This window comes from Oncorhynchus nerka, linkage group LG7, assembly GCF_034236695.1.
Source record: "Oncorhynchus nerka isolate Pitt River linkage group LG7, Oner_Uvic_2.0, whole genome shotgun sequence".
NCBI classification, from domain to species: Eukaryota; Metazoa; Chordata; class Actinopteri; order Salmoniformes; family Salmonidae; genus Oncorhynchus; species Oncorhynchus nerka.
In genome coordinates, this window is record NC_088402.1 from 75812193 (window position 1) to 75956056 (window position 143864).

General features: G+C 45.9%; 1 protein-coding gene across 1 annotated transcript; it reads left to right on the forward strand.

The window, feature by feature from the left end:
* The first annotated feature begins 20775 nt into the window (after positions 1-20775).
* On the forward strand, positions 20776-114451 carry LOC115132409 (uncharacterized). The gene is made up of 9 exons (XM_065020831.1): positions 20776-21028; positions 85870-85998; positions 99020-99148; positions 107264-107484; positions 108271-108351; positions 110970-111078; positions 111227-111279; positions 112383-112535; positions 113047-114451. Exons 1-9 carry the CDS (start codon positions 20947-20949, stop codon positions 113338-113340), a joined length of 1251 nt encoding a protein of 416 aa, XP_064876903.1. The 5' UTR covers positions 20776-20946; the 3' UTR covers positions 113341-114451.
* Positions 114452-143864: the final 29413 nt, after the last annotated feature.

The following is a 143864-nucleotide window of genomic DNA, read 5'->3' on the forward strand; positions in this document are numbered from 1 at the left end:
GAAAAAAAACACCAAATGGTAAACACGGCCTTAACCAGGACTATTACACAGACCAGCAGGACTATTACACAGACCAGCATGACTATTACACAGATCAGCAGGACTATTACACAGATCAGCAGGACTATTACACAGACCAGCAGGACTATTACACAGACCAGCAGGACTATTACACAGACCAGCAGGCCTACTACACGAATCAGCAGGACTACTACACGAATCAGCAGGACTATTACACGGACCAGCAGGACTATTACACAGATCAGCAGGACTATTACACAGACCAGCAGGCCTACTACACGAATCAGCAGGACTACTACACGAATCAGCAGGACTATTACACGGACCAGCAGGACTATTACACAGACCAGCAGGACTATTACACAGACCAGCAGGACTATTACACAGACCAGCAGGACTATTACACAGACCAGCAGGACTATTACACAGACCAGCAGGACTATTACACAGACCAGCAGGCCTACTACACGAATCACACAGACCAGTGTTACGCCCCTGAAAACAGGGGATAAATAATCACGACAGTGATACGGTGTTGTATTCTCAATTCAACGTATAGTTCAATGATTTCACAAAAGTAACACATTACAAAACATTAGAAAACCAATTATACAAATAACACAGCAAAATATCTTATTAACAACGCACATGTTCATTCACAATCGACATAAGACGGCAGCCACTCTCAGTACGATGCTATTCTTCACTTCAACCGAGCAGGGCTAATATTACTCTCTTCAAACTTAACTCTAACTTCCTCAAGACGTTACTAAGACACACCTTAAACACTCTTGACATGTTAGCGAGTGTTACGCACGCCTCTATGAAGAGGGAACGCAACACCCTGCTACAACTAAACTCTCTGTGAAGCGAAAAAGGTATGGACTGTAGGTGCGAGTAAAAATGACAACAAGCAGAATGTGGTATCGTTTACAAGGACTTTATTCCTTTACACGGTAATATGGGGAAAAGGGGCTGGACGGAACCAAAGCAAAGAAAGTAAATCTCAAAGCCCCCCCTCTCCTATCTTACCTGCCTACCCACTACTTACCTAATTTAGCACCACCTGGTGCCCTAACCAAAATACAGGGGGTGGTCCGCCCAGGTCTTACCTAGTGTGCCTAGACAGCGAATATGCTACGGGTATATGTATGCCCGCGGGCCTCTTGCCTAAGCACTCCCAAGGTGCCTTCCCCTTCCCCCCTGGGAACAAATGAAACAGAATATTAAACAATTTCACAAACAAACTAAGAAACAAAGGACATCAAATAAGCTCTATCTGAGCAACAAACTCACAAAACATACCAACCCTCAGCAATGAACTCCCAGCAAAATCAACCTCTATCAAAATATCTCTGCAATGACCTCCCAGAAAATCTCTCGCAAATCTACCTCCAGCAAAATGTCTAGCAAATCTACCTCCAGCAAAATGTCTAGCAAATCTACCTCCAGCAAAATGTCTAGCAAATCTACCTCCAGCAAAATGTCTAGCAAATCTACCTCCAGCAAAATGTCTCTACAAAAAGATCTCCCAGCAAAAATCTCTCTCCTGAACAGAACACTGGCTTTATTATAGCTTCAGATTGAATGGGTAATTGGCGACAGCTGCATCTTGATGAGGGGGCGGAGTCAGCTCTCCAATTAGCCATGGAGTCGACCAATCAGCTGCTTGAGGGATTTCAGGAAGCCATTTCCTGCAAATATACAAACTACAATACATAAACTGGGGAACGTAACAGCGAGTTATAACGTTTAAATTACAATTTTTATCATCAATAAAGTACCTGAAAACAGGGGAGAAATAATCACGACAGTGATACGGTGTTGTATTCTCAATTTAACGTATCGTTCAATGAGAAAAGACCGCGGTTTTCCCCAGGAATATGGGTGGAGACCAGAGCAATCGATCTCCGGCTCATAGATTAAGAACATTTCGTAGATCACAGATTAACACTTTTAGGCACTACAAAATAAAGTAATCAATAAAACGTTTACACATTACTCTCACAATTCGTACCCTTTGACAGATTTGAACTTTAACACAATTATATGAATGTTATCAATCTCTATCAACTAATACTGAATGCATCTTTTTAACCTTAGATGTTTTAAGATCCCCACATACTATGAACTTACTAATACTTTTTAATGTATAACAGGTTATGAATATTTCCTTTAACCTGTCACACTCTCCCCGACAAAATAAATGTTGTCCCAACATTACCAACATTGTCTTCTTCAACAGTTCGTATGCACTGGACCTAGAAAATCCTCTTCTGTAAGGTAGTACTTGAGCAGAAGTCACGGGTCACAGTTCAAATATAACTAACAAGTTATATTCACAGTCCATATCTGTTGACCAGCTATATAACATAAGCAGTATTTTCTCATACTATTGATCAACAGTCCATCAATTTTAATGATCTATATGCATAGTCTGTAAATTGTCTCTTTTGACAGTCTGTGAAATCAGATAGTAGTCCATGGTCAAACATGTCAACTCTGTAGCCTCATGTTTGCTGAAGCCCATACATGTAAGGTGGCTGAAAGTAACATTGCTGTAGTGATGGCAGCCATGGAACCAGTCCTGGTGCAGAGTAGACAGGGAACAACTGTGGCTGTGGCTGTATACTGTAGCAGTAAGGGATACCAAGCTGATCATAGGTGATACGTCTTGGAGGGTGTCTCTCTCTTTGTGGCAGCTGGTAGGCTGGTTCCTCAGGTTCAGCAGCATCAGTATATGAAGGAAAGGCACTTGGTGGACGATCATCAGGCAGATTTTCAGCAGGCAAGTTAATCTCCTCAGCAGGCAGGTCTTTAACTGTTGTTGTCTCCTCCAGCCGCTTTTCAACAAGAGGCTGTGCTGGTAGCGTATCAGGGACTGGCACTGCAACTGTCCGTTTCACTGTTGGGGGCCTGTGTTCCCACTCTCTCGCTGGTTCAGCATTCCTCTCCTCAGGTACTGTAGGAGATGTGGGAACCTGTAGCGGCTCATGATGAAGGTCATATTCATCCCCACTGTCTTCATCAGAATCTAGAGTCTGTGATGCAGGCTGGTGTCTCCTCGTTTTCTGACTTTTGTCCACTTTGGTCATTTCTGGTTGTGTCTCAAAAGGTAAGTGGTCACAGGACATGAGCAGATTTCTGTGCAGGACCCTGGAGCGTCCCCTACCCTTTTCTGGTCTCAATTCATAAATCGGCAGGTCTGAACCCATTTGTCTCACCACTGTGTGAATTGTATCTTCCCAATAGTTACGGAGTTTTCCTGGTCCTCCTCTTGGTGTCAGGTTTTTAATCAGAACTCGCTCGCCAGGCTGTAGCACTGAACTCCTAACTTTAGTGTCATAGTACTTCTTACTTCTTTCAGCGGCTTTCTGAGCATTTTCATTTGCAATGGCGTATGCTTCTTCCATCCCTCGTTTCCAGTTCTCCACGTATTCTCGCTGGTTACTGGAACCTGCCTCTGTGCACAATCCAAAGAGCATATCAACTGGAAGCCTTGGTGATCTCCCAAACAGAAGATAAAATGGTGAATAGCCATTGCAACAATGTTCTGTTCATGCGTTCCGCTTGACCGTTTCCCATCGGGTGATAGGGTGTTGTCCTGGACCCCGCCATGCCACTGAGTTTCTTTAACTGATGGAACAACTGATTTTCAAATTCTCCCCCTTGGTCATGGTGGATGCGGGACGGGAACCCAAACTTCAGGGCAAAGTCATTGAAGATGAGATTTGCAGCAGTTTTACCTGACTTTGATGTGGTGGCGTAGGCTTGAGTGAAACGTGTAAAATTATCAACAATCACGAGGATGTACTCATATCCCCCTTTGCATCTGTCGAGATGAAGGAAGTCAATACATACCAGTTCAAATGGCTGTGTTGTCACAATGTTTGTCAGAGGAGTTCTTGTTGCATGGGCTGGCTTTTTCTGCTTGACACAGCTACAAGTTTTAGTCACATAGTGCTCGATGTCAGATTGCATATATGGCCAGAAGAAGCGGTCACGTACTAGTGATACAGTGCGGTCAGTACCTTGGTGTCCCATGTTATTGTGCAACTCTTCCATCACTTTACCTTTGTACTGCTCTGGTAGAACTAAATGCTTGCGGGCTGTAGTGATTCTGTACAGAATGCCATCACTGTCTATTGTCAATTTGTCCCATTCTCTGAATAGGCATTTTGTCTTTGGACTGAATTTCTTTTGCTCTTTAACTGGCGGTTTGGAACCAGACCGTTTGAAATTGAGCACAGGACGGATGACCGAATCAGATTCTTGTGCTTCTCTTATCCCATCTTTTGGGATCGAGCTGGTTGTTGCAGTGGTTGTCTCACCTTCAGCTGATACTGACATAGATGCAAATGACCAAGGTACAACAGCCTCTTTCTGTACCTCAACTGCTTGTAATCGTGGCGGCGATGGTGTCTGGTGGAAGCTCCTCAGAACATTCTCTCATCAGTGACTCTACATCCAGTGGCATCCTTGACAAAGCATCTGCATCACCGTTCTCTCTGCCTGGCCTGTACTTTATTGTAAAGTGGAAATCAGCCAAGTCTGCAACCCACCTGGAAGTGGTTGCGTTCAGTTTTGCAGTAGACAGAATGTAGCAGAGCGGGTTGTTATCACTGTATACAGTGAAGGTCGGAGCATAGTACAAATAGTCATGGAACTTATCAGTGATTGCCCATTTTAGAGCTAGAAATTCTAGCTTGCTCGAGTGGTAGTGATAGTTCTTCTCAGCTGCTGTTAAAGTTCGAGAGCCATAAGCAATGACCCTAAGCTTCCCCTCTTGCTTTTGATAAAGAACTGCACCCAAGCCTTGGTGTGACGCATCAGTGTGTACAACAAATGGCTGAGTGAAATCAGGGAAACCTAAAACTGGTGGGTGAAGCAAACACTCAATCAGCTGTTCCAGTGCCTGTTGATGCTGGTCAGTCCACAGGATTGGCTTGTTTGAGGGCACCACATGACTTACTTTCTTTGTTTTTGTTTTCCGTGGGTGGTCAGGTAATTTCTCTGAATCTGCTTTCAGGAGGTCATACAGGCAGCTGGCACTCCTAGAAAAGTCTTTGATGTACTGTCTGTAGTAAGTGAGTAAACCAAGCATTTTTCTGAGCTGGCCCACAGTCTCTGGTCTGATTTCTTTCAATGCTCTTACTGCTTCAAAATCGGCTGGGTCAACTCGGCTGCCCTCTGCAGACACTATTCTGCCCAAATAACGGACCTGGGGTTTAAAGAGATCACACTTACTTGGTTTGAGTTTAATGCCATGAGTTTAATGCCATACTCTCTGAGACGCTGCAAAACTTTTCGCACATCATTCACATGGCTGTTGAATGTTTTACTGAAAACTAGCGTGTCGTCCAGATAAGGAATGCAGATGTTATCCCGGAGCCCTTCCAAACACTCCTCCATACACCGCTGAAAAGCTGCAGGAGCGTTCATGAGGCCGAATGGCATACGTATCCACTCATAGAGTCCCCACGGTGTCACAAATGCTGTCAGTGGTCTGCTTTCTTCAGAGATGAACCCCTGGTGATACGCTTTCCCCTGATCTAAGAGGGAGAACCAGGAATTACCACCTAAACTGTCCATGATGTCTTGGACCCGAGGGATGGGCTGGCGGTCGGGATGTGTCTTTCTGTTCAGGTCTCTGTAATCTATACACAACCGGAGGGTCCCGTCCTTCTTACGAACGCACACGACAGGTGAAGAATATGAAGAGTTTGACTTCCTAACCCAGCCCTGGACTATGAGGTCATAAATGTAACCCTTCATCTCCTGATACAGTGGCCTGGGCACTGACATGTATGTGCGCTTTACTGGTTCAGAGTCCTTTAGAGAAATAGTCATTTTCAATCGTTCAATGCAGCCAATGTCATTGTCTGATCTGGAGAAGGAGTGACACTCTTCTCTAAGCATTTGCCTAACAACCTCTCTCTGTTCTTCGGTTAGGTGAGTTAAACCTACTGGTGGATCCCACTGTTCAGTGGCAGTACATGGGGTTCGAACGCTGGTGTGATTCACTGTGGCTGAGGTGACAGTTTTTTCAAAGACTTGGGCAGGTAACACAGTCATGATGGTTTGTACTGTACCGATGATTGTGCGTCCTAGCAGGGCAATGTCGTGGTCAGTGGGGTTAGAGACATCAAGCAGGATAACTGGAAAAACACCTTTCCTGACTCTGACTAGTGTGTCAAAGAACTCAAGGTCGTCTGGCTACTGCGGGTTCAGGTCTGGCTGGAAAAGCATTGTCATGTCATCTTTGAAAGGCTGGGAAGCTACACGGCACTCAATCTGAATGCTACTGTGTTTTGGTACAGCAACCTTCTCTTTCTTGGTTTTCACTGCGTATTCATCTGTCTGTTCTGCGCTAACAGCCTGTATAAAAGCTCTCACCTTGTTTCTTTTGAGGCTTGGGAAAGCTGTTTTTACTGTACTGTATCGTTTAGTCTTTTCGGTCATTGTCAGGATGTGCTCGATAACATTGAAACCTATGATGGGATGAGATAATTGACAGCCTTTCATTACCAGCACTGGGATGATCAGTTCCTTTGTTTGGTCAGTTTCAGAGGCTAGCCGAAAAGTTGTTTCAATCCATCCCAGGTATGGCATTTCAGTCCCATTTGCTGCAGTCAACCTTAGATCATCAGGTGAGTCCAGGATTTCTGAAACATCTCTCAGCCTTGCGTTTGGGAGAGATTCCTCTTTCCATCGTTCATCAATGACCGATACCTGAGATCCTGTGTCCCATAGAGCTTGGAGGTGGTGGCGATTCAGGTGACACTCAATAAGGCACTGTCTGCCGACTAGCGAGGTGACCTTACGGGGGTGGCAACCTTGAGCTAGGGATGGTAAGGAGTGGGCATTTTCCTCTGTGCAGGAAAACCTTCCACTGGTAGAGTCAATTTTCAGGTGAGTGCATTTTTCCTTATGTTTAGTCCAATGTTGGTTTTGACATACTTTGGAACAGTACAGTGTCTCTTTACATGATGAACATTGTTTCATGTTCTCAAATGAATCTTCTCTGGCACAATTTGCACATTTCTGGGACTTGTTGGTAGCTACGGTTAACACTCGTCCCTCAGCGGTAACCCGTTTCCGTTTAAAGGGGCCTCCCTTGATGGTCTGGCTCCCCGGATTTTACATCCAGCTTGAAAATGTTCTCCACTCCCACATCGGAAGCAGTGTGTGCAGCGTGCATCTGTTCTGGCCTGCTGGCAGACAAAACACCTCCTTGGAGCTTGAGCAGAGTGGTTGGTATACCGGTTAGATGCATAGTGATGCTGCACAGGGTCAGGTGCTTGGGACCGACTGTAGTTGCTGTAATACTGCTGCTGGGAAACAGGTGGCTAGGGGTCCCTATCTGGCCTCCTAACTGGGGGTGGGGCATAGGCACAAGGCGGTGACTGAAACATAGGCTGCTGTAATGTCTCCTTAATCTGAGCAATCTCTGCACTGAGACCTTTTAGAGAAGTTACACCTGTCTTAAGTTCAGATAACTCTGTTAACAGTCCTGCGGGTATCTTAGCTTTGGCTTCCTTCACAGGACACTTTGCAGATGGCGTATCTTCTAACTGGACTACACTTACAGTTGTAGCAGGCTGTGGGACATTAAACCGCTTTTTGTTTCGTCTTTCTATCTCATTAGCACAAGCAATGTTAAGCTTCTCTAGCAAAACCTCATCTGATGTTTCGCTCTCTAGCAGGAGAGGCTGCATGTCTATCCTGATACTGTCACTCTGGAGACCCGTAAGGACTGTGTGAAAACACATGCTCTGGACTAGAGCAGGGTCATACTTAAGCCCTGATTCTGACTCCTGGGATGCAACCAGTACTTTTTGCCTCAAATCTAAAACGCGCATCAGGAAGCTTTGAGGGGTCTCCTTGCTATGCTGTGCTTCTGAAGCTAGCTGTTTGTAAAGCTCTGTTGCACTCTTCTCTTGGAAGTGGGAACGCAGGATACATCTAAGTGTGGGAAGAGTTAGCTGGGGTTTACCTTCCAAGTAGCTGCGTAGCTGTGAGCCTGGAGAAATAGCCCTGACTACTGCGTCTACTATTTCTACCTCAGGATAGCCTCTGTTATGTCCATTTTCAATCTGATGGGCAAGGCTGGAAAAAATCAGTTTTTCTTTTTGGCCCGGTTCACCTATCTGACCAGAAATTTTAAACTATTTTCGCCAGTATAGGCTGGGCTGTGCATTGTGTGAGAGCGGCATGCTCCCCTGAAGATTGGCATGGTGTTGGGGCTGACGCAGAGAATCACTGACTTTGGCTGCAGTAATCTGCTCAGTTCCCACCCCTTGTTGTGGGGTTACAGTTCTCAGTTCCTCTATTCTGTGATGTGTTCCGGCTGGTTCAATATCATGGTCAATTTGCCCTGTTTTGTTATCTATGCTACTGATCATCTCTGTCATTTCGTCTCTAAGTAGCAACAATTCCGACATGCCGCCATCTTCTAACTCTGCGACTTCCTCTCTTTCAAGGAACATCATAATGCGAGTCATTAATGATATGCGGGATTTGTCTTTAACATCTCTTCTCTGTTCGCCTGATATTTCAAGGAAATCACATATCTCTAGTAATATTTGTCTTTAGTCAGGGTGTGCAATTCTCCTACTACCTCTTCCTGTAGTTCTTCCAAGGCGCTTGTCATGTTGACAGAACAGGAGGAACTTTTACTGTGCAGGAGTTGACTCTGAATTAGATGGTCCTTACTGTCTCTGATGGTCGATCAATGGCCTCAGTTGACACGTACTTAACCACTAACTTCCAACTTCCCTCGAACAGCAACACTTTCCTCACTGCAGCCTGCCTGAGTTGTTATGTGGAGATTTAGCTGGCTCGGAATTCAGCGACCAGGGTGTGGAAACTGGACATCTGAGCAGCAATCTCAGCGGAGCCTCCAAAAATGTTACGCCCCTGAAAACAGGGGATAAATAATCACGACAGTGATACGGTGTTGTATTCTCAATTCAACGTATAGTTCAATGATTTCACAAAAGTAACACATTACAAAACAACAGAAAACCCATTATACAAATAACACAGCAAAATATCTTATTAACAACGCACATGTTCATTCACAATCGACATAAGATGGCAGCTACTCTCAGTACGATGCTATTCTTCACTTCAACCGAGCAGGGCTAATATTACTCTCTTCAAACTTAACTCTAACTTCCTCAAGACGTTACTAAGACACACCTTAAACACTCTTGACATGTTAGCGAGTTATAACATTTAAATTACTATTTTTATCATCAATAAAGTACCTGAAACAGGGGAGAAATAATCACGACAGTGATATGGTGTTGTATTCTCAATTTAACGTATAGTTCAATGAGAAAAGACCGCGGTTTTCCCCAGGAATATGGGTGGAGACCAGAGCAATCGATCTCCGGCTCATAGATTAAGAACATTTCGTAGATCACAGATTAACACTTTTAGGCACTACAAAATAAAGTAATCAATATAACGTTTACACATTACTCTCACAATTCGTACCCTTTGACAGATTTGAACTTTAACACAATTATATGAATGTTATCAATCTCTATCAACTAATACTGAATGCATCTTTTTAACCTTAGATGTTTTAAGATCCCCACATACTATGAACTTACTAATACTTTTTAATGTATAACAGGCTATGAATATTTCCTTTAACCTGTCACACCAGCAGGCCTACTACACGAATCAGCAGGACTATTACAGGGACCAGCAGGACTATTACACAGACCAGCAGGCCTACTACACGAATCAGCAGGACTATTACACGGACCAGCAGGACTATTACACAGACCAGCAGGACTATTACACAGACCAGCAGGACTATTACACAGACCAGCAGGCCTACTACACGAATCAGCAGGACTATTACACGGACCAGCAGGACTATTACACAGATCAGCAGGACTATTACACAGACCAGCAGGCCTACTACACGGACCAGCAGGACTATTACACAGACCAGCAGGACTATTACACAGACCAGCAGGCCTACTACACGAATCAGCAGGACTATTACACGGACCAGCAGGACTATTACACAGATCAGCAGGACTATTACACAGACCAGCAGGCCCACTACACGGACCAGCAGGACTATTACACAGACCAGCAGGACTATTACACAGACCAGCAGGCCTACTACACGAATCAGCAGGCCTATTACACGGACCAGCAGGACTATTACACAGACCAGCAGGACTATTACACAGACCAGCAGGCCTACAACACGAATCAGCAGGACTATTACACGGACCAGCAGGACTATTACACAGACCAGCAGGACTATTACACAGACCAGCAGGCCTACTACACGAATCAGCAGGACTATTACACGGACCAGCAGACGACTTAACAGTAGTAGGCTTGATTACCAACAATGACGAGACAGCCTAAAGGGAGGAGGTGAGGACACTCGGAGTGTGGTGTCAGGAACCTCTCACTCAACGTCAACAGAACAAAGGTGATGATCGTGGACTTCAGGAAACAGCAGAGAGCATCCCCCTATCTACATCAACCGGACCGCAGTGTAGAAGTTGGATAGTTAAGTTACTCGGCGCACACATCATTGACAAACTGAAATGGTCCACCCACACAGACAGTGTATTGAAGAAGGCTCAACAGCGCCTCTTCAACCTCTGAAGAAATTTGGCTTGTCACCTTAAACCCTCACACATTTTTACAGATGCACATTTGAGAGCATCCTGTCGAGCTTATCACAGCCTGGTACGGCAACTGCACCGCCCACAACCGCAAGGCTCTCCAGAGTATAGTGCGGTCTGCACAACACATCACCGGGGGCAAACTACCTGCCCTCCAGGACACCTACAGCACCCAATGGCACAGAAAGGCCAAAAAGATAATCAAGGACAAAAACCACCCGAGCCACTGCCTTTTCACCCCATACCATCCAGAGGGCGAGATCAGTACAGATGCATCAAAGCTGGGACCGAGAGACTGAAACACAGCTTCTATCTCAAGGCCATCAGACTGTTAAACAGCCGTCACTAACACAGACAGGCTGCTGCCTACAGACTTGAAATCATTGGCCACTTTAATAAATGGATCACTAGTCACTTTAATAATGCAACTTTAATAATGTTTACATATCTTGCATTACTATTCTCATATGTATATACTGTATTTCATACCATCTATATCAAGATATAACTCTGTGTCTCCTTTAAAACAGGGTAGTTCAGTGTTTGGAAATTGGAAACCATAACAGAACATACTTACAAAGCCACATATAGACAAGTCACCCTGCCAAGAGAGGAACACAGATGTCATTATCTAATCTACACAGCAATTGGAAGCAGTTGTCTGGAAATCTGGTGGGATAATGAGTGTAGAAGATCTGATAAACAGATTGTCCATTGAAAACTCTGATCAAGTCTAGTATCCAAGGTAGGATGTCTAATATCCAGTCCTATCAGTAGTCCTCCACCTCACTAGGTCAGTAGCCTAGTAAAGATAAATCCCCATAACCCTTTGCCCCTCTCAGCAGCCACACCAAAACTAACCACAAGTTCAGTGTTGAGTGCTCCTGGCTGGGGGAAGGGTTGTGTGTGTGTATTATGTGTGTGTGTGCCTGCTCGGGTGTGTGTGTGCTCGGGAGTGTGTGCGTTTACAGGTGTGGGATGTTAATTTGATCAGCATTGTCGGAACAAAATAATCCTGCAGCAACAGGATTTGAACATTTTAGTCCATAATGTTGCTTGATCGGTGGTTAGGCTATTAGCTGGACAAAAGTAGGCTACATGAAATGTCCAATACTGTTAAGATAACCGTGTCTTAGTGCAGGTTTTCACTTGAATTTATCTCAATCATGAAGCTCATTGGCATTTCTTGCAGCGTAGGAATATTCTCGGCAGCAAAAAGGTGAATAAATGAAGATACTACATCTGTATGTGTGCTCGGGAGTGTGCTTGTGTGCGACCCAGTCTGGTCAGTATTAGAAAGTTAAGGATGCACAACGCCCCCACCCCTACCATGCATTGCCATTTCCAGATAATGAGAGAGGGTCCGTGGAGGGGTGGGGTGGGGGTCAGGGGGACTTGAAGAGGGGGTTCGTAACGGGATCAGATTACCAAATCCCAGTCAGTCTCAAAAGAAAGGGAACATGCACAGGGACTTGATTCAGCCCCATCTGGTCCGATTGTTTGGCAAGCAATTTTGCAGGCAATCCCCAAGAAAACACCAGTGTGGCTGCACTGCTTCCAGATGCGTCCTGCCTTTCTCTCTGCTAGGCTGGTGCACATCTATGTGTGAACACCCAGCAACAACAGCACATTCACAAAGAGAGAGAGAGAGAAAACACAACTGCAACTGATCCCAATACACATATACAGTGTGGCAAAAAAGTATTTAGTCAGCCACCAATTGTGCAAGTTCTCCCACTTAAAAAGATGAGAGAGGCCTGTCATTTTCATCATAGGTACACTTCAACTATAACAGACAAAATTAGAAAATCACATTGTAGGATTTTTTAATGAATTTATTTGCAAATTATGGTGGAAAATAAGTATTTGGTCAATAACATAAGTTTATCTCAATACTTTGTTATATACCCTTTGTTGGTTATGACAGAGGTCAAAACGTTTTCTGTAAGTCTTTTCACACACTGTTGCTGGTATTTTGGCCCATTCCTCCATGTAGATCTCCTCTAGAGCAGTGATGTTTTGGGGCTGTTGCTGGGCAACACGGACTTTCAACTCCCTCCAAAGATGGGGTTGAGATCTGGAGACTGGCTAGGCCACTCCAGGACCTTGAAATGCTTCTTACGAAGCCACTCCTTCGTTGCCCGGGCGGTGTGTTTGGGATCATTGTCATGCTGAAAGACCCAGCCACGTTTCATCTTCAATGCCCTTGCTGATGGAAGGAGGTTTTCACTAAAAATCTCACGATACATGGCCCCATTCATTCTTTCCTTTACACGGATCAGTCGTCCCTTTGCAGAAAAACAGCTCCAAAGCAGGATGTTTCCACCCCCATGCTTCACAGTAGGTATGGTGTTCTTTGGATGCAACTCAGCATTCTTTGTCCTCCAAACACGACGAGTTGAGTTTTTACCAAAAAGTTATATTTTGGTTTCATCTGACCATATGACATTCTCCCAATCTTCTTCTGGATCATCCAACTGCTCTCTAGCAAACTTCAGACGGGCCTGGACATGTACTGGCTTAAGCAGGGGGACACGTCTGGCACTGCAGGATTTGAGTCCCTGGCGGCGTAGTGTGTTACTGATGGTAGGCTTTGTTACTTTGGTCCCAGCTCTCTGCAGGTCATTCACTAGGTCCCCCCGTGTGGTTTTGGGATTTCTGCTCACCGTTCTTGTGATCCTTTTGACCCCACGGGGTGAGATCTTGCGTGGAGCCCCAGATCGAGGGAGATTATCAGTGGTCTTGTATGTCTTCCATTTCCTAATAATTTCTACCACAGTTGATTTCTTCAAACCAAGCTGCTTACCTATTGCAGATTCTGTCTTCCCAGCCTGGTGCAGGTCTACAATTTTGTTTCTGGTGTCCTTTGACAGCTCTTTGCTCTTGGCCATAGTGGAGTTTGGAGTGTGACTGTTTGAGGTTGTGGACAGGTGTCTTTTATACTGATAACAAGTTCAAACAGGTGCCACTAATACAGGTAACGAGTGGAGGACAGAGGAGCCTCTTAAAGAAGAAGTTACAGGTCTGTGAGAGCCAGAAATCTTGCTTGTTTGTAGGTGACCAAATACTTATTTTCCATCATAATTTGCAAATAAATTCATTAAAAATCCTACAATGTGATTTTCTGGATTTTTTTCTCATTTTGTCTGTCATAGTTGAAGTGTTCCTATGATGAAAATTACAGGCCTCTCACATCTTTTTAAATGGGAGAACTTGCACAATTGGTGGCTGACTAAATACATTTTTGCCCCACTGTATATATATATACATATAAAAATAATTATTATTCAAAAAATAAAAATAAATATATATCTAAAAACTTGCAGCAGCACGACCAAGGTTCTTATTAGCTATTTCTAGCCTTAGCTGAGACGACAAGCAAGTCATTCGTTTTGAGTTTTTACAGCACATTTCATGTTGTTAGCAACTCATTTCCCTAATCACCCCATTCACTCTGTCCACTTTGAAATATAGCTGAGTAGTGAAGACCAGAGTCTATCAAACTGTCTCTTGCTGAGGTCATAAGTGAGCTTTTCAAGGGGGAGAAAGTCAACAATCTGGTCAATCCACATTTTAAATGTAGAAGAAGTATTAGAACCCCATAATAGAAGAATACATTTCTTAGCAAAGTTTGTGATAGAAAACACATTTTCTCTGTCGGGATCAAGAACAAAGTCCTGCTGGGCATTAAGAAGATCGAGACACGGGGTCATATCAAACTGTACATCTAGTATTTTCTGTGCAGCAGTATGTATAGATTGCCAAAATCTGCCAATCCCTCTACAACTCCAAAATATATGCATATAGGTTCCACTCTCAAAGGTACATATTTTACAGTTAGGAGAAATGTCTGTTTTCATTCTATGGAGTCTCATTGGAGTGTAATACATTTTTTACAAAAATGTGTAATTAGATTCTTTCATTTTTACATAAGTAGAGGAGCAGTATACCCTTTCGCAAACCTCCTCCCATAACTCATCACTCATAGTCAGACCAAGGTCCTTTTCCCAGATTATTTTCAAAGGAGTAAAGGAGGAGCCTTCTTTCTCAGAAAGGAGTCTATAGATATAAGATATTTAGCATTTAATGGATTGTGCTGTGACAAGAAGGGTTTCAACTTCATTCAACTGAGTTCTAAACCTCCTCTTGGAAGTAAATGAGGAAATGACATGTCTATTTTGAAGATATAAAAAAAGGGATCTTGGGACATTGAATTCACTGCAGAGCTCTTGAAAGGATTTCAGTGTAGTGGGTTTCTAATGAAATAGGCCTGAAAAGGTCCTGATTCCTAGAGCATGCCAAAGATTAAAGTTGGCATCCCTCAGGGCTTTTGGCAAGTCTGGGTTGCCTACTGTAGGCGAGTGAGAACATATTTGGGAGGAAATGCCCAGGTATTTCTTACAGTCCCCCTCCACTCTAGTAGGGTGCTGTAAATCACAAAGGTTTTGGCTATGTTGCCCACTTCACTAAAGTTATTCATGAATATAATTGAGCTTAGGGGCAATGAACCACAGTATTGGGCTTCTATCTGAATCCACGTTGACTCATGTCTGTTTGTGTTCCATGTTAGCATGTTGCGGATTTGGGCAGACCAGTAGTACAATTGAAGGGAGGGAAGGGCAAGACCACACTTAGATTCAGGTTTTGATAGAGTGTAGAACTTGATCCGAGGTTATTTATTGCCTCATATAAATTTGGCGATGCTTTGGTTAGTTGTTTTGAAAAAGGAAACTGGGAGACAGCATGGGAGCATCTGAAAGAAATAGTTCAGGATGTTCATAGGGATAACATTAATTCTTCCTACTAAGCTAATTGGGAGGGAGATCCAGGTTTGCAGATTGTTCTTGATTTGATCCAGGAGTGGAAGATAATTTTCCTTGAAAAGGCTATTCAGATCTGGTGTTATGAAAGTGTTTTCTTTCCAATTCTACCAATTATATGCATATCCTGGCTTCAGGGCCTACAGGCAGTTTACTACAGGCAGTTTACTTTGGGCACGTCATTCAGACAGGAAGTGGAGAAAAAAGGGGCCTAGCACTAAGAAGTTAATAAAGAAATGTTTTGATTATCCTGACCTGGACACCATGTACAGTACAATAACAGCCCATTATGAGCTATTAGCAGGACAATATATGCTTACCAACACCTCTTTGTATTTTGATACTTTGTGCAAGGCAATTGATCAGCATGAAAAACTTTGTGGATGGGGCCTCCCGAGTGGCGCAGCAGTCTAAGACACTGCATCCCAGTGCAAACTGCGTTGCTACAGATGCTGGTTTGATACCTTTGCTGGCCGCCACCGGCAGACACTTGAGGCCGCTTTTGGTTTATCTCCCTCTAAAAACAGAAATAAATCATTCTTAATAACAAACTGGCTTTATTTACAAATTAGTGAGAATGTCTCACCCCATGTTCAAGAATGGCCTTTTCCTCGCTCATGCCTTTTGGCAAACACCAAATGTGTTTGCTTATTTTTTTCTTCAAGCAATGACTTTTTTCTGGCCACTCAGTGGAGTTTATGGCTTAAAGTGGCCCTGTGGACAGAGCTTTGCAGCTCCTTCAGGATTATCTTTGGTCTCTTTGTTGCCTCTCTGACTAATGCCCTCCTTGCCTGGTCCATGAGTTTTGGTGGGCGGCCCTCTCTTGGCAGGTTTATTGTGGTGCCATATTCTTTCCATTTTTTCATAATGGATTTAAATGGTGCTTTGTGGGATGTTCAAAGTTTTAGATATTGTTTTATAACCCAACCCTGATCTGTACTTCTACACAACTTTGTCCCTAACCTGTTTGGAGAGCTCCTTGGTCTTCATGGTGCCGCTTGCTTGGTGGTGCCCTTTGCTTAGTGGTGTTGCAGACTCTGGGGCCTTTCAGAACAAGTGTATACATACTGAGATCATGTGACAGATCATGTGGCAGTTAGATTGCACACAGGTGGACTTTATTCAACTAAATATGTGACTTCTGAAGGCACCAGATCTTATTTAGGGGCCTCATAGCAAAGGGGGTGAATACATATGCATTTGAAATGTTTTATAATTTTTTGAAACAAGTTATTATTTTTATAATGACTTTTATTAATTAATTTAGAATTATATGAAATCCCCTTAGATATTCACACAGATCAGATTTGCCCTAACGAAGAATCCTCTAAATGTTACTACTGATGGAGTCATGTCATTGAAAAAACATATTTCGATATACTGTAGGCGACATGAGTCTCACTACTGTTGAGTAATGTGCTGTTAAAAGTGGTGTAGGTCTTATTTATTTAAAAAGCATATTGAAGTTAGAATGTTATGCTCTTAGTACTGTAGCCTACTCCCGACCGTCACATTGTACAGCTCCATTTTTTCTGTTCCATCCTAACTGAAAAGGGTTTCGTTTTTAATTTTTCTTGGAATAGAAACACCATAATATTAATCTAATTAATTAATCAACATTTCTTAAAATCAATCCCTATACTATGTTCTTACAAAAAAGGTTTTAAATTCTCTAGTACAGCCACTATTGAAGGCTATAAAATGCCTCTCAAAGAATCCCTCTGGTGGTCAAACTAACACCAGCTAGCATTAATGGTAACAATGGTACCTCAACGTGCCATAGAATTCTGCAGCAGCCCGCAAGGTGTGCTGCAGTATGGAGCAACGTTTAAAGGAGGAACCACTGTATATTCTGCTGTGAATCAAAAATACACTTGCAGATTTTGAATCTGCATGCTCTCTGAGTTCTGTCACAGTTGTCTCATTTTAGAAGGTTTTATCAATTTGTAGAAAGAGATTTGCAAGTAAATATTTGATTTGCACTCTGCGGGCAGGACCTTTTACTCCTGACCAATCAGTTCCCTTTACCAAAACCACAGCCACCTGGTTGGATTGTTCCATCAATCAAATATTAGGAAGTAGCAACAGGCAGTGGAATGAAGCAGTTTGACAAAAAGTGTTCGAAAGTCAGTAGCAAGTCTTTAAAATATAGCTAGCAAATATAGCTATAGTTAATAGTTTTTATTTTCTAGAAACATTAGCTATACTGCAGCGATGATGGAGTTAGCTAGCTACCTTTCCCCCAGCAGTTTCAATGTAGTTAGCCATCTAGCTAGCCAATGGCATTTATTTCAACTTTATCAATCAGATGGTTAATTAGCAAATATATATGTTTTCCCCTCACATCTAAAACTGCCTGATAAAGCTAGCCAGTTGATAGCCTCTGACATTCATCCTAGCTTTGCTATCTAATGCAATAGCGGCTGTCAACGCAATGACTGGTCTAGAGTTCGTCTGAAATGAACCATTATATTTCACATGATAAAAAAAACACCTGTCACGCCCCCCAAAAATCAATATGCACAGATAAAAGAGAAAATTACCTTCAATTAGATAATTTTGGTTAAAGTTATTCCTCATGTGGTAGGCTACTTTCTGAAATTTAATTGCGGGAACAATCCAGAAATGTTAGGTGGCTGTTGTTTTGGCAGAGGGATCTCATTGGTCAGGAGTATTTTATTTATTTAACTAGGCAAGTCAGTTAAGAACAAATTCTTATTTTCAATAACAGCCTAGGAACAGTGGGTTAAATGCCTTGCTCAGGGCAGAACAACAGATCTTTACCTCGTCAGCTCGGGGATTTGATCTTTCAACCTTCCGGTTACTAGTCCAATGCTATAACCACTAGGCTACCTGCCGCCCCGTCAAAGGTGGACCCAGAGCACAAGTCAAAATTTGACTTTCGAATCTCTTTCTACAAATGCACAAAACTTTCTACAATGAGACAACAGTGACAGAACTCCAAGAGCAGAACTCCAAGTGTATTTTTGATTCACAGCTAAATATTCATAATCGTAAATGGACTTGCAATAATTATGAAAATAAATTATGCTTGCAAATCTAATTGAATGTATTGAAATGTCATGTTACAAGTTTGCAACTGTTGTTACATCTTATACACATCATGATACAAGCTTGCAAAATGTAATTACACATTTGCGAATTGTACTTGCAACCCCAAAACTCACGTAGTTCTGTCATCATTATAATCCCATAGATTTCAGTGAGTGTGTGCGTATGGCATGTGTGTGTGTATATGGTTTTATGATTTCTGTGAGTGGGACAATGGGTATAGACTAACAGTGAAACGTTTACTTACGGGTCATTTTCCAACAATGCATAGATAAAGACTAGATTTTTTTTTTAAATAAAAAATAGTGACACAGTGTATAATGAATAAAAATAAAGAGTAAAAATAACATGGTTATATACAGAGAGTAACAGTACCGAGTCGATGTGCAGGTGTACGAGGTAATTGAGGTAGCTATATACTGTACATACTGTATAGGAAGGGTAAAGTGACTAGCAGCAGCGTGTGTGTTTGTTTAGAAGTTTTATGGCTTGGGGTTAGAAGCTGTTCAGGGACCTGTTGGTTCCAGACTAGCTGTGCGGTAGCAGAGAGAGCAGTCTTCAACTTGGGTGGCTTCCTCTGACACCGCCTGGTATAGAGGTCGTGGATGGCAGGGAGCTCGTGGGCTCTATGCTCTGTAGCACCTTGCGGTCAGATGCCAAGCAGTTGCCATACCAAATGGGGATGCAGCCAGTCAGGATGCTCTCGATGGTGCAGCGGTATAACTTTTTGAGGATCTGAGGGCCCATGCCAAATATTTTCAGCCTCCTAAGGGTGAAGAGGTGTGGTCGTGCCCTCTTCACGACTGTGTTGATGTGTTTGGACCATGATAGATCCTTAATGATGTGTCCGTTTTCCTGTAGTCCACGATCAAGTACTTTGTCACACTGACGTTGAGGGAGAGGTTGTTGTCACTGCAAGGTCTCTGACCTCCTCCCTATAGGTTGTCTCATCCCTATCTTTTCCTCTTCAGAGGGCCTGGTCTTTGGTAGGGTGTCGGCGATTAGGGCCTGGTCTGGGGTGAGCAGTGTCCTGCGCCGCCGAGTCATTGAAGTAAAATTATTCATCCAAATCGAGGTTAGTGATCATTGTTCTGATGTCCAGCAGATATTTTCAGTCATAGGAAACGATGGCAGAAACATTATGTACAAAAAAAAGTTAAGATCAGTGCAAAAAAAACACACAGAATAGCCTAATTGGTCAGTAGTCTGTAAAATGGCAGCTATACATCCCAGTGGCATCAAGTGTGAGCAGATGTACCTGGTGTGTGTGAGGGGGGTTCAGTGGATGACTCATCCTGGTATTTATTTATTTTTTACCTTTATTTAATTAGGCAAGTCAGTTAAGAACAAATTCTTATTTTCAATGAAGGCCTAGGAACGGTGGGTTAAATGCCTGGTCAGGGGCAGATTTGTACCTTGTCAGCTCGGGGATTTGAACTTGCAACCTTCCGGTTGCTAGTCCACTGCTCTAACCAGTAGGCTACCCTGCCGCCCCGTATAATTCTGACTCAACAGTCCAGGGACACACCAAAGCCCAGGCACAGCACAGCACAGCAATGTGCGTGACGCCATGCACTTTTACAGGCCTCTCAGCTATGCAGCACAATATGAAGCAGGTAGGCAGATGAGACCGGGGGCAGTGCTTCTTGTTGACCAGCTGCATCTTCAAAGCAGAACCTCTCTCAGCCTATCAGACGAGCCAGAGCCAGCAGGCTGCCTGGGACTGGTATGTCTCAATTAGGTACTCAGGGGGACAGCGAGTCATGGTTGGGGTCAACTCCAAATATACAGCTGTGGTGCTAGTTCACTTGTGGTATCATAAAGCCTGATGTGAATTTACTTTGTTTTCAGCAAATGTGTACTAATGATGTATGCCTCATGGAGACAGATGGCTCGATACGCAAGTCACACCAGCATTATATTACCATTGCACTCACACAAACCTACTACATTATGCCCTGCTCACTCACTGACTCGGGTTCTTACACGCGCTCTTTCTTACGTACCCAAACGAGGAGGACCAGCTGCCTTAAGAGGGGTTAAACCCAACCAGTAAGAAAACGGGTGTGGAGAAAGAAGGAGGGAGCGGGAGAGAGAGGGTGAGAGAGAGGGGAAGAGAGAGGGGGAGAGAGGGGGGGGGGGGGAGAGAGAGGGAGGGCAAAGGAGAGGGGCCATATAAAACCAGCGGAACACAAGCCACCCTTTATCCTGACAGTCTGTCACGCTCTGCGAGCATTCACAGGAAACACACACAGGCTCCCCCAGCGCTCAAACACTCACTTACTTAGCTCTCTCTTTCTCTCTCACACACTCCAACAGGGAAACACACACAGACACCGGCAGCACTCACAAAGGACTGGAGGATGGCTGTGTCCATGAGAAGAATGAATGGGTCCTGGCGAGGGTTGACTCTAGCCCTGGTTCTCTGTGCTCTGTTCCTACACAGTGAGTAGTACATCTCTTTACACCTCTCTACCTCATGGCTCAAAAGTTATGTGTCTTACATGCTCAATCTTGAACTATAGATAACTCTAGTAAACTAACTCTAAGCATGGTATCTCAATTAACCTAAGCCTGACTGACCCAGGTATAGATGACCCAGGTATAGCAAGCCATGGGAGTGTTTATGAGCATGTGCAACATGCTGTGCAACATGAATTCCTAACTTAAACTTTCCCCCGAGAGATGAACATGCTAATAAAATGTTCCATAATGTAGTTTAAATTATCTTAAATTACATATGGCTTTTTCACAAGTGAGTTCTGTAATACTTTTGTTATTATGGTGTGGCATGAGGCAGCTATGAGCTTTTAGGAGTTTAGGGCTGCTAAAAAGTTGCGGGTGTAGCTAGCCGACACAATGGGGAAAGTTGCCATTAAAAATAATGATGAACTACATCCTGAGAACAGTGTGTGTGTGTGTGTGTGTGTGTGTGTGTGTGTGTGTGTGTAAGCACACACTTTGAAGGGATGGAACGCTCACTCCTTCTAAAACATTTTCTGCTCATTTCAGATGTAGGTCCATCAGGCAGCTTTTACTCAGATTAAATCTTTTTAAATTGGGGAAATATACTTCTGAAAGTTCAATTTTATCTTCGCAGTGTGTTTGGGGGCTTTTCATCTGTGTTTCCAGAAGTTTAATAGGAGAAGGAAGTTCATCCTGTGTTTGTTTCCTGCTTCTCCTGTGGAGATGCATCCTGTTTATACTATTAGCCAGCAGGATGGGTGGGAAGAATGAATGGATGTAAGTGAAAGAGAGATATGGGAATGTGACTCAGCAGGGAGTAAAATTACATCCACAAGATGACGCCCCTTAGGTGGTGGAAACTGTCATACGGTGTGTGTGGTGGGTATTTCTGTTTATACGGGTACCTCTCTTTTCCTCATGTTGGGAAGGTGTGAGTGGAAGCTTCAGCTATCAGATCCAAACCACACTCTTAAGTCTGTTAATATAGATGATAATTGCCTGGTGATGTTATGGTTTGAAGATGAGACTGGTGGGACTGGTGTTGGTTCAGTCTGCGTGATGACTTCTCCAGAACTCCATAGTGGCTCATCTGGGCACTGAGACGGTAAAACATAAGCTCTTTGGCACAGTGTAAACTGGGGGAACACTATGCCAGACTAACCAGAAGGATGGAAAGGAACATGCGCACGGCACATTAGAAAGGCACATTAAGATTCATCTTAATCTGAAACAGAGACACATGTATTGTGCTTTTACTATGCCTTTAATTGTAGGCTATTTAGTTACTTTATTTGGAGTCTCCTTGCAAATGGTTATTAGATGTTCAACTAACTATCAACTATTTAGATCAATCTTGTGAAATTGTTTGAAATAAAACCCTTACATGAGTAGAACGTTTCCCATTCCTGCCCAGGTTAACAGCTCTTGGGTTTCACTTTGAGAATAGCACAGGGATGTTGCCACAAGTCCTCCCTATATCCTCCTCCATTCCAGACCACACTCCACCATTCACACTAACCTGCTACATAGTTGACACTTGTGTGCTACCGGCACTGCTATGTGAATTTGCCAAGGAATGGTCAGCATAAGGTATTGGAACACAACATTGGAAAATTTCTGCCAAACTCGGGAACATAATCAGCTGTAGATGGTTGCCATGGTGATTCAGTTGTGTGTGTACGGCCTAGGTGACTGGTGTTTTGTAGGAGCTGGTGGTACTGATTTTAAAATAATGTGTCCCATATCTGCCCCATTATCCCTGTCCCATATCTGCCCCCATGATCCCTGTCCCATATCTGCCCCCATGAACCCTGTCCCATATCTGCCCCCATGATCCCTGTCCCATATCTGCCCCCATGATCCCTGTCCCATATCTGCCCCCATGATCCCTGTCCCATATCTGCCCCCATGATCCCTGTCCCATATCTGCCCCCATGATCCCTGTCCCATATCTGCCCCCATGATCCCTGTCCCATATCTGATCCCTGTCCCATATCTGCCCCCCATGATCCCTGTCCCATATCTGCCTCCATGATCCCTGTCCCATATCTGCCTCCATGATCCCTGTCCCATATCTGCCCCCATGATCCCTGTCCCATATCTGATCCCTGTCCCATATCTGCCCCCATGATCCCTGTCCCATATCTGCCTCCATGATCCCTGTCCCATATCTGCCCCCATGATCCCTGTCCCATATCTGCCCCCATGATCCCTGTCCCATATCTGCCCCCATGATCCTTGTCCCATATCTGCCTCCATGATCCCTGTCCCATATCTGCCCCCATGATCCCTGTCCCATATCTGATCCCTGTCCCATATCTGCCTCCATGATCCCTGTCCCATATCTGCCCCCATGATCCCTGTCCCATATCTGCCCCCATGATCCCTGTCCCATATCTGATCCCTGTCCCATATCTGTCCCCATTATCCCCCCTTTTCAACCACTTTTCTAAACTACAGCTCTCTTGTACAGACATAAAGAGGTTGGAAGTCAAGTTCCATGTTGTCAGAATACTACTTTAATGTTTCACAGTCAGTTAACATTGTCTCTATATTGAGGAGTTTAAATTATTATTCGATAAAAAAAAAAAAGTTTGTTACTTTTACCCCTTTTTCTCCCCAATTTTGTGGTATCCAATTGGTAGTTACAGTCTTGACTCATCGCTGCAACTCCCGTAGAGACGAAGGTCAAGACCCTGGCACTGGAGAAACACAACCCAACCAAGCCGCACTGCTTCTTGACACAATACCCACTTAACTCAGAAGCCAGCCGCACCAATGTGTCGAAGGAAACACTGTGCACCTGGTGACCCTGTCAGCATGCACTGCGCCCAGCCCGCCACAGGATTTGCTAGTGCGCGATGGCATAAGGACATCCCGGCCGGCCAAACTCTCCCCTAACCCAGACAACTCTAGGGAAATTGTTCGCCGCCCCATGGGTCTCCCGGTCTGCCTGGACTCAAACCCGGAATCTCTAGTGGCGCAGCTAGCACTGTGATACAGTGCCTTAGACCACTGCACCACTCACACATTTTGTTTTAATAATGTCTTGGTGTTTTGATGAATCCAGCATCAGTTCAGAGGACAGTTGTGGTCTTGTTCATGGAGGGTATTTGCTGTGGATAAGGTTTAATCAATGGCACAGTGGATTTAGGGTTAGTGATGTCATTAGCCCAGAGAGGGAATGAGAGGAGAACAGCTGATTCCAGGGTTCTACTAAAGAACCTTCTTTGTGCTTCTACTCAGAAGAGCCGGACATGACCCATACAGTACATGCCTCTGGATATATCTGGAAACCAATAAACTCATTTCCCAGGGGCCACTGGACTTATCTTTCATACAAATATGCGTGTTTGTGGATAGTCTGATAGCAGCATAGCATGCAAAGCCTGCATCTGGGGAGAGAACATTGAGACCAACCACATGACCCCCAGACACTGGAGATCCACTGTGGTGAGTTACAGTTGGAGGCTACAGTTACAGTTGAGCTGTATCTACAGCAGTTGCAGCATGGCTATGGTGACTAAAAGTTGACAGTGGGTAACTGAGATGGGAGCCTCTGTGTAGCCATTAGGGCTCCTAAGCACCTGACAACGGAAGGCCATGCATTCCAATGGTACGTGTGGGGCTGAGATGTTGCAGCAGGAATGCCAATGCAAACCTTTTTTTAGAGGTGTCGGCCACTGACTGAGACAGATGGGGAGAGATCGAAAGAGTAAGAGAGAGACGAAGAGAAAAGAGAGAAGAAGACAGAGGGGGGGGATTTCTATGACTCAACTCAATGGTGAAAGTGTTAAGCGAAACTAACATTCTACTCTTATCCAAGCCAGATGTTCAAACTACACACTTTCATCACAAACACTGATTGAGTTTATGTTCCCGTTTCCCGTGGCTTTGATTCAGCAGTTATGTAGACTCTCAAATATGTAGCAGTGAAATGGGCTGGGTTAGAAATGCTGCATGATGTCATACCAATGCCTCATGGAATACATTTCATGTTAGGAGCCCTAGTTTTCTGTGGAGAGAGGGAAAACAAGCTAGCTTTAGAGCGAAATGGAGAGAGGGAAAACAAGCTAGCTTTAGAGCGAAATGGAGAGAGGGAAAACAAGATAGCTTTAGAGCCATATGGAGAGAGGGAAAACAAGCTAGCTTTAGAGCCATATGGAGAGAGGGAAAACAAGCTAGCTTTAGAGCGAAATGGAGAGAGGGAAAACAAGCTAGCTTTAGAGCGAAATGGAGAGAGGGAAAACAAGCTAGCTTTAGAGCGAAATGGAGAGAGGGAAAACAAGCTAGCTTTAGAGCCATATGGAGAGAGGGAAAACAAGCTAGCTTTAGAGCGAAATGGAGAGAGGGAAAACAAGCTAGCTTTAGAGCGAAATGGAGAGAGGGAAAACAAGCTAGCTTTAGAGCGAAATGGAGAGAGAGAAAAACACGTGAACGTGTTTAATTTCACGGCTGGTCTGGTACTCCAGGAGCTGCATCATTTGTGCCACTAATTCAGTGCCTGTGGCACAGTAGATTGAGCCATTGTGATGTCCGTATTCCAAAGTATTCACCATCATTCCAATGTGGGTGAAAGAGGGACAGACACAATGTGCATTCCTATGATTTGGGGGAATACAATCCTTGTCTCTCCTCACACCACATCCATTACGGGGGTGGCAGGGTAGCCTAGTGGTTAGAGTGTTGGACTAGTAACTAAAAAGGTTGCAAGTTTAAATCCCCGAGCTGACAAGGTACAAGTCTGTCGTTCTTCCCCTGAACAGGCAGTTAACCCACTGTTCCAAGGCCGTCATTGGAAATAAGAAATTATTTGTAACTTGCTTGCCTAGTTAAAGATCAAATTACATGTCTGAGAATTTTAAAGAAATAAGTTAAATAACAGGTACAACAACAAAAAAGCACAGCTAGACACACTACAGTCATTCAGGGTGATGTGAACCATAAACTCTCAATGAATATGGACACACAAATCTGAACAGTGAGTTAGTTGATTGGACATCTGAATATCAGTATCGGGAGTGAGATGGGTTCTCCATCATGTGTTAGTTGATTGGACATCTGAATACCAGTATCGGGAGTGAGATGGGTTCTCCATCATGTGTTAGTTGATTGGACATCTGAATACCAGTATCGGGAGTGAGATGGGTTCTCCATCATGTGTTAGTTGATTGGACATCTGAATACCAGTATCGGGAGTGAGATGGGTTCTGTGCGAATGGACATCAGACTGCGTTCAGTTCAGACAACATTTCCGACCAACATAAACAAGTGCAGAATATTGACCCTCTTTTTTTCTCATGGTCCTCAGTTATTGACTAGCATTCCATCAGTTCCAAGTCAGGATGGTTAACGTGGACTCACCTCATCCAGAGGAGGGTGTGGGGCTTTTTACGTAACAGTCTGGCAGATGACTGTGTTATGTCAGAGGGAGCAGGCTGTTGGGTGCATGTTTCATCCTCGTGGGCCTATAGTCACGATCCAAAGACCATGAGACCACATCATTAGAGCTGGATTACAGTTAAATGGCAGTTGCCTCAGTGGTTTTGTAAAAGGTAATAGGTACCAGTCAAAATAAAGTTGAAATAATTGTTTGTCAGTGTCAATCTGGCTTGAGGGTTTGACAGGAAAACTTCTCACTCCCCTTTGTCCATTCTATGGCCTCGCACTCTGAACTACATCAACACACTCCACAAGTAACTGTTCTGTTCAACAGAACATCTTCATTTGGGCTTTGGCTTCTATCAAATCAAATCAAATCAAATGTATTTGTCACATACACATGGTTAGCAGATGTTAATGCGAGTGTAGCAAAATGCTTCTGCTTCTAGTTCCGACAATGCAGTAATAACCAACAAGTAATCTAACTAACAATTCCTAAACTACTGTCTTATACACAGTGTAAGGGGATAAAGAATATGTACATAAGGATATATGAATGAGTGATGGTACAGAGCAGCATAGGCAAGATACAGTAGATGGTATCGAGTACAGTATATACATATGAGATGAGTATGTAAACAAAGTGGCATAGTTAAAGTGGCTAGTGATACATGTATTACATAAGGATGCAGTCGATGATATAGAGTACAGTATATACGTATGCATATGAGATGAATAATGTAGGGTAAGTAACATTATATAAGGTAGCATTGTTTAAAGTGGCTAGTGATATATTCCCATCATTTCCCATCAATTCCCATATCAACCCTATTCCAAAGAAAACTTATTAAAAAAGGCAACAAATCCAAGGATAAGAACAATCGCAATTGCCCAGAATGCAATTGCCCAGAACCCTTCTAGGGCAATGAACCAGACAAATACAAAAGACTGCAGACTCTAGCAACCGTATTTACCCAACTAAACAGTCTTAATGAATTACAGACGGTGTGTTACCATTCAAATCATCCTCTCCTCATTATGCTGTTTCTAGCAATCTTTATGTTCCATGATCCCCTGGCACCCTGGTGCAGTTTTATAGCCGTTGGGGCTTTAACAATGGTTGCGTCCCAAATGACACCCTATTCCCTATATAGTGCACTACTTTTGACCATGGCCAATATGGAGTTAGTCAAAAGTAGTGCACTATATAGGGAATAGGGTGCCATTGGGATTCAAACGAGGAGCAACAACCCTCTCCCCTCCTCCTAGTTCTCTTTGATTTCAACACACCACAGCAACCTTGGACAGGGAGCAGAATCACTTGGGAGCTTGTAGACAACAGTCTTCCACACTCAAGACATACAGAGTTAAACTAATGAACAACCCTGAAATTAGGGGAAATTTCAAAAGATCGACATGGAGTGTGTGCGTCATCACCAATGCTTGTTACATGAGCTCAGGCAGCGAAGAAAGCTTATCACAAACTTACTTAGCTCATGTTTGGAAGATCCCAGGTCATGGTAATGTCACAGACTGTCAGCATATAAGACCACAGCAGGTTTACAATAACAGTAAGTATATGACAAGTATGTCATCTAAGGCAAGGCATGCTTGTCAGGAGAAGGCAGAGGGAGGCATGCCTCTTTATGGTGGTGTGTACAATTTAGCCTGAGGAATAAAGGGTATTTTAATGAGGCTTGGCTGAGGCCCTTTCACTGCTAGAGTAATTGCTCCTTGTAATTAATGTTCAGCTAGAAATGCTTCGGTCGTTGGGGCCCTTCTTTATGCTGCTGGCTAATTGAAAACATAAGATTACATCCTGTTCCTGCTTTGGATGGCACTGGGACTTTCTGTTCTCATGGTAGTTTGAGGGAGAGAGAGTGAGAGAGTGAGGCACCAGCAAGGATCCTGGTGTCTGGGAAGGTCTCCTCTATGAGTTTAACCAGGCAGTGTGTCTTTTACTCTTCCCACCATCTTTCTGCTTTTCCTTTTTCCCTCCTTAATCCAAACCATTGTATAAAGCTAGCCATTGGAGGGGAACTGTACATTTACATATCCTCTAACACAACCTCTCCCCTTTCACTTCCTACTCTGATGTCAAAAAGCTGTTGGAAGCCACCCAGCAACATCTGCACTCAGCAACAGTAACAGCCCAGGCAGCTTTGGTTCTGACAGTGGGAGCTGTGAGGCAAAGAACAAGCCTGTCAGAGCAGCTGGTATTTGGGCTGTGTCCCAAATGGCACCCTATTCCCAATATAGTGTTCTAGGCTACTTTGACCGGAGTCCTTGTGTAAAAAGCAGTGCACTATGTAGGGAATAGGATGTTAGATTGGATTACAACCTTGGTATAGAGGAACGAGGCCTGGCCTATCCTTCAGTAATGAGATGGACGGTCTATTTAGGAAACTGAGGTTTTATGTTACGGAGGGGCTGCCTGTCCAAATTTAGATGACAGCGTTGTTAGCGTTGAAGAAATACCAGAGCCATGTTTCAGACCATTTTTCAAACCCAAAACAAAGCCTCATCCACGTTTCTTCTCTTTGCTCTCGAGTGGATTCCATTAGCAGTGTAGAGTGTAGAGATGTATAGTCAGCAGAGGTGGAAATCTAGTGGCAGTATACTTACTGTAATATGCCTGTGGCATTATGAACCATTAGCTTTGACTGGTGGCTCTCTCTCTTCGTGTCATTGTGTGGTTATTAGTGAACCTCCTGTGTGTGTCTCTTTGGGAGGCCTGCTGGATGTTCTGGGTATTATTGATGGGCCCGGTCTCCTCAGCTCTGAGGCTTAGTGAGGTCACAGTGTGCCAAGTGACGTAAGAGCCATTTCCTGTCCAAGGATGTGCATGGACAATGTTCCAACGTCTGTCGCTAATTCACAACAAAAAGTCACCCTGTTCATCCTGACCATCCTGGTTTCAGAAGCATAAATATTTATCAAGTTATTTTCATGTAGACAGAGCATGGGACCCGGTGACTGTTCCAATGCAGGTTTTTTCCAGATTGTGGTTTGGTGTTTTGACTGGCCGTCTGGTCACAGGAGAGGAAAAACTTTAAGCTGTATTTGGTTACCAGGCAAACAGTTTTTCTGGCCAGTGCTTCATGCAGGGCAGGCTGGTGTGGCTGTCTAGTAGCTACAGGCTGGCAGAACAGAACAGGGGTGTCCACATTGTTCTACTATAGGCTACATGGACACCTAAAGGAAGGTATCCCAGTACAGAGGGGCTCAGTTGACTTGCTGACTAGTAGGAATGGGATCCCTGTCCAGCCTCCCTGTACATTCCTCTGGCCGCAGCCATTCTCTGGAGGCTCTGGAAGCCTGGAGGAATTCCACCCTGGCCTGGGTCTGAGGTGACAGTCTAGCCTCGGAGAATCAGGGAAGTCAGGGTTCTACTACTGACATCTGGAGGTGGGAGAATTAAAGACTGGGACTGGGAGGGGTGCAGCAGGCAGGTGGTAACAGTCAAGGTGCCGTCTCTGTGGCTTGGGTGGGGAGGCGAGTCCAGGCTGTAGGCTGAGCCTGAGGCCTGTCTGTCTCTGAGTGGCTGCATGACGTCAAAAGACCTCCTGATCATCTCCCTAAGACTAGGCAGGGCCAGGGAGAGAGACGGACCATGGTTCCCCAGGGAGACTGACATCAGCTGGGCTAGACCCCACCCTGTTGGAGGCCCCCAGGACCCAACCCTGCTACAGGCCAGACACGGGCACATCTCCAGCCCTCCCCAGAGAAGAACCAGGCCCTAATTAGAGGTTAGAGAGGCCATGCAACAGGACTTTCATCTCTTGCTCTCTGTCTGCCCCTTTAATTCAGTGTAGAGATGTTTGTTTTGGTTCAGTCACTATCCTCCTTCCCCACCCTGCATCCCTTACACTGGGAATATAGGAAGGGTCAGAGATGGCTATCACAATAGTAAAAGGTTGTAGAAGGAAGTGCAGAAGGAAAAAGGAGGACACAGTGAGTAAGTGGGTAAAGACGTCTTCACAATAAATCATCAAAAACGTCACAATATTTACATTTTAGACTCTCTTATACCGAGAGCGAGCATCTAGAAAAGCCCAGTAAATCAGGGTTTAATGGTCTGTAATTAAGGCATTGTTGAAAGCAGAAAGATGTTGTGCGGAGTAAACATGATGCCACACAGCTTGTTGATCTTTCCACACAACATTGCTCCTGGTTGGGCTGGGGAGTCAGCTGAGTTCTGGCCCCCTAAGCCAGATAGGTTACAGCAGCCAAATGGCAAAAGTCACATCCTCCTTAGATCCTCCTGGGGATATGGAGACACACTGGTTCATTTTCTAGTGCTGCACTGGAGCATGAATTGCATGTTACACTGTTCTCCATGACCATTAGGTGAGCTTTTCAAGATGTCTCTATGTTTCCGTTGGTCCTGCTGTGATCACACAGAGGTTTTACTCAGAGTTGAGCTGTCATTACCTGGCCTGGATCCTGTCACGTCTACTCTATATGTATGTATGTATGTGTGTGTGTGTGTGTGTGTGTGTGTGTGTGTGTGTGTGTTCCCTGTGGACTTAGGTAACTGGCTTCCCTGTTCCTGAGCCACAGCTAGCCACAGCCTCACTGCACTACTCTGCCACGTGCTGCAGCAGTGCGAAGCAAACAAATTATCATCTTGCCATTTTTCCCTTCTGCACCCATACAAAATCTGGCAACCACATTTTATGCGTTTCTTTATGGAGACCCGAGCTGCTCATGAGCACAATGAGACAATCTGTTCCGTTGGTGCCATGATGACATCAGTGAGGGGCCAGGAAACGCTCTCCACAGGGCTGGATGGGGCTGTGGAGAGGACGGACCTGGACCCTGTCCTGAAAGGAGCTGGACACATGCACGCACACTCTGCATAAACACAGAACCACGCCCAAAGTCTTAAACTTGCACTGTTAGAATCTGTCCTCAAGTTCATCAAGTAAAAAGAGAACGGCTTGCCTGTATTTACTGATTCTTTGGTTGAAGTTCCACTAATAGTTTACTTGTCTGTGTACCCAGCCTGGTCTCATAGACTAGACTAATAATATAGTACACATAAATCCGGGATACAAATTAGTATGATATGTTACGTTTGGTATGGTGGGCGTATAACGCGAACGTGTAGAATCCCCAAAGGTGCACGTTTAAATCTCATCATGGACAACATTAGCATTTTAGGTAATTGGTAACTTTTCAAATAGACATTACTTTTTAGCTACTTAGCTACTTTTTTTGCAACTACTTAGCAGGTTAGATAACCCTTCCCCTAACCATTTTAGCTAACCCTTCCATAACTCCTAACCTTAACCCTGACCCCTAACCCTAAATCCTAGCATAAGTTAGCTAGCTAGAAGTCGCCATGTCAGCTCACACTGGGGAGTTCCAGCATTGTATCAGTTAGAACAGGGGAGTTTCAGTGTTGTGTCAGCTCACACTGGGGAGTTCCATCGTTGCATCAGCTCCAACAGGGGAGTTTCAGTGTTGTGTCAGCTCACACTGGGGAGTTCCATCGTTGTATCAGTTAGAACAGGGGAGTTTCAGTGCTGTGTCAGCTCACACTGGGGAGTTCCATCGTTGTGTCAGCTCACACTGGGGAGTTCCATCGTTGTATCAGTTAGAACAGGGGAGTTTCAGTGCTGTGTCAGCTCACACTGAGGAGTTCCATCATTGTATCAGTTAGAACAGGGGAGTTTCAGTGTTGTGTCAGCTCACACTGGGGAGTTCCATCGTTGTATCAGCTCCAACAGGGGAGTTTCAGTGTTGTGTCAGCTCACACTGGGGAGTTCCATCGTTGTATCAGCTCCAACAGGGGAGTTTCAGTGTTGTGTCAGCTCACACTGGGGAGTTCCATCGTTGTATCAGCTCCAACTGGGGAGTTTCAGTGTTGTGTCAGCTCACACTGGGGAGTTCCATCGTTGTATCAGCTCCAACAGGGGAGTTTCAGTGTTGTGTCAGCTCCAACAGGGGAGTTTCAGTGCTGTGTCAGCTCACACTGGGGAGTTCCATCGTTGTATCAGCTCCAACAGGGGAGTTTCAGTGCTGTGTCAGCTCACACTGGGGAGTTCCATTGTTGTATCAGCTCCAACAGGGGAGTTCCATCTTTGTATCAGCTCCAACAGGGGAGTTTCAGTGTTGTGTCAGCTCACACTGGGGAGTTCCATCGTTGTATCAGCTCCAACAGGGGAGTTTCAGTGTTGTGTCAGCTCCAACAGGGGAGTTTCAGTGCTGTGTCAGCTCACACTGGGGAGTTCCATCGTTGTATCAGCTCCAACAGGGGAGTTTCAGTGCTGTGTCAGCTCACACTGGGGAGTTCCATTGTTGTATCAGCTCCAACAGGGGAGTTCCATCTTTGTATCAGCTCCAACAGGGGAGTTTCAGTGTTGTGTCAGCTCACACTGGGGAGTTTCAGTGTTGTGTCAGCTCACACTGGGGAGTTCCATCGTTGTATCAGCTCCAACAGGGGAGTTTCAGTGTTGTGTCAGCTCACACTGGGGAGTTCCATCGTTGTATCAGCTCCAACAGGGGAGTTTCAGTGTTGTGTCAGCTCACACTGGGGAGTTCCATTGTTGTGTCAGTTAGAACAGGGGAGTTTCAGCAATGTGTCAGCTCCAACAGGGAAGTTTCAGTGTCGTGTCAGCTCTAACAGGGGAGTTTCAGCATTGTGTCAGCTCCAACAGGGAAGTTTCAGTGTCGTGTCAGCTCCAACAGGGAAGTTTCAGTGTCGTGTCAGCTACAACAGGGAATTTTCAGTGTCGTGTCAGCTCTAACAGGGGAGTTTCAGCATTGTGTCAGCTCCAACAGGGAAGTTCCAGCATCGTGTCAGCTCCAACAGGGGAGTTTCAGTGTTGTGTCAGCTCCAACAGGGAAGTTTCAGTGTCGTGTCAGCTCCAAAAGGGAAGTTTCAGTGTCGTGTCAGCTCACACTGGGGAGTTTCAGTGCTGTGTCAGCTCACACTGGGGAGTTCTATCGTTGTATCAGCTCCAACAGGGGAGTTTCAGTGTTGTGTCAGCTCACACTGGGGAGTTCCATAGTTGTATCAGCTCCAACAGGGGAGTTTCAGTGACGTGTCAGCTCACACTGGGGAGTTCCATCGTTGTATCAGCTCCAACAGGGGTGTTTCAGTGACGTGTCAGCTCACACTGGGGAGTTCCATCGTTGTATCAGCTCCAACAGGGGAGTTTCAGTGTTGTGTCAGCTCACACTGGGGAGTTCCATCGTTGTATCAGCTCCAACAGGGGAGTTTCAGTGCTGTGTCAGCTCACACTGGGGAATTCCATCGTTGTATCAGCTCCAACAGGGGAGTTTCAGTGCTGTGTCAGCTCACACTGGGGAGTTTCAGTGTTGTGTCAGCTCACACTGGGGAGTTCCATCGTTCTATCAGCTCCAACAGGGGAGTTTCAGTGTTGTGTCAGCTCACACTGGGGAGTTCCATCGTTGTATCAGCTCCAACAGGGGAGTTTCAGTGCTGTGTCAGCTCACACTGGGGAGTTTCAGTGTTGTGTCAGCTCACATTGGTGAGTTCCATCGTTGTATCAGCTCCAACAGGGGAGTTTCAGTGTTGTGTCAGCTCACACTGGGGAGTTCCATCGTTGTATCAGCTCCAACAGGGGAGTTTCAGTGCTGTGTCAGCTCACACTGGGGAGTTTCAGTGTTGTGTCAGCTCACATTGGGGAGTTCCATTGTTGTATCAGCTCCAACAGGGGAGTTTCAGTGTTGTGTCAGCTCACACTGGGGAGTTCCATCGTTGTATCAGCTCCAACAGGGGAGTTTCAGTGCTGTGTCAGCTCACACTGGGGAGTTTCAGTGTTGTGTCAGCTCACACTGGGGAGTTCCATCGTTGTATCAGCTCCAACAGGGGAGTTTCAGTGCTGTGTCAGCTCACACTGGGGAGTTTCAGTGTTTGTCAGCTCACACTGGGGAGTTCCATCGTTGTGTCAGTTAGAACAGGGGAGTTTCAGCATTGTGTCAGCTCCAACAGGGAAGTTTCAGTGTCGTGTCAGCTCACACTGGGGAGTTCCATCGTTGTATCAGCTCCAACAGGGGAGTTTCAGTGCTGTGTCAGCTCACACTGGGGAGTTCCATCGTTGTATCAGCTCCAACAGGGGCGTTTCAGTGTTGTGTCAGCTCCAAAAGGGAAGTTTCAGTGTCGTGTCAGCTCACACAGGGGAGTTTCAGTGCTGTGTCAGCTCACACTGGGGAGTTCCATAGTTGTATCAGCTCCAACAGGGGAGTTTCAGTGTTGTGTCAGCTCACACTGGGGAGTTCCATCGTTGTATCAGCTCCAACAGGGGTGTTTCAGTGATGTGTCAGCTCACACTGGGGAGTTCCATCGTTGTATCAGCTCCAACAGGGGAGTTTTAGTGCTGTGTCAGCTCACACTGGGGAGTTCCATCGTTGTATCAGCTCCAACAGGGGAGTTTCAGTGCTGTGTCAGCTCACACTGGGGAGTTCCATCGTTGTATCAGCTCCAACAGGGGCGTTTCAGTTCAGCTCAGGGGAGTTTCAGTGCTGTGTCAGCTCACACTGGGGAGTTCCATCGTTGTATCAGCTCCAACAGGGGAGTTTCAGTGTTGTGTCAGCTCACACTGGGGAGTTCCATCGTTGTATCAGCTCCAACAGGGGAGTTTCAGTGCTGTGTCAGCTCACACTGGGGAGTTTCAGTGTTGTGTCAGCTCACATTGGTGAGTTCCATCGTTGTATCAGCTCCAACAGGGGAGTTTCAGTGTTGTGTCAGCTCACACTGGGGAGTTCCAGTTCCATCAGCTCACACTGGGGTTGTATCAGCTCCAACAGGGGAGTTTCAGTGTTGTGTCAGCTCACACTGGGGAGTTCATTGGGGAGCATTCCATCGTTGTATCAGCTCCAACAGGGGAGTTTCAGTGTTGTGTCAGCTCACACTGGGGAGTTCCAGTGTTGTGTCAGCTCTAGAACAGGGGAGTTTCAGCATTGTGTCAGCTCCAACAGGGAAGTTTCAGTGTCGTGTCAGCTCACACTGGGGAGTTCCATCGTTGTATCAGCTCCAACAGGGGAGTTTCAGTGCTGTGTCAGCTCACACTGGGGAGTTCCATCGTTGTATCAGCTCCAACAGGGGCGTTTCAGTGTTGTGTCAGCTCCAAAAGGGAAGTTTCAGTGTCGTGTCAGCTCACACTGGGGAGTTTCAGTGCTGTGTCAGCTCACACTGGGGAGTTCTATCGTTGTATCAGCTCCAACAGGGGAGTTTCAGTGTTGTGTCAGCTCACACTGGGGAGTTCCATAGTTGTATCAGCTCCAACAGGGGAGTTTCAGTGTTGTGTCAGCTCACACTGGGGAGTTCCATCGTTGTATCAGCTCCAACAGGGGTGTTTCAGTGATGTGTCAGCTCACACTGGGGAGTTCCATCGTTGTATCAGCTCCAACAGGGGAGTTTCAGTGCTGTGTCAGCTCACACTGGGGAGTTCCATCGTTGTATCAGCTCCAACAGGGGAGTTTCAGTGCTGTGTCAGCTCACACTGGGGAGTTCCATCGTTGTATCAGCTCCAACAGGGGAGTTTCAGTGTTGTGTCAGCTCACACTGGGGAGTTCCATGGTTGTATCAGCTCCAACAGGGGAGTTTCAGTGCTGTGTCAGTGCTGTGTCAGCTCACACTCAGGGGAGTTTCAGTGTTGTGTCAGCTCACACTGGGGAGTTCCATCGTTGTATCAGCTCCAACAGGGAGTTTCAGTGTTGTGTCAGCTCACACTGGGGAGTTCCATCGTTGTATCAGCTCCAACAGGGAGTTTCAGTGTTGTGTCAGCTCACACTGGGGAGTTCCATCGTTGTATCAGCTCCAACAGGGGAGTTTCAGTGTTGTGTCAGCTCACACTGGGGAGTTCCAGTGTTGTGTCAGTTAGAACAGGGGAGTTTCAGTGTTGTGTCAGCTCCAACAGGGAAGTTTCAGTGTTGTGTCAGCTCCAACAGGGAAGTTTCAGGAGTTCCATCTCAGCTCCAACAGGGAGTCAGTGTCAGCTCACACTGGGGAGTTTTCAGTTGTGTCAGCTCCAACAGGGAGTTTCAGTGTGTGTCAGCTCACACTGGGGAGTTGCAGTGTGTCAGCTCACACTGGGGAGTTCCATGCTGTGTCAGCTCCAACAGGGGAGTTTCAGTGTTGTGTCAGCTCACACTGGGGAGTTCCATCGTTGTATCAGCTCCAACAGGGGAGTTTCAGTGTTGTGTCAGCTCACACTGGGGAGTTCCATCGTTGTATCAGCTCCAACAGGGGAGTTTCAGTGCTGTGTCAGCTCACACTGGGGAGTTTCAGTGTTGTGTCAGCTCACACTGGGGAGTTCCATCGTTGTATCAGCTCCAACAGGGGAGTTTCAGTGTTGTGTCAGCTCACACTGGGGAGTTCCATCGTTGTATCAGCTCCAACAGGGGAGTTTCAGTGCTGTGTCAGCTCACACTGGGTTCCAGTTTTCAGTGTTGTGTCAGCTCACACTGGGGAGTTCCATCGTTGTATCAGCTCCAACAGGGGAGTTTCAGTGTTGTGTCAGCTCACACTGGGGAGTTCCATCGTTGTATCAGCTCCAACAGGGGAGTTTCAGTGTTGTGTCAGCTCACACTGGGGAGTTTCATCAGCTCACACTGTTCAGTTGTCAGCTCCAACAGGGAGTTTCAGTGTTGTGTCAGCTCAACAGGGGAGTTTCAGTGTTGTGTCAGCTCCAACAGGGAAGTTTCAGTGTCAGTGTCAGCTCCAACAGGGAGTTTCAGTGCTGTGTCAGCTCACACTGGGGAGTTCCATCGTTGTATCAGCTCCAACAGGGAGTTTCAGTGTTGTGTCAGCTCACACTGGGGAGTTCCAGTGTTGTATCAGCTCCAACAGGGGAGTTTCAGTGTTGTGTCAGCTCCAACAGGGGAGTTTCAGTGTTGTGTCAGCTCACACTGGGGAGTTCCATAGTTTTATCAGCTCCAACAGGGGAGTTTCAGTGTTGTGTCAGCTCACACTGGGGAGTTCCATCGTTGTATCAGCTCCAACAGGGGAGTTTCAGTGTTGTGTCAGCTCACACTGGGGAGTTCCATCGTTGTATCAGCTCCAACAGGGGAGTTTCAGTGTTGTGTCAGCTCACACTGGGGAGTTTCAGTGTTGTGTCAGCTCAACAGGGGAGTTTCATGTTGTGTCAGCTCCAACAGGGGAGTTTCAGTGTTGTGTCAGCTCACACTGGGGAGTTCCATCGTTGTATCAGCTCCAACAGGGAGTTTCAGTGTTGTGTCAGCTCACACTGGGGAGTTCCATTGTTGTATCAGCTCCAACTGGGGAGTTTCATGTTGTGTCAGCTCCAACAGGGGAGTTTCAGTGTTGTGTCAGCTCACACTGGGGGAGTTCATCGTTGTGTCAGTTAGAACAGGGGAGGTTCAGTTGTATCAGCTCCAACAGGGAAGTTTCAGTGTTGTGTCAGCTCTAACAGGGGAGTTTCAGCATCATGTCAGCTCCAACAGGGAAGTTTCAGTGTCGTGTCAGCTCACACTGGGGAGTTCCATCGTTGTATCAGCTCCAACAGGGGAGTTTCAGTGTTGTGTCAGCTCACACTGGGGAGTTCCATCGTTGTGTCTGTTAGAACAGGGGAGGTTCAGCATTGTGTCAGCTCCAACAGGGAAGTTTCAGTGTTGTGTCAGCTCTAACAGGGGAGTTTCAGCATCGTGTCAGATCCAACAGGGAAGTTTCAGTGTCGTGTCAGCTCACACTGGGGAGTTCCATCGTTGTATCAGCTCCAACAGGGGTGTTTCAGTGACGTGTCAGCTCACACTGGGGAGTTCCATCGTTGTATCAGCTCCAACAGGGGAGTTTTAGTGCTGTGTCAGCTCACACTGGGGAGTTCCATCGTTGTATCAGCTCCAACAGGGGAGTTTCAGTGCTGTGTCAGCTCACACTGGGGAGTTCCATCGTTGTATCAGCTCCAACAGGGGCGTTTCAGTGTTGTGTCAGCTCCAACAGGGGAGTTTCAGTGCTGTGTCAGCTCACACTGGGGAGTTCCATCGTTGTATCAGCTCCAACAGGGGAGTTTCAGTGTTGTGTCAGCTCACACTGGGGAGTTCCATCGTTGTATCAGCTCCAACAGGGGAGTTTCAGTGCTGTGTCAGCTCACACTGGGGAGTTTTAGTGTTGTGTCAGCTCACACTGGGGAGTTCCATCGTTGTATCAGCTCCAAACAGGGGAGTTTCAGTGCTGTGTCAGCTCACACTGGGGAGTTCCATCGTTGTATCAGCTCCAACAGGGGAGTTTCAGTGTTGTGTCAGCTCACACTGGGGAGTTCCATCGTTGTATCAGCTCCAACAGGGGAGTTTCAGTGTTGTGTCAGCTCACACTGGGGAGTTCCATTGTTGTGTCAGTTAGAACAGGGGAGTTTCAGCAATGTGTCAGCTCCAACAGGGAAGTTTCAGTGTCGTGTCAGCTCCAACAGGGAAGTTTCAGTGTCGTGTCAGCTACAACAGGGAATTTTCAGTGTCGTGTCAGCTCCAAAAGGGAAGTTTCAGTGTCGTGTCATCTCACACTGGGGAGTTGCAGTGCTGTGTCAGCTCACACTGGGGAGTTCTATCGTTGTATCAGCTCCAACAGGGGAGTTTCAGTGTTGTGTCAGCTCACACTGGGGAGTTCCATAGTTTTATCAGCTCCAACAGGGGAGTTTCAGTGTTGTGTCAGCTCACACTGGGGAGTTCCATCGTTGTATCAGCTCCAACAGGGGAGTTTCAGTGCTGTGTCAGCTCACACTGGGGAGTTTCAGTGTTGTGTCAGCTCACACTGGGGAGTTCCATCGTTGTATCAGCTCCAACAGGGGAGTTTCAGTGTTGTGTCAGCTCACACTGGGGAGTTCCATCGTTGTATCAGCTCCAACAGGGGAGTTTCAGTGCTGTGTCAGCTCACACTGGGGAGTTTCAGTGTTGTGTCAGCTCACACTGGGGAGTTCCATCGTTGTATCAGCTCCAACAGGGGAGTTTCAGTGTTGTGTCAGCTCACACTGGGGAGTTCCATCGTTGTATCAGCTCCAACAGGGGAGTTTCAGTGTTGTGTCAGCTCACACTGGGGAGTTTCAGTGTTGTGTCAGCTCACACTGGGGAGTTCCATCGTTGTATCAGCTCCAACAGGGGAGTTTCAGTGTTGTGTCAGCTCACACTGGGGAGTTCCATCGTTGTGTCAGTTAGAACAGGGGAGTTTCAGCATTGTGTCAGCTCCAACAGGGAAGTTTCAGTGTTGTGTCAGCTCTAACAGGGGAGTTTCAGCATCATGTCAGCTCCAACAGGGAAGTTTCAGTGTCGTGTCAGCTCACACTGCGGAGTTCCATCGTTGTATCAGCTCCAACAGGGGAGTTTCAGTGTTGTGTCAGCTCACACTGGGGAGTTCCATCGTTGTGTCAGTTAGAACAGGGGAGGTTCAGCATTGTGTCAGCTCCAACAGGGAAGTTTCAGTGTTGTGTCAGCTCTAACAGGGGAGTTTCAGTGTCGTGTCAGCTCACACTGGGGAGTTCCATCGTTGTATCAGCTCCAACAGGGGTGTTTAGGTGACGTGTCAGCTCACACTGGGGAGTTCCATCGTTGTATCAGCTCCAACAGGGGAGTTTCAGTGCTGTGTCAGCTCACACTGGGGAGTTCCATCGTTGTATCAGCTCCAACAGGGAGTTTCAGTGCTGTGTCAGCTCACACTGGGGAGTTCCATCGTTGTATCAGCTCCAACAGGGGCGTTTCAGTGTTGTGTCAGCTCCAACAGGGGAGTTTCAGTGCTGTGTCAGCTCACACTGGGGAGTTCCATCGTTGTATCAGCTCCAACAGGGGAGTTTCAGTGTTGTGTCAGCTCACACTGGGGGGTTCCATCGTTGTATCAGCTCCAACAGGGGAGTTTCAGTGCTGTGTCAGCTCACACTGGGGAGTTTTAGTGTTGTGTCAGCTCACACTGGGGAGTTCCATCGTTGTATCAGCTCCAAACAGGGGAGTTTCAGTGCTGTGTCAGCTCACACTGGGGAGTTCCATCGTTGTATCAGCTCCAACAGGGGAGTTTCAGTGTTGTGTCAGCTCACACTGGGGAGTTCCATCGTTGTGTCAGTTAGAACAGGGGAGTTTCAGCAATGTGTCAGCTCCAACAGGGAAGTTTCAGTGTCGTGTCAGCTCCAACAGGGAAGTTTCAGTGTCGTGTCAGCTCACACAGGGGAGTTTCAGTGTTGTGTCAGCTCACACTGGGGAGTTCCATCGTTGTATCAGCTCCAACAGGGGAGTTTCAGTGTTGTGTCAGCTCACACTGGGGAGTTCCATCGTTGTATCAGCTCCAACAGGGGAGTTTCAGTGCTGTGTCAGCTCTAACAGGGAAGTTTCAGTGTTGTGTCAGCTCTAACAGGGGAGTTTCAGCATCATGTCAGCTCCAACAGGGAAGTTTCAGTGTCGTGTCAGCTCACACTGGGGAGTTCCATCGTTGTATCAGCTCCAACAGGGGAGTTTCAGTGTTGTGTCAGCTCACACTGGGGAGTTCCATCGTTGTGTCAGTTAGAACAGGGGAGGTTCAGCATTGTGTCAGCTCCAACTGGGAAGTTTCAGTGTTGTGTCAGCTCTAACAGGGGAGTTTCAGCATTGTGTCAGCTCCAACAGGGAAGTTTCAGTGTCGTGTCAGCTCACACTGGGGAGTTCCATCGTTGTATCAGCTCCAACAGGGGAGTTTCAGTGTTGTGTCTGCTCACACTGGGGAGTTCCATCGTTGTATCAGCTCCAACAGGGGAGTTTCAGTGCTGTGTCAGCTCACACTGGGGAGTTGCAGTGTTGTGTCAGCTCACACTGGGGAGTTCCATCGTTGTATCAGCTCCAACAGGGGAGTTTCAGTGCTGTGTCAGCTCACACTGGGGAGTTCCATCGTTGTATCAGCTCCAACAGGGGAGTTTCAGTGTTGTGTCAGCTCACACTGGGGAGTTTCAGTGTTGTGTCAGCTCACACTGGGGAGTTCCATCGTTGTATCAGCTCCAACAGGGGAGTTTCAGTGTTGTGTCAGCTCACACTGGGGAGTTCCATCGTTGTATCAGCTCCAACAGGGGAGTTTCAGTGTTGTGTCAGCTCACACTGGGGAGTTCCATCGTTGTGTCAGTTAGAACAGGGGAGTTTCAGCATTGTGGGAGTTTCCAGTCAACAGGGAAGTTTCAGCTGGGGAGTTCCATGTTGTGCTCAGTTTCTCACACAGCTCTAACAGGGGAGTTTCAGCATCGTGTCAGCTCCAACAGGGAAGTTTCAGCATCGTGTCAGCTCCAACAGGGGAGTTTCAGTGTCGTGTCAGCTCCAACAGGGAAGTTTCAGTGTCATGTCAGCTCTAACAGGGGCGTTTCAGCATCGTGTCTGCTCTAACAGGGGAGTTTCAGTGTCGTGTCAGCTCACACTGGGGAGTTCCATCGTTGTATCAGCTCCAACAGGGGAGTTTCAGTGTTGTGTCAGCTCACACTGGGGAGTTCCATCGTTGTATCAGCTCCAACAGGGGAGTTTCAGTGTCGTGTCAGCTCCAACAGGGGAGGTTCAGGATTGTGTCAATTCAAACAGGGGAGATTCAGTGTTGAGTTTGCTCAAACAGGGGAGTTTCAGTGCCGTTTAGCTCACACTGGGGAGTTCCAGCACCATGTCAGCTCCAAACATGGGAGTTTCAGCGTTGTGTCAGCTCCAACAGGGAAGTTTCAGTGTCGTGTCAGCTCTAACAGTGGAGTTTCAGCATTGTGTCAGCTCCAACAGGGAAGTTTCAGTGTCGTGTCAGCTCTAACTGGGGAGTTTCAGCATTGTGTCAGCTCCAACAGAGGAGTTTCAGCATTGTGTCAGCTCCAACAGGGAAGTTTCAGCGCAATGTCAGCTCCAACAGGGGAGTTTCTGCGCCGTCAGCCAACTTTGGGGAGTTTCCGTGTCGTGTCAGCTCCAACAGGGGAGTTTCAGCGTTGTGTCAGTTCTAACAGGGGAGTTTCAGCGCCGTGTCAGCTCCAACAGGGGAGTTTCAGCGCAGTGTCAGCTCCAACAGGGGAGTTTCAGTGTTGTGTCAGCTCTAACAGGGGAGTTTCAGCATTGTGTCAGCTCCAACAGGGGAGTTTCAGTGTCGTGTCAGCTCCAACAGAGGAGTTACAGTCTCGTGTTAGCTCCAACAGGGAAGTTTCAGTGTCGTGTCAGCTCCAACAGGGAAGTTTCAGTGTCGTGTCAGCTCCAACAGCGGAGTTTCAGTGTCGTGTCAGCTCCAACAGGGGAGGTTCAGGATTGTGTCAATTCAAACAGGGGAGATTCAGTGTTGAGTTTGCTCAAACAGGGGAGTTTCAGTGCCGTTTAGCTCACACTGGGGAGTTCCAGCACCATGTCAGCTCCAAACATGGGAGTTTCAGTGTTGTGTCAGCTCCAACATGGGAGTTTCAGCATTGTGTCAGCTCCAACAGGGAAGTTTCAGTGTCGTGTCAGCTCCAACAGAGGAGTTTCAGCATTGTGTCAGCTCCAACAGGGAAGTTTCAGCGCAATGTCAGCTCCAACAGGGGAGTTTCTGCGCCGTCAGCCAACTTTGGGGAGTTTCCGTGTCGTGTCAGCTCCAACAGGGGAGTTTCAGCGTTGTGTCAGTTCTAACAGGGGAGTTTCAGCGCCGTGTCAGCTCCAACAGGGGAGTTTCAGCGCAGTGTCAGCTCCAACAGGGGAGTTTCAGTGTTGTGTCAGCTCTAACAGTGGAGTTTCAGCATTGTGTCAGCTCCAACAGGGAAGTTTCAGTGTCGTGTCAGCTCTAACTGGGGAGTTTCAGCATTGTGTCAGCTCCAACAGAGGAGTTTCAGCATTGTGTCAGCTCCAACAGGGAAGTTTCAGCGCAATGTCAGCTCCAACAGGGGAGTTTCTGCGCCGTCAGCCAACTTTGGGGAGTTTCCGTGTCGTGTCAGCTCCAACAGGGGAGTTTCAGCGTTGTGTCAGTTCTAACAGGGGAGTTTCAGCGCCGTGTCAGCTCCAACAGGGGAGTTTCAGCGCAGTGTCAGCTCCAACAGGGGAGTTTCAGTGTTGTGTCAGCTCTAACAGGGGAGTTTCAGCATTGTGTCAGCTCCAACAGGGGAGTTTCAGTGTCGTGTCAGCTCCAACAGAGGAGTTACAGTCTCGTGTTAGCTCCAACAGGGAAGTTTCAGTGTCGTGTCAGCTCCAACAGGGGAGTTACAGTCTCGTGTCAGCTCCAACAGAGGAGTTTCAGTGTCGTGTCAGCTCCAACAGGGAAGTTTCAGTGTCGTGTCAGCTACAACAGAGGAGTTACAGTCTCGTGTCAGCTCCAACAGGGGAGTTTCAGTGTCGTGTCAGCTCTAACAGGGAAGTTTCAGTGTCGTGTCAGCTCCAACAGGGAAGTTTCAGTGTCGTGTCAGCTACAACAGGGAATTTTCAGTGTCGTGTCAGCTCTAACAGGGGAGTTTCAGCATTGTGTCAGCTCCAACAGGGAAGTTTCAGCATCGTGTCAGCTCCAACAGGGGAGTTTCAGTGTCGTGTCAGCTCCAACAGGGAAGTTTCAGTGTCGTGTCAGCTCCAAAAGGGAAGTTTCAGTGTCGTGTCATCTCACACTGGGGAGTTTCAGTGCTGTGTCAGATCACACTGGGGAGTTCTATCGTTGTATCAGCTCCAACAGGGGAGTTTGAGTGTTGTGTCAGCTCACACTGGGGAGTTCCATAGTTGTATCAGCTCCAACAGGGGAGTTTCAGTGTTGTGTCAGCTCACACTGGGGAGTTCCATCGTTGTATCAGCTCCAACAGAGGTGTTTCAGTGACGTGTCAGCTCACACTGGGGAGTTCCATCGTTGTATCAGCTCCAACAGGGGAGTTTCAGTGCTGTGTCAGCTCACACTGGGGAGTTTCAGTGTTGTGTCAGCTCACACTGGGGAGTTTCAGTGTTGTGTCAGCTCACACTGGGGAGTTCCATCGTTGTATCAGCTCCAACAGGGGAGTTTCAGTGCTGTGTCAGCTCACACTGGGGAGTTTCAGTGTTGTGTCAGCTCACACTGGGGAGTTCCATCGTTGTATCAGCTCCAACAGGGGAGTTTCAGTGTTGTGTCAGCTCACACTGGGGAGTTCCATCGTTGTATCAGCTCCAAAAGGGGAGTTTCAGTGTTGTGTCAGCTCACACTGGTGAGTTCCATCGTTGTATCAGCTCCAACAGGGGAGTTTCAGTGTTGTGTCAGCTCACACTGGGGAGTTCCATCGTTGTGTCAGTTAGAACAGGGAGTTTCAGCATTGTGTCAGCTCCAACAGGGAAGTTTCAGTGTTGTGTCAGCTCTAACAGGGGAGTTTCAGCATCATGTCAGCTCCAACAGGGAAGTTTCAGTGTCGTGTCAGCTCACACTGGGGAGTTCCATCGTTGTATCAGCTCCAACAGGGGAGTTTCAGTGTTGTGTCAGCTCACACTGGGGAGTTCCATCGTTGTGTCAGTTAGAACAGGGGAGTTTCAGCATTGTGTCAGCTCCAACAGGGAAGTTTCAGTGTTGTGTCAGCTCTAACAGGGGAGTTTCAGCATCGTGTCAGCTCCAACAGGGAAGTTTCAGTGTCGTGTCAGCTCTAACAGGGGAGTTTCAGTGTCGTGTCAGCTCACACTGGGGAGTTCCAGCACCGTGTCAGCTCCAAACATGGGAGTTTCATCGTCATTTCAACTCCAACGGGGGAGTTTCAGTGTCGTGTCAGCTACAACAGGGGTGTTACAGTGTTGAAAGCTCCATCAGGGGTTTCAGTGTCGTATCAGCTCCAATAGGGAGTTTTAGTGTTGTCAGCTCCAACAGGGGTGTTACAGTGTTGTCAGCTCCATCAGGGGAGTTTCAGTGTCGTGTCGGCTCCAACAGGGAGTTTCAGCATTGTGTCAGCTCCAACAGGGAAGTTTCAGTGTCGTGTCAGCTACAACAGGGAAGTTTCAGTGTCGTGTCAGCTCCAACAGGGAAGTTTCAGTGTTGTGTCAGCTCCAACAGGGAAGTTTCAGTGTCGTGTCAGCTCTAACAGGGGAGTTTCAGTGTCGTGTCAGCTCCAACAGAGGAGTTTCAGTGTCGTGTCAGCTCCAACAGAGGAGTTACAGTCTTGTGTCAGCTCCAACAGGGGAGTTTCAGCATTGTGTCAGCTCCAACAGGGAAGTTTCAGTGTCGTGTCAGCTCCAACAGGGAAGTTTCAGTGTCGTGTCAGCTACAACAGGGGAGTTTCAGTGTCGTGTCAGCTCCAACAGGGAAGTTTCAGTGTCGTGTCAGCTCCAACAGGGAAGTTTCAGTGTTGTGTCAGCTCTAACAGGGGAGTTTCAGCATCGTGTCAGCTCCAACAGGGAAGTTTCAGTGTCGTGTCAGCTCTAACAGGGGAGTTTCATTGTCGTGTCAGCTCACACTGGGGAGTTCCAGCACCGTGTCAGCTCCAAACATGGGAGTTTCATCGTCATTTCAACTCCAACGGGGGAGTTTCAGTGTCGTGTCAGCTACAACAGGGGTGTTACAGTGTTGAAAGCTCCATCAGGGGTTTCAGTGTCGTATCAGCTCCAATAGGGGAGTTTTAGTGTTGTCAGCTCCAACAGGGGTGTTACAGTGTTGTCAGCTCCATCAGGGGAGTTTCAGTGTCGTGTCGGCTCCAACAGGGGAGTTTCAGCATTGTGTCAGCTCCAACAGGGAAGTTTCAGTGTCGTGTCAGCAACAACAGGGAAGTTTCAGTGTCGTGTCAGCTCCAACAGGGAAGTTTCAGTGTTGTGTCAGCTCCAACAGGGAAGTTTCAGTGTCGTGTCAGCTCTAACAGGGGAGTTTCAGTGTCGTGTCAGCTCCAACAGGGAAGTTTCAGTGTCGTGTCAGCTCCAACAGGGAAGTTTCAGTGTTGTGTCAGCTCCAACAGGGAAGTTTCAGTGTCGTGTCAGCTCTAACAGGGGAGTTTCAGTGTCGTGTCAGCTCCAACAGAGGAGTTTCAGTGTCGTGTCAGCTCCAACAGAGGAGTTACAGTCTTGTGTCAGCTCCAACAGGGGAGTTTCAGCATTGTGTCAGCTCCAACAGGGAAGTTTCAGTGTCGTGTCAGCTCCAACAGGGAAGTTTCAGTGTCGTGTCAGCTACAACAGGGGAGTTTCAGTGTCGTGTCAGCTCCAACAGGGAAGTTTCAGTGTCGTGTCAGCTCCAACAGCAGAGTTTCAGTGTCGTGTCAGCTCCAACAGGGGAGGTTCAGGATTGTGTCAATTCAAACAGGGGAGATTCAGTGTTGAGTTTGCTCAAACAGGGGAGTTTCAGTGCCGTTTAGCTCACACTGGGGAGTTCCAGCACCATGTCAGCTCCAAACATGGGAGTTTCAGCGTTGTGTCAGCTCCAACAGGGGAGTTTCAGTGTTGTGTCAGCTCACACTGGGGAGTTCCATCGTTGTGTCAGTTAGAACAGGGGAGTTTCAGCATTGTGTCAGCTCCAACAGGGAAGTTTCAGTGTTGTGTCAGCTCTAACAGGGGAGTTTCAGCATCGTGTCAGCTCCAACAGGGAAGTTTCAGTGTCGTGTCAGCTCTAACAGGGGAGTTTCAGTGTCGTGTCAGCTCACACTGGGGAGTTCCAGCACCGTGTCAGCTCCAAACATGGGAGTTTCATCGTCATTTCAACTCCAACGGGGGAGTTTCAGTGTCGTGTCAGCTACAACAGGGGTGTTACAGTGTTGAAAGCTCCATCAGGGGTTTCAGTGTCGTATCAGCTCCAATAGGGGAGTTTTAGTGTTGTCAGCTCCAACAGGGGTGTTACAGTGTTGTCAGCTCCATCAGGGGAGTTTCAGTGTCGTGTCGGCTCCAACAGGGGAGTTTCAGCATTGTGTCAGCTCCAACAGGGAAGTTTCAGTGTCGTGTCAGCAACAACAGGGAAGTTTCAGTGTCGTGTCAGCTCCAACAGGGAAGTTTCAGTGTTGTGTCAGCTCCAACAGGGAAGTTTCAGTGTCGTGTCAGCTCTAACAGGGGAGTTTCAGTGTCGTGTCAGCTCCAACAGAGGAGTTTCAGTGTCGTGTCAGCTCCAACAGAGGAGTTACAGTCTTGTGTCAGCTCCAACAGGGGAGTTTCAGCATTGTGTCAGCTCCAACAGGGAAGTTTCAGTGTCGTGTCAGCTCCAACAGGGAAGTTTCAGTGTCGTGTCAGCTACAACAGGGGAGTTTCAGTGTCGTGTCAGCTCCAACAGGGAAGTTTCAGTGTCGTGTCAGCTCCAACAGCGGAGTTTCAGTGTTGTGTCAGCTCTAACAGGGGAGTTTCAGCATCATGTCAGCTCCAACAGGGAAGTTTCAGTGTCGTGTCAGCTCACACTGGGGAGTTCCATCGTTGTATCAGCTCCAACAGGGGAGTTTCAGTGTTGTGTCAGCTCACACTGGGGAGTTCCATCGTTGTGTCAGTTAGAACAGGGGAGTTTCAGCATTGTGTCATCTCCAACAGGGAAGTTTCAGTGTTGTGTCAGCTCTAACAGGGGAGTTCCAGCACCGTGTCAGCTCCAAACATGGGAGTTTCATCGTCATTTCAACTCCAACGGGGGAGTTTCAGTGTCGTGTCAGCTACAACAGGGGTGTTACAGTGTTGAAAGCTCCATCAGGGGTTTCAGTGTCGTATCAGCTCCAATAGGGGAGTTTTAGTGTTGTCAGCTCCAACAGGGGTGTTACAGTGTTGTCAGCTCCATCAGGGGAGTTTCAGTGTCGTGTCGGCTCCAACAGGGGAGTTTCAGCATTGTGTCAGCTCCAACAGGGAAGTTTCAGTGTCGTGTCAGCTACAACAGGGAAGTTTCAGTGTCGTGTCAGCTCCAACAGGGAAGTTTCAGTGTTGTGTCAGCTCCAACAGGGAAGTTTCAGTGTCGTGTCAGCTCTAACAGGGGAGTTTCAGTGTCGTGTCAGCTCCAACAGAGGAGTTTCAGTGTCGTGTCAGCTCCAACAGAGGAGTTACAGTCTTGTGTCAGCTCCAACAGGGGAGTTTCAGCATTGTGTCAGCTCCAACAGGGAAGTTTCAGTGTCGTGTCAGCTCCAACAGGGAAGTTTCAGTGTCGTGTCAGCTACAACAGGGGAGTTTCAGTGTCGTGTCAGCTCCAACAGGGAAGCTTCAGTGTCGTGTCAGCTCCAACAGCGGAGTTTCAGTGTCGTGTCAGCTCCAACAGGGGAGGTTCAGGATTGTGTCAATTCAAACAGGGGAGATTCAGTGTTGAGTTTGCTCAAACAGTGGAGTTTCAGTGCCGTTTAGCTCACACTGGGGAGTTCCAGCACCATGTCAGCTCCAAACATGGGAGTTTCAGCGTTGTGTCAGCTCCAACAGGGGAGTTTCAGTGTTGTGTCAGCTCACACTGGGGAGTTCCATCGTTGTGTCAGTTAGAACAGGGAGTTTCAGCATTGTGTCAGCTCCAACAGGAAGTTTCAGTGTTGTGTCAGCTCTAACAGGGGAGTTTCAGCATCGTGTCAGCTCCAACAGGGAAGTTTCAGTGTCGTGTCAGCTCTAACAGGGGAGTTTCAGTGTCGTGTCAGCTCACACTGGGGAGTTCCAGCACCGTGTCAGCTCCAAACATGGGAGTTTCATCGTCATTTCAACTCCAACGGGGGAGTTTCAGTGTCGTGTCAGCTACAACAGGGGTGTTACAGTGTTGAAAGCTCCATCAGGGGTTTCAGTGTCGTATCAGCTCCAATAGGGAGTTTTAGTGTTGTCAGCTCCAACAGGGGTGTTACAGTGTTGTCAGCTCCATCAGGGGAGTTTCAGTGTCGTGTCGGCTCCAACAGGGAGTTTCAGCATTGTGTCAGCTCCAACAGGGAAGTTTCAGTGTCGTGTCAGCAACAACAGGGAAGTTTCAGTGTCGTGTCAGCTCCAACAGGGAAGTTTCAGTGTTGTGTCAGCTCCAACAGGGAAGTTTCAGTGTCGTGTCAGCTCTAACAGGGGAGTTTCAGTGTCGTGTCAGCTCCAACAGAGGAGTTTCAGTGTCGTGTCAGCTCCAACAGAGGAGTTACAGTCTTGTGTCAGCTCCAACAGGGAAGTTTCAGTGTCGTCCAACAGGGAAGTCAGCTCCAACAGGGAAGTTTCAGTGTCGTGTCAGCTACAACAGGGGAGTTTCAGTGTCGTGTCAGCTCCAACAGGGAAGTTTCAGTGTCGTGTCAGCTCCAACAGCGGAGTTTCAGTGTCGTGTCAGCTCCAACAGGGGAGGTTCAGGATTGTGTCAATTCAAACAGGGGAGATTCAGTGTTGAGTTTGCTCAAACAGTGGAGTTTCAGTGCCGTTTAGCTCACACTGGGGAGTTCCAGCACCATGTCAGCTCCAAACATGGGAGTTTCAGCGTTGTGTCAGCTCCAACAGGGGAGTTTCAGTGTTGTGTCAGCTCACACTGGGGAGTTCCATCGTTGTGTCAGTTAGAACAGGGGAGTTTCAGCATTGTGTCAGCTCCAACAGGGAAGTTTCAGTGTTGTGTCAGCTCTAACAGGGGAGTTTCAGCATCGTGTCAGCTCCAAAAAGGGAAGTTTCAGTGTCGTGTCAGCTCTAACAGGGGAGTTTCAGTGTCGTTGTGTCAGCTCACACTGGGGAGTTCCAGCACCGTGTCAGCTCCAAACATGGGAGTTTCATCGTCATTTCAGCTCCAACGGGGGAGTTTCAGTGTCGTGTCAGCTACAACAGGGGTGTTACAGTGTTGAAAGCTCCATCAGGGGTTTCAGTGTGTATCAGCTCCAATAGGGAGTTTTAGTGTTGTCAGCTCCAACAGGGGTGTTACAGTGTTGTCAGCTCCATCAGGGAGTTTCAGTGTCGTGTCGGCTCCAACAGGGAGTTTCAGCATTGTGTCAGCTCCAACAGGGAAGTTTCAGTGTCGTGTCAGCAACAACAGGGAAGTTTCAGTGTCGTGTCAGCTCCAACAGGGAAGTTTCAGTGTTGTGTCAGCTCCAACAGGGAAGTTTCAGTGTCGTGTCAGCTCTAACAGGGAGTTTCAGTGTCGTGTCAGCTCCAACAGAGGAGTTTCAGTGTCGTGTCAGCTCCAACAGAGGAGTTACAGTCTTGTGTCAGCTCCAACAGGGAGTTTCAGTGTTGTGTCAGCTCCAACAGGGAAGTTTCAGTGTCGTGTCAGCTCCAACAGGGGAGTTTCAGTGTCGTGTCAGCTCCAACAGGGAAGTTTCAGTGTCGTGTCAGCTCCAACAGCGGAGTTTCAGTGTCGTGTCAGCTCCAACAGGGGAGTTTCAGGATTGTGTCAGCTCAAACAGGGAGATTCAGTGTTGAGTTCAGTGTTGAGTTTGCTCAAACAGGGGAGTTTCAGTGCCGTTTAGCTCACACTGGGGAGTTCCAGCACCATGTCAGCTCCAAACATGGGAGTTTCAGCGTTGTGTCAGCTCCAACATGGGAGTTTCAGCATTGTGTCAGCTCCAACAGGGAAGTTTCAGTGTCATGTCAGCTCTAACAGGGGAGTTTCAGCATTGTGTCAGCTCCAACAGGGAAGTTTCAGCATCGTGTCAGCTCCAACAGGGGAGTTTCAGTGTCGTGTCAGCTCCAACAGGGAAGTTTCAGTGTCGTGTCAGCTCCAAAAGGGAAGTTTCAGTGTCGTGTCATCTCACACTGGGGAGTTTCAGTGCTGTGTCAGATCACACTGGGGAGTTCTATCGTTGTATCAGCTCCAACAGGGGAGTTTGAGTGTTGTGTCAGCTCACACTGGGGAGTTCCATAGTTGTATCAGCTCCAACAGGGGAGTTTCAGTGTTGTGTCAGCTCACACTGGGGAGTTCCATCGTTGTATCAGCTCCAACAGAGGTGTTTCAGTGACGTGTCAGCTCACACTGGGGAGTTCCATCGTTGTATCAGCTCCAACAGGGGAGTTTCAGTGCTGTGTCAGCTCACACTGGGGAGTTTCAGTGTTGTGTCAGCTCACACTGGGGAGTTTCAGTGTTGTGTCAGCTCACACTGGGGAGTTCCATCGTTGTATCAGCTCCAACAGGGGAGTTTCAGTGCTGTGTCAGCTCACACTGGGGAGTTTCAGTGTTGTGTCAGCTCACACTGGGGAGTTCCATCGTTGTATCAGCTCCAACAGGGGAGTTTCAGTGTTGTGTCAGCTCACACTGGGGAGTTCCATCGTTGTATCAGCTCCAAAAGGGGAGTTTCAGTGTTGTGTCAGCTCACACTGGTGAGTTCCATCGTTGTATCAGCTCCAACAGGGGAGTTTCAGTGTTGTGTCAGCTCACACTGGGGAGTTCCATCGTTGTGTCAGTTAGAACAGGGGAGTTTCAGCATTGTGTCAGCTCCAACAGGGAAGTTTCAGTGTTGTGTCAGCTCTAACAGGGGAGTTTCAGCATCATGTCAGCTCCAACAGGGAAGTTTCAGTGTCGTGTCAGCTCACACTGGGGAGTTCCATCGTTGTATCAGCTCCAACAGGGGAGTTTCAGTGTTGTGTCAGCTCACACTGGGGAGTTCCATCGTTGTGTCAGCTCTAACAGGGGAGTTTCAGTTGTGTCAGCTCCAACAGGGAAGTTTCAGTGTTGTGTCAGCTCTAACAGGGGAGTTTCAGTGTCGTGTCAGCTCCAACAGAGGAGTTTCAGTGTCGTGTCAGCTCCAACAGAGGAGTTACAGTCTTGTGTCAGCTCCAACAGGGGAGTTTCAGCATTGTGTCAGCTCCAACAGGGAAGTTTCAGTGTCGTGTCAGCTCCAACAGGGAAGTTTCAGTGTTGTGTCAGCTCTAACAGGGGAGTTTCAGCATCGTGTCAGCTCCAACAGGGAAGTTTCAGTGTCGTGTCAGCTCTAACAGGGGAGTTTCAGTGTCGTGTCAGCTCACACTGGGGAGTTCCAGCACCGTGTCAGCTCCAAACATGGGAGTTTCATCGTCATTTCAACTCCAACGGGGGAGTTTCAGTGTCGTGTCAGCTACAACAGGGGTGTTACAGTGTTGAAAGCTCCATCAGGGGTTTCAGTGTCGTATCAGCTCCAATAGGGGAGTTTTAGTGTTGTCAGCTCCAACAGGGGTGTTACAGTGTTGTCAGCTCCATCAGGGGAGTTTCAGTGTCGTGTCGGCTCCAACAGGGGAGTTTCAGCATTGTGTCAGCTCCAACAGGGAAGTTTCAGTGTCGTGTCAGCAACAACAGGGAAGTTTCAGTGTCGTGTCAGCTCCAACAGGGAAGTTTCAGTGTTGTGTCAGCTCCAACAGGGAAGTTTCAGTGTCGTGTCAGCTCTAACAGGGGAGTTTCAGTGTCGTGTCAGCTCCAACAGAGGAGTTTCAGTGTCGTGTCAGCTCCAACAGGGAAGTTTCAGTGTTGTGTCAGCTCCAACAGGGAAGTTTCAGTGTCGTGTCAGCTCTAACAGGGGAGTTTCAGTGTCGTGTCAGCTCCAACAGAGGAGTTTCAGTGTCGTGTCAGCTCCAACAGAGGAGTTACAGTCTTGTGTCAGCTCCAACAGGGGAGTTTCAGCATTGTGTCAGCTCCAACAGGGAAGTTTCAGTGTCGTGTCAGCTCCAACAGGGAAGTTTCAGTGTCGTGTCAGCTACAACAGGGGAGTTTCAGCGTGTCAGCTCCAACAGGGAAGTTTCAGTGTTGTGTCAGCTCCAACAGCAGAGTTTCAGTGTCGTGTCAGCTCCAACAGGGGAGGTTCAGGATTGTGTCAATTCAAACAGGGGAGATTCAGTGTTGAGTTTGCTCAAACAGGGGAGTTTCAGTGCCGTTTAGCTCACACTGGGGAGTTCCAGCACCATGTCAGCTCCAAACATGGGAGTTTCAGCGTTGTGTCAGCTCCAACAGGGGAGTTTCAGTGTTGTGTCAGCTCACACTGGGGAGTTCCATCGTTGTGTCAGTTAGAACAGGGGAGTTTCAGCATTGTGTCAGCTCCAACAGGGAAGTTTCAGTGTTGTGTCAGCTCTAACAGGGGAGTTTCAGCATCGTGTCAGCTCCAACAGGGAAGTTTCAGTGTCGTGTCAGCTCTAACAGGGAGTTTCAGTGTCGTGTCAGCTCACACTGGGGAGTTCCAGCACCGTGTCAGCTCCAAACATGGGAGTTTCATCGTCATTTCAACTCCAACGGGGGAGTTTCAGTGTCGTGTCAGCTACAACAGGGGTGTTACAGTGTTGAAAGCTCCATCAGGGGTTTCAGTGTCGTATCAGCTCCAATAGGGGAGTTTTAGTGTTGTCAGCTCCAACAGGGGTGTTACAGTGTTGTCAGCTCCATCAGGGAGTTTCAGTGTCGTGTCGGCTCCAACAGGGGAGTTTCAGCATTGTGTCAGCTCCAACAGGGAAGTTTCAGTGTCGTGTCAGCAACAACAGGGAAGTTTCAGTGTCGTGTCAGCTCCAACAGGGAAGTTTCAGTGTTGTGTCAGCTCCAACAGGGAAGTTTCAGTGTCGTGTCAGCTCTAACAGGGGAGTTTCAGTGTCGTGTCAGCTCCAACAGAGGAGTTTCAGTGTCGTGTCAGCTCCAACAGAGGAGTTACAGTCTTGTGTCAGCTCCAACAGGGGAGTTTCAGCATTGTGTCAGCTCCAACAGGGAAGTTTCAGTGTCGTGTCAGCTCCAACAGGGAAGTTTCAGTGTCGTGTCAGCTACAACAGGGGAGTTTCAGTGTCGTGTCAGCTCCAACAGGGAAGTTTCAGTGTCGTGTCAGCTCCAACAGGGAGTTTCAGTGTTGTCCAACAGGGGAGTTTCAGCTCTAACAGGGGAGTTTCAGCATCATGTCAGCTCCAACAGGGAGTTTCAGTGTCGTGTCAGCTCCAACACTGGGAGTTTCATCGTTGTGTCAGCTCCAACAGGGAGTTTCAGTGTTGTGTCAGCTCACACTGGGGAGTTCCATCGTTGTGTCAGTTAGAACAGGGAGTTTCAGCATTGTGTCATCTCCAACAGGGAAGTTTCAGTGTTGTGTCAGCTCTAACAGGGGAGTTTCAGCATCGTGTCAGCTCCAACAGGGAAGTTTCAGTGTCGTGTCAGCTCTAACAGGGGAGTTTCAGTGTCGTGTCAGCTCACACTGGGGAGTTCCAGCACCGTGTCAGCTCCAAACATGGGAGTTTCATCGTCATTTCAACTCCAACGGGGGAGTTTCAGTGTCGTGTCAGCTACAACAGGGGTGTTACAGTGTTGAAAGCTCCATCAGGGGTTTCAGTGTCGTATCAGCTCCAATAGGGGAGTTTTAGTGTTGTCAGCTCCAACAGGGGTGTTACAGTGTTGTCAGCTCCATCAGGGAGTTTCAGTGTCGTGTCGGCTCCAACAGGGGAGTTTCAGCATTGTGTCAGCTCCAACAGGGAAGTTTCAGTGTCGTGTCAGCTACAACAGGGAAGTTTCAGTGTCGTGTCAGCTCCAACAGGGAAGTTTCAGTGTTGTGTCAGCTCCAACAGGGAAGTTTCAGTGTCGTGTCAGCTCTAACAGGGGAGTTTCAGTGTCGTGTCAGCTCCAACAGAGGAGTTTCAGTGTCGTGTCAGCTCCAACAGAGGAGTTACAGTCTTGTGTCAGCTCCAACAGGGGAGTTTCAGCATTGTGTCAGCTCCAACAGGGAAGTTTCAGTGTCGTGTCAGCTCCAACAGGGAAGTTTCAGTGTCGTGTCAGCTACAACAGGGGAGTTTCAGTGTCGTGTCAGCTCCAACAGGGAAGTTTCAGTGCCGTGTCAGCTCCAACAGCGGAGTTTCAGTGTCAGTGTCAGCTCCAACAGGAAGTTTCAGGAGGTTCAGGATTGTGTCAATTCAAACAGGGGAGATTCAGTGTTGAGTTTGCTCAAACAGTGGAGTTTCAGTGCCGTTTAGCTCACACTGGGGAGTTCCAGCACCATGTCAGCTCCAAACATGGGAGTTTCAGCGTTGTGTCAGCTCCAACAGGGGAGTTTCAGTGTTGTGTCAGCTCACACTGGGGAGTTCCATCGTTGTGTCAGTTAGAACAGGGGAGTTTCAGCATTGTGTCAGCTCCAACAGGGAAGTTTCAGTGTTGTGTCAGCTCTAACAGGGGAGTTTCAGCATCGTGTCAGCTCCAACAGGGAAGTTTCAGTGTCGTGTCAGCTCTAACAGGGGAGTTTCAGTGTCGTGTCAGCTCACACTGGGGAGTTCCAGCACCGTGTCAGCTCCAAACATGGGAGTTTCATCGTCATTTCAACTCCAACGGGGGAGTTTCAGTGTCGTGTCAGCTACAACAGGGGTGTTACAGTGTTGAAAGCTCCATCAGGGGCTTCAGTGTCGTATCAGCTCCAATAGGGGAGTTTTAGTGTTGTCAGCTCCAACAGGGGTGTTACAGTGTTGTCAGCTCCATCAGGGGAGTTTCAGTGTCGTGTCGGCTCCAACAGGGGAGTTTCAGCATTGTGTCAGCTCCAACAGGGAAGTTTCAGTGTCGTGTCAGCAACAACAGGGAAGTTTCAGTGTCGTGTCAGCTCCAACAGGGAAGTTTCAGTGTTGTGTCAGCTCCAACAGGGAAGTTTCAGTGTCGTGTCAGCTCTAACAGGGGAGTTTCAGTGTCGTGTCAGCTCCAACAGAGGAGTTTCAGTGTCGTGTCAGCTCCAACAGAGGAGTTACAGTCTTGTGTCAGCTCCAACAGGGAAGTTTCAGTGTCGTGTCAGCTCCAACAGGGAAGTTTCAGTGTCGTGTCAGCTACAACAGGGGAGTTTCAGTGTCGTGTCAGCTCCAACAGGGAAGTTTCAGTGTCGTGTCAGCTCCAACAGCGGAGTTTCAGTGTCGTGTCAGCTCCAACAGGGGAGGTTCAGGATTGTGTCAATTCAAACAGGGGAGATTCAGTGTTGAGTTTGCTCAAACAGGGGAGTTTCAGTGCCGTTTAGCTCACACTGGGGAGTTCCAGCACCATGTCAGCTCCAAACATGGGAGTTTCAGCGTTGTGTCAGCTCCAACATGGGAGTTTCAGCATTGTGTCAGCTCCAACAGGGAAGTTTCAGTGTCATGTCAGCTCTAACAGTGGAGTTTCAGCATTGTGTCAGCTCCAACAGGGAAGTTTCAGTGTTGTGTCAGCTCTAACTGGGGAGTTTCAGCATTGTGTCAGCTCCAACAGAGGAGTTTCAGCATTGTGTCAGCTCCAACAGGGAAGTTTCAGCGCAGTGTCAGCTCCAACAGGGGAGTTTCTGCGCCGTGTCAGCCAACTTTGAGGAGTTTCCGTGTCGTGTCAGCTCCAACAGGGGAGTTTCAGCGTTGTGTCAGTTCTAACAGGGGAGTTTCAGCGCAACAGGGGAGTTTCGTGTCAGCTCCAACAGGGGAGTTTCAGTTTCGCAGTGTCAGCTCCAACAGGGGAGTTTCAGTGTTTGTCAGCTGAAACAGGGAGTTTCAGCATTGTGTCAGCTCCAACAGGGGAGTTTCAGTGTCGTGTCAGCTCCAACAGAGGAGTTACAGTCTCGTGTTAGCTCCAACAGGGAAGTTTCAGTGTCGTGTCAGCTCCAACAGGGAAGAGTTCAGTGTTGTGTCAGCTCCAACAGAGGAGTTTCAGTGTTGTGTCAGCTCCAACAGGGAAGTTTCAGTGTGTGTCCAACAGAGGAGTTACAGTCTCGTGTCAGCTCCAACAGGGGAGTTTCAGTGTCGTGTCAGCTCCAACAGGGAGTTTCAGTGTCGTGTCAGCTCCAACAGGGAAGTTTCAGTGTCGTGTCAGCTCCAACAGGAGTTTCAGTGTCGTGTCAGCTCACACTGGGGAGTTCCAGCAGGGGACAGTGTCGTGTCGTGTTCAGCTCCAAACATGGGAGTTTCAGTCATTTCAACTCCAACGGGGGAGTTTCAGTGTTGTGTCAGCTACAACAGGGGTGTTACAGTGTTGAAAGCTCCATCAGGGGTTTCATTGTCGTATCAGCTCCAATAGGGGAGTTTTAGTGTCGTGTCAGCTCCAACACAGGATTTACAGTCTCGTGTCAGCTCCAACAGGGAAGTTTCAGTGTTGTGTCAGCTACAACAGGGAAGTTTCAGTGTCGTATCAGCCCCAACAGGGAAGTTTCAGTGTTGTGTCAGCTCCAACAGGGAAGTTTCAGTGTCGTGTCAGCTCTAACAGGGGAGTTTCAGTGTCGTGTCAGCTCCAACAGAGGAGTTTCAGTGTCGTGTCAGCTCTAACAGGGGAGTTTCAGTGTCGTGTCAGCTCCAACAGAGGAGTTACAGTCTTGTGTCAGCTCCAACAGAGGAGTTTCAGTGTCGTGTCAGCTCCAACACAGGAGCTACAGTCTTGTGTCAGCTCTAACAGGGGAGTTTCAGCATTGTGTCAGCTCCAACAGAGGAGTTTCAGCATTGTGTCAGCTCCAACAGAGGAGTTTCAGCATTGTGTCAGCTCCAACAGAGGAGTTTCAGCATTGTGTCAGCTCCAACAGAGGAGTTTCAGCATTGTGTCAGCTCCAACAGAGGAGTTTCAGCATTGTGTCAGCTCCAACAGGGGAGTTTCAGCGTTGTGTCAGTTCTAACAGGGGAGTTTCAGCGCCGTGTCGCTCACACTGGGGAGTTTCAGCGTTGTGTCAGCTCCAACAGGGGAGTTTCAGCGCCGTGTCAGCTCCAACAGGGGAGTTTCAGCGCAGTGTCAGCTCCAACAGGGGAGTTTCAGTGTTGTGTCATCTCTAACAGGGGAGTTTGCAGCATTGTGTCAGCTCCAACAGGGAAGTTTCAGTGTTGTGTCAGCTCCAACAGGGGAGTTTCAGTGTCGTGTCAGCTCCAACAGAGGAGTTACAGTCTCGTGTTTGCTCCAACAGGGAAGTTTCAGTGTCGTGTCAGCTCCAACAGCGGAGTTACAGTCTCGTGTCAGCTCCAACAGAGGAGTTTCAGTGTCGTGTCAGCTCCAACAGGGAAGTTTCAGTGTCGTGTCAGCTCTAACTGGGGAGTTTCAGTGTCGTGTCAGCTCCAACAGGGAAGTTTCAGTGTCGTGTCAGCTCCAACAGGGAAGTTTCAGCATTGTGTCAGCTCCAACAGGGAAGTGTCAGTGTCGTGTCAGCTCTAACAGGGGAGTTTCAGTGTCGTGTCAGCTCACACTGGGGAGTTCCAGCACCGTGTCAGCTCCAAACATGGGAGTTTCATCGTCATTTCAACTCCAACGGGGGAGTTTCAGTGTTGTGTCAGCTACAACAGGGGTGTTACAGTGTTGAAAGCTCCATCAGGGGTTTCAGTGTCTTATCAGCTCCAATAGGGGAGTTTTAGTGTTGTCAGCTCCAACAGGGGTGTTACAGTGTTGTCAGCTCCATCAGGGGAGTTTCAGTGTCGTGTCAGCTCCAACAGGAGAGTTTCAGTGTTGAAAGCTCCATCAGGGGTATCAGTGTCGTATCAGCTCCAACAGGGGAGTTTCAGTGTCGTGTCAGCTCCAACAGAGGAGTTACAGTCTCGTGTCAGCTCCAACAGGGGAGTTTCAGTGTCGTGTCGGCTCCAACAGGGGAGTTTTAGCATTGTGTCAGCTCCAACAGGGAAGTTTCAGTGTCGTGTCAGCTCTAACAGGGGAGTTTCAGTGTCGTGTCAGCTCCAACAGAGGAATTTCAGTGTCGTGTCAGCTCTAACAGGGGAGTTTCAGTGTCGTGTCAGCTCCAACAGAGGAGTTACAGTCTTGTGTCAGCTCCAACAGAGGAGTTTCAGTGTCGTGTCAGCTCCAACACAGGAGTTACAGTCTTGTGTCAGCTCTAACAGGGGAGTTTCAGCATTGTGTCAGCTCCAACAGAGGAGTTTCAGCATTGTGTCAGCTCCAACAGAGGAGTTTCAGCATTGTGTCAGCTCCAACAGAGGAGTTTCAGCATTGTGTCAGCTCCAACAGAGGAGTTTCAGCATTGTGTCATCTCCAACAGGGGAGTTTCAGCATTGTGTCAGCTCCAACAGGGGAGTTTCAGCGTTGTGTCAGTTCTAACAGGGGAGTTTCAGCGCCGTGTCGCTCACACTGGGGAGTTTCAGCGTTGTGTCAGCTCCAACAGGGGAGTTTCAGCGCCGTGTCAGCTCCAACAGGGGAGTTTCAGCGCAGTGTCAGCTCCAACAGGGGAGTTTCAGTGTTGTGTCAGCTCTAACAGGGGAGTTTCAGCATTGTGTCAGCTCCAACAGGGAAGTTTCAGTGTTGTGTCAGCTCCAACAGGGGAGTTTCAGTGTCGTGTCAGCTCCAACAGAGGAGTTACAGTCTCGTGTTTGCTCCAACAGGGAAGTTTCAGTGTCGTGTCAGCTCCAACAGCGGAGTTTCAGTGTCGTGTCAGCTCCAACAGGGAAGTTTCAGTGTTGTGTCAGCTCTAACTGGGGAGTTTCAGCATTGTGTCAGCTCCAACAGAGGAGTTTCAGTGTCGTGTCAGCTCCAACAGGGAAGTTTCAGCATTGTGTCAGCTCCAACAGGGAAGTTTCAGTGTCATGTCAGCTCACACTGGGGAGTTCCAGCACCGTGTCAGCTCCAAACATGGGAGTTTCAGTGTTGTGTCAGCTACAACAGGGGTGTTACAGTGTTGAAAGCTCCATCAGGGGTTTCAGTGTCGTATCAGCTCCAATAGGGGAGTTTTAGTGTTGTCAGCTCCAACAGGGGTGTTACAGTGTTGTCAGCTCCATCAGGGGAGTTTCAGTGTCGTGTCAGCTCCAACAGGAGAGTTTCAGTGTTGAAAGCTCCATCAGGGGTATCAGTGTCGTATCAGCTCCAACAGGGGAGTTTCAGTGTCGTGTCAGCTCCAACAGAGGAGTTACAGTCTCGTGTCAGCTCCAACAGGGGAGTTTCAGTGTCGTGTCGGCTCCAACAGGGGAGTTTTAGCATTGTGTCAGCTCCAACAGGGAAGTTTCAGTGTCGTGTCAGCTCTAACAGGGGAGTTTCAGTGTCGTGTCAGCTCCAACAGAGGAATTTCAGTGTCGTGTCAGCTCTAACAGGGGAGTTTCAGTGTCGTGTCAGCTCCAACAGAGGAGTTACAGTCTTGTGTCAGCTCCAACAGAGGAGTTTCAGTGTCGTGTCAGCTCCAACACAGGAGTTACAGTCTTGTGTCAGCTCTAACAGGGGAGTTTCAGCATTGTGTCAGCTCCAACAGAGGAGTTTCAGCATTGTGTCAGCTCCAACAGAGGAGTTTCAGCATTGTGTCAGCTCCAACAGAGGAGTTTCAGCATTGTGTCAGCTCCAACAGAGGAGTTTCAGCATTGTGTCATCTCCAACAGGGAGTTTCAGCATTGTGTCAGCTCCAACAGGGGAGTTTCAGTGTTGTGTCAGTTCTAACAGGGAGTTTCAGTGTCGTGTCAGCTCACACAGGGAGTTTCAGCGTTGTGTCAGCTCCAACAGGGGAGTTTCAGCGCCGTGTCAGCTCCAACAGGGGAGTTTCAGCGCAGTGTCAGCTCCAACAGGGGAGTTTCAGTGTTGTGTCAGCTCTAACAGGGGAGTTTCAGCATTGTGTCAGCTCCAACAGGGAAGTTTCAGTGTTGTGTCAGCTCCAACAGGGGAGTTTCAGTGTCGTGTCAGCTCCAACAGAGGAGTTACAGTCTCGTGTTTGCTCCAACAGGGAAGTTTCAGTGTCGTGTCAGCTCCAACAGCGGAGTTTCAGTGTCGTGTCAGCTCCAACAGGGAAGTTTCAGTGTTGTGTCAGCTCTAACTGGGGAGTTTCAGCATTGTGTCAGCTCCAACAGAGGAGTTTCAGTGTCGTGTCAGCTCCAACAGGGAAGTTTCAGCATTGTGTCAGCTCCAACAGGGAAGTGTCAGTGTCGTGTCAGCTCTAACAGGGGAGTTTCAGTGTCATGTCAGCTCACACTGGGGAGTTCCAGCACCGTGTCAGCTCCAAACATGGGAGTTTCATCGTCATTTCAACTCCAACGGGGGAGTTTCAGTGTCGTGTCAGCTACAACAGGGGTGTTACAGTGTTGAAAGCTCCATCAGGGGTTTCATTGTCGTATCAGCTCCAATAGGGGAGTTTTAGTGTCGTGTCAGCTCCAACAGAGGAGTTACAGTCTCGTGTCAGCTCCAACAGGGGAGTTTCAGTGTCGTGTCAGCTCCAACAGGGAAGTTTCAGTGTCGTGTCAGCTACAACAGGGAAGTTTCAGTGTCGTGTCAGCTCCAACAGGGAAGTTTCAGTGTCGTGTCAGCTCCAACAGGGAAGTTTCAGTGTCGTGTCAGCTCTAACAGGGGAGTTTAAGTGTCGTGTCAGCTCCAACAGAGGAGTTTCAGTGTTGTGTCAGCTCCAACAGGGAAGTTTCAGTGTCGTGTCAGCTCTAACAGGGGAGTTTCAGTGTCGTGTCAGCTCCAACAGAGGAGTTTCAGTGTCGTGTCAGCTCCAACAGAGGAGTTACAGTCTTGTGTCAGCTCTAACAGGGGAGTTTCAGTGTCGCGTCAGCTCCAACAAGGGAGTTTCAGTGTCGTGTCAGCTCCAACAGAGGAGTTACAGTCTTGTGTCAGCTCTAACAGGGGAGTTTCAGTGTCGTGTCAGCTCCAACAGAGGAGTTACAGTCTTGTGTCAGTTCCAACAGGGGAGTTTCAGTGTCGTGTCAGCTCCAACAGAGGAGTTACAGTCTTGTGTCAGCTCCAACAGAGGAGTTTCAGTGTCGTGTCAGCTCCAACAGAGGAGTTTCAGTGTCGTGTCAGCTCCAACACAGGAGTTACAGTCTTGTGTCAGCTCTAACAGGGGAGTTTCAGTGTTGTGTCAGCTCCAACAGGGAAGTTTCAGTGTCGTGTCAGCTCCAACAGGGAAGTTTCAGTGTCGTGTCAGCTCCAACAGGGAAGTTTCAGTGTCGTGTCAGCTCTAACAGGGGAGTTTCAGTGTCGTGTCAGCTCCAACAGAGGAGTTACAGTCTTGTGTCAGTTCCAACAGGGGAGTTTCAGTGTCGTGTCAGCTCCAACAGAGGAGTTTCAGTGTCGTGTCAGCTCCAACACAGGAGTTACAGTCTTGTGTCAGCTCTAACAGGGGAGTTTCAGTGTTGTGTCAGCTCCAACAGGGAAGTTTCAGTGTCGTGTCAGCTCCAACAGGGAAGTTTCAGTGTCGTGTCAGCTCCAACAGGGAAGTTTCAGTGTCGTGTCAGCTCCAACAGAGGAGTTTCAGTGTTGTGTCAGCTCCAACAGGGAAGTTTCAGTGTCGTGTCAGCTCCAACAGAGCAGTTAAAGTCTTGCGTCAGCTCCAACAGGGAAGTTTCAGTGTCGTGTCAGCTCCAACAGGAGAGTTTCAGTGTTGAAAGCTCCATCAGGGGTTTCAGTGTCGTATCAGCTCCAACAGGGGAGTTTCAGTGTCGTGTCCGCTCCAACAGAGGAGTTACAGTCTCGTGTCAGCTCCAACAGGGGAGTTTCAGTGTCGTGTCAGCTCCAACAGGGGAGTTTCAGCATTGTGTCAGCTCCAACAGGGAAGTTTCAGTGTCGTGTCAGCTACAACAGGGAAGTTTCAGTGTCGTGTCAGCTCCAACAGGGAAGTTTCAGTGTTGTGTCAGCTCCAACAGGGAAGTTTCAGTGTCGTGTCAGCTCTAACAGGGGAGTTTCAGTGTCGTGTCAGCTCCAACAGAGGAGTTTCAGTGTCGTGTCAGCTCCAACAGAGGAGTTACAGTCTTGTGTCAGCTCTAACAGGGGAGTTTCAGTGTCGTGTCAGCTCCAACAGGGGAGTTTCAGTGTCGTGTCAGCTCCAACAGAGGAGTTACAGTCTTGTGTCAGCTCTAACAGGTGAGTTTCAGTGTCGTGTCAGCTCCAACAGAGGAGTTACAGTCTTGTGTCAGCTCCAACAGAGGAGTTTCAGTGTCGTGTCAGCTCCAACACAGGAGTTACAGTCTTGTGTCAGCTGTAACAGGGGAGTTTCAGTGTCGTGTCAGCTCCAACAGAGGAGTTTCAGTGTCGTGTCAGCTCCAACAGAGGAGTTTCAGTGTTGTGTCAGCTCCAACAGGGAAGTTTCAGTGTCGTGTCAGCTCTAACAGGGGAGTTTCAGTGTCGTGTCAGCTCCAACAGAGGAGTTTCAGTGTCGTGTCAGCTCCAACAGAGGAGTTACAGTCTTGTGTCAGCTCTAACAGGGGAGTTTCAGCGCCGTGTCAGCTCCAACAGGGGAGTTTCAGCGCAGTGTCAGCTCCAACAGGGGAGTTTCAGTGTTGTGTCAGCTCTAACAGGGGAGTTTCAGCATTGTGTCAGCTCCAACAGGGAAGTTTCAGTGTTGTGTCAGCTCCAACAGGGGAGTTTCAGTGTCGTGTCAGCTCCAACAGAGGAGTTACAGTCTCGTGTTTGCTCCAACAGGGAAGTTTCAGTGTCGTGTCAGCTCCAACAGCGGAGTTTCAGTGTCGTGTCAGCTCCAACACAGGAAGTTACAGTCTTGTGTCAGCTCTAACTGGGGAGTTTCAGCATTGTGTCAGCTCCAACAGGGAAGTTTCAGTGTCGTGTCAGCTCCAACAGGGGAGTTTCAGTTGTGTCAGCTCCAACAGGGAAGGTCGTGTCAGCTCTAACAGGGGAGTGTCAGCTCCAACAGGGAGTTCCAGCTTGTGTCAGCTCTAACAGGGAGTTTCAGTGTCGTGTCAGCTCCAACGGGGAGTTTCAGTGTCGTGTCAGCTCCAACAGGGGAGTTCAGTCTTGTGTCAGCTCTAACAGGGAGTTTCAGTGTCGTGTCAGCTCCAACAGGGGAGTTTCAGTGTGTGTCAGCTCCAACAGAGGAGTTTCAGTGTCGTGTCAGCTCCAACAGGGGAGTTACAGTCTTGTGTCAGCTCCAACAGGGAGTTTCAGTGTCGTGTCAGCTCCAACAGGGAGTTTCAGTGTCGTGTCAGCTCCAACAGAGGAGTTTCAGTGTTGTGTCAGCTCCAACAGGGAAGTTTCAGTGTCGTGTCAGCTCTAACAGGGAGTTTCAGTGTCGTGTCAGCTCCAACAGAGGAGTTTCAGTGTCGTGTCAGCTCCAACAGGGAAGTTTCAGTCTTGTGTCAGCTCTAACAGGGAGTTTCAGTGTCGCGTCAGCTCCAACAAGGGAGTTTCAGTGTCGTGTCAGCTCCAACAGAGGAGTTACAGTCTTGTGTCAGCTCTAACAGGGGAGTTTCAGTGTCGTGTCAGCTCCAACAGAGGAGTTACAGTCTTGTGTCAGTTCCAACAGGGGAGTTTCAGTGTCGTGTCAGCTCCAACAGAGGAGTTACAGTCTTGTGTCAGCTCCAACAGAGGAGTTTCAGTGTCGTGTCAGCTCCAACAGAGGAGTTTCAGTGTCGTGTCAGCTCCAACACAGGAGTTACAGTCTTGTGTCAGCTCCAACAGGGGAGTTTCAGTGTTGTGTCAGCTCCAACAGAGGAGTTTCAGTGTCGTGTCAGCTCCAACAGGGGAGTTTCAGTGTCGTGTCAGCTCCAACAGGGAAGTTTCAGTGTCGTGTCAGCTCCAACAGGGGAGTTTCAGTGTCGTGTCAGCTCCAACAGAGGAGTTACAGTCTTGTGTCAGCTCCAACAGGGAGTTTCAGTGTCGTGTCAGCTCCAACAGAGGAGTTTCAGTGTCGTGTCAGCTCCAACACAGGAGTTACAGTCTTGTGTCAGCTCTAACAGGGAGTTTCAGTGTTGTGTCAGCTCCAACAGGGAAGTTTCAGTGTCGTGTCAGCTCCAACAGGGAAGTTTCAGTGTCGTGTCAGCTCCAACAGGGAAGTTTCAGTGTCGTGTCAGCTCCAACAGAGGAGTTTCAGTGTTGTGTCAGCTCCAACAGGGAAGTTTCAGTGTCGTGTCAGCTCCAACAGAGGAGTTACAGTCTTGCGTCAGCTCCAACAGGGAAGTTTCAGTGTCGTGTCAGCTCCCAAGTTTCAGTGGGAGTTTCAGTGTGTCAGCTCCAACAGGGGAGTTTCAGTGCTCCAACAGAGGAGTTACAGTCTCGTGTCAGCTCCAACAGGGAGTTTCAGTGTCGTGTCAGCTCCAACAGGGGAGTTTCAGCATTGTGTCAGCTCCAACAGGGAAGTTTCAGTGTCGTGTCAGCTCCAACAGGGAAGTTTCAGTGTCGTGTCAGCTCCAACAGGGAAGTTTCAGTGTTGTGTCAGCTCCAACAGGGAAGTTTCAGTGTCGTGTCAGCTCCAACAGGGGAGTTTCAGTGTCGTGTCAGCTCTAACAGGGAGTTTCAGTGTCGTGTCAGCTCCAACAGAGGAGTTTCAGTGTCGTGTCAGCTCCAACAGAGGAGTTACAGTCTTGTGTCAGCTCCAACAGGGGAGTTTCAGTGTTGTGTCAGCTCCAACAGGGAGTTTCAGTGTCGTGTCAGCTCCAACAGAGGAGTTACAGTCTTGTGTCAGCTCTAACAGGGAGTTTCAGTGTCGTGTCAGCTCCAACAGAGGAGTTACAGTCTTGTGTCAGTTCCAACAGGGGAGTTTCAGTGTCGTGTCAGCTCCAACAGAGGAGTTACAGTCTTGTGTCAGCTCCAACAGAGGAGTTTCAGTGTTGTGTCAGCTCCAACAGAGGAGTTTCAGTGTCGTGTCAGCTCCAACACAGGAGTTACAGTCTTGTGTCAGCTCTAACAGGGGAGTTTCAGTGTTGTGTCAGCTCCAACAGGGAAGTTTCAGTGTCGTGTCAGCTCCAACAGGGAAGTTTCAGTGTCGTGTCAGCTCCAACAGGGAAGTTTCAGTGTCGTGTCAGCTCTAACAGGGGAGTTTCAGTGTCGTGTCAGCTCCAACAGAGGAGTTACAGTCTTGTGTCAGTTCCAACAGGGGAGTTTCAGTGTCGTGTCAGCTCCAACAGAGGAGTTTCAGTGTCGTGTCAGCTCCAACACAGGAGTTACAGTCTTGTGTCAGCTCTAACAGGGGAGTTTCAGTGTTGTGTCAGCTCCAACAGGGAAGTTTCAGTGTCGTGTCAGCTCCAACAGGGAAGTTTCAGTGTCGTGTCAGCTCCAACAGGGAAGTTTCAGTGTCGTGTCAGCTCCAACAGAGGAGTTTCAGTGTTGTGTCAGCTCCAACAGGGAAGTTTCAGTGTCGTGTCAGCTCCAACAGAGGAGTTAAAGTCTTGCGTCAGCTCCAACAGGGAAGTTTCAGTGTCGTGTCAGCTCCAACAGGAGAGTTTCAGTGTTGAAAGCTCCATCAGGGGTTTCAGTGTCGTATCAGCTCCAACAGGGGAGTTTCAGTGTCGTGTCCGCTCCAACAGAGGAGTTACAGTCTCGTGTCAGCTCCAACAGGGGAGTTTCAGTGTCGTGTCAGCTCCAACAGGGAGTTTCAGCATTGTGTCAGCTCCAACAGGGAAGTTTCAGTGTCGTGTCAGCTCCAACAGGAAGTTTCAGTGTCGTGTCAGCTCCAACAGGGAAGTTTCAGTGTTGTGTCAGCTCCAACAGGGAAGTTTCAGTGTCGTGTCAGCTCTAACAGGGGAGTTTCAGTGTCGTGTCAGCTCCAACAGAGGAGTTTCAGTGTCGTGTCAGCTCCAACAGAGGAGTTACAGTCTTGTGTCAGCTCTAACAGGGGAGTTTCAGTGTCGTGTCAGCTCCAACAGGGGAGTTTCAGTGTCGTGTCAGCTCCAACAGAGGAGTTACAGTCTTGTGTCAGCTCTAACAGGTGAGTTTCAGTGTCGTGTCAGCTCCAACAGAGGAGTTACAGTCTTGTGTCAGCTCCAACAGAGGAGTTTCAGTGTCGTGTCAGCTCCAACACAGGAGTTACAGTCTTGTGTCAGCTGTAACAGGGGAGTTTCAGTGTCGTGTCAGCTCCAACAGAGGAGTTTCAGTGTTGTGTCAGCTCCAACAGGGAAGTTTCAGTGTCGTGTCAGCTCCAACAGAGGAAGTTTCAGTGTCGTGTCAGCTCCAACAGGGAAGTTTCAGTGTCGTGTCAGCTCCAACAGGAGAGTTTCAGTGTTGTCAGCTCCAACAGGGAGTTTCAGTGTCGTGTCAGCTCCAACAGGGAGTTTCAGTGTCGTGTCAGCTCCAACAGAGGAGTTACAGTCTTGTGTCAGCTCCAACAGGGGAGTTTCAGTGTTGTGTCAGCTCCAACAGGGAGTTTCAGTGTCGTGTCAGCTCCAACAGAGGAGTTTCAGTGTCGTGTCAGCTCCAACAGGGAAGTTTCAGTGTCGTGTCAGCTCCAACAGAGGAGTTTCAGTGTTGTGTCAGCTCCAACAGGGAAGTTTCAGTGTCGTGTCAGCTCCAACAGGGGAGTTTCAGTGTCGTGTCAGCTCCAACAGAGGAGTTTCAGTGTCGTGTCAGCTCCAACAGGGAAGTTTCAGTGTCGTGTCAGCTCCAACAGGAGAGTTTCAGTGTTGAAAGCTCCATCAGGGGTTTCAGTGTCGTGTCAGCTCCAACAGAGGAGTTTCAGTGTCGTGTCAGCTCCAACAGAGGAGTTACAGTCTTGTGTCAGCTCTAACAGGGAGTTTCAGTGTCGTGTCAGCTCCAACAGGGGAGTTTCAGTTGTGTCAGCTCCAACAGGGAAGTTTCAGTGTCGTGTCAGCTACAACAGGGAAGTTTCAGTGTCGTGTCAGCTCCAACAGAGGAGTTACAGTCTTGTGTCAGCTCCAACAGAGGAGTTTCAGTGTCGTGTCAGCTCCAACACAGGAGTTACAGTCTTGTGTCAGCTGTAACAGGGGAGTTTCAGTGTCGTGTCAGCTCCAACAGAGGAGTTTCAGTGTTGTGTCAGCTCCAACAGGGAAGTTTCAGTGTCGTGTCAGCTCCAACAGAGGAGTTAAAGTCTTGCGTCAGCTCCAACAGGGAAGTTTCAGTGTCGTGTCAGCTCCAACAGGAGAGTTTCAGTGTTGAAAGCTCCATCAGGGGTTTCAGTGTCGTATCAGCTCCAACAGGGGAGTTTCAGTGTCGTGTCCGCTCCAACAGAGGAGTTACAGTCTCGTGTCAGCTCCAACAGGGGAGTTTCAGTGTCGTGTCAGCTCCAACAGGGGAGTTTCAGCATTGTGTCAGCTCCAACAGGGAAGTTTCAGTGTCGTGTCAGCTACAACAGGGAAGTTTCAGTGTCGTGTCAGCTCCAACAGGGAAGTTTCAGTGTTGTGTCAGCTCAACAGGGAGTTTCAGTGTCGTGTCAGCTCCAACAGGGAGTTTCAGTGTCGTGTCAGCTCCAACAGAGGAGTTTCAGTTGTCAGCTCCAACAGGGAAGTTTCAGTGTCGTGTCAGCTCCAACAGGAGAGTTTCAGTGTTGCTCCAACAGAAGCTCCATCAGGGGTTTCAGTGTCGTGTCAGCTCCAACAGGGAGTTTCAGTGTTTCGTGTCAGCTCCAACAGAGGAGTTACAGTCTCGTGTCAGCTCCAACAGGGGAGTTTCAGTGTCGTGTCAGCTCCAACAGGGGAGTTTCAGCATTGTGTCAGCTCCAACAGGGAAGTTTCAGTGTCGTGTCAGCTACAACAGGGAAGTTTCAGTGTCGTGTCAGCTCCAACAGGGAAGTTTCAGTGTTGTGTCAGCTCCAACAGAGGAGTTACAGTCTTGTGTCAGCTCCAACAGAGGAGTTTCAGTGTCGTGTCAGCTCCAACACAGGAGTTACAGTCTTGTGTCAGCTGTAACAGGGGAGTTTCAGTGTCGTGTCAGCTCCAACAGAGGAGTTTCAGTGTTGTGTCAGCTCCAACAGGGAAGTTTCAGTGTCGTGTCAGCTCCAACAGAGGAGTTAAAGTCTTGCGTCAGCTCCAACAGGGAAGTTTCAGTGTCGTGTCAGCTCCAACAGGAGAGTTTCAGTGTTGAAAGCTCCATCAGGGGTTTCAGTGTCGTATCAGCTCCAACAGGGGAGTTTCAGTGTCGTGTCCGCTCCAACAGAGGAGTTACAGTCTCGTGTCAGCTCCAACAGGGGAGTTTCAGTGTCGTGTCAGCTCCAACAGGGGAGTTTCAGCATTGTGTCAGCTCCAACAGGGAAGTTTCAGTGTCGTGTCAGCTACAACAGGGAAGTTTCAGTGTCGTGTCAGCTCCAACAGGGAAGTTTCAGTGTTGTGTCAGCTCCAACAGGGAAGTTTCAGTGTCGTGTCAGCTCTAACAGGGGAGTTTCAGTGTCGTGTCAGCTCCAACAGAGGAGTTTCAGTGTCGTGTCAGCTCCAACAGAGGAGTTACAGTCTTGTGTCAGCTCTAACAGGGGAGTTTCAGTGTCGTGTCAGCTCCAACAGGGGAGTTTCAGTGTCGTGTCAGCTCCAACAGAGGAGTTACAGTCTTGTGTCAGCTCTAACAGGTGAGTTTCAGTGTCGTGTCAGCTCCAACAGAGGAGTTACAGTCTTGTGTCAGCTCCAACAGAGGAGTTTCAGTGTCGTGTCAGCTCCAACACAGGAGTTACAGTCTTGTGTCAGCTGTAACAGGGGAGTTTCAGTGTCGTGTCAGCTCCAACAGAGGAGTTTCAGTGTCGTGTCAGCTCCAACAGAGGAGTTTCAGTGTTGTGTCAGCTCCAACAGGGAAGTTTCAGTGTCGTATCAGCTCCAACAGGGAAGTTTCAGTGTCGTGTCAGCTCCAACAGGGAAGTTTCAGTGTCGTGTCAGCTCCAACAGAGGAGTTTCAGTGTTGTGTCAGCTCCAACAGGGAAGTTTCAGTGTCCTGTCAGCTCCAACAGAGGAGTTACAGTCTTGTGTCAGCTCCAACAGGGAAGTTTCAGTGTCGTGTCAGCTCCATCAGAGGAGTTTCAGTCTCGTGTCAGCTCCAACAGAGGAGTTTCAGTGTCGTGTCAGCTCCAACAGAGGAGTTACAGTCTTGTGTCAGATCCAACAGAGGAGTTTCAGTGTCGTGTCAGCTCCAACAGAGGAGTTACAGTCTTGTGTCAGCTCTAACAGGGGTGTTACAGTCTTGTGTCAGCTCTAACAGGGGAGTTTCAGTGTCGTGTCAGCTCCAACAGAGGAGTTACAGTCTTGTGTCAGCTCCAACAGATGAGTTACAGTCTCGTGTCAGCTCCAACAGGGGAGTTTCAGCATTGTGTCAGCTCCAACAGGGAAGTTTCAGTGTCGTGTCAGCTACAACAGGGAAGTTTCAGTGTCGTGTCAGCTCCAACAGGGGAGTTTCAGTGTCGTGTCAGCTCTAACAGGGGAGTTTCAGTGTCGTGTCAGTTCCAACAGGGAAGTTTCAGTGTCGTGTCAGCTACAACAGGGGAGTTTCAGTGTCGTGTCAGCTCCAACAGGGAAGTTTCAGCATTGTGTCAGCTCCAACAGGGAAGTTTCAGTGTCGTGTCAGCTCTAACAGGGGAGTTTCAGTGTCGTGTCAGCTCACACTGGGGAGTTCCAGCACCGTGTCAGCTCCAAACATGGGAGTTTCATCGTCATTTCAACTCCAACGGGGGAGTTTCAGTGTCGTGTCAGCTCCAACAGGGGATTTTCAGTTTTGTCAGCTCCAACAGGGGTGTTACAGTGTTGAAAGCTCCATCAGGGGTTTCAGTGTCGTATCAGCTCCAATAGGCGAGTTTTAGTGTTGTCAGCTCCATCAGGGGAGTTTCAGTGTCGTGTCAGCTCCAACAGGAGAGTTTCAGTGTTGAAAGCTCCATCAGGGGTTTCAGTGTCGTATCAGCTCCAACTCGGGAGTTTCAGTGTCGTGTCCGCTCCAACAGAGGAGTTACAGTCTCGTGTCAGCTCCAACAGGGGAGTTTCAGTGTCGTGTCAGCTCCAACAGGGGAGTTTCAGCATTGTGTCAGCTCCAACAGGGAAGTTTCAGTGTCGTGTCAGCTACAACAGGGAAGTTTCAGTGTCGTGTCAGCTCCAACAGGGAAGTTTCAGTGTTGTGTCAGCTCCAACAGGGAAGTTTCAGTGTCGTGTCAGCTCTAACAGGGGAGTTTCAGTGTCGTGTCAGCTCCAACAGAGGAGTTTCAGTGTCGTGTCAGCTCCAACAGAGGAGTTACAGTCTTGTGTCAGCTCTAACAGGGGAGTTTCAGTGTCGTGTCAGCTCCAACAGGGGAGTTTCAGTGTCGTGTCAGCTCCAACAGAGGAGTTACAGTCTTGTGTCAGCTCTAACAGGTGAGTTTCAGTGTCGTGTCAGCTCCAACAGAGGAGTTACAGTCTTGTGTCAGCTCCAACAGAGGAGTTTCAGTGTCGTGTCAGCTCCAACACAGGAGTTACAGTCTTGTGTCAGCTGTAACAGGGGAGTTTCAGTGTCGTGTCAGCTCCAACAGAGGAGTTTCAGTGTCGTGTCAGCTCCAACAGAGGAGTTTCAGTGTTGTGTCAGCTCCAACAGGGAAGTTTCAGTGTCGTATCAGCTCCAACAGGGAAGTTTCAGTGTCGTGTCAGCTCCAACAGGGAAGTTTCAGTGTCGTGTCAGCTCCAACAGAGGAGTTTCAGTGTTGTGTCAGCTCCAACAGGGAAGTTTCAGTGTCGTGTCAGCTCCAACAGAGGAGTTACAGTCTTGTGTCAGCTCCAACAGGGAAGTTTCAGTGTCGTGTCAGCTCCATCAGAGGAGTTTCAGTGTCGTGTCAGCTCCAACAGAGGAGTTTCAGTGTCGTGTCAGCTCCAACAGAGGAGTTACAGTCTTGTGTCAGATCCAACAGAGGAGTTTCAGTGTCGTGTCAGCTCCAACAGAGGAGTTACAGTCTTGTGTCAGCTCTAACAGGGGTGTTACAGTCTTGTGTCAGCTCTAACAGGGGAGTTTCAGTGTCGTGTCAGCTCCAACAGAGGAGTTACAGTCTTGTGTCAGCTCCAACAGATGAGTTACAGTCTCGTGTCAGCTCCAACAGGGGAGTTTCAGCATTGTGTCAGCTCCAACAGGGAAGTTTCAGTGTCGTGTCAGCTACAACAGGGAAGTTTCAGTGTCGTGTCAGCTCCAACAGGGGAGTTTCAGTGTCGTGTCAGCTCTAACAGGGGAGTTTCAGTGTCGTGTCAGTTCCAACAGGGAAGTTTCAGTGTCGTGTCAGCTACAACAGGGGAGTTTCAGTGTCGTGTCAGCTCCAACAGGGAAGTTTCAGCATTGTGTCAGCTCCAACAGGGAAGTTTCAGTGTCGTGTCAGCTCTAACAGGGGAGTTTCAGTGTTGTCAGCTCACACTGGGGAGTTCCAGCACCGTGTCAGCTCCAAACATGGGAGTTTCATCGTCATTTCAACTCCAACGGGGAGTTTCAGTGTCGTGTCAGCTCCAACAGGGATTTTCAGTTTTGTCAGCTCCAACAGGGGTGTTACAGTGTTGAAAGCTCCATCAGGGGTTTCAGTGTCGTATCAGCTCCAATAGGCGAGTTTTAGTGTTGTCAGCTCCATCAGGGGAGTTTCAGTGTCGTGTCAGCTCCAACAGGAGAGTTTCAGTGTTGAAAGCTCCATCAGGGGTTTCAGTGTCGTATCAGCTCCAACTCGGGAGTTTCAGTGTCATGTCAGCTCCAACAGAGGAGTTACAGTCTCGTGTCAGCTCCAACAGGGGAGTTTCAGTGTCGTGTCAGCTCCAACAGGGGAGTTTCAGCATTGTGTCAGCTCCAACAGGGAAGTTTCAGTGTCGTGTCAGCTACAACAGGGAAGTTTCAGCATTGTGTCAGCTCCAACAGGGAAGTTTCAGCATTGTGTCAGCTCCAACAGGGAAGTTTCAGTGTCGTGTCAGCTCCAACAGGGAAGTTTCAGTGTTGTGTCAGCTCCAACAGGGAAGTTTCAGTGTCGTGTCAGCTCTAACAGGGGAGTTTCAGTGTCGTGTCAGCTCCAACAGAGGAGTTTCAGTGTCGTGTCAGCTCCAACAGAGGAGTTACAGTCTTGTGTCAGCTCTAACAGGGGAGTTTCAGTGTCGTGTCAGCTCCAACAGGGGAGTTTCAGTGTCGTGTCAGCTCCAACAGAGGAGTTACAGTCTTGTGTCAGCTCCAACAGGGAAGTTTCAGTGTCGTGTCAGTTCCAACAGAGGAGTTTCAGTGTCGTGTCAGCTCCAACAGAGGAGTTTCAGTGTCGTGTCAGCTCCAACAGAGGAGTTACAGTCTTGTGTCAGATCCAACAGAGGAGTTTCAGTGTCGTGTCAGCTCCAACAGAGGAGTTACAGTCTTGTGTCAGCTCTAACAGGGGAGTTACAGTCTTGTGTCAGCTCTAACAGGGGAGTTTCAGTGTCGTGTCAGCTCCAACAGAGGAGTTACAGTCTTGTGTCAGCTCCAACAGGGAAGTTTCAGTGTCGTGTCAGCTCCATCAGAGGAGTTTCAGTGTCGTGTCAGCTCCAACAGAGGAGTTTCAGTGTCGTGTCAGCTCCAACAGAGGAGTTACAGTCTTGTGTCAGATCCAACAGAGGAGTTTCAGTGTCGTGTCAGCTCCAACAGAGGAGTTACAGTCTTGTGTCAGCTCTAACAGGGGTGTTACAGTCTTGTGTCAGCTCTAACAGGGGAGTTTCAGTGTCGTGTCAGCTCCAACAGAGGAGTTACAGTCTTGTGTCAGCTCCAACAGATGAGTTACAGTCTCGTGTCAGCTCCAACAGGGGAGTTTCAGCATTGTGTCAGCTCCAACAGGGAAGTTTCAGTGTCGTGTCAGCTACAACAGGGAAGTTTCAGTGTCGTGTCAGCTCCAACAGGGAGTTTCAGTGTCGTGTCAGCTCTAACAGGGGAGTTTCAGTGTCCTGTCAGCTCCAACAGGGAAGTTTCAGTGTCGTGTCAGCTCCAACAGGGGAGTTTCAGTGTCGTGTCAGCTCCAACAGGGGAGTTTCAGCATTGTGTCAGCTCCAACAGGGAAGTTTCAGTGTCGTGTCAGCTCTAACAGGGGAGTTTCAGTGTCGTGTCAGCTCACACTGGGGAGTTCCAGCACCGTGTCAGCTCCAAACATGGGAGTTTCATCGTCATTTCAACTCCAACGGGGGAGTTTCAGTGTCGTGTCAGCTCCAACAGGGGATTTTCAGTTTTGTCAGCTCCAACAGGGGTGTTACAGTGTTGAAAGCTCCATCAGGGGTTTCAGTGTCGTATCAGCTCCAACTCGGGAGTTTCAGTGTCATGTCAGCTCCAACAGAGGAGTTACAGTCTCGTGTCAGCTCCAACAGGGGAGTTTCAGTGTCGTGTCAGCTCCAACAGGGGAGTTTCAGCATTGTGTCAGCTCCAACAGGGAAGTTTCAGTGTCGTGTCAGCTACAACAGGGAAGTTTCAGCATTGTGTCAGCTCCAACAGGGAAGTTTCAGCATTGTGTCAGCTCCAACAGGGAAGTTTCAGTGTCGTGTCAGCTCCAACAGGGAAGTTTCAGTGTTGTGTCAGCTCCAACAGGGAAGTTTCAGTGTCGTGTCAGCTCTAACAGGGGAGTTTCAGTGTCGTGTCAGCTCCAACAGAGGAGTTTCAGTGTCGTGTCAGCTCCAACAGAGGAGTTACAGTCTTGTGTCAGCTCTAACAGGGGAGTTTCAGTGTCGTGTCAGCTCCAACAGGGGAGTTTCAGTGTCGTGTCAGCTCCAACAGAGGAGTTACAGTCTTGTGTCAGCTCCAACAGGGAAGTTTCAGTGTCGTGTCAGTTCCAACAGAGGAGTTTCAGTGTCGTGTCAGCTCCAACAGAGGAGTTTCAGTGTCGTGTCAGCTCCAACAGAGGAGTTACAGTCTTGTGTCAGATCCAACAGAGGAGTTTCAGTGTCGTGTCAGCTCCAACAGAGGAGTTACAGTCTTGTGTCAGCTCTAACAGGGGAGTTACAGTCTTGTGTCAGCTCTAACAGGGGAGTTTCAGTGTCGTGTCAGCTCCAACAGAGGAGTTACAGTCTTGTGTCAGCTCCAACAGAGGAGTTACAGTCTCGTGTCAGCTCCAACAGGGGAGTTTCAGCATTGTGTCAGCTCCAACAGGGAAGTTTCAGTGTCGTGTCAGCTACAACAGGGAAGTTTCAGTGTCGTGTCAGCTCCAACAGGGGAGTTTCAGTGTCGTGTCAGCTCTAACAGGGGAGTTTCAGTGTCCTGTCAGCTCCAACAGGGAAGTTTCAGTGTCGTGTCAGCTCCAACAGGGGAGTTTCAGTGTCGTGTCAGCTCCAACAGGGGAGTTTCAGGATTGTGTCAATTCAAACAGGGGAGATTCAGTGTTGAGTTTGCTCAAACAGGGGAGTTTCAGTGCCGTGTAGCTCACACTGGGGAGTTCCAGCACCGTGTCAGCTCCAAACATGGGAGTTTCATCGTCATTTCAACTACAACGGGGGAGTTTCAGTGTCGTGTCAGCTCCAACAGGGGATTGTCAGTTTTGTCAGCTCCAACAGGGGTGTTACAGTGTTGTCAGCTCCATCAGGGGAGTTTCAGTGTTGAAAGCTCCATCAGGGGTTTCAGTGTCGTATCAGCTCCAATAGGGGAGTTTTAGTGTTGTCAGCTCCAACAGGGGTGTTACAGTGTTGTCAGCTCCATCAGGGGAGTTTCAGTGTCGTGTCAGCTCCAACAGGAGAGTTTCAGTGTTGTCAGCTCCAACATGGGAGTTTCAGTGTTGTCAGCTCCAACTGTGGATTTTCAGTGTTGTCAGCTCCAACATGGGAGTTTCAGTGTTGAAAGCTCCATCAGGGGTTTCAGTGTCGTATCAGCTCCAACAGGGGGGTTACAGTCTCGTGTCCGCTCCAACAGAGGAGTTTCAGTGTCGTGTCAGCTCCAACAGGGAAGTTTCAGTGTCGTGTCAGCTCTAACTGGGGGTTTCAGTGTCGTGTCAGCTCCAACAGGGAAGTTTCAGTGTCGTGTCAGCTCCAACAGGGAAGTTTCAGCATTGTGTCAGCTCCAACAGGGAAGTTTCAGTGTCGTGTCAGCTCTAACAGGGGAGTTTCAGTGTCGTGTCAGCTCACACTGGGGAGTTCCAGCACCGTGTCAGCTCCAAACATGGGAGCTATATTGTCATTTCAACTCCAACGGGGGAGTTTCAGTGTCGTGTCAGCTCCAACAGGGGATTTTCAGTTTTGTCAGCTCCAACAGGGGTGTTACAGTGTTGAAAGCTTCATCAGGGGTTTCAGTGTCGTATCAGCTCCAATAGGGGAGTTTTAGTGTTGTCAGCTCCAACAGGGGTGTTACAGTGTTGTCAGCTCCATCAGGGGAGTTTCAGTGTCGTGTCAGCTCCAACAGGAGAGTTTCAGTGTTGAAAGCTCCATCAGGGGTTTCAGTGTCGTATCAGCTCCAACAGGGGAGTTTCAGTGTCGTGTCAGCTCCAACAGAGGAGTTACAGTGTCGTGTCAGCTCCAACAGAGGAGTTACAGTCTCGTGTCAGCTCCAACAGAGGAGTTTCAGTGTTGTGTCAGCTCCAACAGGGAAGTTTCAGTGTCGTGTCAGTTCCAACAGAGGAGTTTCAGTGTCGTGTCAGCTCCAACAGAGGAGTTTCAGTGTCGTGTCAGCTCCAACAGAGGAGTTACAGGCTTGTGTCAGATCCAACAGAGGAGTTTCAGTGTCGTGTCAGCTCCAACAGAGGAGTTACAGTCTTGTGTCAGCTCCAACAGAGGAGTTTCAGTGTCGTGTCAGCTCCAACAGAGGAGTTACAGTCTTGTGTCAGCTCTAACAGGGGAGTTTCAGTGTCGTGTCAGCTCCAACAGAGGAGTTAAAGTCTTGTGTCAGCTCCAACAGGGGAGTTACAGTCTTGTGTCAGCTCTAACAGGGGAGTTTCAGTGTCGTGTCAGCTCCAACAGAGGAGTTACAGTCTTGTGTCAGCTCTAACAGGGGAGTTACAGTCTTGTGTCAGCACTAACAGGGGAGTTTCAGTGTCGTGTCAGCTCCAACAGAGGAGTTACAGTCTTGTGTCAGCTCCAACAGGGAAGTTTCAGTGTCGTGTCAGCTACAACAGGGAAGTTTCAGTGTCGTGTCAGCTCCAACAGGGAAGTTTCAGTGTTGTGTCAGCTCTTACAGGGGAGTTTCAGTGTCGTGTCAGCTCCAACAGAGGAGTTACAGTCTTGTGTCAGCTCCAACAGGGGAGTTACAGTCTTGTGTCAGCTCCAACAGAGGAGTTACAGTCTTGTGTCAGCTCCAACAGGGGAGTTACAGTCTTGTGTCAGCTCTAACAGGGGAGTTTCAGTGTCGTGTCAGCTCCAACAGAGGAGTTTCAGTGTCGTGTCAGCTCCAACAGAGGAGTTACAGTCTTGTGTCAGCTCCAACAGGGAAGTTTCAGTGTCAGTCTTGTGTCAGCTCTAACAGGGGAGTTTCAGGTCAGAAGTTCAGCTCCAACAGTTGTCTTGTGTCAGCTCCAACAGGGAAGTTTCAGTGTTCAGCTACAACAGGGAAGTTTCAGCTCCAACAGGGAAGTTTCAGTGTCGTGTCAGCTCTAACAGGGGAGTTTCAGTGTCGTGTCAGCTACAACAGGGAAGTTTCAGTGTCGTGTCAGCTCCAACAGGGGAGTTTCAGTGTCGTGTCAGCTCCAACAGGGAAGTTTCAGTGTCGTGTCAGCTCCAACAGGGGAGTTTCAGTGTCGTGTCAGCTCCAACAGGGGAGTTTCAGGATTGTGTCAATTCAAACAGGGGAGTTTCAGTGCCGTGTAGCTCACACTGGGGAGTTCCAGCACCGTGTCAGCTCCAAACATGGGAGTTTCATCGTCATTTCAACTCCAACGGGGGAGTTTCAGTGTCGTGTCAGCTCCAACAGGGGATTTTCAGTTTTGTCAGCTCCAACAGGGCTGTTACAGTGTTGTCAGCTCCATCAGGGGAGTTTCAGTGTTGTCAGCTCCAACAGGGGAGTTTCAGTGTTGAAAGCTCCATCAGGGGTTTCAGTGTCGTATCAGCTCCAATAGGGGAGTTTTAGTGTTGTCAGCTCCAACAGGGGTGTTACAGTGTTGTCAGCTCCATCAGGGGAGTTTCAGTGTCGTGTCAGCTCCAACATGAGAGTTTCAGTGTTGTCAGCTCCAACATGGGAGTTTCAGTGTTGAAAGCTCTATCAGGGGTTTCAGTGTCGTATCAGCTCCAATAGGGGAGTTTTAGTGTTGTCAGCTCCAACAGGGGAGTTTCAGTGTTGTCAGCTCCAACTGTGGATTTTCAGTGTTGTCAGCTCCAACAGGGGTGTTTTAGAGGAGAATATCCTATGTGTTTATGAATGTACCTACATTGAGTGGTAGCTCATCGTTAGGATGACCTGAGATTTACAAATAATATTTACTCCTTGTGACTTTCCTGGAACTCTCGATTTAAAAATGACTGCGTACAGTCGTGAAATACATAACATACTTCCAGGAATAGCACTTATTTATGGATGTGTAGATACTTGATATATGTACAGTGTGACTTTCTATAGTATGTCAAGTCAGTGACCTCACCCAGGGATTATAACCAGCTTCCCTCAGAAAATATAACCATGAAGTCAACCATCTCCTCTCCATTCATCAACCCAACAGAATTACCCACATCTCTGTAGCGTGTCAGTTAGGTCTGTGGCTGTCCCACAGAGATCCTATTAAATCACGATTCTATATAGATTATATATGTAATTCTATGGGTTGTCTTCTCATTTGGTCATAGAACGTTACTACTTACTATGGTATCATGTGCTGTTGATGGGTCCAACCACAGCCAGGCTATAGAAGCAGCATTTCAGCTGTCACACACTACCAGGCCCGTCACATCCCATCCACACTGCAGCCCATGATTTAGTGGCCTATGGCGGTCGTGCCTCCCCACCACAATGTGATACAGGCTAAAACACCCAGAGTAGCATTGGCTGGGGAAAGACTTAGGGTACTGGGGGTACTGAGGCCTCATACAGGGTAGGAGCTGTATTTGACTGGTGCCCAGCCTCCATGCTCCAAAGCACCCAAAACACTCCTGGAGATAAGAAGCCACTGTGTGGAGTATGGGCGTGTGTTTGGGCTGAAAGCAGGCTCGTGTGGTGGCCTGACACGGTAGTGTAGTGAGGGATAACAGAGGGGATTGGCTTTGATGGGGGGGGTGGTTGAGATTTCTCACTCAGCTCAGCTCTCTGTGTGTGTGTGTGTGTGTGTGTGTGTGTGTGTGTGTGTGTGTGTGTGTGTGTGTGTGTGTGTGTGTGTGTGTGTGTGTGTGTGTGTGTGTGTGTGTGTGTGTGTGTGTGTGTGTGTGTAAAGCATCACATAAAGTGTAAACCACCGTCATGCTGCCCAGGCTAGGGGTGATGCTATGCAGAGGTAGGCCAGGTTGGATGTGTGTGTAGACAGGGGAGCACATTAATAGCATGATTAATACCATCAGAGTTAAAAAGTCTCACGCCATAAACAGCTTTTGCCCTCCTATTATCACTGCCCAAGGAAGCACTTGACTGTATAACCTGCTGGAGTAGAGAGAGAGGTCCAACAATCAGAAAAGAGACATTCTGTAAGCATCTCATTGCAAGACCATACATTTGTATTTCGTTAGTGCATTCAAGGACATGTGTACAGTACAGTATGCTTGCAGACATGAAAATACGTGTTTACATCTTGAACATGTGAGTAAGAAGGTGTCAACATGAGAAGGCCTACATATGAGGTGAGCGATGGTGTAGGGGGGTTTGATTGCTAGATCTTGGAAGTTTAGCTGTCTATTCTTATTCACAATTACTGTATCAATAAACGTGTCATCTCAGGGCCAAAGTGAGTTAGCTAGGGTCTTTTAAAAACACTTAAACATTGAGGAATTATGCCCAGCTAAGCCAATTAAAATATATGACGTGCTCTGCATAATGTCGAATGCCTTGGTTGGCGCTGCCACTTGCTGTCAAGATAAAGTGCACTGCAGGAGGGAAGTGTAGCACATTTTACAGGACTTAGTGTGCAGCTCTGGAGAAACACTATCATGGTGGCCACTTGGCAGCTATTAATAATCATTGGAAATATTGAGGTAACGCTTCAAACTTGTTAATAATGCTTGTTAGCTAACATCCATACAAAGACGTTGGCTGTGCATTCATCCTTAAAAAGACGTTGGCTAACATCCTCTCATCTGTGGTTTGCAGTATGTTAAAATTTAAAATGCATCATCACAATAGAAGAAAAAGGAAGTTAACATCCACTAGAATGGGTGTATGGTTTGTGGTGATTTGATAAATAATGTGTTGTGGTGTGCTCATGAGCGTCGTGATTATGCCGTAGCGTTGGGAAGATAATTGTCCAGTTATAGGGCTTTGCAAACCACATTTGTTTCCACATCAGGCAGTGTTTAAACCATAGAAATAGAATAAATAGAAAGGCCGTCTCCATTCAAGTCAATGATGGCATAATGGGTGGGCTGGCAGCCATTTTGAGTAAGAGTGGAAGTAAAAGCAGTGTACCCTTCAATCTGTGCTGTGATTTGTTGAGTCAACTGACATTACAAAAAAATACATTCCATTGCATGAGCCACATCAGTTAACATCATTTGAATGAACAATCTACATTACAATGGCAATCCAGCATAGTCCCAGTCAGTTTTAGATATTATAAACTGGGTGGTTTGAGCCCTGAATGCTGATTGGCTGACAGCCATGGTATATCAGACCTTATACCATGGGTATGACAGAATATTTATTTTTACTGCTCTAATTACGTTGGTAACCAGTTTATAATAGCAATAAGGCACCTTGAGTGTTTGTGGTATATGGCCAATATACTACAGCTAAGGGTTGTGTCCAGGCACTCTGCGATACGTTTTGCATAAGAACAGCCCTTAGTCGTTGTATATTGGCCATATACCACACCCCCTATTGCCTTATTGCTTAATTATACCATGGCATTGTTGAATACTCATTTCGGATTGGCTTGAAGGGCATTCTAGAGCATGCAATATTTCCCTAATTGCGTGGTATAATTCAATGGCTATGAAGTTCATTCTTACATGTTCTATTTTTAATCTGTTTTTGAAAGTAAAAGTCGAATTGAAAACATTATTGGCATTGTTGAATTCAATTTTCATAATAGCAAGCTAGCATAATACTTTGGCAAGCAAGTCTGTTTGGAGAGGTCGCTAAACTGAACACATTCCCACTGATAGGAGGCTGGGAGCTGGAGCTGTGAAAACTCAAGCAGACAACTAACACATCAAATCCAGGTGCTGAAAATTAGCAGATTCACAGAGTGGATTACATCTCTAGAGAGCAAAGAATTTGACATGGCAGTGCATTCTAAAATCCAACCCCAGGTTACAGAGGTCATAGCGTAGAAGACAAATGATCTCTTGTCTGTGTAGATTGGGGAAAATCTCCTTTAGGCACATCTTCTCCCAATGCCTGCATGTCTCACAGTAATGACTGTTTGCATACTTGGAGTATCATAGATATATTGTAATAGAGTATGCTTACGTTCATGTTCACTGGTTTCACAGTGGGATTTTGTTTGTTTCTACTGACTCAACATGACACAAAAGTCATAAAACTAGTTTTTCATGACTGCATCATGAGGTAAACAGCAATCTGTCTCTTTTCCATGGTCCCAAACTACAGTATTTACCACTCATCTGTTGCAACCAGGCTTAACATTTCTTTGTGATAGGGGGCTATATTTTGACGTCCGGATGAAAATAGTGCCCAAAGTAAGCTGCCTGCTACTCAGGCCCAGAAGCTAGGATATAAATATAATTGGTAGATTTGGATAGAAAACACTCTAAAGTTTCTAAAACTGTTACAATAATGTCTGTGAGTATAACAGAACTGAAATGGCAGGCAAAACCCAGAGGACAAACCATACCCCCCCAAAAAATGTTTCATCCTACCACAGATTTCAATGGCTGGCACTTTTATAATAGCAGTTTCTAGGGCTTCCTCTAGATGTCAACAATCTTTAGAAAGAGTTTCAGGCTGGTTTTTGGAAATATGAGCCAGAAATTGTAGTTTTTCTAGGTGGCTCCCATTTTGGCTGTAGTGTTTCCAAGCACGTGAAGAGCGCTTGAATGAGAGCGCGTTCTTTGGTATTTTTCTCACGGTAAAGACAATAACGATTCTCCTTCTTCGTTTATTTGTGTATTATGGTACCTAAGGTTTGATTATAAATGTTGATTGACTTATGTGGATAAGTTTATTGGTAACGTTTGGGATTCATTTTGAATGCATTTTGAAGGAGGGAAACCGAGTGGATTATTGACTGAAGCGCGCCAGCTAAACTGAGTTTTTATGGATATAACGAAGGACTTTATCGAACAAAAGGACCATTTGTAATGTAACTAGGACATTTTGGAGTGCCAACAGAAGAAGATCTTCAAAAGTAAGGCATATATTATATCGCTATTTCTGACTTTCGTGTCGCAACTCCCTGATTGAAATGATTGAATGATTTGTTATGCATTTGTGTGCTGGGCGCTGTCCTAAAATAATCGCATGGTTTGCTTTCGCCGTAAAGCCTTTTTGAAATCTGACAAGGCGGCTGGATTAACAAGTTAAGCTTTATTTTTATGTATTGCACTTGTGATTTCATGAAAGTTTAATATTTATAGTAATTTAATTTTAATTTTGCGCTCTGCAATTTCACCGGAAGTTGTTAAGTTTTAAGAACCAAATAAACTGTGATCTGGGGGGGAAAAAAGCACATCTGTTTGGTTACCAAGGCAACTACTGTAGCTATCTAGATCGTGAACTTGCTAGCTACTTCAGTGAATGTCGTCTCATTTCTATCTGCAATAATTAATTTTAAAGCTGTGGTATAAAAAAGTATAATCAACGAGGGGCAGTGCATTCTCTGGAAAATAATGCACGACGTGGAAGGTGTGGAGTGGAACTAACCTCTCACGGAACGCATTTGCGGCGAAAACAACCTGTTCACGGTTCACAGCAAAAACGTTATCTTTTTCAAACGCAATTCTCACCTGCGTATTTTAGTCAACTACATTGTACGAAAAGTCCAACATGTCTAAAGATGACGTTTCAACATTGCCTTCTCCCAATCGTTTTCACCACTTAGAAAAAAGTTATATTGTAGGGCTTCCCTCATGTCCCTTTGCATGACGGTGCTATCAGCCACATGAATGAGTGCTAGCTAGCTACCTACTGGAACATTATACGCTAGCCAAAACCAGCAACACAAACAAACGCTAAATACAGCCACAAGAAGTTAGTGGATTGAACATTACAGTGGTCGTTTAGACCCCTCGACTTTTTCCACATTTTGTTATGTTACAGCTTTATTCTAAAAGATTAGATCGTTTTTTTGTAATTAACACACAATACCCCATAATAACAAAGCAAAAACAGATTTTTTGAAATGTTTTATAAAATGAAAACGGAAACATCACATTTATGTAGGTAGACCTTATAGTTAGTAAGTTTCATTGTTAAAGCAACTTTGGCAATGATGACAGTACTGAGTCTTAGGTATAATGCTAAAAGCTTGGCACACCTGTATTTGGGGAGTTTCTCCCATTCTTATCTGCAGATTCTCTCAAGCTCTGTCAGGTTGGATGGGTGTTGCTGCAATTGAATATACCACAAGTGGACTCCAAAGAAGTTGTAGAAACATCTCAAGGATGATCAATAGAAACAGGATGCATCTGAGCTCAATTTCAAGTCTCATAGCAAAGGGTCTGAATACTTATATAATACTTAATAAGGTATTTCTGTTTTTATTATTTTATACATTTTCAAAAGTTTCTAAACCTGTTTTTTCTTGGTCATGGGGTATTCTGTGTAGATTAATGTTTAATTTAATACATTTTAAAATAAGGCTGTAACGTAACAACATTTGGAAAAAGTCAAGGGCTCTGAATACTTTCCGAATGCACTGTATATCCTAACATGACCTTGTTGGGTAAAGACTGACTTAAAAAGATTGACAGTAACTCACTCCTATGTTTCATCACGCTCACCACCAGGTCTGAGTCACACCAAACGTTGGGCATTACAAACACCAAGAAACTTCAATTGCTCCACCTCCACACTTAACGCTACCCCATGAAATCACTCCTTTTACTGTGCCCTGTTCCTATGAGCAAAGCAAGAAACAGATCTTGACCCAAGTTGTGTGACACGGAGCGCCTGCTCCCTGAGGTCAGAAGAAACACAAACGAATATCACCGTTCCAGTACAGGTTACCTTCCCTGATTCAACTTCACCCAACTCCTTTCTCCCCCACCCTGAAACCACAAATGGATCTGCCAAAAGGCAAGGATCCATTTTCTCCAAAAATGTCACTCCTTCTGGATTAAACATATCTTCATCATGACCATCCCCATCAATGCAAGGCTCGTACAACGAGCTCCTCACAACAGCTTCTACCCCTTCTGTTTCACCTCCAGAACTCGAACTAGCGTCCGGTTCACTCTGTTTCGACTTGACACCAATCTTCCTGGACATATCCTCTCCCTTGTTATTGCTGGCTTCAACATATACAAACCTCCGCCTCCCTCAGTCTTTTCAACCTTCCCTCTCTTTCCCTCCAATCTTCCTCTCTTAACCAATTACCCGACTCCTACAAATATTCAACTTTCCAGGACAAAATCTCTTTTTAGCCTCCTTGAGAGACATGTTACGTTCAAATTATCAACATTTTCAGGGCTCTTCTCACAGGTTCTATTTCCCTATGTGGGAGCATTAGGAACCGTAGGTCAGGATTTTTAAGTGGGAGCATGTACATTGAACAACACAGCAGCTTATCGGCATGTTTTGTGATTTCTGTAATACAAAAACAATGCTGGGTCTTTACTGGGGGTTAATTGGAAAGAATGTTTGTTTTCCCCAATTTCTGGGCGTGGTCGAGGGGAATTCCTTATTATTACGTGAATATCAACTCTTGAGTATCAGTTGATAGAACATTCCAAAATACCACTCAAATTATTGCATAACAATACCAGGCAGCCATTCCGCGTGTACCCATGAGTTACCCCAGTCAAATTGGCAGGGTTAGAGTTTCCAAGCACATTCTATTCATACTATTTCCATGGTTTAAACTTAACTTGCACTGTAAAGTCAGTGACAGTTAGCCATACAAAGATTATTTTGAAATGCATTTTGACAAACATTGTTTTGGCACCTTTTAGGGTTATGACCATAGATAAGTATCTGAATACTACATGACATAGGAGTTTACATCTTTCAGCCAGTGCACAGAAAACAGTGGTTATGTTCATGTACTGCACCATATCTCAGTAAACCTGCTTTGACAACTTATACACCCTGAGATAAACACAGTAGTGAGACAATGGGTCGTTGAAGCTGTGTTAGAGAAAAGGATCACGTCAGTCTTTGTGTCAGTGTAACCCAGATGAGGGGTATTAACGCTTGTGTAGCAGGGCCAGTCCTAGCCTGCATTCTGGAACCTTGGTGATAATGAGTTTGGACTCTGGGAATACTGGGCTCTAGAATCCCAGCTCAAACACTGTAGCACATCTGCCCAACCAGTTATCTTTGAAAATGTCCACTCTGGCCCTAATAGCAAGTGAACATCCAATATAGCAAGTGTAGAGTCCAATAACAACATCAAAACATAATAAATATATATCATTGACCCCATTAACTCACATGGATAAAACATTTCTTACAGTTTCACTTGACTTTATCAACATCTAGTCTTCCGTTGCACTACCTGTAGGGCAACCTGATCTGACTTCAGTAATGTGATCTTTCCCAGAGGATTGGTGTAGATTCAGGGGTCGTGATTTTTATTTGTGCAGGCCGTAGAGTGGGCAGTAACACACACTTCAGCCATTAATTATCAAGGGTGACTGAAAAAAACAGGCCGAATTGGTTCATCGTCAGGGGGCTTGGGGGGGGGGGGGGGGGGCTGGGGCACAGGGTGTCGGTCATAGGGGCCCTCCACCCCCGAACCACAGTCACACAAACACACCACCCATGCGCCAAAACTCATCCCACAGATTAGCCTTCTGGATACCTACAGCCTATGGTAAACAGTAATTTATCATAGGCGTGTTTTAGAATATTGTTTATAGAGAGTGCAGAGGTACTGTCTGAAAGGAGAGGAACACTAAATAAAGTTTGAGCGCTCGCTACAGTGGAAGGGTTCGTACAATTCTGGCACTAGCCTATGTGAAGCAAAACCAGTCGTGCATTGTCCGTTTCATTGATTGTTTGACATGCTTTACAATCATTACAGGATATTAAGGCCTTGCACTAACATTGCAGGGTAAGGTTGCATTAAGCTCTGAACAGTGGGGCAGTATCAGGTCTACTGTATTGATTATTTTTCATTTCTCTCTCTCAGATGGAGTTCAAGCAGTTGACCCCACTGATTCCACTGCTGCACCTGATACGGTTATCACAGATGCCCCCAGCTCTGTTGCAGATAATACATCAGTACTCGAAGATGCACCCTCCAATCCTACAGTCAGAAGTAAGACATTAATAACATCCCTGTCCAAAGTCCAGATCAAAGCTGAAGTCAGTAGTTATGATATGGAGGATCAGGAGATGACAACAGGTCGTCATGATTTGAGATTGGCCCTAATTACACAATTACAATTAGTACCCTACATGGCAACTGAATGTAAGGTACAGTATAACAGTAGTACCTTTTCATTAGCCATCGGTCACTCATCTATAAGTGAATTACATCAGACCCATTCATAACATTTATAACACCAGCAGACCTATAGTGTTCAGTTCAAACTATCACCCTGCTCTGATGGTTTAGGAGTCCCAGCCTGATACTGATAGTCCTTTTCATTTCTATTCTTCCTTTTCTCTCTAGTTTTTAAAATGTTATTCTGAACTATATACTAATTATGTTGATAAACTGTTGATAAAACCAAACACGACCCACCCCCAACAACAATCTTCCTCCCAAATTACATAAGTATTCAGACTCTTTACTTAGTACCTTGTTGAAGCACAGCGTTGACAGGCTTCTTAGGCAGGATTCTAAAAGCTTGGCACACCTTTGGGGAGTTTCCCATTCTTCTCTGCATCTCTCAAGCTCTGTCAGGTTGGATGGGGAGGTTCCCATTCTTCTCTGCATCTCTCAAGCTCTGTCAGGTTGGATGGGGAGGTTCCCATTCTTCTCTGCATCTCTCAAGCTCTGTCAGGTTGGATGGGGAGGTTCCCATTCTTCTCTGCAGATCCTCTCAAGCTCTGTCAGGATGGATGGGGAGGTTCCCGTTCTTCTCTGCATCTCTCAAGCTCTGTCAGGTTGGATGGGGAGGTTCCCATTCTTCTCTGCATCTCTCAAGCTCTGTCAGGTTGGATGGGGAGGTTCCCATTCTTCTCTGCAGATCCTCTCAAGCTCTGTCAGGATGGATGGGGAGGTTCCCGTTCTTCTCTGCATCTCTCAAGCTCTGTCAGGTTGGATGGGGAGGTTCCCATTCTTCTCTGCATCTCTCAAGCTCTGTCAGGTTGGATGGGGAGGTTCCCATTCTTCTCTGCATCTCTCAAGCTCTGTCAGGTTGGATGGGGAGGTTCCCATTCTTCTCTGCATCTCTCAAGCTCTGTCAGGTTGGATGGGGAGGTTCCCATTCTTATCTGCAGATCCTCTCAAGCTCTGTCAGGATGGATGGGGAGGTTCCCGTTCTTCTCTGCATCTCTCAAGCTCTGTCAGGTTGGATGGGGAGGTTCCCATTCTTCTCTGCATCTCTCAAGCTCTGTCAGGTTGGATGGGGAGGTTCCCATTCTTCTCTGCATCTCTCAAGCTCTGTCAGGTTGGATGGGGAGGTTCCCATTCTTCTCTGCAGATCCTCTCAAGCTCTGTCAGGTTGGATGGGGAGGTTCCCATTCTTCTCTGCAGATCCTCTCAAGCTCTGTCAGGTTGGATGGGGAGGTTCCCATTCTTCTCTGCATCTCTCAAGCTCTGTCAGGTTGGATGGGGAGGTTCCCATTCTTCTCTGCAGATCCTCTCAAACTCTGTCAGGTTGGATGGGGAGGTTCCCATTCTTCTCTGCAGATCCTCTCAAGCTCTATCAGCTTGGATGGGGAGGTTCCCATTCTTCTCTGCATCTCTCAAGCTCTGTCAGGTTGGATGGGGAGGTTCCCATTCTTATCTGCAGATCCTCTCAAGCTCTGTCAGGATGGATGGGGAGGTTCCCGTTCTTCTCTGCATCTCTCAAGCTCTGTCAGGTTGGATGGGGAGGTTCCCATTCTTCTCTGCATCTCTCAAGCTCTGTCAGGTTGGATGGGGAGGTTCCCATTCTTCTCTGCATCTCTCAAGCTCTGTCAGGTTGGATGGGGAGGTTCCCATTCTTCTCTGCATCTCTCAAGCTCTGTCAGGTTGGATGGGGAGGTTCCCATTCTTATCTGCAGATCCTCTCAAGCTCTGTCAGGATGGATGGGGAGGTTCCCGTTCTTCTCTGCATCTCTCAAGCTCTGTCAGGTTGGATGGGGAGGTTCCCATTCTTCTCTGCATCTCTCAAGCTCTGTCAGGTTGGATGGGGAGGTTCCCATTCTTCTCTGCATCTCTCAAGCTCTGTCAGGTTGGATGGGGAGGTTCCCATTCTTCTCTGCAGATCCTCTCAAGCTCTGTCAGGTTGGATGGGGAGGTTCCCATTCTTCTCTGCAGATCCTCTCAAGCTCTGTCAGGTTGGATGGGGAGGTTCCCATTCTTCTCTGCATCTCTCAAGCTCTGTCAGGTTGGATGGGGAGGTTCCCATTCTTCTCTGCAGATCCTCTCAAACTCTGTCAGGTTGGATGGGGAGGTTCCCATTCTTCTCTGCAGATCCTCTCAAGCTCTATCAGCTTGGATGGGGAGGTTCCCATTCTTCTCTGCAGATCCTCTCAAGCTCTGTCAGGTTGGTTGGGGAGGTTCCCATTCTTATCTGCAGATCCTCTCAAGCTCTGTCAGGTTGGATGGGGAGTTTCCCATTCTTCTCTGCAGATCCTCTCAAGCTCTGTCAGGTTGGATGGGGAGGTTCCCATTCTTCTCTGCATCTCTCAAGCTCTGTCCGGTTGGATGGGGAGGTTCCCATTCTTCTCTGCAGATCCTCTCAAGCTCTGTCAGGTTGGATGGGGAGGTTCCCATTCTTCTCTGCAGATCCTCTCAAGCTCTGTCAGGTTGGATGGGGAGGTTCCCATTCTTCTCTGCATCTCTCAAGCTCTGTCAGGTTGGATGGGGAGGTTCCCATTCTTCTCTGCAGATCCTCTCAAACTCTGTCAGGTTGGATGGGGAGGTTCCCATTCTTCTCTGCAGATCCTCTCAAGCTCTATCAGCTTGGATGGGGAGGTTCCCATTCTTCTCTGCAGATCCTCTCAAGCTCTGTCAGGTTGGTTGGGGAGGTTCCCATTCTTATCTGCAGATCCTCTCAAGCTCTGTCAGGTTGGATGGGGAGTTTCCCATTCTTCTCTGCAGATCCTCTCAAGCTCTGTCAGGTTGGATGGGGAGGTTCCCATTCTTCTCTGCATCTCTCAAGCTCTGTCCGGTTGGATGGGGAGGTTCCCATTCTTCTCTGCCGATCCTCTCAAGCTCTGTCAGGTTGGATGGGGAGGTTCCCATTCTTATCTGCAGATCCTCTCAAGCTCTGTCAGGTTGGATGGGGAGTTTCCCATTCTTCTCTGCATCTCTCAAGCTCTGTCAGGTTGGATGGGGAGGTTCCCATTCTTATCTGCAGATCCTCTCAAGCTCTGTCAGGTTGGATGGGGAGGTTCCCATTCTTCTCTGCAGATCCTCTCAAGCTCTGTCAGGTTGGATGGGGAGGTTCCCATTCTTATCTGCAGATCCTCTCAAGCTCTTTCAGGTTGGATGGGGAGGTTCCCATTCTTCTCTGCAGATCCTCTCAAGCTCTATCAGCTTGGATGGGGAGGTTCCCATTCTTCTCTGCAGATCCTCTCAAGCTCTGTCAGGTTGGATGGGGAGGTTCCCATTCTTCTCTGCAGATCCTCTCAAGCTCTATCAGCTTGGATGGGGAGGTTCCCATTCTTCTCTGCAGATCCTCTCAAGCTCTGTCAGGTTGGTTGGGGAGGTTCCCATTCTTCTCTGCATCTCTCAAGCTCTGTCAGGTTGGATGGGGAGGTTCCCATTCTTCTCTGCAGATCCTCTCAAGCTCTGTCAGGTTGGATGGGGAGGTTCCCATTCTTATCTGCATCTCTCAAGCTCTGTCAGGTTGGATGGGGAGGTTCCCATTCTTATCTGCAGATCCTCTCAAGCTCTGTCAGGTTGGATGGGGAGTTTCCCATTCTTCTCTGCAGATCCTCTCAAGCTCTGTCAGGTTGGATGGGGAGTGTTGCTGTAATTTAATTTACCACATGTGGACTAATCAAGTTGTAGAAACATCTCAAGAATAATCAATGGAAACAGGATGCATCTGAGCTCAATTTCAAGTCTCATAGCAAAGGGTCTGAATATGTAAATAAGGTATTTCTGTTTTTATTTTTTATACATTTGCAACAGTTTCTTAAAACCTGTTTTTACTTAGTCATTGTGGAGTATTCTGTGTAGATTGATGAGGAATATGTTTTATTTAATACATTTTACAATAAGGCTGTAACGTAACAACATTTGGAAAAAGTCAAGGGCTCTGAATACTTTCCGAATACACTGTATATCCTAACATGAACTTGTCGGGTAAAGACTGACTTAAAAGGACTGACAGGGACTCCTCTGTTTCACCACGCTCACCATCGGGTTTGCATCGCACCAAACGTTGGGCATTACAAACACCAAGAAACTTAAATTGCTCCACCTCCGCATTTGACGCTACACCATAAATCACTCCTTTCCCTGATTCAACTGCACCCAACTCCTTTCTCCCCCACCCTGAAACCACAAATGGATCCGCCAAAAGGCAAGGATCCACTTTCTCCAAAAATGTCACTCCTTCTGTCAGGACCCGGTTACGAACCCGGGTCTCCGGAGTGAGAAACAGTCACTTAACCAACTGAGCCACGAATAGTCGGCAGAACCCAGAAGATGAGGCAGACACAGCAGTATTTGAGACGGTGTATTTAATGAAGTAAAAAGTGAAGTTCTTCAGGAAAACATGTAACTCCACAACCTCAAAAGGAATCCTACAAGAACAAAGGTAATCCTCCAAGACAAAAAAGGTAAATCCACAAGGTGGAAGGTAAAGCACAAAAAGCCTCAAAAGATACTCAAAAAACAAACAAGAACAAAAAACAGAATTCCACGAGAGTCCACCGGGATCAACAAGAGTTCTCAGAGTACTAGGGCTGGGTGCTAACATACAAACACAGAGCAAAGAACTGAGGAAAACAAAGGGTTTAAATACAATCAGGGGAAACGAGGCACAGGTGCAAATAATAATGGGGATCAAGGGAATACAAAAGGTCAAAAGGCACAATGGGGGCATCTAGTGACCAAAAACCGGAACAACCCTGGCCAAATCCTGACAGAATCCCCCCCCTAGGAACGGCTCCTGACGTTCCTACCAGCTCTCTCAGGGTGGAGGGCCCTGAACTGACGAATGAGGTCAGGGTCCAGTATGTCTTTGGCAGGAACCCAGGAGCGCTCCTCGGGACCGTAGCCTTCCCAGTCCACCAGATACTGCCAGGACCGCTGCACCCGGCGGGAATCCAGTATCCGATGGACGGTATAAGCCGGCTGGCCTCCAATGACACAAGGCGGAGGGGGAGGTCTGTCTGCTGGGACAAGGGGAGAAAAAACAACAGGTTTTAATAAGGAAATGTGAAACGTGGGATTAATCTTAAGGGATCTGGGTAAGTGTAGGCGATAAGAAACTGGGTTAACTCTCCTGGCATCTTTAAAGGGACCAATGTATTTTTGGGACAGCTTGCGAGACTCCACCCGTAGTGGTAAGTCTCTTGTGGAGAGCCAGACTCTCTGGCCGGGGCGCAGGGTAGGCCCGGGACGGCGACGTCTGTTGGCTTGTTGTTGGTACCTCTGTGAGGAACGCATAAGATTAAGATGGGTCTTCCTCCACATAAGCCGACAGCGTCTGACGAACTTCAAGGCTGAAGGCACTCTGACTTCTGCCTCCTGGTCCGGGAACAATGGAGGGGCATAGCCAAACTGACACTCGTGCGGGGACATACCAGTGGAGGAGGAGCGCAAGGTGTTGTGCGCGTATTCGGCCCAAACAATGAAGGACGACCATGTGGACGGGTTGTTACGAGTCATACATCGGAGGGTGGTTTCCAGCTCTTGATTCATCCTCTCAGTTTGGCCATTGGACTCCGGATGGTACCCTGAAGATAGACTGGCAGAAGCCCCCATGAGTTGGCAGAAGGCCTTCCAAAACCTAGAGGCGAACTGGGGACCTCTGTCAGAAACCATATCTTGAGGAATGCCGAAGACTCGGAACACATGATTAATTACCAACTTAGCCGTTTCCTTGGCAGAAGGTAACTTAGTCAGAGGGACGAACCTGGCCGCCTTTGAAAACCTGTCGATAATGACTAGGATAGTAGTATTGCCATGGGATGGAGGAAGGCCAGTAATGAAGTCCAACGAGATATGGGACCAGGGTCTGTGGGGAACAGGTAAAGGGTGAAGGAGTCCTTGCGGGCGGAGGTGAGAAGATTTGCCCTGGCAGCACACGGGGCAGGCATTGACGAAAGTGGCAACGTCTTCTCTTATGGTAGGCCACCAGAACTTACGCTGGATGAACTCCAAGGTGCGACCTACGCCCGGGTGACAGGTGAGGCGAGAGGAGTGCCCCCACAGAAGGACCACAGAGTCCTCACTGCCTTGGGGACAAACAACCGATTGGCAGGACCTCCTTTCGGGTCCGGTTCAATAGCTTGAGCTCGTCTCACGGTATCCTCAACTTGCCACGAGATCGGAGCCACGATCTTAGCAGCAGGAAGGACAGGCATGTCCGTGTCATCTCGAATGGCAGAAGCGTAGACTCGGGACAGGGCATCCGGTTTGAGATTCTTCGACCCGGGCCGATAGGTGAGGATAAACTGGAATCGATTGAAGAAAAGAGACCATCTAGCTTGTCTAGAGTTCAACCGCTTCGCTTGCTGGATATACTCCAGATTTTTGTGGTCCGTAAGCACTTGAAACGGGTGAGAAGCCCCCTCGAGCCAGTGTCTCCATTCCTTCAATGCCATCTTAACCGCTAGGAGTTCACGATCCCCCACATCGTAGTTCCTCTCAGCCGGGGTAAGCCAGTGTGAGAAGAAAGCGCACGGATGAAGCTTCTTGTCTTCACCCCTCTGAGACAGGACAGCTCCAACACCAACCTCTGAGGCGTCTACCTCCACCACAAACGGTTCATCCGTAGTCGGTAGTATCAGGATGGGAGCAGAGAGGACGCGCTGCTTGAGTCCTTGGAAGGCCGTCTCAGCTTCTCTTCCCCACAAAAACCTTGCATTGCCACCCTTGGTTAAAGCTGAGAGAGGGGCTGCCACCAAGCTGAAGTTCTTGATGAAGCCCAGGAAACGCTGAACTTCCTTAACGGATTTGGGGGTGGGCCAATCCGCTACCGCCCCTACCTTCCTGGGGTCCATTTGGACTCGACCGGGTTCCACTACAAATCCCAGGAATTGTACTCGGGATGAATGGAATTCACATTTTTCCGGCTTAACGTACAGATGGCTGTCTAGGAGGCGTTTGAGTACTTGTCTGACATGCTTAGTGTGTTCTTGAAGAGAGTTCGAAAAGATGAGGATGATGTCATCCAAGTAAACGAACACAAATATGTTAAGCATATCCCTAAGCACATCGTTTATGAGCGCTTGGAACACCGCTGGGGCGTTGGTCAGGCCGAAGGGCATCACCAAGTATTCATAGTGACCAGTAGGCGTGTTCAAAGCGGTCTTCCACTCGTCACCAGGTCTGATCCGCACAAGATGGTATGCGTTCCGCAGGTCAAGCTTAGTGAAAACAACTGCTTCCTGGAGCTGCTCGAAGGCTGTGGCCATAAGGGGTAGCGGGTAACGGTTACGGACGGTTATGGCATTGAGTCCCCGGTAGTCGATGCAAGGACGTAATCCACCGTCTTTCTTGGCCACAAAGAAAAACCCTGCTCCCGCCGGGGAGGTGGATGGACGCATGAGGCCTGCTTCCAGAGCGTCCTTGATGTAGGTATCCATAGCAGCTCGTTCGGGTGGAGATAGGGAAAAGATCCGACCCCTGGGAGGGCAAATGCCCGGAAACAGTTCGATGGGGCAATCATAAGGTCTATGGGGTGGTAGCATGGTGGCCCTCTGTTTGCTAAATACCAGTTTGAGGTCATGGTAACACTCGGGAACTCGGGTCAGGTCGATGGATTCTAAAGACTCGGGAGTAGAACTCGGGGAATTCGAGAAAATACAAGTAGCTTGGCACGTAGGACCCCACTGCTTGATAGTGCCCACAGACCAGTCGATGTGAGGGTTATGGCTGTGAAGCCAGGGGTATCCAAGGACGAGAGGGAACTCGGAACAGGAGATCAAATGAAAGTTCATCAATTCCTGGTGTTGTGAAACTGAAAGTCGCAAGGAGGTAGTGACATGAGTGACAAGTCCAGATCCCAAAGGGCTTCCATCCAATGTAGTAACCCTCATGGGGTCACTTAGAGGTTCAGAGGGAACGCCATTCTCCTTCGCCCAGACACCATCCATGAAGTTACCTGCGGCTCCAGAGTCTACCAAGGCTTGAAGGTGAAGCTTGTGGTTGTCCCAGGAAAGGGTGACTGGAATGAGCAGACGGGAGTTGGACGGATGGGAGGAGGTTATGTTTCCCGTTACAGTTCCCCCCGGTCTGTACGGGACAGAGCGTTTCCCTGGAGCCCGGGACACGTGGAACGGAAATGGCCCGGTTTGCCGCAATATAGACAGCGTCGCTCCCTCATCCGGCGGTCTCTCTCAGCCTGGGAGATGCGTCCAATCTGCATGGGTTCCGGTGGAGCCAGCGAGGATAAAGGTGGGGACTCGGAGCTGGGACTGATAGGGGCTAGAGGTCTACGGTTGAGTTCTCTCTCTCTCAGACGCTGGTCAATGCGTGAGGCCAACTTGATCAGGGACTTGAGATTGTCCGGTGGTTCCCGAGTGGCCAGTTCATCTTGGATAGTGTCGGAAAGGCCTTTCAGAAAGCACACCGTGAGCGCCTCGTTGTTCCAGCCACTCGCTGCTGCCACCATGCGGAACTGGATAGCATAGTCCGTCACGCTGCGCCGACCTTGGTGGAGAGTCAGGAGCTGTTTGGCTGAGTCAGGACCACTGCTTGGGTCTTGAAACACTCGTTTGAATTCCTCAGCAAAGGCAGAGTAGCTGGCACAGCAGGAACTATGGGCATCCCACACAGCAGTAGCCCAGGCCAGGGCTTTTTCCGAGAGCAGGGTGATGATATATGCGATCTTAGACCGGTCGGTGGGGAACGACGAGGGTTGCAGCTCGAAGGAGAGAGAACATTGGGTGAGAAACCCTTTACAAGCACTTGGATCACCTGAGAACCGTTGGAGAGGTGGAAGACGAGGCTCAGCCAGAGGGTTAACTGCCATGGGTACGTGAATCTGAAGTACTGGGACGGGAACTGTTGCCGGGGTAAGTCGATCAGATATCTGCTTTATGGAATTCAGCATCTCCGACAGAAGATGAGAATGTCTAGCCATTAAGGCCTCTTGCTGAACCAGGGCGGCTTCGTGGCGTTGGACAGTCTCCTGGTGGTGGGACAGCATGGCAACAAGGTCCTGGGAACTGGCTGCCTCTGGGTTCATTTTTGGCTCTGTGTTTCTGTCAGGACCCGGTTACGAACCCGGGTCTCCGGAGTGAGAAACAGTCACTTAACCAACTGAGCCACGAATAGTCGGCAGAACCCAGAAGATGAGGCAGACACAGCAGTATTTGAGACGGTGTATTTAATGAAGTAAAAAGTGAAGTTCTTCAGGAAAACATGTAACTCCACAACCTCAAAAGGAATCCTACAAGAACAAAGGTAATCCTCCAAGACAAAAAAGGTAAATCCACAAGGTGGAAGGTAAAGCACAAAAAGCCTCAAAAGATACTCAAAAAACAAACAAGAACAAAAAACAGAATTCCACAAGAGAGTCCACCGGGATCAACAAGAGTTCTCAGAGTACTAGGGCTGGGTGCTAACATACAAACACAGAGCAAAGAACTGAGGAAAACAAAGGGTTTAAATACAATCAGGGGAAACGAGGCACAGGTGCAAATAATAATGGGGATCAAGGGAAAACAAAAGGTCAAAAGGCACAATGGGGGCATCTAGTGACCAAAAACCGGAACAACCCTGGCCAAATCCTGACACCTTCTGGATCAAACGTATCTTTATCATAACCATGCTCATCAATGTAAAGCTCATTCTCCGAGCTCCTCACAACACCTTCTACCCCTTCCATTTCACTTCCAGAACTCGAACTGGCATCCGGCTCAGTCTGTTTATACCCCAACCAGAAGCCATGGATTACAGGCAACATTTACACAGCAGGACTCTAACCTGGAAGCTTATAAGGAATACCGCTATGCCCTCCGATGAACCATCAAACAGGCAAAGTGTCATTACAAGACTAAGATCGAATCGTACTACACCGGCTCTGACATTCGTCTTATGTGGCAGGGCTTGCTAATTATTACAGACTATAAAGGGAAGCACAGCTGCGAGCTGCCCAGTGAAACGAGCCTACCAAACGAGCTGAATCACTTCTATGCTCGTTTTGAGGTAAGCAACACTGAGTAATGCATGAGCGCATCAGCTGTTCGGGACGACTGGGTGATCACGCTCTCCGTAGCCGACGTGAGTAAGACCTTTAAGCAGGTCAACATTCACAAGGCTGCAGGGCCAGATGGATTACCAGGACGTGTGCTCTGGGCATGTGCTGAACAACTGGCAGATGTCTTCACTAACATTTCAACATGTTCCTGATTGAGTCTGTAATACCAACATGTTTCAAGCAGACCACCATAGTCCCTGTGCCCAAGAACACGAAGGCAACCTGCCTAAATGACTACAGACCCCGTAGTCATGAAGTGCTTTGAAAAGCTGGTAATGGCTCACATCAACACCATTATCCCAGAAACCCTAGACCCATTCCAATTTGCATACCGCCCAAACAGATCCACAGATGATGCAATCTATATTGCACTCCACACTGCCCTTTCCCACCTGGACAAAAGGAACACCTATGCGAGATTGTTATTCATTGACTACAGCTCAGCATTCAACACCATAGTACCCTCAAAGCTTATCGCTAAGCTAAGGATCCTGGGACTTAAACACCTCCCTCTGCAACTGGATCCTGGACTTCCTGACGGGCCGCCCCCAGGTGGTGAGGGTAAGTAGCAACACATCTGCCAAGATGATCCTCAACACTGGAGCCTCCCAGGGCGGCATGCTCAGTCCCCTCCTGTACTCCCTGTTCACCCACGACTGCATGGACAAGCACGACTCCAACACCATCATTAAGTTTGCAGACGACACAACAGTGGTAGGCCTGATCACCGACAATGACGAGACAGCCTACTGGGAGGAGGTCAGAGACCTGGCCGGGTAGTGCCAGAATAACAACCTATCCCTCAACGTAACCAAGTCTAAGGAGATGATTGTGGACTACAGGAAAAGGAGTACCGAGCACGCCCCCCATTCTTATCGACGGGGCTGTTGTGGAGCAGGTTGAGAGCTTCAAGTTCCTTGGTGTCCACATCACCAACAAACTAGAATCATACAAACACACCAAGACAGTCGTGAAGAGGGCACGACAAAGCCTATTCCCCCTCAGGAAACTAAAAAGATTTTGCATGGGTCCTCAGATCCTCAAAAGGTTCTACAGCTGCAACCTCAATAGCATCCTGACCGGTTGCATCACTGCCTGGTACGGCAATTTCTCGGCCTCTGACCGCAAGGCACTACAAAGGGTAGTGCGTATGGCCAAGTACATCACTGGGGAAAAGCTGCCTGCCATCCAGGACCTCTACACCAGGCGGTGTCAGAGGAAGGCCCTAAAAATTGTCAAAGACCCCAACCGCCCCAGTCATAGACTGTTCTCACTACTACCGCATGGCAAGCGGTACCGGAGAGCCAAGTCTAGGACAAAAAGGCTTCTCAACAGTTTTTACCCCCAAGCCATAAGACTCCTGAACAGGTAATCAAATGGCTACCCGGACTATTTGCATTGTGTGCCCTTGCAGCAGCACTATCAAGGTTCTTATCAGCTATTTCAAGCATTCGCTGAGACGACGGATGCATAGTCATTTTAACCATATCTACATGTACATACTACCTCAATCAGCCCGACTAACCGGTGCCTGTATATAGCCTCGCTACTGTTATAGCCTCGCTACTGTATATAGCCTGTCTTTTTACTGTTGTTTTATTTATTTATTTACCTATTGTTCACCTAATACCTTTTTTGCACTGTTGGTTAAAGCCTGTAAGTAAGCATTTCACTGTATGGTCTACACCTGCTGTATTCAGCGCACGTGACAAATAAACATTCATTTGATTTGAAATTGACACCAATCTTCCTGGACATATCCTCTCCCTTGTTGTTGCTGGCTTCAACATATTCAAACCTCTGCCTCCCTCAGTCTTTTCAACCTTCCCTCCAATCGTCCTCTCTTAACCAATTACCCGACTCCTGCAAATATTCCGATTTACCAAGCCAAAATCTCTTTTTAGCCTCCTTGAGAGACATGTTAAGCCCTGTGCTCCACGTTCAAATTATCAACATTTTCAGGGCTCTTCTCGCAGGTTCTATTGCCCTATTTGGGAGTATTAGGATCCGTAGGTCAGGATTTTAAACCTGGTTACATGTACATTGAACAACACAGCAACTTATCGGCATGTTTTCTGATTTCTGTATAACAAAACAACTATTTTGGTTCTTTTCCACTGGGGATCAATGGGAAATAATGTTTGTTTTCCCCAATTTCTGGGCGTGGTCGAGGGGAATTCCTTATTATTACGTGAATATCGAATCTTGAGTATCAGTTGATAGAACATTCCAAAATACCATGGAAAGTATTGCATAACAATACCAGGCAGCCATTCCGCGTGTACCCATGAGTTACCCCAGTCAAATTGGCAGGGTTAGAGTTTCCAAGTACATTGGGGCACAGGGTGTCGGTCATAGGGGCCAGGCAGTGTCAACCTGCCCTCCACCCCCGAACCACAGTCACACAAACACACCACCCACGTGCCAAAACTCATCCCACAGAATAGCCTTCTAGATACCTAAAGCCAGGCTACAACAGTAATTTACCATAGGCGCTTTTTAGAATATTGTTTATAGAGAGTGCAGAGCTACTGTCTGAAAGGAGTTTGAGCACTCCCTACAGTGGAAGGGTTAGTACAATTCTGGCACTAGCCTATGTGAAGCAAAACCAGTCGTGCATTGTTTGTTTCATTGAGTGTTTGACATGCTTTACAATCATTACAGGATATAAAGGCCTTGCACTAACATTGCAGGGTAAGGTTGCATTAAGGATGCGAGGTAAGGTTGCATTAAGCTCTGAACAGTGGGGCAGTATCAGGTCTACTGTATTGATTATTTTTCATTTCTCTCTCTCAGATGGAGTTCAAGCAGTTGACCCCACTGATTCCACTGCTGCACCTGATACGGTTATCACAGATGCCCCCAGCTCTGTTGCAGATAATACATCAGTACTCGAAGATGCACCCTCCAACCCTACAGTCAGAAGTAAGACATTAATAACATCCCTGTCCAAAGTCCAGATCAAAGCTGAAGTCAGTAGTTATGATATGGAGGATCAGGAGATGACAACAGGTCGTCATGATTTGAGATTGGCCCTAATTACACAATTACAATTAGTACCCTACATGGCAACTGAATGTAAGGTACAGTATAACAGTAGTACCTTTTCATTAGCCATCGGTCACTCATCTATAAGTGAATTACATCACACCCATTCATAACACCAGCAGGCCTATAGTGTTCAGTTCAAACTATCACCCTGCTCTGATGGTTTAGGAGTCCCAGCCCTCACTGACGACACTCAAAGTACTGATAGTCCTTTTCATTTCTATTCTTCCTTTTCTTTCTAGTTTTTAAAATGTTATTCTGAACTATATACTAATTATGTTGATAAACTGTTGATAAAACCAAACACAACCCACCCCCAACAACAATCTTCCTCCCAAATTAACTTTAATACACTTGACCATATATATGGTCACTTTCCTTTCACAACTGTTCAGTCTGTATTATTAAGTTGTTCTGTCTGCCTGTCTAGTCTGTTATTATTATACTGTCCTGTCTGCCTGTCCAGTCTGTTATTATTATACTTTCCTGTCTGCCTGTCCAGTCTGTTATTATTATACTTTCCTGTCTGCCTGTCCAGTCTGTTATTATTATACTTTCCTGTCTGCCTGTCCAGTCTGTTATTATTATACTTTCCTGTCTGCCTGTCCAGTCTGTTATTATTATACTTTCCTGTCTGCCTGTCCAGTCTGTTATTATTATATTGTCCTGTCTGCCTGTCCAGTCTGTTATTATTAAGTTGTTCTGTCTGCCTGTCTAGTCTGTTATTATTATACTTTCCTGTCTGCCTGTCCAGTCTGTTATTATTATACTTTCCTGTCTGCCTGTCCAGTCTGTTATTATTATACTTTCCTGTCTGCCTGTCCAGTCTGTTATTATTATACTTTCCTGTCTGCCTGTCCAGTCTGTTATTATTATATTGTCCTGTCTGCCTGTCCAGTCTGTTATTATTAAGTTGTTCTGTCTGCCTGTCTAGTCTGTTATTATTATACTGTCCTGTCTGCCTGTCCAGTCTGTTATTATTATATTGTCCTGTCTGCCTGTCCAGTCTGTTATAATGTTGTCCTGTGTGCCTGTCTAGTCTGTTATTATTATGTTGTCCTGTCTGCCTATCCAGTCTGTTATTATTATACTGTCCTGTCTGCCTGTCCAGTCTCTTATTATTATACTTTCCTGTCTGCCTGTCCAGTCTGTTATTATTATGTTGTCCTGTCTGCCTGTCCAGTCTGTTATAATGTTGTCCTGTGTGCCTGTCTAGTCTGTTATTATTATGTTGTCCTGTCTGCCTATCCAGTCTGTTATTATTATACTGTCCTGTCTGCCTGTCCAGTCTGTTATTATTATACTGTCCTGTCTGCCTGTCCAGTCTGTTATTATTATGTTGTCCTGTCTGCCTGTCAAGTCTGTTATTATTATATTGTCCTGTCTGCCTGTCTAGTCTGTTATTATGTTGTCCTGTCTGCCTGTCCAGTCTGTTATTATTATACTGTCCTGTCTGCCTGTCCAGTCTGTTATTATGTTGTGCTGTCTGCCTGTCCAGTCTGTTATTATTATGTTGTGCTGTCTGCCTGTCCATTCTGTTATTATGTTGTCCTGTCTGCCTGTCCAGTCTGTTATTATTATACTGTCCTGTCTGCCTGTCCAGTATGTTATTATGTTGTCCTGTCTGCCTGTCCAGTCTGTTATTATGTTGTCCTGTCTGCCTGTCCAGTCTTATTATTATACTGTCCTGTCTGCCTGTCCAGTCTGATATTATGTTGTCCTGTCTGCCTGTCCAGTCTGTTATTATTATGTTGTCCTGTCTGCCTGTCCAGTCTGTTATTATTATGTTGTGCTGTCTGCCTGTCCAGTCTGTTATTATTATGTTGTGCTGTCTGCCTGTCCAGTCTGTTATTATGTTGTCCTGTCTGCCTGTCCAGTCTGTTATTATGTTGTCTGTCTGCCTGTCTAGTCTCAAATCAAATCAAATTTTATTTGTCACATACATATGGTTAGCAGATGTTAATGCGAGTGTAGCGAAATGCTTGTTATTATTATGTTGTCCTGTCTGCCTGTCCAGTCTGTTATTATTATGTTGTTCTGTCTGCCTGTCCAGTCTGCTATTATTATGTTGTCCTGTCTGCCTGTCCAGTCTGTTATTATTATGTTGTGCTGTCTGCCTGTCCAGTCTGTTATTATTATACTGTCCTGTCTGCCTGTCCAGTCTGTTATTATTATACTGTCCTGTCTGCCTGTCCAGTCTGTTATTATTATGTTGTCCTGTCTGCCTGTCTAGTCTGTTATTATGTTGTCCTGTCTGCCTGTCCAGTCTGTTATTATTATGTTGTGCTGTCTGCCTGTCCAGTCTGTTATTATGTTGTCCTGTCTGCCTGTCCAGTCTGTTATTATTATGTTGTCCTGTCTGCCTGTCTAGTCTGTTATTATGTTGTCCTGTCTGCCTGTCCAGTCTGTTATTATTATGTTGTGCTGTCTGCCTGTCCAGTCTGTTATTATGTTGTCCTGTCTGCCTGTCCAGTCTATTATTATTATGTTGTCCTGTCTGCCTGTCCAGTCTGTTATTATTATGTTGTGCTGTCTGCCTGTCCAGTATGTTATTATGTTGTCCTGTCTGCCTGTCCAGTCTGTTATTATTATGTTGTGCTGTCTGCCTGTCCAGTCTGTTATTATTATGTTGTCCTGTCTGCCTGTCCAGTCTGTTATTATTATACTGTCCTGTCTGCCTGTCCAGTCTGTTATTATTATACTGTCCTGTCTGCCTGTCTAGTCTGTTATTATTATACTGTCCTGTCTACCTGTCTAGTCTGTTATTATTATACTGTCCTGTCTGCCTGTCTAGTCTGTTATAATGTTGTCCTGTGTGCCTGTCTAGTCTGTTATTATGTTGTCCTGTCTGCCTGTCCAGTCTGTTATTATTATACTGTCCTGTCTGCCTGTCCAGTCTGTTATTATTATGTTGTGCTGTCTGCCTGTCCATTCTGTTATTATGTAGTCCTGTCTGCCTGTCCAGTCTGTTATAATGTTGTCCTGTGTGCCTGTCTAGTCTGTTATTATTATGTTGTCCTGTCTGCCTATCCAGTCTGTTATTATTATACTGTCCTGTCTGCCTGTCCAGTCTCTTATTATTATACTTTCCTGTCTGCCTGTCCAGTCTGTTATTATTATGTTGTCCTGTCTGCCTGTCCAGTCTGTTATAATGTTGTCCTGTGTGCCTGTCTAGTCTGTTATTATTATGTTGTCCTGTCTGCCTATCCAGTCTGTTATTATTATACTGTCCTGTCTGCCTGTCCAGTCTGTTATTATTATACTGTCCTGTCTGCCTGTCCAGTCTGTTATTATTATGTTGTCCTGTCTGCCTGTCAAGTCTGTTATTATTATATTGTCCTGTCTGCCTGTCTAGTCTGTTATTATGTTGTCCTGTCTGCCTGTCCAGTCTGTTATTATTATACTGTCCTGTCTGCCTGTCCAGTCTGTTATTATGTTGTGCTGTCTGCCTGTCCAGTCTGTTATTATTATGTTGTGCTGTCTGCCTGTCCATTCTGTTATTATGTTGTCCTGTCTGCCTGTCCAGTCTGTTATTATTATACTGTCCTGTCTGCCTGTCCAGTATGTTATTATGTTGTCCTGTCTGCCTGTCCAGTCTGTTATTATGTTGTCCTGTCTGCCTGTCCAGTCTTATTATTATACTGTCCTGTCTGCCTGTCCAGTCTGATATTATGTTGTCCTGTCTGCCTGTCCAGTCTGTTATTATTATGTTGTCCTGTCTGCCTGTCCAGTCTGTTATTATTATGTTGTGCTGTCTGCCTGTCCAGTCTGTTATTATTATGTTGTGCTGTCTGCCTGTCCAGTCTGTTATTATGTTGTCCTGTCTGCCTGTCCAGTCTGTTATTATGTTGTCTGTCTGCCTGTCTAGTCTCAAATCAAATCAAATTTTATTTGTCACATACATATGGTTAGCAGATGTTAATGCGAGTGTAGCGAAATGCTTGTTATTATTATGTTGTCCTGTCTGCCTGTCCAGTCTGTTATTATTATGTTGTTCTGTCTGCCTGTCCAGTCTGCTATTATTATGTTGTCCTGTCTGCCTGTCCAGTCTGTTATTATTATGTTGTGCTGTCTGCCTGTCCAGTCTGTTATTATTATACTGTCCTGTCTGCCTGTCCAGTCTGTTATTATTATACTGTCCTGTCTGCCTGTCCAGTCTGTTATTATTATGTTGTCCTGTCTGCCTGTCTAGTCTGTTATTATGTTGTCCTGTCTGCCTGTCCAGTCTGTTATTATTATGTTGTGCTGTCTGCCTGTCCAGTCTGTTATTATGTTGTCCTGTCTGCCTGTCCAGTCTGTTATTATTATGTTGTCCTGTCTGCCTGTCTAGTCTGTTATTATGTTGTCCTGTCTGCCTGTCCAGTCTGTTATTATTATGTTGTGCTGTCTGCCTGTCCAGTCTGTTATTATGTTGTCCTGTCTGCCTGTCCAGTCTGTTATTATTATGTTGTCCTGTCTGCCTGTCCAGTCTGTTATTATTATGTTGTGCTGTCTGCCTGTCCAGTATGTTATTATGTTGTCCTGTCTGCCTGTCCAGTCTGTTATTATTATGTTGTGCTGTCTGCCTGTCCAGTCTGTTATTATTATGTTGTCCTGTCTGCCTGTCCAGTCTGTTATTATTATACTGTCCTGTCTGCCTGTCCAGTCTGTTATTATTATACTGTCCTGTCTGCCTGTCTAGTCTGTTATTATTATACTGTCCTGTCTACCTGTCTAGTCTGTTATTATTATACTGTCCTGTCTGCCTGTCTAGTCTGTTATAATGTTGTCCTGTGTGCCTGTCTAGTCTGTTATTATGTTGTCCTGTCTGCCTGTCCAGTCTGTTATTATTATACTGTCCTGTCTGCCTGTCCAGTCTGTTATTATTATGTTGTGCTGTCTGCCTGTCCATTCTGTTATTATGTAGTCCTGTCTCCCTGTCCAGTCTGTTATTATTATACTGTCCTGTCTGCCTGTCCAGTATGTTATTATGTTGTCCTGTCTGCCTGTCCAGTCTGTTATTATGTTGTCCTGTCTGCCTGTCCAGTCTGTTATTATTATACTGTCCTGTCTGCCTGTCCAGTCTGTTATTATGTTGTCCTGTCTGCCTGTCCAGTCTGGTATTATTATGTTGTCCTGTCTGCCTGTCCAGTCTGTTATTATTATGTTGTGCTGTCTGCCTGTCCAGTCTGTTATCATTATACTGTCCTGTCTGCCTGTCCAGTCTGTTATTATGTTGTCCTGTCTGCCTGTCCAGTCTGTTATTATTATGTTGTCCTGTCTGCCTGTCCAGTCTGTTATTATTATGTTGTGCTGTCTGCCTGTCCAGTCTGTTATTATGTTGTCCTGTCTGCCTGTCCAGTCTGTTATTATTATGTTGTGCTGTCTGCCTGTCCAGTCTGTTATTATGTTGTCCTGTCTGCCTGTCCAGTCTGTTATTATTATGTTGTGCTGTCTGCCTGTCCAGTCTGTTACTATGTTGTCTGTCTGCCTGTCTAGTCTCAAATCAAATCAAATTTTATTTGTCACATACACATGGTTAGCAGATGTTAATGCGAGTGTAGCGAAATGCTTGTTATTATTATGTTGTGCTGTCTGCCTGCCCAGTCTGCTATTATTATGTTGTCCTGTCTGCCTGTCCAGTCTGTTATTATTATGTTGTGCTGTCTGCCTGTCCAGTCTGTTATTATTATACTGTCCTGTGTGCCTGTCCAGTCTGTTATTATTATGTTGTCCTGTCTGCCTGTCCAGTCTGTTATTATTATGTTGTCCTGTCTGCCTGTCCAGTCTGTTATTATTATGTTGTCCTGTCTGCCTGTCTAGTCTGTTATTATGTTGTCCTGTCTGCCTGTCCAGTCTGTTATTATTATGTTGTCCTGTCTGCCTGTCTAGTCTGTTATTATGTTGTCCTGTCTGCCTGTCCAGTCTGTTATTATTATGTTGTCCTGTCTGCCTGTCTAGTCTGTTATTATGTTGTCCTGTCTGCCTGTCCAGTCTGTTATTATTATGTTGTGCTGTCTGCCTGTCCAGTCTGTTATTATGTTGTCCTGTCTGCCTGTCCAGTCTGTTATTATTATGTTGTCCTGTCTGCCTGTCTAGTCTGTTATTATGTTGTCCTGTCTGCCTGTCCAGTCTGTTATTATTATGTTGTGCTGTCTGCCTGTCCAGTCTGTTATTATGTTGTCCTGTCTGCCTGTCCAGTCTGTTATTATTATGTTGTGCTGTCTGCCTGTCCAGTCTGTTATTATGTTGTCCTGTCTGCCTGTCCAGTCTGTTATTATTATGTTGTGCTGTCTGCCTGTCCAGTCTGTTATTATTATGTTGTCCTGTCTGCCTGTCCAGTCTGTTATTATTATACTGTCCTGTCTGCCTGTCCAGTCTGTTATTATTATACTGTCCTGTCTACCTGTCTAGACTGTTATTATTATACTGTCCTGTCTGCCTGTCTAGTCTGTTATAATGTTGTCCTGTGTGCCTGTCCAGTCTGTTATTATGTTGTCCTGTCTGCCTGTCCAGTCTGTTATAATGTTGTCCTGTGTCCCTGTCCAGTCTGTTATTATGTTGTCCTGTCCAGTCTGTTATTATTATACTTTCCTGTCTGCCTGTCCAGTCTGTTATTATTATACTTTCCTGTCTGCCTGTCTAGTCTGTTATTATTATACTGTCCTGTATACCTGTCTAGACTGTTATTATTATACTGTCCTGTCTGCCTGTCTAGTCTGTTATAATGTTGTCCTGTCTGCCTGTCCAGTCTGTTATTATTATGTTGTCCTGTCTGCCTGTCCAGTCTGTTATTATGTTGTCCTGTCTGCCTGTCCAGTCTGTTATTATTATGTTGTCCTGTCTGCCTGTCCAGTCTGTTATTATTATGTTGTCCTGTCTGCCTGTCCAGTCTGTTATTATTATGTTGTGCTGTCTGCCTGTCCAGTCTCTTATTATTATGTTGTCCTGTCTGCCTGTCCAGTCTGTTATTATTATACTGTCCCGTCTGCCTGTCCAGTCTGTTATTATTATACTTTCCTGTCTGCCTGTCTAGTCTGTTATTATTATACTGTCCTGTCTACCTGTCTAGACTGTTATTATTATACTGTCCTGTCTGTCTGTCTAGTCTGTTATAATGTTGTCCTGTGTGCCTGTCCAGTCTGTTATTATGTTGTCCTGTCTGCCTGTCCAGTCTGTTATAATGTTGTCCTGTGTCCCTGTCCAGTCTGTTATTATGTTGTCCTGTCTGCCTGTCCAGTCTGTTATTATTATACTTTCCTGTCTGCCTGTCCAGTCTGTTATTATTATACTTTCCTGTCTGCCTGTCTAGTCTGTTATTATTATACTGTCCTGTCTACCTGTCTAGTCTGTTATTATTATACTGTCCTGTCTGCCTGTCTAGTCTGTTATAATGTTGTCCTGTGTGCCTGTCCAGTCTGTTATTATTATGTTGTCCTGTCTGCCTGTCCAGTCTGTTATTATTATGTTGTCCTGTCTGCCTGTCCAGTCTGTTATTATGTTGTCCTGTCTGCCTGTCCAGTCTGTTATTATTATGTTGTCCTGTCTGCCTGTCCAGTCTGTTATTATTATGTTGTCCTGTCTGCCTGTCCAGTCTGTTATTATGTTGTCCTGTCTGCCTGTCCAGTCTGTTATTATTATGTTGTGCTGCCTGCCTGTCCAGTCTGTTATTATTATGTTGTCCTGTCTGCCTGTCCAGTCTGTTATTATTATGTTGTGCTGTCTGCCTGTCCAGTCTGTTATTATTATGTTGTGCTGTCTGCCTGTCCAGTATGTTATTATTATGTTGTCCTGTCTGCCTGTCCAGTCTGTTATTATTATGTTGTGCTGTCTGCCTGTCCAGTCTGTTATTATTATGTTGTACTGTCTGCCTGTCCAGGGTGGGATTGGGAGGATTCATGAAGGGGACTGGGTAGCCTATTCGGAGCAGCTTCACTTGTGTATAAAATATGTTTTCAATGTAAACATTTTTTAATGGTATTTATGCCACCGCAACCACTCAATCCCCCGTAGACGACACGACCACTACCGTCGCCGACGCCACAGCCTACGACACTACTGGGACCAGTGCTCCTGGATCAGACCAGGACACTGCCTTCTCCTCCATGGTGCCAACCAGTGACTTCTTAGCAGGAGGTGAAACTTCTGCAACCACGGCTGTACCTGGTGTAGACACACAGGGTACTGAAGCAACTGATGCACTGGTTGTACCCAAGACACAGGTTCTTGTGAATGTGAGTAATACCTAACTAATGGGGAATGTCTACAATATATTTAGATGCTGTATCATTATGAAATTCTGAAAGACAGTTCAGGACAATGATGTATATGTATATTTATCTCACATAATATAATTTTAAAGTATGCATTACGGTGTCTGTAATATAATAAACGTGTCAAAAACAAATGTATTCATTTCTATAGCTTCCAAAATATTTTTTGACAATGGAGGGGGAGTGCCATAATGGAGGTGCGGTGGCTTCAAAACAGTGCACCCTGTCAGTCATCTAGTGTATACACTGAGTGAACAAAACATTAGGAACACCTGCTCTTTCCATGACATAGACTATCTAGGTGAAAACTATTATCCCTTATTGATGTCACTAGTTAACTTCAATCAGTGTAGATGAAGGGCTTAAAGAAGGATTTCCAAGCCTTGAGAAGGATTGTCTATGTGTGCCATTGAGGGTGAATGGGCAAGACAAATGATTTAAGTGCCTTTGAACAGGGTATGGTAGTAGGTTCTAGACACAGCGCTTTGAGTGTGTCAAGAACTGCAACACTGCTGTTTTTTTTTACGCTCAACAGTTTCCTGTGTGTGTCAAGAATGGTCCACCACCCAAAGGACATCCAGCCAACTTGACACAACTGTAGGACTGCAAATTAACTTCAAATTCATCATATCGTAACTCATTGTAGAGGGAATGTAACAGATTGTGATTGAATGGAGAGACAAACTTACAGAATCTGATGATGTCAACACTTGAGTTGAAAGCTTCATGCCGTCTCTGTCTCTGCAGCCCAATGTTGAGTGTGTGGACAAGGAGGCAGTGAAGGACAAGGATGCAGTCAAGGTGGAGCTTTCTTCAGAAACCAGCTGTGTGAGTAGCAACATGTTTTACTGTTGTCACGAACCGGCTCAAAGCCCGTAACAAAGGGAGACAACGTGGAGATAATGAGTAGCAAAATATGTATTTATTACCTAAAGCAACTAAGTATAATAGACAATGGTGTGTGTAATCAGTAATCAGTAGTGTAAGTGAGTGTTTTGCATGCATGAATGTGATAATGCAGGGTGATGAAAGGTGCCAAAGCAAACAAACAAACAAACAAACAAACGGCCACCAAGAACCACAACACAATCTACAGAGGGTGTCTGCATGGAGAGAGTCTCCTCCATGAATGGGGAAGTGGTGTATTTATCCTGGGAGACACCGGGCCCAGGTGTTTCCCATGTAGCTGACGACCCTCCCAACTCCGCCCACCAGCATCCTAATAAGGAAATAACAGAGAGAATACGGCAGACAGAGTGGGAGGGTCGTCACACTGTCATTATGAAATGTCTCCTTGTGGACGTTTCCCATGCCATATTAGCTTTTGTGCTCGACCACCCCACCTAGCTCTCGTCTATCATAAAACAGAACAATACAGTCTAAGCCGCATACAAGGGTATCTCTGGTACAGTTGCCCTCCCCCAGCCTCTACCACGGTGGGTATTGTACTACATTCTGTTTCCAACCACAGCCCTTACAGAGATATCAGCCTGTACCAGCCAACTGCCTGGGAGATGAACAGAGACAGACAGGAAGCCCCTTACCCTTCAGCCCTGGTGCCACGTTTCATATGCCTTGGCCCTTATCTGGCTCCCAGCGCCTTGGCCTGGGAGGAAGTCTCTGTCTCATTCCCACTTCATATGTTTAAGATGAATATGTTCCAAATAGCTTGTTGGAAATATGTGGCCTGATAAAGGCAGATCTGTTTTCAGACATTCTTTAGCTGTTCTAAATCATCCGTCCGTCTGTCGTCACAGAAGACAAACGGGGAGGAGGACAATGTTTCCTCCCTGGGCGTCTCTGTGTGCTCCAGGGGCCACGGTCAATGGAAGAATAGCAGGGTATGTAGAGAGGAACTGGTGTAGTGGAACCCTCAGTGTGAGATGGAATGAAACACCATGGTAGTGTTGACTGATGACATGATAATTCCATGAAGACATGTACCCATGTACAAAAACAAACACCTTATCAGAACAATAAGGGATTGACGTGTGGGTCTAGCCTGCTAATCCTAGCATGAATTCAACCAGAGAAATTGGCTTGGGGACCAGGTCTGAAACAAGTGAAAAAAGACAAGTGTTCACAGAGAGTGGGTGAGCTGCTGGGAAGCCTTGATAAGACAAGAGTAATGTCTATCTATCACCTTCTATCCATGGAGCCGTTCCCATGAACCGAGATCCACTCCAAAGTCGTGGAAAATCTCTCAATGAGAAAAGTCCTGGAATGTTCTCTAAAAAACATCCCTGTAAATTCCCATGAGAAACGTTGTCCCCTTTTCTGAGGTTTCAGTCAACACTATAAATGGCAGCAGCTAATAATAACATAATTACTATAAAGAACACATACACCAGTCTCACTCAAGGCCTTAGATGTCAATCACAAACGGCAATCTCGTAGAGCCATTTCTATCTAAATGAAAATAAATAGAAAAGCAGACATCGTGTTGTGGTTGCCAATAGTGAGACTGAGGTCATCCCTGAGAGAGGCCCACTGTGACAAAAATTAGAGGTCCTGAGCGTAGCTTAAATGAGTCACTGGTGGAGCAGGGAGAGAGAGAGGGGGAGAGAGAGAGGGGCTGGGGGAACAGGAGGCAGAGAGAGGAAGACGAGAAGGAGACTGGATACTAAACACGAATTAGCTTTGTACTGTAGGGTAGAGTAGTAGGGATGGGGAGCTGATGTGGGCTGTGCAGGGTTCCTTCCTTCCTACCCATAGGATAGCTCAGTGTTATGGGGAGACCAGGCTGTAGCTGTAGATGTGGAACTCCTGACTGAGGATGCTGTGTTTGCACATAGCGGCCTAAGGGGAAGAGAAGCGCTGTCTGGATCGCATTACACAGAGTGGGGAGGGAGAGTTCCCATCCCAAGGCCCTTGTGCAATGTGATGATATCATAGTTCAAGACCAAGGTGGTAGAGAGAGAGATGGGGTGTGTTCGCTGATTTCGTCGTTTTCCATCCGACGCTATGCATCTTCCATTACGCAAACACAATGGCATATGGCGTGGTGAACACACTGACTCACACACTCAGCTGGACAGATTCACACGCACACCCACATAACATTTAACACTGCAAGTCTACTGTGAAGTATCTGAGAGGCATTAGCTCTACAGAAGAAGGGAGAGAACGCTGAGAAAGAGAGCAGAGTGTATGTTTGTAGCCGGCTCAAACCATGACCGTCATTGTGTGTTTGGTGTGGTGAAGTTACGATGAGGATAGACATCCTCCCTGCGTAGGAGAACCACAACAGTCGGCGCAGTCTAGTCCCATTGGGTCACTGGAACAGGGCGTGCCAAAATACTCTGGGGACCTCTGGCTTTCTGTGAGAATAAACAGATCAGTGTCATCATCATGGTGATGTGGTTTTAACACATAAATCATTGTGTTTATAGTTGAGAATTGAGCATAACAATATATGATTGTTAAACTGACATGCTTTCCCATAGTTGGAGACCAAAAGAATCTTGGAGGATTCAGCCTGGTGCGCAGGGGACTGCAACCTTCAAGTGTTCCAGGAAGAGAACTCTAACACATATCTTTTGACACGCGCTGATGGTAGGTTTCCCTGTATTGCCTCATAACAATGATAACCATAACAATACGTTAGAGTAATGCGTTTCTTTGAACATTATAGTATTCTAATCTAGACAATCTGAATATTGTATGCGATATTTTTCTCACTCCCATTGGTCCCTCCTTACAGGTGGTGTCAAAGAATTGTCAGAGAGCCTGGTCAGTGAAGGCATCAAGGACCAGGTATGTCCACTTCAACACACTCATACTTATGGGAGCAGAAAACTAAGCCTTCTTTCTTCTTATTCCCGGTCACTTTTAACAACTATAGCTACTCATCCCCATAGCGATAAATGGGAGGGAAAATATATTGATTCACATGCTATCTTGTATGTACACAACTCTAAATGGACTGCGACACAGGTAGCATGATAGTTTTCTAAGAGGGAGATATGGACAATGTAGGGAACCAACCAGGCAGTGGAATGCTATGCAGGGCCCCACTTACAAATCACAATCTGGTTTAATAGAAATAACAAAGTGGCTTGGCATAAAGCCGGGTAGTGAACTAACCATGACTTGAACAGTCCCCAGGCACCAGAGTGAGGAATCCATAGCGATTCTATTATATTACTAGAGGGGCTATGTCATAAACCCTCAAAGTTCCATAATGGGGACAAAATGGCAGCCATCTTGGTCAGGGAGAAATCCAAAACCAGTGTAATTGGAATAAATGGCAGTACAGGCATAGGTGATGCATTTCCTGCTTTAACATATGCAGGAAAATAAAAGTAGGCACGTGATGCATTGGCAATTGTAATGGAATTATAGTCAAAATGGCTGATCTTTGGACCATCATAAGAAGGTTCATTCTCATTCTAGTATTCTAATTCCTAATTCTATAGAGCAATCTCCCATAGCTTCCCAGAGTCCCCTCCATAGATACAGCCAGTGTGGCATGGCTTAACCCCTAGTAAAGAAATCCTACAGGATTCCAATTTTAAATATCCAATAGAAAATCCAATCAGATTTTGTAACCAGTCCCATTGGACTCCTACAGGATTCTATCCTAGAGAATAAAATCCTATAGGATATGTTCCAAAATGTGATAGGGTTATCTATTGGATTTTTAAAATTGTAATCCTATATCAAGCATTCTCTCAACCAGCTTCATGAGGAACGATGTGAATGTGTGTGTGTGTGTGTGTGTGTGTGTGTGTGTGTGTGTGTGTGTGTGTGTGTGTGTGTGTGTGTGTGTGTGTGTGTGTGTGTGTGTGTGTGTGTGTGTGTGTGTGTGTGTGTGTGTGTGTGTGTGTGTGTGTGTGTGTGTGTTTGTGTGTGTGTAGCTGGGTGTGGTGGAGGCAGCTCTTCAGTGGGGAACACACACTCCCATTGTGCTGGTGCCCATGATCATTACTGGCCTGCTGCTGGCAGCTGCCATCATCGGATGCTACTATATGAAGAACTACCGTGGACACAACACCAAGGGCATGAGGCTGGTCAGTTCACCTTCTATCTCTGACTACACTGGCTGACCATTGTTTTGGTTGACTGTACCTCTAGGCCTCTAGGTGTATGTATTACTGTAGAGCTATTAGCATGTTTTCTAGATCTCATTTGTGTATGACTTTAGCTTGTAATTCATTGGTTGTATACTACTTTATCATACATTTTAGCACCACTGGTTAACCTTGAGCATAGGCCAACTGTGGCGTGGAGCAATGTAATGAGATGAGGAGTGTGTGTTTGGTGTGTGTGTCTGTGTACGTGTGTGCATGTATGCATACAACTGTTTCATCTCCTGGTCAAAAAGATACAGCTACTTTTCTCTAAGACCAGTCAGTAGCGATGTCACATGATAAAGACCCTCCACCGGGTATGTGCCTCAACAAAGACAGTGCTGCTAGTGGAGGAAAGACATCCATAATGTTTGTTTATAATTGACGAGCAGCCTGTTGATGTTGACTGTGTGTGTATGGTGTGTGTTTGTGTATGTGTGTGTGTGTGCAGGCTGAGGAGGCGTACCCAGTCGATGAGGAGAACCACGGAAACACCCTGGTGTCTGTTGCCCCTCTCAACCCCCTGAGATCCTGGAGAAGCCTGCTAACGGGGACTCCCAAGAGGCCGCCAAGACCTATCCCCCTCCCACCAACGGCCACTCCACCACCAAGACGGCAGACACAGAGCTTTGAAGACCCCCTAGAACACCTGGAAAAGAATGGATCAGATCCCACACCCCTCCTCCAACACCAACCCTTCCCCCCCAGAACATCCCCAAAGGCCCCATCCTACCACGGACATTAGGGACTAGAACTACCCCTCTTAACCCTCACATAAACACTCCTTCAGACTCTCTGTGTGCCCCACTTCGGCTACATGCCTCAACAATTAAAATGGAGGGACAACCCCATGGTAAAGTAACCATAAGACTACAATGAACAGGTGTTGATGATAATGTGAATGATGATGATGATGCCGAGGGCTGTGTCCCTGTCCCTGGGTTGCGGACGTCATACAGGGCTGGAGACTGGGCCAGGGTTAGTACTGGGTGGTGGGGAGGGAGGGTTTTGTGTTGTCAATCACCAGTGGCTCTAAGACTGCAGCTTGGGTCACATCAACCATGTAGTCATTTTCAATGCCCAGGAGGGGCCCTGCCTTCACATGTCATCAGGTGTAAAGCTTCCTGACATAAATCCTTTAACCATAAATTGAAGCACTGCATCACTACCACTCAAATTGGTCCTCAGTTGATCATAAAAAGGAGAAAATAACATAACACATTCTTGAATCTGTTTACAAACTTATCAGAGTGGAAGCTGAGCTAGTTTGGTTATGTTTGTGTTATTGTGTTCTGTGTGTGCGTGTGCGTGTAAGGAGTGTTGCTGTGCGTGTAAAAGCAGTGTGTTTGTGCTTGTTTTCTGTGTGTACAGGCGGATGTGTGTTGGCATGTGAGTGTGTGTGTCTGTGCAAGAATGTACATGTGTGTCACCCAAAAAAAATGTAGAATACAATTTATTAAAATAAGCAGACAAGGTGATTGCTTGGGGAGAAAGGTCCCTAGTAGTGACCTGGAGAGGGGTCTTCTTTTGGTGCTTAATCTCACTGTATCAATCTGTAGGAGACGAAGCAGGAAGGAATTCTCCCCTTCATTACTGCAAGTTCAACCCAGATAAGCCAATGGCCTGACAGAAGTTAGAAAAACTAGATCCACACAGTGTCACAATGGTGACTGCTGAAAACAATACCAGACTTATGTGTGTAAGGTCTGGGACACAGTGTTGTGTATATAAAGAGGTCAGGTGTGCCAATCCTTTTAAATAAGTCAGTATTATTCTCTTTTTAATACCTTTGTAACAGTATATAATTAGACACTTAATACATACAGTATTGTACGGAACAATGTTATATAATATGATGTTTCTGTTTTGTCTTGTGTTTTTGTGTTTTTTCACACTTGCTTTGTTCTAAGCCAAAGAAATCCTTTTCACCAGCTTGCCATGCGGAGATACTGTATACTGTAGAGGGAGGAGGAGTGAACATATGGAGAAACTACTTGCTGCTTTTTGTGACATCAAGGTAGTGTTTGGGTCTCTTTTAGTGTGTGTTATTCGTCTTGTTAGCCTAGTTGCCCAAATATATGTTGTTCAAAGCTTGGCAATACTACATTTTTGCAGAACGGCATTCTTAACAACCCAGCCCAATCTATTGTTAAAGTACACTGTATACACAGCAGGGTGACTTCTTGTTTACAAATATCTACAAGCTGAGAGTCGTTCCGCTGGGTATGATGAAGTCATATTGCTGACCTTTTAAATCAGGAACTAAGGGGAATGTCACAATTTCCATTATACATAACATTACAACACTATGTTATTTTTAATAAATTCAGCAAAACAGTGAGTACTGCTGGTTATCTAACTGGAAGAAATGGCCGTTTTAGAGAACATTTCAGCGCATAAGTGTTACCTTGCTTTCAGTTCTATTTTTAATTCATTTTCTGTATTTTTGTACATTCCCGAATGACTGTTTTAATTCTACTAGCATCCTAAAGTTCACGATAAGAATACATTTTGGAAAATAAAGTACTTAAAAAAAAAAAAAAATCATGACATTTTCATCTAATTTCACGTTCGTTGTCAAGGAAATGACCCGACCAAGGTGCAGTGAGGTAAGCGTACATTCTTTTATTTTAAATGTCGCCAACAAAACAATAAACAACCAAACGAAGCTCTGTAAGGCTATACATGCCACTAACAAAGACAACAATCCACAAATGAGAAAAGGAAAAAAGGCTGCCTAAGTATGATTCCCAATCAGAGACAACAATAGACAGCTGTCCCTGATTGAGTATCATACCCGGCCAAAAACAAAGAACCAGAAAGCATAGACTTTCCCACCCGAGTCACACCCTGACCAAACAAAAATAGAGAATAAAAGGATCTCTACGGTCAGGGCGTGACATTTCCTGTGTAAAGAAAAGTTGTAGCCCTCTCAATAACTTAATTAGATACCTCTCTCTTTACTTCACTCAGTCCTATCTGCTGTGTTGGAGGGAATATATACAGGCAAGGTTTTGGCAGGGGGAAATGTGTTAAAGCTCAACTGCACACACGCACACACACACACACACACACACACCATGGTATCCCATGCAGCCCATAAGGTCACACAGCTGGTTTGCATAAGCAGTAGTTATGACATCACTTCACACAGTTTTGTCTTTCAGTGTTTGGGTGGGGCAAAGAAAACATCCCTCACACAGCTGTCTCTCTGTGTTGATCAGTACTGATCATGTTTTGTGATATCCAGGTGTCAGGCAGGTTAAAATTTGATAGAGAAACGGACAAGGTTATAATTTGCACTCTCTTTATAGACAATTTGTTAGATGAGAGTGCAAGGTATTTCTCAGACAATCGTGAAATCTGCATGCCCAAGCTATATTCAGCCCTTATTTTTGGATATTTTTCTGTCACTTCATCTAGTAGACTGTTGGATAGCTGCCACCATCTCCGTATAATACAAGACACCAATGTGACCCCACAGCCCCATAAGAAAATATTAATCCAAGGCCGTTAATTAAATCTGCAATATTAATGTGCCCTCAGACAAAGAGCCACAATGTGTCCCAGAGGCTAGACTAGAGCGACGTCATGCCTGGGGTCAGTCTACAACAATTCTTACTTTAAACAGATACAGTTGAAGTCGGAAGAGTACATACACCTTAGACAAATACATTTAAACTCCGTTTTTCACAATTCCTGACAATTAATCCTGTCTTAGGTCAGTTAGGATCACCACTTTATTTTAAGAACGTGAAATGTCAGAACAATAGTTGAGAGAATTAATTATTTCAGCTTTTATTTCTTTCATCGCATTCCTAGTGGTCAGAAGTTTACATACACTCAATTAGTATTTGGTAGCATTGCCTTTAAATTGTTTCACTTGGGTCAAACGTTTCGGGTAGCCTTCCACAAGCTTCCCATAATAAGTTGGGTGAATTTTGGCCCATTCCTCCTGACAGAGCTGGTGTAACTGAGTCGGGTTTGAAGGCCTCCTTGGTTGCACACACTTTTTCAGTTGTCCATTGAAATAACATCAAATTGATCAGAAATACAGTGTAGACATTGTTAATGTTGTAAATGACTATTGTAGCTGGAAAGGGCAGATTTTTTTATGGAATATCTACATAAGGGTACAGAGGCCCATTATCAGCAACCATCACTCCTGTGTTCCAATGACACGTTGTGTTAGCTAATCCAAGTTTATAATTTTAAAAGGCTAATTGATCATTACAAAACCCTTTTGCAATTATGTTAGCACAGCTAAAAACTGTTGTCCTGATTAAAGAAGCAATAAATCTGGGCATCTTTAGACTAGTTGAATATCTGGAGCATCAGCATTTGTGGGTTCGATTACAAAATGGCCAGAAACAAATAACGTTCTTCTGAAATTTGTCAGTCTATTCTTGTTCTAAGAAATGAAGGCTATTCCATGCGAGAAATTGCCAAGAAACTGAAGATCTGGTACAACGCTGTGTACTACTCCCTTCACATAACAGCGCAAACTGGCTCTAACAATAATAGAATTGAGTGGCAGGCCCCGGTGCACAACTGAGCAAGAGGACAAGTACATTAGAGTGTCTAGTATGAGAAACAGACACATCACAAGTCCTCAACAGCTTCGTTAAATAGTAGTCTCAACATCAACAGTGAAGAGGCGACTCCTAGATGCTGGCCTTCTAGGCAGAGTTGCAAAGAAAAAGCCATATCTCAGACTGGCCAATAAAAATAAAAGATTAAGAACACAGACACTGGGCAGAGGAAGATTGGAAAAAAGTGTTATGGACAGACTAATCTAAGTTTGAGATGTTCGGATCACAAAGAAGAACCTTCGTGAGATGCATAAAAAATTGAAAGATGCTGGAGGAGTGCTTGATGCCATCTGTCAAGTATGGTGGAGGCAAGGTGATGGTCTGGGGGTGCTTTGGTGGTGGTAAATTGGGAGATTTGTACAGGGTTAAAGGGATCTTGAAGAAGGAAGGCTATCACTCCATTTTGCAACGCCATGCCATACCCTGTGGACGGCGCTTAATTGGAGCCAATTTCCTCCTACAACAGGACAATGACCCAAAGCACAGCTCCAAACTATGCAAGAACTATTTAGGGAAGAAGCAGTCAGCTGGTATTCTGTCTATAATGGAGTGGCCAGTCAACCTTATTGAGCTGTTGTGGGAGCAGCTGACCATATGGTACGTAAGAAGTGCCCATCAAGCCAATCCAACTTGTGGGAGGTGCTTCAGGAAGCATGGGGTGAATTATTATTTCAATTAATAATCATTATTTGTAAACTTGTCAACGTCTTGACTCTATTTCCTATTCATTTTGCAACTAATTTCATGTATGTTTTCATTGAAAACAAGGACATTTCTAAGTGACAGAGAACTTTTGAACGGTGGTGTATGATGCGTGAGAGTCAATGGACTATTATATTAAACCTAAAACAAATTAAGCTGAATGTCATAAAAATGGGCTTATTTGGAAATTGTGGAACATTATGCAACATTGTGGGAATGTTCTGTGCAATCTTCGTGAATATCACAATATGTTCTTGCAACATTAAGGGAATGTCCTGTGCAACGTAAACATTGTCTGAATGTCATCATATTTGGTGTTTTGGTAACCTATCTCTTGCAATGTATCCACACAGTTCCCAAAACCTAATTGCATGTTCTTGGAACCATTGAAAATTCAGAAAGGCTGTTCTGTCAACATTCTTGTAACATCAAAGGAATGTTTTTAGCACCCTGATAGAATCATTATCTGAATGTCAGCACAACTTGACAGCTTTAGTGTTTTGGGAACCTGTCTCTTTTCATATCCCCACAATGTTCCCACAACCTAAAAAAAACATTCTGGGAACCTTTAAAGAACATACTAAATGTGTTCCAGGAACGTTCTTGCAACATCAGGTGAATGTTTTTTGCACCCTGAAAGAAACATTGTAGAATCCTCCACACAACTGGACAGTTTTTGTGTTTTTGGAACATATCTTTTGTGACGTCCCCAAAATGTTCAAGCCAGACTGTTCCCACAACCTAATGAAACATTCTGAGAACCTTTACAGAACATACAAAATGTGTTCAGGGAACATTCTTACAACATCAGACAAATGTTTAATACAAACATTGTGCAATCATCAGCGTGACTGGACAGGTGTGTTCTGGGAACTTTCACAGAACCAATTTTGGTTTTCTGGAATAACATTACTGGTACATTGTGTTATTACATTACCTGGAAACCTAATGAGAACGTTTGGGGAATGTTCTGTGGTGGTTGTTACACATGTACTGCACTGAATTTTAATGAATGTTAGGAGAAGTTTCCAAGGATATTTCATCAAAAATATTTTTTGAATGTTTTTGGGATGTTATCATCCTAACTTTAGATACAAACCTAACTAGAACTTAATGGGAATCTTAGCTAATGTTCCCAGGTTCCTTGATTAACAGTATATGACAGTAGAAAAGCAGTATTACAATCACAGTACACAGTAGAGCCATATCTTATTAGAATGAAAGTACTCTCAGGAACTGTAGTTTAAAGCATGTAGACAGATACATTTTCAGTAAAAGGTGTTAAATAAAAATGCAAAGAAACAGAAAACATCCTGTCTGTAAATCAATCTCTGTACTGTTATCGTTTGTATCTTAAGTGAAATAAATCTTGGCAGGAATATTGTCTTGTCTAGCTCCATATTGAGAAATCTCTGCATGATTTAACCGTTATTTCACCAGGACTTCTTTCTCTAGAGGTGAAACAGCCTTCGGGGAGAAGCCATCTGTATTTTACAGGACAGATGTGTCTGGGTCGGGGTGGAGGTGGGGTGAGAATTTACTGTGAGGGAGGACCACTGGACCCCACCCATATTAGACAAATCCCAGGTGGGGTTGAGCCCCCAACAGTCCCTCCACCCTTCCATCCCTCCTTTCAAACCCTCCACCCCCACCCACCCCCCCCCACCCGTAGACAAAACATCCCCACACACCCCACCCCTGGGTGGACGAAAAAAATCTCAGCTGGTTGTTTTCATGGAGGGCGGGTCTCCCTTGGTATAATCATAGCTGTGCAACACGTCATGTTTTTCCTCTTCCTGCCAAGACGCGCCCCTGATGTCCCATCTCCCCTCACTGATGGTAAGATACTATCAGGCAGGAATGGACGGAGGGAGAGTGGGAGGAGGGGAGAGGAGAGGAGAGGAGAGGAGAGGAGAGGAGAGGAGAGGAGAGGAGAGGAGAGGAGAGGAGAGGAGAGGAGAGCATTAGCAGGTAAAACTGTCGCATAGGATTCCAGTGTCGCCAATACTTAATGAACTAAATCATTCCCTAATTCCACTAATAGTTTTCTCAGGACTATGTAAGGTTATAGTAGTTATATACTACACACAGTCTAAGGAATAGTTTCTTAATAAAGAATAGACAGGTTGGTTGTTTAGCAACAAAACTGAGGCTTGCTCTACTTTAGGGCAAAAGAGACAGGGTTGGCTTAGACTGTTAACAACATGTCAACTATATTTTGTCTACAAATGTTTATTGAAACAATGAGCACTTGTTGTCTCTCAAATACATAAGTATAGTTGTTGGTAAGCGTTTTTGACATATTGGCATGTTTTGTTTTAGGTATTTTGACTGCCATATCAGTCAAAATACCTAAAACAAGACATGTATTGTAATGGCTCTCCTCTTCGTCTGTTGATGAGGAATAGGAATCATCGGACCAACATGCAGCGTGGTAAGTGTTCATAGTAAATTTAATTAAATAAACTGAACACTGAATGACAAAAAACAACAAAGAGTGTGAACGTCACGAAACAGTCCTGTAAGGTGAAAAAAACACAAAACAGGAAACTACACACAAACACAGGTGGGAACAGGCTACCTAAGTATGGTTCTCAATCAGAGACAACGATTGACAGCTGCCTCTGATTTTGACCCACACCAGGCCAAACACATAGAGATACAACACACAGAACAAAACATAGAATGGAAAACATAGAATGCCCACCCCAACTCACGCCCTGACCAAACCAAAATAAAGACATAAAAAAGGAACTAAGGTCAGGCCGTGACAGGTATCAATAACAAGATACAACGAGCTGAAACAATACACCTACGATTCCCCACAGGGCAGCTTCTTGTCATGGTTGATAGCTATCTGACCGTTCAGAATCATAACAAGGCACACCTTCCGGCAACATCGATGCCGTTGCATAATGTTTGTGACGTTGCCAGCTAACCCGTCTATAGTGTGGCAGCACAATGACGTATCATCGTTCAATACTCACCACTAGTCCTTGAAGGTGGAGGCATGACAGTAGCAAAAAATTAATCAAAGGAGTTTAAAATAACACTGCTTAAAGCTTATCTCAGCATCAAACCCCATCTTCATGTGACAGGCCTCTTGCATTACATTTTGGCCATCCATGCTCAGGAGTTTCCCACTGTTAAGAAATTGAACAAGCAATGTTTACCAACTCCCTGTTTCACTTGGACTGTGTTCGCTGTTGGCCTGCTGATGTTAACTCAGGATGTATCTCTCTGCAGGGTAGACCTAACATCCGGCCTGACATTGCAGGGCAGGATAACCTCTGACAAGAACACTTTCCACAGCTACAGATCAGATGTCCATTTAGTGTCTGTCTGAGAATCTCCCCTGGTACCCAGCATGGAAATGGGAGAGGGAGTTTTCACCTAGGAGTTGATGGAAAAGGTAACATTTTTGGATAGTTGTAATGCATTTAAATGGATAAGATACAGTGTATTCGGAAAAAAGGTTTTTAGACATTTCTGCAAATAAAAAAACAATAAAAAAACAGAAATAACTTATTTACAGAAGTATTCAGACCCTTTGCTATGATACTGGAAATTGAGTTCAGGTGCATCCTGTTTCCATTGATCATCATTGAGATGTTTCTACAACTTAATTGGTAAATTCAATTGATTGGACATGATTTGGAAAGGCACACACCAGTTGACAGTGCATGGGTAACAGTATAACTTTAGACTGTCCCCTCGCGCGAACCATGGACATTCTGCACACATCAACAACAGTCACCCACGAAGCATCGTTACCCATCGCTCCACAAAAGCCGCGGCCCTTGCAGAGCAAAGGGAACCACTACTTCAAGGTCTCAGAGCAAGTGACGTGACCGATTGAAACGCTATTTAGCGCGCACCACCGCTAACTAGCTAGCCGCAAAAACAAAGCAAAAACCAAGCCATGAGGTGGAAGGAATTGTCCGTAGAGCTCTGAGACAGGATTGTGTCGAAGCACAGATCTGGGGAAGGAATTGTCCGTAGAGCTCTGAGACAGGATTGTGTCGAAGCACAGATCTGGGGAAGGAATTGTCCGTAGAGCTCTGAGACAGGATTGTGTCAAAGCACAGATCTGGGGAAGTGCGCAAAAAAACATTCTGCAGCATTGATGGTCCCCAAGAACATAGTGGCCTCCATCATATTTAAATGGAAGAAGTTTGGAATCACCAAGACTCTTCCTAAAGCTGGCCGCCCGCTCAAGCTTCGGGGCAAGTCTCTGAATGTCCTTGAGTGGCCCAGCCAGAGCCCGGACTTGAACCCGATCTAACATCTCTGATGAGACCTGAAAGTATCTGTGCAGCGACGCTCCCCATCTAACCTGACAGAGCTTGAGAGGATCTGCTGAGAAGAATGGGAGAAACACAGGTGTGCCAAGCTGCCAAAGGTGCACCAACAAAGTTCTGAAAGAAAGGGTCTGAATACTTATGTAAATTATATATTTCCATTTTATTTTATTTTTTAAATTGCAAAAATCTCTAAAAACGTGTTTTTGCTTTGTCATTACGGGGTATTGTGTGTAGATTGATGATAGTTGTTTTTTTAAATCCATTTTAGAATAAGGCTGCAACGTAACAAAATGTGGAAACAGTCAAAGGGTCTGAATACTTTCTGAATGCATGTATGTGTTATCCATTACGTATGCACATTTCAGATGATAAATGGCTTTGCTTTATGATAATAATGATTGGCTCAGGAGATAAATATGAAATCAGGAACACGCCAATGCCATTCCCTCCCTGGACTGTACAATGACAATTACAATGGACATATCTGAACCTTTGATGCTTATGATGTAGAGATTCTTATGATGATTAAGTCTAGTTTAGATTTACATTTGGTTGAGTTGTCAACCAATGTGAATTCAATGTAAAATCAACAAATCCTTTTGCAATGTCATTGGGATTTAGGTGAAAATTTGGATGAAAAAAATACAAAATTCCCTTTCGTTGATGACTTTTTGCAAATCCAATCAGTTTTTCACATTGATTCAACTTAATCACATTTAATTTTGGGGGTTGAAATTATGTGGAAACAACGTTGATTCAACCAGTTTTTGCCCAGTAGGAAGGGGCAAACAATGAGACGTAGGACAGAAAGCCAATTGGCCAATCTGATCTCCCTAAAGCATGAAGTCAAGGAGGCAGAACAATGGCTGCTGAAGTGAAGGCAGAATATCTGCAGAGTCAGCGAAATCATTCTAGAACTGGCTGGCTGTATTGTGTATTCTCACTCTGTCTACTCCTGGGAAAGCAACCTCTCATACCCTCAGTTTGTTTCAGCAGATCTGTGTTACAGTGTGGAGGGCGGAGAAAACAACAGAGTAGAAAAGAGATCTTTCATCAGGAAAACAATACAGGCTAAGTTAGTTTGCTAGACTAGAATCAGGTGATTTTCTCAATGAGGGAAATGTATCATTTTGACAGAGCCTTTCTTTTTTAGGAAATACCATTACAAATTGGCACAGAGTTTTACTGTAATGGGCTACAATATGTATCTAAATCAGCATAGAGCTGTAGGAATACTTGTTTCAGTGTTCCATTAAAATGAGAAAAGCAAATCAAGTTTACATTTCAGAGGGGGGTGAAGTAGATCTTGAATCAAGTAGGCATACATCACAACAGGAAGGTCACTACGGACAAAATACCTGAAGCAAAAACTGTAAGTGTCTGGTGATTATACTGTACACACCGTGATATCATGATGCTTGATATATACAGTATTAATCAGACCAGAACCCCGACATGGTTAACCTTTAGTGGGGATCAATGTGTCCAGCTCAACCCACCCACTAAACATTGGACAGTTAATATGGAAGAGTGTATAGCTTCACAACTTGTTTTTGCTAGAAGATCCTAGTGGTGGAGCATGTCTTGATCCAAACCTGAGAGGGTTTCTGAAATGGGCCAATAGAGGGAGACACTGTAGCTAGCTATCTCACATTTACACCATTTCACCGCTGTAACAGGGCTGGAATGTCCCAATGTACATCATTCACATACTGTGGATTGCATTAAAACCACACACAGGCTCGCACATAAATACACACACACACACGCACACACATCCTCATATACACACATTATATCCAATAGAAACATTACTGCAGCTGTGACATAGTAAAATATTAGCCAAATTAAATGCATCATGCCAGATGCTCACAATAGATACAGTGCCTTCGGAAAGTATTCAGACCCCTTGACTTTTTCCACATTTTGTTAGGTTACAGCCTTATTCTAACATGTATTAAATAGTTTTTCTTCCTCATCAATCTATGGTATTGTGTTAATACCATATAATGACAATGATACCATATAATGACAAAGCAAAGCAAAAAATTTTATAAAAAATAAATAAACTGAAATATCACATTTATATAAGTATTCAGACCCTTTACAACTTTGTTGAAGCACCTTTGGCATCAATTACAGCCTCGAGTCTTCTTGGTTATGACGCTACAAGCTTCGCACACCTGTATTTGGGGAGTTTCTCCCATTCTTCTCTGCAGATCCTCTCAAACTCTGTCAGGTTGGATGGGGAGCGTCGCTGCACAGCTATTTTCAGGTCTCTCCAGAGATTTTTACATTTACATTTAAGTCATTTAGCAGACGGTCTTATCCAGAGATGTTAGATCGGGTTCAATTCCGGGCTCTGGCTGGAACACTCAAGGACATTCAGAGACTTGTTCTGAAGCCACTCCTGCGTTGTCTTGGCTGTGTTCTATAAGGTCATTGTCCTGTTGGAAGGTGAACCTTCGGCCCAGTCTGAGGTGCTCGACTCCCTGAACAAGGCCCTTCGCACCTGATTTATCAGTTTGAGCGGGCAGCCAGCTCTAGGAAGAGTCTTGGTGGTTCCAAACATCTTCCATTTAAGTATGATGGAGGCCACTGTGTTCTTGAGGACCTTTTTTTGGTACCCTTGCCCAGATCTGTGACTCGACACTATCCTGTCTCGGATTGCACAACTGTGGGACCTTATGTAGACAGGTGTGTGCCTTTCTAAATCATGTCCAATAAATTGAATTTACCACAGGTGGACTCCAATCAAGTTGTAGAAACATCTCAAGGATGATCATTGGAAACAGGATGCACCTGAGCTCAATTTAGAGTCTCAGTCTCATAGCAAAGGATCTGAATAAATAAGGTATTTATCTCTTTCAAAGAACCTGTTTTCGCTTTCTCATTATGGGTAGATTATTGAGGAAATATTTTTATTTAATAGATTTTAGAATAAGGCTGTAACATAACAAAATGTGGAAAAAGTCAAGGGGTCTGAATACTTTCCAAAGGCACTGTATATCCACTCCCCATGAGATCCATCATAAGGGAGGAGCCACATAAACAAAGATTCAAATCTGGGTCCACAGTGACTGGTCTGAGTACACGAGGGAATGACCAGACACACCCACCCCAACCCAGGCCAAACACTGTCCTATCCTATCCACTCTTTCTCACACACACGCACACACAGACACACACACAGGCACACACACACCTTATCCCCAGCCAAACGCTGTCCTCTCCTCTTCTATCAATCACTGCATACTCGGTCTCTGAGAAATCTTGTGACACATAGCTGGCCCAGGGTGCAACATTTAATCTGTTCATGTGTAAAATGTGATACTAGTGGCTGTTGGTTTTATTAGTAACACAGGGAGAGCTTTGACACAAGGATCCTTCTCTCCACATACCATAGGAGGCCACTGGGAGGGGCGGAGCGGCCGGACACACACTTTAACTAAAAATCTCCTCTGGTATATTAACATTCTCATAGTACTCCTCTGGTACTACTATATTAACATTCTCATAGTACTCCTCAGGTATAACTATATTAACATTATCATAGTACTCCTCTGGGATAACTATATTAACATTCTCATAGTACTCCTCTGGTATAACTATATTAACATTATCATAGTACTCCTCTGGTATAACTATATTAACATTCTCATAGTACTCCTCTGGTATAACTATATTAACATTATCATAGTACTCCTCTGGTATAACTATATTAACATTCTCATAGTACTCCTCTGGTGTAACTATATTAACATTATCATAGTACTCCTCTGGTACTACTATATTAACATTCTCATAGTACTCCTCTGGTATAACTATATTAACATTCTCATAGTACTCCTCTGGTATAACTATATTAACATTCTCATAGTACTCCTCTGGTATAACTATATTAACATTATCATAGTACTCCTCTGGTATAACTATATTAACATTCTCATAGTACTCCTCTGGTGTAACTATATTAACATTATCATAGTACTCCTCTGGTACTACTATATTAACATTCTCATAGTACTCCTCTGGTATAACTATATTAACATTCTCATAGTACTCCTCTGGTATAACTATATTAACATTATCATAGTACTCCTCTGGTACTACTATATTAACATTATCATAGTACTCCTCTGGTACTACTATATTAACATTATCATAGTACTCCTCTGGTACTACTATATTAACATTCTCATAGTACTCCTCTGGTATAACTATATTAACATTCTCATAGTACTCATCTGGTATAACTATATTAACATTCTCATAGTACTCATCTGGTATAACTATATTAACATTCGCATAGTACTCCTCTGGTATAACTATATTAACATTCTCATAGTACTCCTCTGGTACTACTATATTAACATTCTCATAGTACTCCTCTGGTATAACTATATTAACATTCTCATAGTACTCATCTGGTATAACTATATTAACATTATCATAGTACTCCTCTGGTATAACTATATTAACATTATCATAGTACTCCTCTGGTACTACTATATTAACATTATCATAGTACTCCTCTGGTATAACTATATTAACATTCTCATAGTACTCCTCTGGTATATTAACATTCTCATAGTACTCCTCTGGTACTACTATATTAACATTCTCATAGTACTCCTCTGGTATAACTATATTAACATTCTCATAGTACTCATCTGGTATAACTATATTAACATTCTCATAGTACTCCTCTGGTATAACTATATTAACATTCTCATAGTACTCCTCTGGTACTACTATATTAACATTCTCATAGTACTCATCTGGTATAACTATATTAACATTCTCATAGTACTCCTCTGGTATAACTATATTAACATTCTCATAGTACTCCTCAGGTATAACTATATTAACATTCTCATAGTACTCATCTGGTATAACTATATTAACATTCTCATAGTACTCCTCTGGTACTACTATATTAACATTCTCATAGTACTCATCTGGTATAACTATATTAACATTCTCATAGTACTCCTCTGGTATAACTATATTAACATTCTCATAGTACTCCTCAGGTATAACTATATTAACATTATCATAGTACTCCTCTGGTATAACTATATTAACATTATCATAGTACTCCTCAGGTATAACTATATTAACATTCTCATAGTACTCCTCTGGTACTACTATATTAACATTCTCATAGTACTCTTCTGGTATAACTATATTAACATTCTCATAGTACTCTTCTGGTATAACTATATTAACATTATCATAGTACTCCTCTGGTATAACTATATTGACATTATCATAATACTCCTCTGGTACTTCAGGCTGCAGTACAAAATGCTTGACTTTAACTAAAAGGTGTATAATAAAGATGAACTATGCAGAAATACATTTAAGATGTGACGAATTGCAAGTGACTAATTTGCAATGTGTAATTTTTTGATAGGTTTTAGAGGATGTATTATTTGCATTAGATACCCAAGTGACTAGTGTTGGATGCACAAGTGATAAAATATCTCTTTCCCACAAAGCAAAAGTCCTCTGATGTCATTGAACTAAAATCTATGAGGAAGCTCCCAGTTAAAGCAGCACATCTGTTGTGAGAAACAAAAAACAATCTGGAAAACATCATCCCTTTCTTTCCACTGTGATGCAATGTTATACTCAACCAAGTTCATTTCCTTTGGACCTGCTACGCCTTGCAGTCCATGATACACTGTCTAATACAACATACCTTAATTTATCGCCACATTTGTTGTAATGCAGCCTATATGATGTCCATTGCTTTGATCGCATATGCACAGTCCAATGTGTATTGTGCCTTACTTGCTATAAGAAAATGTGGATAACTTTAAAACTACTTTAGCCTAATATGGACAATTTTTTTATGCAGTATATTCTTAGAAATCACCTTCACCACAATCAAGTAAAACTGTGAAAAACTGAATCAGTGAATCGGTATAGACCTAAATTCCCCAAATATATAGAACACAGGGAGACTATGAACAGCACTGTTCTCTGTTCCACAGAGGGTAGAGCTTCCTTCAAACCAGGCTTTCTATCATTGGGTTAGTACGCCCCCTTCTGTACTATTGACCATTCTACAGTTTTGTAAGGGTTTAAATATGTTGTTATTGCAAAGGGAAACTGAACGAAAGTTGATTTCATTTGCCTAATGGCCTGTTTTCCTTATTAGTTCATTAGTCTATGGACAGGTAGACCTATTGTTTTATAGGGCAGTAGGCCTAGGATACTCTACTCTAATTGCACTTCAAAATCTTTGAAAAACACGTCGTGAGTATTACATTTTAACGTGACAGTTCCAAATGTTTGTGAATATGCGTCAAAAGCATGTGATTCCGACAACACAGTATTACGTTTTTGTACAGCGGCCAATCGAACATCGGGGGTGTGTGAGAGGGCGTGGTTTGAATGTGGCGCTCTGGAAAATTCGATGGATTATCAGGTTAAAAGCAAACGTCTTGAAATAAATGATGAAGGGACCAATACCAGGAATACAACTCTAGTAGTGTCGCAATTTATTGTTCAGAATGTTCGCAGACATGCTACTGAGGATATGGGCCATAGGTGAGTCCTTTCTGCCCAAGTGGTGGGATAGGGCTTGGATCATTACACACCACCGTTGCTTCAGTCTACTGTCACTGTCAACATCCCAGGATATAACAGGTGAAATTGTAAATATATAATCAGGAAATACTTTAGGTTGCGCAATCGAAAATGTTTGTGTAACTTTTCTAAAGGCTTCAGGCAGTTCATGTTTCTGATATTGTATTAATGTTAATAGAAATCCTCAGTGTTGCCGTGTAGGATATGGGGCTATGGGGTTTTAAAACAGTTGTTATGAATTTTCTTACACTATGAATAATCTTAAAGTGCCAGCCCAATAGGCTAATGCATAAAATGTATAATCCCTAGTAAAAGTGATCGTATTACCAGGGAATAGGGCATCAAATTGAAGGCAAGGTGATGGGGAGGGTACCATAACAGTAAAAAAAAAGGATGCTGCGGAGGAGAGAGGGCTTGACACTGTAAAAGGAGGATGTTGCGCAGTTCTATTTACCTGCGTGTCTGTCTCTCTGTGCGTATTTTATGACGCTGGATACGGAGTGGTATGGCAAGTTTTGTTATATTTACAAGGATGTTATTATACCATTGGAAGTTTATATGTAATGTAATGTAAATGTAATGTATAGGATATACAGACATAAATTATTGTCGATATTAATAATGTCATCCTCTAAATAAAATACGTAATTCTGCTTTCTTTGACTAAACTAATGTTTACCCAAGTAGGCCTTTTGATGGATTACATGATTATTGAAAGTAGGATGAGATGCGCACTTTGTATTTCTGATGTAAACAAACCCCCAAACCATTACACTTCCTGGACGGTGGGTGTCGCTGTTTTGCAGTTTAGATAAACATACATAATCCTTCATTTTCAATACTGAATGTGGACACTGGAAGTTATCGTCTCATCATCGATGTATATGTGATCTTCACACCTGAAATTATTTTACCTTTACATGGAAAAAAGAGATCGATAGGCGGTGCTTATACAAGTGTGTAAAGGAAATGTGTTTCCTGCATATCCCACTCCCCCCAAGACCAGTGGTGGATCTAGACCATTTCAACAGCGGGGCCAAGCTGGGGCCAGTTGTACTGTTAGAGGGGCCAGTTACATTAGACGTTATTGCTGCAAGCATTAGCAGGCAAAATACCATGTTCATAATGCAGATGCATGTGGTACGATACTGTTGTGTTCCGCCTAAAGCTGTCCCTCTAGAAAATGTGTGGGTTGAATTAGTGTTCCACATTGCCACTGTCTAATAACGGATGTAAAAAAACATACTTTATGCCCCCCCGAACTGCTATTGCCCAAGACACCCTCAGAGAGTAACCCTGGCGCAATTAGGGTTAAGTGCGTTGCTTAAATGCAAATTGACAGATTTTTGCAAATTGACAGATTTTTTTTCACCAAAATCAGTGCCAAAATTTTAATTAGCAACCTTTCAATTACTGACTTAACGCGCTAACTGCTTGGCTACCTGCCACACTAGGCTAGGTGACCTGCCGCTTGACTAGTGAAACATTACAGCAGTATTCTGATTGGAGTTCAATAAAATGTGTGATGTTTATTTTCCCTCCCCAGGTTATGTCCGGTCAGGTTTATGAGAATGGCTGGCACCATGTGGGAAAGAATGACCAGGGCTCTCTTGACTTCAAGGCCTTCAAACCTCAACAGTAAAAAGTGACTGCAGTGGATGGTGATCTTATTATCTCAGTTATACAGAGATCTCTTTAATTGTGTGCATGTTGGAGGATTCAATCAATTACGTTTATTGAACTCAGGATCTGAGTCAAGATTCAATGGATTAAAATAATGACTTTGATAATATACTATAAAAACACAGCTATGGAAACAAGGGGAGAATCAGAAAAATAACAATCTGGCCTTATGTCTCTCAGCACCAATTGTTTTATCTTTAATTAACTAGACAAGTTAGTTAAGAAAAAAATGTTATTTACAATGACGGCCTACCCCAGCCAAACCCTAACCCGGACGACACTGGGCCAATTGTGCGCCGCCCTATGGGACTCCCAATCACGGCCCGTTGTGATACAGCCTGGAATCAGTGCCTTAGACTGCTGCGCCACACGGGAGCCCAAGTAACATAACTATGTAGGTCTAGGCTAGATCATCAATCTACTCATATAGTCATTGGATGTATGGGGAGTTTGTGTTTACTGTGCAAGAATGTACACGTCTGGAGCTGCATGTCCTGATATGAAGTGGTGGACAAAGTTTGTTGGATACGTTTTCATCCACGTACCTTTACATTTCTTATTTTTCAGTAGAACAAAGGTGAAACATCGATGGGGCCAAAATAAGGTGAGTAGTATACACAACACCTAACAAATAGAACACCTAGGATAGTAATATACACATTTCTAAGAGTGCCACAAACTGCTGAGCCATATGGTGTTAGATTTCAGGGATGGATGGCGAAGGCTTCTTCCCATACAGCCACAACAACAGCAGTGAGCAGGCATACAGACCAGACCAGGGCACTTACCTTGCCAGAGAGAGAGATTAGGGTTTAGGAAGTGGAGCAGGACATTGAGATGACATGGCTAAATTTAACGCAGTGCCCAGTGAATGATGGGTAGAAATCGCTGACAGGAAGGATTCCAGCTCCAGGTTGCATGCATCTTTAGTGACTGCATGTCACTGAGAACACTGTCAACACAACACTGCACATCACTGGAAGCACTGTCAAGGCAACACTGCACATCACTGGAAGCACTGTCAACACAACACTGCACATCACTGGAAGCACTGTCAACGCAACACTGCACATCACTGGAAGCACTGTCAACACAACACTGCACATCACTGGAAGCACTGTCAACACAACACTGCACATCACTGGAAGCACTGTCAACACAACACTGCACATCACTGGAAGCACTGTCAAGGCAACACTGCACATCACTGGAAGCACTGTCAATACAACACTGCACATCACTGGAAGCACTGTCAAGGCAACACTGCACATCACTGAGAACACTGTCAAGGCAACACTGCACATCACTGGAAGCACTGTCAAGGCAACACTGCACGTCATCGTCAATATAACACAAATATTTTCTTTATACGGTGACTAGTTTAAATTGTGCGTCATACATACTGGGCATTCATTGCACACAAATTGCCACCAGCTGTCTATGATGCAAATATGGGATGGCCTGTATAGGATTTGCCTTATATATTGGTATTACAATAAAGAAATAGGAATATTCATGTTTTGTAGGCATTACCACATTAAATGAATCTTCCATTACAATTGATTGAGATTATAGTTCTTACTGCACTACACTCACTGCATATGTATTGCATTGATTTGATCTTGGTGCAGGTAGTACATTATATACCAGTAGCAGGGGGAGGAACCTGAACCTGGCCTCAACCTGGTAAACCCTCACACCATTGGCCTCCTGCTTCTGTTCCAAGTGTTACGTTGTGCTGTGTTGTTTAGTCTGGGTATCTACTGACTGGGAGGAGACCAGATCTCTGATCAGTACTCCTGCATGTACCGTGTCTCCTCAGAGAACACATTAGCCTAGACAGTACCATGGTAAATAATTGTTTTAAACTAGTAAAAACGGACTTCTTCCGGACAGAATAGATCCTGTAGGTTCAGACTTACTCGTCAACCAATTTTTTGTTGTCTCATGGGTTTAAAAATCAACACATACAATTCCCATGATGCTCTGTGGCATAACCCCAATACAACTTAATACACAACACCATGTCTCCTCAGAGAACACATGCCTTTGATCAGACCGATCCCTTACATCACCTTGCTGCTGGTGGAGAGAAAGAGGCAGCACTGAGAGAAAGCTAATTCTTTACCAATAGTCTCCTTCCCTGCCCACCCTGGTAAGCTGAACCCAAAGAGTGAATGCTGAAGTGAATGCTCTCTCTGTTTCTTTCCCACTCTTTCTCTCTCTCTTTCTCTCTCTCTGTTTCTTTCCCTCTCTTTCTCTCTCTCTTTCTCTCTCTCTGTTTCTTTCCCTCTCTTTCTCTCTCTCTTTCTCTCTCTCTGTTTCTTTCCCTCTCTTTCTCTCTCTCTTTCGGTCTCTCTGAACCTGTGTCAATGCAACATACTTTATGTCCTACAATGTAATTATCATGTTATTACTGTATCATCTTTCTCCAAGCAATTTGATTCCAAGGTTGCTTATTTAATGCATACAGTTGTGTTGGAGTGGTTCTGCTCAAGCGTGAAGGAAATCAACTTATTTTACACGATGCGGTCTGTAAGACAAAGCTTCCATTTACAGCCCAGGTATTAAAAGTATGTTTCTAATCCGCGAGCACTGTGGACAGACATGATGTGGTTTGCCTTGTGGTGTGTAGCTTAACCTAATGACGGTTCTCCAGCCCTGCCTATGTCTGGTGCTAAGTGGTTGTAATGCTACAGCCATAGCTAACACCAGCACACACAGACACAGACACAGACTCACACACACACACACACTATCATGACACAAGGCGAGACCCAGATGCAGACACAGGAGGCAGATGGTTGGAGTCTTACAATATTTATTAATCCAATAGGGGAAGGCAAGAGAATGGTCTTGGACAGGCAAAACGGTCAAAATCAGTTCAGAGTCCAAAGGGTACGGAAGGGTAGGCAGAATCAAGGTCAAGCCAGGCAGGATGATCAGGCAGGCAGAATCAAGGTCAAGCCAGGCAGGATGATCAGGAAGGCAGGAAAGAAGCCCAGAGTCAGACAGGGGTCAAAACTAGGACTAGCAAAAAGAGAATAGCAAAAGGAATACGGGAAAAACACGCTGGTTGACTTGTCTAACATACAAGACAAACTGGCACAGAGAGACAGGAAACACAGGGATAAATACACTGGGGAAAACAAGCAACACTTGGAGGGGGTGGAGACAATAACGAGGATAGGTGAAACTGATCAGGGTGTGACACACACACTCCTCACAATAACAGAGAGTGCGACCTTCACCACAGGCGAAATTGGACAATGATTACAGAGCTTTCTTTAAAATGTACATTTTGAACAGCACATTTTCCAGGTCCTAAGTCTTTTTGTACTGCACTGATTGTTCCATGGATGCAGTAGGTCTGTTTTGAGTATTTAGTGTGCTGGCCCACTCTCATCTCCTATAAACAAGATGTTTCTGTATATTCCTTCCATGGGCTGTCTTGGTGTTCCTTCCATGGGCTCATTGCTTGGCCAGCTAGCTTGGAGCATCATGAAACAGTATATAGTGGATCATGATGGAATCACAAGTTCATTCTTATGATGTTGTGTTATAAAAATCACAACTATCTTGTTGTTTCATCTTTCTTCAGAACCTCTTCCAAGTACTGTTTGGAATTGTCAAGTGCTGGATAAGGTATGTGGACTCTATTAAACCCAATATACAGTATCTTGAAATTCCCTCTCTGTAAATGATTAACTGAAACAAAACAGACTATTTGAAGACATCAACACAACCCTTTTAAAGGTACACTACATCCCAGACTTGATATGTCAGACATACAGTTGAAGTCGGAAGTTTACATACACCTTAGCCAAATACATTTAAACTTAGTTATTCACAAATCCTGACATTTAATCCTAGTAAAAATGCCCTGTCTTAGGTCAGTTAGGATCACCACTTTATTTTAAGAATGTAAAATGTCAGAATAATAGAGAGAATTATTTCTTTCAGCTTTTATTTCTTTCATCGCATTCCTAGTGGTCAGAAGTTTACATACACTCAATTAGTATTTGGCAGCATTGCCTTTAAATTGTTTAACTTGGGTCAAATGTTTCGGGTAGCCTTCCGCAAACTTCCCACAATAAGTTGGGTGAATTTTGGCTCATTCCTCCTGACAGAGCTGGTGTAACTGAGTCAGGTTTGTAGGCCTCCTTGCTCGCACATGCTTTTTCAGTTCTGCCCACATATTTTCTATAGGATTGAGGACAGGGCTTTGTGATGGTCACTCCAAAACCTTGACTTTATTGTCCTTAAGCCATTTTGTCACAACTTTGGAAGTATGCTTGGGGTTACTGTCCATTTGCAAGACCCATTTGCAACCAAGCTTTAACTTCCAGAGTCCTCATGATGATTTTGTGAATTGCACCAGTCCCTCCTGCAGCAAAGCACCCCCACAACATGATGTTGCCACCCCTGTGCTTCACGGATGGGATGGTGTTCTTCAGCTTGCAAGCCTCCCCTTTTTCCTCCAAACATAACGATGGTCATTATGGCCAAACAGTTCTATTTTTGTTTCATCAGTCTAGAGGACATTTCTCCAAAAAGTACAATCCTTGTCCACATGTGCAGTTGCAAACCGTAGTCTGGCTTTTTTTATGGTGGTTCTGGAGCAGTGGCTTCTTCCTTGTTGAGCGGCCTTTCAGGTTATGTCAATATAGGACTCATTTTACTATGGATATAGATACTTTTGTACCTGTTTCCTCCAGCATCTTCACAAGGTCCTTTGCTGTTGTTCTGGGATTGATTTGCACTTTTCGCACCAAAGTATGTTCATCTCTAGGAGACAGAACGCGTCTCTTTCCTGAGTGGTATGACGGCTGCATGGTCCCATGGTGTTTATACTTGCGTACTATTGTTTGTACAGATGAACGTGGTACCTTCAGGCATTTGGAAATTGCTCCCAAGGATGAACCAGACTTGTGAATGTCTACAATTATTTTTCTGAGGTCTTGGCTGATTTCTTTTGATTTTCCCATGATGTCAAGCAAAGAGACACTGAGTTTGAAGGTAGGTCTTGAAATACATCCACAGGTACACCTACAATTGACTCAAATGATGTCAATTAGCCAAACAGAAGCTTCTAAAGCCATGACATTTTCTGGAATTTTCCAAGCTGTTTAAGGGCACAGTCAACTTAGTGTATGTAAACTTCTGACCTACTGGAATTATGATACAGTGAAATAATCTGTCTGTAAACAAAATGACTTGTGTCATGCACAAAGTAGATGTCCTATCCGACTTGCCAAAACTATAGTTTGTTAACAAGAAATTTGTGGAGTGGTTGAAAAATGCGTTTTAATGACTCCAACCTAAGTGTATATAAACTTCTGACTTCAAATGTACATTATTTCATACTGTAAATGTAATCAATTAGTCAATGTATTTGTTAATCATCTAATCCAGTAATTGTATGCATATGATTCCATTTGTAATAGGTTATTCTCTAACTGTTTTCACAATGTTGACATGTTTTTATGTTGGTTTATAAAAGAGAGATAGGTGCTACAGTGTGACTTGTAACACTCCTTATCTTATCCAGGGCGGTACTGTGGGCAGCCTCAGAACATAACAGGAAATGCATGATGAAATAGTGACTACATGACCAAAAGTCATGCTCGTCGAACATCTCAAACCAAAATCATGGGCATTAATATGGAGTTTGTCGTCCCCCCCTTTGCTGCTTTAACAGCCTCAACTCTCCTGGGAAGGCTTTTCACTAGATGTTGGAATATTAGTGAGGTCGGTCACTGACGTTGGGCGATTAGGCCTGGCTCACAGTCGGTGTTCCAATTCATCCCAAAGGTGTTCGATAGGGTTGAGGTCAGGGCTCTGTGCAGGCCAGACAATTTCTTCCACACTGATCTCAACACACCATTTTTGTACGGGCTTTGCTTTGTGCACGGAGGCATTCTCATGCTGAAACAGGAAAGGGCCTTCCCCAAACTGTTGCCACAAAGTTGGAAGTACAGAATCGTCAAGAATGTCATTGTATGCTGTAGCGTTAAGATTTCAGTGGAACTAAGGGGCCTAGCCCAAACCATAAAAAACTGTCCCAGACCATTATTCTTCCTCCACCAAGCTTTACAGTTGGCACTATGCATTCGGGGCAGGAAGTGTTCTCCTGGTATCTGCCAATCCCAAATGTGTCCGTCGGACTGCCAGATGATGAAGCGTGATTCATCACTCCAGAAAACGCATTTCCACTGCTCCAGACGTCCACTTCACAATAACAGCACTTTCAGTTCACCGGGGCAGCTCTAGATGTCCACTTCACAATAACAGCACTTTCAGTTCACCGGGGCAGCTCTAGACGTCCACTTCACAATAACAGCACTTACAGTTGACCGGGGCAGCTCCAGACGTCCACTTCACAATAACAGCACTTACAGTTGACCGGGGCATCCCTAGACGTCCACTTCACAATAACAGCACTTACAGTTGACCGGGGCAGCTCCAGACATCCACTTCACAATAACAGCACTTACAGTTGACCGGGGCAGCTCTAGACGTCCACTTCACAATAACAGCACTTACAGTTGACCGGGGCAGCTCTAGCAGTGCAGGAATTTGATGAACTGACTTGTTGGAAAGGTGACATGCTATGACGGTGCCATGTTGAAAGTCACTGAGCTCCTCAGTAAGGCCATTCTACTGCCAATGTTTGTCTATGGAGGTTGCATGGTTGTATGCTCGATTTTATACACCAGTCAGTGACAGGTCTGGCTGAAATAGCCGAATCCACTAATTTGAAGGGGTGTCCACATATTTTTGTATATATAGTGTAGTCATGATCATTTGACAGTCTCTGGTGCCATCGTTGTCATCACACAGACTCATCTCTGCACAATGCTATAGACTTGCACAGAAAATGTAGGGTCGATGTTTATTCCTACAGACTGAAGAATGAAAAAGATATAGAATAAGATACACAATATAGAAATATAATCACATAGAAGTCCTATTTATGTGGATACAAATAGATTGTCTGGCTACAATCCATATGGATTCCCTTTTATACAACACCAGACAAGTCCAGCCCCTAGCCAGGAAATGTTTAAAAAGACAAGTAGTTATGTAACTGACACAACCCTCTGGATGATGTGCCTTTAAGACTAGTGGCTAGTCAGGTGACCAAGGAGAGGAGGCTCGGCTCTGTCAGCTCAGCTCACAGCCAGGCAGAGAGCGAGAGAGAAACCTGAGGAAAGACCGATGATAGAGGAGAGGAAGAGAGAGACAGACAAGAGGGAGCGAGACCCAATTAAATGGGGACACAGGATCCGTCACGGTCAGAGAGAAAGGGGTGTACAGAGTGGGAAGTGGCAAATTGGTAGCAAGGTCCCTTTAACTGCAGCCCTGTGCTCAGCTGTCTGTGTGGCTGCCAGCAGCATGTTGGTGGGGCAAGTTCTAAGAAGCTGCTGCATGTGTTTTGTGTATAGCCACAACAGTGGCAGCTGAGAAAGACCAGAGAATTAGTGCTGCGTCATACCACACTCTATATTTCTCCATCCATCGTGAGACGTTGTGGCAATCTCTTTCTGTGTGTGGTCTGATCTGTTGGCGTATATCTGTATCAGTGCAAACTAGCTGAAAATAGAGAGAGAGAGAGAGAGAGAGAGTGTATACGCGTGTTTGAGTCAGGCAGGGAGTGAGGGAGGGAGGCAGTCAGAGAGAGAGAGAGATTTTGGATTAGTTGCTACGTCACTTTTTCATGTCGAGGGGGGGGAAACAGAATCTAAGATAACAGAAGCCCAGAGTCATCCGGTTTTCTACCTGAGAGTTGGAAGCAATGGTTACGCGAGAACCTCTGCCTCTTCGGCCTCATCCATAGAGCTTATTGCCAGCTTCTCCCTCAGCCTCTACATCTGTATAATAGTTCATCTGGAATCGCAGAGAAGACTTCCAACATCGATGCTGAAGATGAGACACAGTTCGTTTGTGTGGGTGTTTTGATTGACATTGATTATGAGGTCGGAGTAGAGGGTGGGAAGGGGTTAACAAAAGAACGTTCCGGAAGGTTCTTATTATCGAGACGAAGCGCATTGGGGAGCGTATTCTAGGAATTATCGAGGTAATCGAATATTGTTATTATATGGTTACATATATACCAATAAGTGATTACATAAATCATTATGTAGATATATATATCTATGTGTGTGTAATACGTGTTTTCTGCCCTTATATAAAACCGCATAGTAACAGGTATGGATGTATGGAGCTGGTTCGGCTGTAATATAATGTCATCATAGGATACCTTTTCTCCCATAGTACCTGCTATTGCGTATATGGTCCAAACCAGGCAATAACATTTGTTGATATTGCTACGCAGCATATTTGTCTGTTACTTGTTGTGATTAACTCTTCATAGGGTCGAAGGCAGGAAGAAGGATGAGAGTGAACCGGGATTGAGTAAACCAGGGATCAACCTGGGCTTATTTTGTTAATAGAGAAGCCAACAGGAGACCTATTTGAAGCCTTTATCTTGTAGCAGACCAGTATTATCATGGGATTTGTTTTCTGTCTCTAGGGCGACTGTCTGGGGTTTAGTGGAAACCCTCCCTGAGACATTGTTTCTGTGTAGTTAGTACAGACTGAAACAGAGGGGGTGTTGTTTCTGTGTAGTTAGTACAGACTGAAACAGAGGGGGTGTTGTTTCTGCGTAGTTAGTACAGACTGAAACAGAGGGGGTGTTGTTTCTGCGTAGTTAGTACAGACTGAAACAGAGGGGGTGTTGTTTCTGCGTAGTTAGTACAGACTGAAACAGAGGGGGTGTTGTTTCTGCGTAGTTAGTACAGACTGAAACAGAGGGGGTGTTGTTTCTGCGTAGTTAGTACAGATAGAAACAGAGGGGGTGTTGTTTCTGCGTAGTTAGTACAGACTGAAACAGAGGGGGTGTTGTTTCTGCGTAGTTAGTACAGACTGAAACAGAGGGGGTGTTGTTTCTGTGTAGTTAGTACAGACTGAAGCAGAGGGGGTGTTGTTTCTGCGTAGTTAGTACAGACTGAAACAGAGGGGGTGTTGTTTCTGCGTAGTTGGTACAGGCAGAAACAGAGATTGTGACGCAGTCATCTACTGAGCTGTACTTCTATGACAGAATGGCTCATGACTGTCCCTGTGTTATTCTCTCCCTTTCTCACTGGCTCTCTCTTTCTCTCCCTCTTGTTATTTCTTTCTCTCCTTCCTGTTCTCCCTTTCTCTCTCTCTCTCTATCTCTCTCTCCCTCTCAGTCTTGTTCTCTATCTCTGGATGGGAGGGAGCAGCAAATGGGGTTTAAATGTCATGGCTCGAGTTCAGAAAGAGAGAGGAACAGAGAAGGAGAGAGGGAGAAGTTGTTTACCTTGCTTTCTTGGGGACTGCACTGGCAGCTCTCCAGTTCAAATGCACTAGACTTCCTAAAGCTGCTGCATCACAGGCCTGAGTGCCAGAGCTGGCCTCCCGTTGGGTGGGAGGACCTCCCCAGACTCTGCTGGCAGCAGACGAGCAGAAGGGAGCAGGTGGTGGACAGCTTCTGTCTGGTGGATAAGTAGCGTTATCGTGCAGTACGTTTAAAAAAAGAAAATGGTATGTGTTCTATAGGGGTACTAATAAAATGTGTACAGTAACAGCACATGGTTTTGTTTTACATTGCTCCTTATCTACAGTAATGTAAGCTGTATGTACTGTATATTACAATGGATTATATTGTTGTTAGTCCTTGGCTGAAAGGAGCGGAAACATGAGCACTGTAGGTAAACACAAGTGTGTATCTGTTTACTAAGCTCCAGTAATGTCTTGTGTAATGTGTTCTCATAGTCTGATTGGTTTGCGTGTACTACGTCATGTTGACATTGATCAGCCCCTGTCTTTTTCTGTTATGCTGGAGGCCAAACACAGTCCACTTCCTGTTCTGTCTGGACGCTGTACCAATCGCTTCTCCTTCCCTTCCCAGAGGGAAGTCTATACTTACTTAGTGTTTGATTTGGTTTCTCTACTACGGTTGTGGTCCGTGAGATGGGGAGCAACCGAGGGTTCTCTGAACTGGCATTCTGTGATGTCACAAACCTGCCACATTGCCACTTTCTAAAGTGACGCAAGAACGACTGTGTTTGTCAAGGGTCTGCATTGCATCCACTACTGCTGCAGTCGGCACCTCTCTCTCCGTCTCAGAAACACACACACACACACTCGCATTCACAAGACGAGTGTGATACACAGAAAAAACATACTGAGTTGGGCTTTCGCAAACTGCAAATCTTTAGGGTTGAGGGTTCCACAGCTCACCTGGTGTCACCCCATGGGCGGACATTTCTTATGACTGAGGATGCAACAAGAAAGCGTTTGCCTGACAGTGTGTGGTGGGGACACACACAGCATGTCATTAGATGGGCACAGGGAGAGGAGACCCATACTTCAGTGTTTGAGTGTGTCGTTTCACTTTCTTTTCTCACTAGTAGGCAGTCGTGAAATAGCTTTTTTTAATAGATATCTATGAGCATTTTGCCATGGTGGATATGATTTTATCCTGAATGGGTGAATGTTTCTAATCTCAATTAATATTCACGTTAGGTTGTAAAAAATATATAAACCCAACATGCAACAATTTGAACGAATTTACTGAGCTACAGTTCATATAAGGAAATCAGTCAATTGAAATGCAATTATTAGGCCCTAATTTAGGGGTTTCACATGACTGGGAATACAGATACGCATCTGTTGGTCACAGATACCTTTTTTTTTAAAGGCAGGGGAATGGATCAGAAAACCAGTCAGCATCTAGTGTGACCACCATTTGCCTCATGCAGTGCGACACATTTCCTTCACATAGAGTTGATCAGGCTGTTGATTGTGGCCTGTGGAATAATGTCCCACTCCCCTTCAATGGCTGTGCGAAGTTGCTGGATATTGGGGGAAAGGGGGATACCTAGTCAGTTGTACAACTGAATGCCTTCACCTGAAATCTGTCTTCCGCATTTAACCCAACCCCTTAGAAACAGAGAGGTGCGGGGGGCTGCCTTAATCGACATCCACGTCTTTGGCGAGAACTGGTACACGCTGTCGTACATGTTGATGCAGAGCATCTCAAAGTATGCATACCATGGAAGAACTGGGACGTTTTCAGCTTCCAGGAATTGTGTACAGATCCTTGAGACATGGGGCCATACATTATCATGCTGAAACATGAAGTGATGGCGACTGATGAATGGCACGACAATGGGCCTCAGGGTCTCATACGGTATCTCTGAACATTAAAATGAACATCGATAGAAGGCATTTGTGTTTGTTGTTCGTAGCTTATGCCTGCACAACGTTGACATCAGCAAACCACTCGCCCACACAACGCCATACACGCCACACTGTCTGCCATCTGCCCGGTACAGTTGAAACCGGGATTCATCCGTGAAGAGCACACTTCTCCAGCGTGCCAGTGGCCATCGAAGGTGAGCATTTGCCCACTGAAGTCAGTTACGACGCTGAAACTGCAGTCAGTGCAAGACCCTGGTGAAGATGACGGTTTCTGACAGAAATTCTTCGGTTGTGCAAATCTACAGTTTCATCAGCTGTCCGGGTGACTGGTCTCAGACGATCCCGCAGTTGAAGAAGTGGGATTGTGGTCCTTGGCTGGCGTGGTTACATGTGGTCTGTGGTCGTGAGGCCAGTTGGACGTACTGCCAAATTCTCTAAAACGACATTGAAGGTGGCTTATTCTAGAGAAATAAACATTCAATTATCTGGCAACAGCTCTGGTGGGCATTCCTGCATTCAGCATGCCAATTGCACACTCCCTTTTGTTGTGTGATCAAAAACGCACATTTTTTAAAGTAATCTTTTATTGTCCCCAGCACAAGGTGCACCTGTATAATGAGCATGCTGTTTAATTAGCTTCTTGTCTTGGCAAAGGAGAAATACTCACTACCAGGGATGTAAACAAATTTGTACACAACATTTGAGAGACATTTTTTTTGGGGTGCATATGGAACATTTCTGGGATCTTTTATTTAAGCTCATGAAAGATGGGACCAACACTTTACATGTTGCATTTATATTTTTGTTCAGTATAATATCACTCCTTCACATGAAACTCCCAGACTGTTTTGATGGGGCTATTTGTTTTTTAAATGTGTATTTAACCAGGCAAGTCAGTTAAGAACAAATTCTTATTTACAATGACGGCCAACACCGGCCAAACCCAGACGATGCTGGGCCAATTGTGCGCTGCCCTATGGGACTCCCAATCACGTCCGGCTGTGATACAGCCTGGATTCGAACCAGGGTGTCTGTGTTGACGCCTCTAGGACTGAGATGTAGTGCTTTAGACCGCTGCACCACCCGGGAGCCCTATAATAGTCTCTATACAGATTAAGATCACCATAGTGTGAAAATAATCAAACATTTGTTTAAGCTATATAAGTTGGCTTAAACATAGGTTTATTTCCTTTTGATGGTGTTTTTTTTCAGGGTGAACTGGTTAGATTGATTCGTTTTTGAACATGTATTGAAGCAAATATTCTCATGGAAATCCAAATTCTCCAGTCAAGGTGTGTATTCTATCTGGGTAGCTGAAGCGTTACAGATTGTTCGATAGAAATGTCAAAGTAATTTCCCATTGAGCCAACATATGCAGCGTTTACCATGAATGTAGTCTCGTGACGCGGGAACATTGCCTTTAAATTTCAATCATGCTGTAATACTTCCGCCATACGGATTGAATAGAGCCCGAAGTCCATTTAGGCAGGCCAAAGCTGTCGGTTGTTTTGGATGCACATGGAAAGGCTCCTGTGCCTTTAAATATTTTATAAAGATCACACAACAGGTCTAGGGAACACAGGCAACAAACAACCCCAAAAATCAATCTGCCTGCCAGGGTAGGGTTGAAGGTTTAGCAAGGGAGGAACCAGACACCTACACACACACAGCCCTACTGATCAGAGTCCGACCTGTCATGATGGCAAATGAAAATAAACACAGAATTCCAACTGACTCACTAGCTAACTCCTGGAAACATTGTCCAGTCTGTCTGTAGGTCAGGCTGATATGGGCTCTAGGGTCTTTGTTCTTGATATCATTGTGGAAATCAAAGTAAATATGCATTTGAAATAGGGAGAAAAAAAAACAGGGAGGGAATATTTTGGCAGTAGCCTTACTTCCCTGACCCTCTTCTAATCAGTTAAAGTACAAGGTGTGTTTGTGGGCATTGTTGAAGAGAGGGAAATTAAAACAGATAAAGATGGGGGGGGCAGAGGAAGGAAGGGGAACTGTGTAGCTGGATAAGGCAGCAGTTCATTTACCTGCCAAGGAGAGAATAAGAAGAGAGAACAGAGAACAAGAGAGACACTGAATTACATAGAGGAGAGAAGGGGATTTTGGGAGAGGGGTTGGGCAGTTTTGTATTTCGCCTAGCT

Excerpts from the sequence above, each read along its gene's own strand:
- LOC115132409 (XM_065020831.1), top strand. The coding sequence starts at position 20,947 with ATGGCTGTGTCCATGAGAAGAATGAATGGGTCCTGGCGAGGGTTGACT. Across the intron at positions 99,149-107,263 it reads CTCCAACCCTACAGTCAGAA|ACGACACGACCACTACCGTC; the intron begins GTAAGACATTAA and ends AATCCCCCGTAG. Across the intron at positions 111,280-112,382 it reads GTGAAGGCATCAAGGACCAG|CTGGGTGTGGTGGAGGCAGC; the intron begins GTATGTCCACTT and ends GTGTGTGTGTAG.